The 144,179-nt window shown below is 42.7% G+C and overlaps 1 protein-coding gene and 1 non-coding gene across 2 annotated transcripts; both read left to right on the forward strand.

Moving 5' to 3' along the window:
* The first annotated feature begins 22,496 nt into the window (after window positions 1-22,496).
* On the forward strand, window positions 22,497-88,771 carry NOX3 (NADPH oxidase 3). Its single transcript, XM_038741526.1, has 13 exons — window positions 22,497-22,541; window positions 23,247-23,342; window positions 23,449-23,559; window positions 27,089-27,173; window positions 43,799-43,944; window positions 44,993-45,174; window positions 50,401-50,530; window positions 55,299-55,391; window positions 59,215-59,468; window positions 64,588-64,750; window positions 74,599-74,745; window positions 75,880-76,004; window positions 88,645-88,771. The coding sequence occupies exons 1-13, from the start codon at window positions 22,497-22,499 to the stop codon at window positions 88,769-88,771; spliced, it is 1,704 nt and encodes a 567-aa protein (XP_038597454.1).
* A 10,891-nt stretch (window positions 88,772-99,662) lies between these two features.
* On the forward strand, window positions 99,663-99,800 carry LOC119925132. The gene has a single exon (XR_005449799.1). It is a non-coding gene; the product is annotated as a small nucleolar RNA SNORA7 (small nucleolar RNA).
* Window positions 99,801-144,179: the final 44,379 nt, after the last annotated feature.

Here is a 144,179-nt window from a genome sequence, read left to right on the forward strand (position 1 = left end):
TTAGTACAGTACTCTGCACACTGTCAGCACTCAGTAAATACCATTGATTGATTGATTACAAAGCCCTGGGAAAGAATATACAAGTGAGAATTAGACATGGTCTTGGGGTCCCGCAGTGTCTTTCAAAAACCTTTATATAAAATTTTCAACTTTCATTACTCTGATCTCCAAGTGTGGCAGCCTGATGTGTAAGGCATAGAGTAGATTAAAAGTAAACTTCCACGCTTGTCTAAAAGGATTATGAAAACACAACATTTCAATAGATATTCATTGGCTTTCCTATTTGCTGTAGTGTACATGGGCGCTATAAGAAATATTGATTTACAGAAAGACTTTTTATTGTATTTCATCCTCCTCCTAACTATTAAATCAAAAGGGGGTAATATATTGTTTGAATCACCAGAACCCCTCTCACCATAGTACACAGTAATGTAAAACAAGAGGATCTGTGAGGGCGTAGCATAAAATAGCAGAAAGAAAAGATGGTTTGCAAACCTTCTCATGATCACAAATATGTATCTTCAATATTTAGTTGTGGCAGGAAAACAGCAACAAATACATGAACTGTAAACCATCTGGCTTGAAATATGTTCATTTTGAACAATGAAATCTATGGAATTTAAGCAGTTGCTTTTGACTTTTGAATGATAAACAGCTTAGATATAGTGAAGTAGGGGTCTAGAGATAAATAATATTAAATTTTAAGTATTCTTAAACTGAGAAGCCTAGTATCCACGGTCTCGAGAACAGAAGTTTTTCTGAGCTTTAGCTGCAACAGGAGTCAGTGTAAAACCTCCCATGTGATGTGGCTTTTCTTCAACATCAATGGTATTCATTGAGTGATTATCATGTGCAGAGCACTGTGCCAAGCACTTGGGAAAGTTCAATGCATTAGAGTTGCAGATATATTCTCTGCCCACAATCAGTTTTCCAGGCTTTTGAAATGTAGACCCAAATCTTGTGAAAGTAGGAAGTTACATTATAGAGGGCACCTCTTCCCGTGCATGGGAGTGGTAAATCCAGTGGGGAATGCTGCTGCAGAGGGTCCAAGCACTTATTCTATCATGCCTTGAAGACTATATCAGCCTCCTTGCTGACCTGCCTGTCTCCCCACTCCAATCCATACTTCATTCTGTTTCCTGGATCATTTATTTAGAAAAACGTTCAGTTTATGTTTCCCCATTCCTCAAGAACCTCCGGTGGTTGTCCGTCCACCTCTGCATCAAACAGAAACTCCTCACCATCCGCTTTAAAGCACTCAGGTGCCTTGCCTCCTCCTACCTCACCTTGCTGTTTTCCTACCACAACCTAGCCTGCACACTTTGCTCCTCTAATGCCAACCTACTCATTCTACCTTGATCTCGCCTATCTCGTGGCTGAAAGCTCACCCACATCCTGCCTCTGACCTGGAATGTCTTCCCTCTTCATAACCAACAATCACTCTCCCCACCTTCAAAGCCTTATTGAAGTCACATCTCCAAGAGGCATTCCCTGACTAAGCCCTCATTTCCTCTTCTCTCAGCCCCTTCTGCATCACCTTTGCACTTGGATTTGCTCCTTTTATTCACCCCTTCCTCAGCCCCACAGCACTTACCTACATGTCAGCAATTTCTTTATAGTAATGTCTGTCGTCCCTTCTAGACTGTGAGCTCATTGTGGTTAAGGAATGTGTCTACCAACTCTGTTGCACTGTACTCTCCCAAGTGTTTAGTACAGTAAGTACTCTCCCAGGTGTTTAATACAGTGTACCCAGTAAATACTTAAAACTTATGATTGATTGACTGATTGATTGGAAGATGAAGTAGCCATTTGGAGTTACCTGGGCTCCTCCTGGAGGCAAGTCTCATATCAGCCTGCTTTCACTGTCTCTGCTGCATCAGTCTTTTAGGACATTTTCACAATGCAGCACATTCCCACAAGCCTAGTGGGGTGGGAACAGAACTGGCAACAGAATTGACCTGAGCATCCACACTTCTTCCCTTGACACAGGTAAATGCCTGCCAAAAATGAAGAATGAGGGATGGAGAAGGGGGGTTCACTCTCCCTTAGCTCTCCCCATGAAGGCTCCCCAGGACAGGCCTATGTTCTCTCCAGAAGAGAGTGTACCTGATCTTAATGGATTTTCATGCTGAGACATAACACAGATTTTTATAGAGCTTGATTTGTGGGGAGGGGCTATTTGGACTACATGGACTAGTTAAGGGTAAATGAAAGATTAGATAACCAGATGTTGTGATTTCCCTTGGATAGTGACACAAAAGCCCTATTTTGGAACTGTCCTGGACCAACTGCATCAGGAGCAAGGTGAAGGAAGCTGACAATCACTTCCCTCACTGTCTGATATTGGTCAGGAAGATAGCCTGGGGATAGTGATTGGTTTTAATGATATAATAATTATTATAATGGTATTTGTTAAAATGCTGATTATGTGCTGAGCACTGTACTAAGTGCCGGGATGGATACAAGATCATCAGGTCCCACATGGGGCTTATAATAATGGTAATAATAATGGTGGTATTTGTTAAGCGCTTACTATGTGCCAAGCACTGTTCTAAGCACTGTGGGGATACAAGGTAATCAGGTTGTCCCATGTGGGGCTCACAGTCTTAATTCCCATTTTACAGATGAGGTAACTGAGGCACAGAGAAGTTAAGTGACTTGTCCAAAGTCACAAAGCTGACAAGTGGCAGAGACAGAATTAGAACCCATGACCTCTGACTCTCAAGCCCATGCTCTTTTCACTGAGCCATGCTGCTTCTCATAGTGTACTGAGTCCACATTTGGCAGATGAGGGAACAGGGACCAAAGAAGTTAAGTGACTTGCACAAGGTCACACGACTTTGGTGGTGCTGGGATCAGAATCCAGGTCCTCTGATTCCAAGGCCGGTGCAAAGGTTGTATTCAGAGGTAGAGAAAATGGCTCTCTTATAGCTAGAAAGAATCTGCATTTGCAGATAATTTGACTGGGAGTCTTATCATTACAGGGTACTTTGTGAAACTGTATATAGTATACTGAATTGCTGGGTGTCCCAAAAAGGAATTCTGGAGACTGATGGATAAGTGTCCCTTATGGGTGTCCCTTATTGACACCCATGCCCATCACCCCCGCCAGCTCTTCCGTACATTCAACTCCCTTCTCAGGCCCCCGGTTCCTCCCCCTCCTCCTTCCCTCACCCCCAACGATCTGGCCTCCTATTTCATTAACAAAATTAAATCCATCAGGTCCGACCTCCCCAAAGTCTCTTCCCCCCTTTCTCCATCCCCCCGGCTCTCAACACTCTCTGCTACTCTCCCATCCTTCCCAGCGGTATCCTCAGAGGAACTCTCCTCCCTCCTCTCAAGTGCTACTCCGGCCACCTGTGCTTCTGACCCCATTCCCTCTCATCTTATGAAATCTCTCGCTCCATCCCTTCTCCCCTCCTTAACTTCCATCTTCAACCGCTCACTCTCCACTGGTTCCTTCCCCTCTGCCTTCAAACATGCCCATGTCTCTCCCATCCTAAAAAAACCCTCTCTTGACCCCACCTCACCGTCTAGTTATCGTCCCATATCCCTCCTACCATTCCTTTCCAAACTCCTTGAACGAGTTGTCTACACGCGCTGCCTAGAATTCCTCAACGACAACTCTCTCCTCGACCCCCTCCAGTCTGGCTTCCATCCCCTTCATTCCACGGAAACTGCCCTCTCAAAGGTCACCAATGACCTCCTGCTTGCCAAATCCAACGGCTCATATTCTGTCCTAATCCTCCTCGACCTCTCAGCTGCCTTTGACACTGTGGACCACCCCCTTCTCCTCAACACGCTATCTGACCTTGGCTTCACTGACTCCGTCCTCTCCTGGTTCTCCTCTTATCTCTCCGGTCGTTCTTTCTCAGTCTCTTTTGCAGGCTCCTCCTCCCCCTCCCATCCCCTTACTGTGGGGGTTCCCCAAGGTTCAGTGCTTGGTCCCCTTCTGTTCTCAATCTACACTCACTCCCTTGGTGACCTCATTCGCTCCCACGGCTTCAACTATCATCTCTACGCTGATGACACCCAGATCTACATCTCTGCCCCTGCTCTCTCCCCCTCCCTCCAGGCTCGCATCTCCTCCTGCCTTCAGGACATCTCCATCTGGATGTCCGCCCACCACCTAAAGCTCAACATGTCGAAGACTGAGCTCCTTGTCTTCCCTCCCAAACCTTGTCCTCTCCCTGACTTTCCCATCTCTGTTGACGGCACTACCATCCTTCCTGTCTCACAAGCCCGCAACCTTGGTGTCATCCTCGACTCCGCTCTCTCATTCACCCCTCACATCCAAGCCGTCACCAAAACCTGCCGGTCTCAGCTCCGCAACATTGCCAAGATCCGCCCTTTCCTCTCCATCCAAACTGCTACCCTGCTCATTCAAGCTCTCATCCTATCCCGTGTGGACTACTGCACCAGCCTTCTCTCTGATCTCCCATCCTCGTGTCTCTCTCCACTTCAATCCATACTTCATGCTGCTGCCCGGATTATCTTTGTCCAGAAACGCTCTGGGCATATTACTCCCCTCCTCAAAAATCTCCAGTGGCTACCAATCAATCTGCGCATCAGGCAGAAACTCCTCACCCTCAGCTTCAAGGCTCTCCATCACCTCGCCCCCTCCTATCTCACCTCCCTTCTCTCCTTCTACTGCCCAGCCCGCAACCTCCGCTCCTCCACCGCTAATCTCCTCACTGTACCTCGTTCTCGCCTGTCCCGCCGTCGACCCCCGGCCCACGTCATCCCCCGGGCCTGGAATGCCCTCCCTCTGCCCCTCCGCCAAGCTAGCTCTCTTCCTCCCTTCAAGGTCCTGCTGAGAGCTCACCTCCTCCAGGAGGCCTTCCCAGACTGAGCCCCTTCCTTCCTCTCCCCCTCGTCCCCCTCTCCATCCCCCCATCTTACCTCCTTCCCTTCCCCATAGCACCTGTATATATGTATATATGGTTGTACATATTTATTCCTCTATTTATTTATTTATTTATTTATTTTACTTGTACATTTCTATCCTATTTTATTTTGTTGGTATGTTTGGTTCTGTTCTCTGTCTCCCCCTTTTAGACTGTGAGCCCACTGTTGGGTAGGGACTGTCTCTATGTGTTGCCAATCTGTACTTCCCAAGCGCTTAGTACAGTGCGCTGCACATAGTAAGCACTTAATAAATACGATTGATTGATTGATTGATTGATAAGTGGAAGTAGGAGAGGGAGGGAGGAAGGGATGGGGTGGTGAGGGGAGAGAGAGAGAGAGACTGAATGAGTGTGTGTGTGCAGAATGCCCTAGAGCACAGAGAGTTTTGAAAAACAGCTTCCACATCCAGGGCAAACAGAAATCTGCATGATCTTTGCTAAGCTGGTATGAGTGGGAGAGAAATCTTAGCAAGAAGATAGCAACTACTTCCCCATTATAGATTTTGTGTGGGTATGTCAAATTCACATTTTTAGAAGAAAAGAGGTGGAGCACGGAAATTAATTCTGCCGTTGGTACCAAAATGACATGTATATGTATATGTATATGTGTATATATATGTATATACATGTATATATATGTGTGTGTTTGTGTGTATTTTCTATGCATATATAGATATATATGTACATATATATATATATAACATATGTGCATATATATCTCATCCTACATTTTTCTCCTCTGCCCCCACCCAGGGGCTCAACCATTGTCCCCAAGCACTAAATACCCACACAGTGTGGGGAAAGGAAATCACACTTTTAGCTTGAGAAAACTTATTCATTTTATCTCAAAGCTCACTGATGGATGGTGTGGAATAGGCATCCAGAAAGCAATGAGAGACCCCTTGCCTTCACTCCTGCTCTGAATTGCCTGGGGAGGGTGGGGGGCTCAGGGCAGGGGACTAGCTTCTGAGGAGCACTGCTACTGACTATGCCTTGTCACTGTTCCTTGAGGTTGGTTTGGGGTTTGTGTCAGGGGGCAGCCCTTCTCTGGTTTCAAGGAAAGCAGCTAGCTCCAAGGGGAAACTCCAACCTAGGTCAAATCTGTAAACAGCTGGTAGAGCAGATTAATACTGTAACCAGAATCCTGCCCTACTGTGCTGGGGGAGAGTTTTGTTCCACCAAACCCACAGGCCTATGGCCTGTGGTGTCTCCTATTCTTTCAGCTCACATAAACCTCTTCCACTATATTCCCCCCTCTCTCTGGTCCTTCTTTAACTAGATAATAATGATGACATTTGTTAAGTGCTTACTATGTGCCTAGCACTGTTCTAAGTGCTGGGGTAGATACAAGGTAATCAGACTGTCCCACTTGGGGCTCACAGTCTTAATCCTCATTATACAGATAACTGAGACACAGAGAAATTAAGTGACTTGCCCAAAGTCACACAGTTAATAAGTGGTGGAGCTGGGATTAGAACCCATGACCTCTGACTACCAAGCCCAACCTCTTTCCACTAAGCCACATTGTTTCTCTGTGCCTCAACTCAATGCCTCAATCATTCTCTGTCTCCCCCTTTTAGACTGTGAGCCCACTGTTGGGTAGGGACTGTCTCTATATGTTGCCAATTTGTACTTCCCAAGCGCTTAGTACAGTGCTCTGCACATAGTAAGCGCTCAATAAATATGATTGATGATGATGATGATGATTCACCTCTCTCCTTTTGATTTCACCTCTTAGGTTCAAATGGACTGTGGTTAATTCATTTGATAGTGGGCATGAAGGTGGATCAGGAGAAGAGACTGGAGATGGCAGGGTGTTTGTAAAATTGGAAATGTTTGCAAATACATTCAGTTCTCCTCTAATGAAGCCTTGTTAAAGAAAACCAGCACTAAAGTAAGTGCGCTCTGATCATCACCATGCAGGCCCTACATGTCTACCAACTCTATTGTATTGTTTACTCTCCCTAACACTTACTACAGTAAGCACTCAATAAATACCATTGATTGACTGATTGATTGATCTTATCACATCTGATCCTGACAAATTTTTGTTGTTGCGAGAACATTCTCTAATTTCCTCATAATAATGATAATAATAATAATAATAATAATGATAATAATAATAATGGCATTTATTAAGCACTTACTATGTGCAAAGCTAAGCGCTGGGGAGGTTACAAGGTGATCAGGTTGTCCCACGGGGGGCTCACAGTCTTAGTCCCCATTTTACAGCTGAGGTAACTGAGGCCCAGAGAAGTTAAGGGACTTGCCCAAAGTCACACAGCTGACAATTGGAGGAGCCGGGGTTTGAACCCATGACGTCTGACTCCAAAACCCGTGCTTTTTTCCACCTCATAGTGTTCTATTCAGATTATCTAATGCAAATACACATATTCTGGAAGAATAGAAGGTATATGGGATGGCGAGGAAGAAATAAAGAAGCCGGGAGTAGGAAAAGAAGGGAAATGGAGAGGGAAAGAGGGCCGTTTGTTGTTAAAAGCACTCTAGATCATATATATTACTAGTAATAATGATAATACTAATAATTCTGGTATTTGTTAAGCACTTAATCTGTGTCAAGTACTGTACTAAACATTGAAGTAGATACAAGATAATCAGGTAAGACACAGTCATTGTCCCACATGGGTCTCACAGCATATGTAGGAGGGAGAGCAGGTATCAAATCCCCATTTTGCACCTGAGAGAACCATGGCACAGAGAAGGTAAGTGACTTGCCCAAGGCCACACAGTTTGTATGTGGTGGAGCTGGATTAAAACCCAGGTCCTCTTTCTCCCAGGCCCTTGCTCTTTCCACTAGACAACACTTTCCAGAAACAGAGATCACATTGTAAGATGATATTGAAGTCCTTATTGAATCAGATATAATTTAATCTAAGGCCTTCTCTAGTTTTGTTATTTTACTTTATTGTCCATAAGCAAAGCTTCTATTTGGATTTTGGAAAACTGTGCTAATATGGTGTTGTGATTTGGTTTTTAAAAGAAAGAAATAATTGTTAGAAGATAATATATTGTGATAGTTTTTCTAGCATCTGAATTCACCTTTTCTATCTATAGGGAGTTTAGATTTTAGTATGCAGTGTCACAAGCTTCCTGATGATCAATGTTGCCCTTGAGAATCAAAGAGCTGTTTGCTGGGTCATCCAACTCTTCATCGAAGAAATGCTAGGGCAGCTAAAAAACAGCAGTGGAGCAGGAATCTACATAGTTTTCCTTTTAACCCAAAGAAAGCTTTAGGATTAAAATAGTCCTTGTGTTTACTCCAAATTACTTTGCCTTTGGTACCTTCATTTTACCTGTTTCCCTGCCTTTTCCCTTTGGAGTCTGGCATGTTGCCTCAGGTTTACCACTGCCACTAAATAACTAAATAATTCAACTTTGTCTCTAATTGTGGACTGACCCCACTGAACACTGTCAATTATAGCTCGAGGCAATTTTTGCTATCAACCCAACTTGGTTCTCTCTGAGGTGATTATGATCAACAAGGTGGCCATTACTCAAATATATTTTTAGACCATATTCTCTTTTTGGATGTGCCATCTTCTCTTTTATTATTGGGTACTTTAGGTAACTGATTAGGAGGAGGAACATTACTTGGATAAAGTTTGAAAGTATACTGAGACCATTCAAATAACATTTTTGAAATGAACTACTGTATTGATACAGGATAATGAGACAAATGCCCATATCAAAACAAAGTGCAAGCCACTATCCAGAGTTATCTAGAAATTGCATTTCTAGATTATGAAGATGCGGTCTGTCAGAAGCAGTGTGGCCTACGGGAGAGAGAATGGGTCAGGGAGTCAGAAAGACCTGGATTCTAATCCTGGCTCTGCCAGTTGTCTGCTGTGTGACCTTGGGCAAGTCACTTAACTTTTCTGGGCCTCAGTTTCCTCATCTGTAAAATGGGGATCTATGTGGGACAAGGACTGTGTTCACACTGATTAGCTTATATCTACTCCAGCACTTAGAACAGTGCCTGGCACATAGTAAGCACTTTCACACCTACCATAAACAAACAAAACAAAACAAAAAACCAGAGTAAAACAAACAAAAAAATACTAGAGCCTTTCAGTTTGTTGTTCCCCACTCATTGCATGTGAAACACATTTAGAAAGATTTGTTTTCTCTTTTAGAGCACCAGGACCTCACTGTTAGTTAGCCCAGGCTTATGCTTCTCATACTGAAAGGGAAGGGAGGGAGCTAAGACTGGGATTCTTGAACACATTAAGAGCATTAGGTGGATCAGTACATGTCATCAGAGAACCTTTGAGGAGTGAAGACTGTCTCCCACCTTATGACAGATAAGGAGGGCATCCTGAAGAGGTGGCAATAGCATTTCTTTAGTCTCTCTTCATTATGGTATTTATTAAGCATTTACTATGTGTCAGGCACTGTACTGCTCTGAGGTAGATGCAAGGTAATCAGGATGGGCCCAGTCCCTGCCCCACGTAGGGCTCACAGTCTAAGTAGGTAGGATGAGGGTTGAATCTTCATTTTACAGATGTGGTAACTGAGGCCCAGAGAAGTCAAGCGACTTGACAGAAATCACACAGCAGACAAGTGGTGGAGTTGGAATTAGAACTCAGGTCCTCTGATTCCCAAGACTGGGTTTTATTCACTAGGCTACACTGCTTCTCCAACACACCTTCTCCTAACACACCTTCTACTGTTGGAGATGAGATCCTTCAAAATATAGGAAGACTCCCACCAAGCAAAGACATTAAACGCATCCCAACTATTGAGGAAGTCACTGCAGTTGTCAGAGCCATGAAAAGTGGCAGAGGACCTAGATCTCATGGCATGCCCACTTAGAGCTATAAATATGGAGGGGACGCTCCATTTAAATTCTTTCACAAGCTCTTCCTCAGCACCCTGGTCCACTGCGGGAATGCTACAGGATTAAGAGAAGAAAGGCAAAGGATCAGATTTTGGCAATTATCATGACCAGCAGGTTGGTAGCCAGAGTACTCCTGGCTCATCCATCAGCTGCTTCTGCAGTAGTAACGTAGCTTGAGATTACAGCATAGTAATGATAATAATCACTATGGTATTTGTTAAGTGCTTACTATGTGCTAAGCACTGATCTAAGCGCTGGAGTAGATATGAAGTAATCAGGTTGTCCCACATGGGGCTCACAGTCTCAATACCCATTGTACAGATGAGGTAACTGAGGGACAGAGAAGTTAAGTGACTTGCCCAAGGTCACACAGCAGACAAGTGGCAGAACCGACATTAGAACCCATAACCCCTGACTCCCAAACCTGTGCTCTTGCCACTGTGATTTTTGCCACCAAATTGGTAAAGCAGGGTTGGCTCCTGGAACTGGTCTGACAGGTGCCAAAAGAGACCTGCTGCAGTTTTACAATATGTTGTTGCTCCTTTGGGAAACACTTACAGCTAATCAGAAGTTTTTTTTGAATGTCATAGCGCTACTATGTGCAAGACACTGTATTAAGCCCTGTGGGAGGTATAAGCTAATCAGGTTGGTCACAATCCATGTCCCACATGGAGCACACAGTCTAGGGAAGCAGGATGGCTTAGAGGCTAGAACATGGGCCTGGGAGTCAGAGGACCTGGGTTCTACTCTTGGTTCTGCCACTTGTCTACTATGTGACCTTGGGCAAGTCACTTTATTTCTCTGTGACTCAGTTCCCTCATCTGTAAAATAGGGATGAAACCTGTGAGCCCCCATGTGGGACAGGGACTGTGTCCATCCTGATTAGCCTGCATTTATCCCTGCTCTTAAAGCAGTGCTTGACTCATAGTAAGTGCTTAGCAAATACTTTTATTTGTAGTAATAATATTATTATTATTAATAATAATAATCCCCATTTACAGGTGAGGTGACTGAGGCCCAGAGAAGTTAAGTGATTTGTCCAAGGTCATACAGCAGACAAGTGGCAAAGCTGGGATTAGAACCCAGGCCCATCTGACTCCCAGGCCCATGCTCTACCCACTAGGCCATGCTGCCTCTCAGTCTTTGAGCAACATCCAAAATCCTAAGGGATAGCCTGTCAAGAATTGCCAAATGCAGGTTACTGTTCCAGAGAGACACACACCTAAAAGGCATAAAAATGGTGTATAAGCCATTTTATTGAATCCTCTTTCATTTTCCTCCTATCTTGACCTCCACCTGGGATCCAGTTAATTTTGTCTGCAGCTGACCTGGCTGTCTTCCTGGGCTAGTTTCTCCCTTTTCCGTGGTCCTGGGGTCTTCCAAAATTCCCCTACCCTGACTCCTGGGTTTGCTATTCTAGAAAAAGACAAAAGGGGCAGCTGATCCCACAGGCCTCTGGGAATAAGTCCAAATTCCTTTTGGGTAACCCAACCCTACAAACAGCTTAAAACCCCAAAAGGGAGAATAAAGGGGTGTATCCAACACTGGTTAATTGCACCTCACATTAAATAATAGTAATTTTATTAGCATAGTTTTGGGGATTTTAGGTATTTACTCTGTGTGAAGCACTGTAATTAAGTGCTAGGGGTAGGCACAAGATAATGAGGTTGGACATAGTACCTGTCCCTCATGAGGTTCTTCGTCAAAGTAGGAAGAGAATAGATACTGAATTACCACTTTACAGGTGAGAAAACTGAGGCAAAGATCGGTTAAGTGACATCACCCAGCAAGCGATAGAGATGGGATTTAAATCCTGGTTAAAGAAATACTGTAGTTCATATAAAAACTGTGAGATGTCAATTTAGTATCATCATTCTCCCTAATAAATTGAACAGACCAGTGGTTACTGAAAAGGCTTAGACTGAAGGACAACACAAAACCAGCAAAGTATTAGAGAAGCAGCGTGCTCTAGTGGAAATAATAATAATAATAATAATAATGTTGGCATTTGTTAAGCACTTACAATATGCCAAGCATTGTACTAAGTGCTGGGGTAGATACAAGGTAATCAGGTTGTCCCACGTGGGGCTCACAGTCTTCACCCCCATTTTACAGATGAGGTAACTGAGGCATAGAGAAGTGAAATGACTTTCCCAGGGTCACACAGCTGACTTGTGGCAGAGCTGGGATTAGAACCCATGACCTCTGACTCCCAAGCCCGGGCTCTTGCCACTAGGCCATGCTGCTCCTCCACAGGAAATAGCATAAAGACTGGAAGTCAGAGGACCCAGGTTCTGATCCGAACCCACCCACTTGTCAGCTGTGCGACCTTGAGCAAGTTAGCTTCTCTGTGCCTCAATTTCCTCATCTGCACAGTGGGAAATCAATACCTGTTCTCCCTTCTATGTTGACTGTAGGTCCCGTGTAGGACCTCTTTAGCTTGAATTTAACCCTAGCACATAGAACAGTGCTTGACACAGAGTAAGCACTGAAAAACCACAATTATTACCAGTGGGACTGTTTCAAAGGCACAATTCTAGAGGCTTGATAAAGGTGAAGGTTTAACGATGTGCCATTCTTCTAGAAGGAATTTTATTATAGACTAAGAGATCAGAAATTGAAATATGGCATGGAGAGCTAGCAACATATGAAGACAAAGACAATATTTAAAGAAATTGATGCCATTATGGAAAACCCTAGGGTTACCAAACTCTCAGATAGGGAGAGGACTTAAAAGATGACATTAAAAAGAAAAGGGGAAAAAAGTAGCTTTTATAGCAAACAATAAATACTTTCCTACCAGGTGCCACCAAAATATTATTTCATTTTAGTATCTCCTGAAAAATAAGTAACTGTAACATAGAAGCATAAAGGAAAGATGAATCAGAATACACAATTGCAGTATCAGGAAAAACAATTTGAATAAAAGATTTTCCAGACTGTCTCGGAGGTTACGAAGAAGGATGAGGGGGCTGTGCCAATCTGAATGAAGGGAAAGTGATTTAAGCTTTAAAATGAAAAACAAAGCCTCCACAATAACCCACCATCTTACTAAAACTGTCATTAACATGCAATAAATTCTTGCCTCCTGGGAAGGACATTTACATTCAGCTCTGTGAGCCTGTGAGAGGCAAAATCACCTTACACTTCAGGTAGCAGTGCCTTTGCCCTGTCCAAGCCTATGTCCCTGACCTTTTGCACTCTTCCAGATAGGGATGAAATGAACTTTATATGAAGCTGGAGTGAAGGGTAGGCAAAAAGCTTGAGACAGCTCGGACCACTGAGGATTCAGAGATTGTGGGGGAGGCTGATAAAGGTCCCATCTCACCCACTCCTATCAAGCCCCATTCTGACCCAGGTCAGATATTGAGCCCTTCCACTCCAGAACTCCCTTCCCCAATCCCTCCCCAGGTCGCCTCTCTCCACCCCCACTCCCACATGAGAACACAAGCTCTAGGAACTCAGAGTAGGGAGGCCATTTGTCACATTTATTCTGGACAATCTGGAATTCAGCTGGTCTACCTCCTATCATTTTTTTTATAGAATTTGTCAGACACTTACTATGTTCCAGGCACCATACTAAGCACTGGGGTAGATAGAAGCTAATTAGGGTGGATACAGTCCCTGTCCCACAAGGGGCTCACCTCCTTATTCTCTATTTTATAGATGAGATAACTGAGGCACAGAGAAGTTAAGAACCTTTCCCAAGGTCACATAGCAGACAAATGGTGAAGCTAAGATTAGAACCCAGGTCCTTTTGATTCTCAGGTCCTTGCTCTATCCACTAGGCCACACTGCTTCTCTATCTGATAGAGATATGACACCAAATGCCTTCATGCCTGTTACTTTTATTTTCAATGCACAGGTTCCCTCTGTCTCTGCTCCTGCCACTGAGTTGTGTGGCTTGGAAGAGATACCTGAGTTCACTGGGACTTGGGAAGGAATGTGAAGACTCTGGAGCAAGTGAAGGGGATGGATCAGGGAACTGCAATTTCCTTCCTAGAAAAATGCTGTAGGTTCAGGTGGCCTCAGACAGACTCCTCAAAATGGTAAATATGACTTCATTACTTTTCCCTGTATATGGGATGTAAGGCTTGTGCTTTTGCCTTCATCTCTTTGTCTCAGTATCCACGAGGGACATCAGCACCCACCCAGTAAGAGAGAGGTTGTTTGCTTTATGGTATTGTTTCTAAAGAAAATGTTATTTGTTAAGTATTAACAAATGTTAGTAGTTATAAGTGGGGTAGATATAAGTTAATCAGGTTAGACACAGTCCATGTCCCACATCAATCAATCAATCAATCAATCATATTTATTGAGTACTTACTGTGTGCAGAGCACTGTACTAAGTGCTTGGGAAGTACAAGTTGGCAACACGTAGAGACGGTCTCTACCCAACAGTGGGCTCACAGTCTAGAAGGGGGAGACAGAGAACAAAACAAAATATATTAAAATAAAATAAATAGAATAGATATGTACAAGTAAAATAAATAAATAAATAGAGTAATAAATACATAAAAACATATATACATATATACAGGTGCTGTGGTGAAGGGAAGGAGGTAAGGCGGGGGGGTGGAGAGGGGGAGGAGGGGAAATGAATGAGAGGAAGAAGGGGGCTCAGTCTGGGAAGGCCTCCTGGAGGAGGTGAGCTCTCAGTAGGGCCTTGAAGGGAGGAAGAGAGCTAGCTTGGCGGATGTGGGGAGGGAGGGCATTCCAGGCCAGGGGGATAACGTGGGCCGGGGGTCGACGGCGGAACAGGCGAGAACGAGGCACGGTGAGGAGATTAGCGGCAGAGGAGCGGAGGGTGCAGGCTGGGCTGTAGAAGGAGAGAAGGGAGGTGAGGTAGGAGGGGGCGAGGTGATGGAGAGCCTTGAAGCCGAGGGTGAGGAGTTTCTGCCTGATGCGTAGGTTGATTGGTAGCCACTGGAGATTTTTGAGAAGGGGGGTAACATGCCCAGAGTGTTTCTGGACAAAGACAATCCGGGCAGCGCCGTGAAGTATGGATTGAAGTGGGGAGAGACAAGAGGATGGGAGATCGGAGAGGAGGCTGATACAGTAGTCCATATGGGATAGGATGAGAGCTTGAACGAGCAGGGTAGCGGTTTGAATGGAGAGGAAAGGGCGGATCTTGGCAATGTTGCGGAGCTGAGACCGGCAGGTTTTGGTGACGGCTTGGATGTGAGGGGTGAACGAGAGAGTGGAGTCGAGGATGACACCAAGGTTGCGGGCTCCTGCGAGCACATGAGGCTCCCAGTCTTAATTCCCATTTTACAGATGAGATAACTGAGGCACAGAGAAGTTAAGTGACTCACCCAAGGTCACACAGCAGACAAGTGGCAGAAATGGGTTTAGAACCCAGGTCCTTCTGTCTCCCAGTCCTGTGCTCTTTCCACTAGACCATACTGCTCCTCGAGTAGGAACGAGTAGAATTTAATCCCCATTCTAGAGTTGAGGAAAGAGAATGGGAAGGGAATCCTTGAAGGCTCTCAAACACTCTCCTTCCTGCTGTCCCAACCCCAGCCAGAATGGAGCACTTCCAGACCCACTGGAATGGTAAAAAAACAACAACTTCAAAACCTCCAAAGAGAATAACGGGATGGATTCCCAGTTCTGACACATGAACTTTTAAATGTTGTTTAAGCAACAGTAGTATATACTGAGCACCTATTTCATGCAGAGCATTCTACGTGGCACTTAGAAGAGTACAGTAGAATTAGTAGACCTGATCCTGCCCTCAAGGAGCTTAAAATATAGAGGGAAAGACAGATTCTAAAATCACTTATAGGTAGGAGGAAGCAATAGAGTATAAAGATTTGTACATGGGGTGGAGGAGTGTGAGTACCAAAGTGGTGAGGTGACATGGAAGCGATGAAGTGGGCAGTGGAGGGGCAAATTTGATGAAGAGAGGAGAGATGAATTGGAGAAGTTTTCTTGGAGCTGATCTAATATCACAGTGGCTTTGAAAATGGGCAGCACCGTGGTCTGACGGATGTGAAGGGAAAGGAGTTCCAGGCAGAATGGAGGAGATGAGCAAGAGGCCAACAACAGGAGAGATAAGGTTGAGGCCCAGTTGATAATTTGGAATTGTTGTGCTTTAAATGGTTATTTTGAATCGTGAGAGGCAAAAAGTGAGAACTTCGGCTTACTATTAACACAATAGCACAACAGAAGATACATGGCACATTATAGAGCCGGGCCTGGGAGTCAGAAGATCATGGGTTCTAATCCTGGCTCCACCACTTGTCTGCTCTGTGACCTTGGGCAATTCACTTCACTTCTCTGTGCCTCAGTTATCTGTAAAATGGGGATTAAGTCTGTGAGCCTGATGTGGGACAGGCACTGTGCCAACCAAATTTGCTTGTCTCTTCCCCACAGCACTTAGTACAGTGCCTAGCACATATAAGTGATAAACATATATGATTATTATTATTGTTATTATTACTTGTTAAATGCTTACTTTCTGCCCGGCACTGTTCTAAGTACCAGGATAGATTCAAGATAGTCAAGTTGAATGTAGTTCTTGAACCACATGGGGCTCACAGTCTCATTTGGAGCATTTAACCCCCAGTTTACAGATGAGGTAACTGAGGCACAGAACAGTGAAGTGGCTTACTCAAGGTCATACAGCAGATGAGTAGCAGAGCTGGGATTAGAACCCAGGTCCTCTGGCTCCCAGACCCGTGTGCTTTCCATTAGGCTCACTATGGGCAGGGAATGTCACTGTTTCTTTTTGTATTTTACTTTCCCAAACGCTTCTAAGCTTTGCACAGAGTAAGCACTCAATAAACACAATTGAATGAGTGAATTGGGCCACACTGCTTCTTCTCTTTAGGAGCAGTTGGTCTCACATTGGCCTGCCTATCCCCACCACACCCTTAGTTAATATCCAGCCCTGGCAATGTCATCTAATATAAATATTATGCAGTGTACTATATAAATACATGTATACACATATTTCATATATATGTGAGATATTTATATTAGATGCATTACACGTAGGTATTGAATTTTTGAATGTTTAAACTGATGTTTTTTCTCTGGATCAGTCTTCTCAATCCTTACTCTTATATAGAGCTTTAAGGACTGTGCATTCTTCACATTCCTTGGGAAACAGGAGCTTCCCTACTGGGGGGCTTTGCTGCCACCCAGTGGCTGAACTCAATCTTCAAGGAGTAGCTCTGGAGACCCCTGGATCTACATTCCAACAGGTCACTACAACCCCTGGGGAACAAAGTGCCAACGAATAACTTTGGGGTTCTCAAATGATGTTGAGGAAAGCCATTTTCCTAGAGGATTATTTAAGGAAAAGAAAGATTGAAAAGGAACTGTTCAGTTGGAAAAGTCTACCCTGAGGAAACTAAGTGCCAGATACGGAACTAAGCGTTTGGATAGATACAAGATATGTGGCCTAGTGGAAAGAGCATGGGGGTGGGGGTCAGAGGACCAGGGTTCTAATTCCAGCTCAGCCACTCGCCTTTTGTATGACTTTGGGAAACTTGTTTAACTTCTCTGTTCCTTAGTTTCCTCAACTGTAAAATGGGGGTTCAATATTTAGACTGTGAGCCCCACGGGCAACAGAGATGGTGTCTGACCTGATTAATTGTATCTACCCCAGATCTTAGAACAGTGCTTGACACATAGCACAAATACCATGAAAAAAAAAATAGATAGTTGGGTTGGAAAAGTCCCAATCCCGCATAGGGCTCTCAGGCTTAATTCCCATTTTACAGGTGAGGCACAGAGAAGTGAAGTAACTTGCCCAAGATCGCATAGCATATAAGTGAAAGATCCAGGAATAGATTCCAGGTCCTGTCATTCCCAGCCAGGCCTGTGCTCTTTCAACTAGGCCACACTGCATCTCAGATCAACCTGAACAAGAGATTGGAGTGAATCTAAAGAACACACACCCAAATCAAGACATACATTTACGTACACGCCTACACACATACTCTCTCTCTCTCTCTCTCTCTCTCTCTCCCTCTCTCTCTCACACACACACACATTCTCTCTCTCTCTCTCTCTCTCTCTCTCTCTCTCTCTCTCTCTCTCTTCAGCCCCCCCCCCACGAGTCTGGGCTAGGAATGAGGGAAAAGATAATTCTACCTGTCTGTCATGCACTCTTAAACAGATGTAGGAGAATCAGAATCCCCTTGTTTGTCCAAATGAAGTTCAAACCTGAAGCCATTGAGGCTACCTTTTGGATCACAGGAAAACAATTTGAAACCATTGTACAACACGGTATCCTGAGCACTCAGAAAAAGAAAAGAAAAGAAATAAATTTCACAATAACAGCTTTAGAGAAGCAGCGTGGCTCAGGGGAAAGAGCATGGGCTTTGGAGTCAGAGGTCATGGGTTCAAACCTCAGCTCCGCCAGTTGTCAGCTGTGTGACTTTGGGCAAGTCACTTAACTTCTCTGTGCCTCAGTACCTCATCTGTAAAATGGGGATTAAGACTGTGAGCCCCCCGTGGGAAAACCTGATCACCTTGTAACCTCCCCAGTGCTTAGAACAGTGCTTTGCACATAGTAAGCGCTTAATAAATTCCATCACCATCATTAATAATAATAATAATAATAATAATGGTGATATTTGTTAAGCACTTACTATGTGCCAAGCACTGTTCTAAACACTGGTGCTTACATTTTACAGATGAGGGAACTGAGGCACAGAGAAGTGAAGTGACTTGCCCAAGGTCACATGGCAGATACGTGGCGGAGCCAGGATTAGAACCCACGACCTCTGACTCCCAAGCCTGGACTCTTTCCACTAAGCCACACTACTTTTAAACAGGTTAAATGTTTAACCTGATGGCAGGGAATTGATGACCTATCATGTGACCCATGTACAATTTCAAGTCTGACCTATGATGGCAGCCAGAAGAACATTTGGCATGATAGGAAACAATACAGATAGAAAGCATCAAAGCCATCTGAGCACAAGTGGATTTGACTAGGTGAAAACGCGTCCAGAGAGACCAATTCATTCCAGTAGTAACTGAGCACTAAATCAGATATTGGCCCCCGTTTCTGGATTGACTACCATCCGTAAGGGCAGGGATCATGTCTACAAATTCTGTTTTACTGTCCCAAGCACCTAGAACAGTTATCTGTGTACAGTAGATGCTCAATAAATACTCTCGATCAATTGATTTCCTTATTTGATCATTTGTTTTTTCAAAAAAAGATATGATAGCTCAAATCATCCTCATTTTATTTCTTTTTTTAAAATTCAAAACTATGAAAATACAATGTTTTCTTTGAACAATAATTACCTCTATAACTATAAAATCTCTTCTGCTAAAATGTTTTAACAGAGCTGCATATTTGAAAATACAAAACTTCATTCAATCATATTTATTGAGTGCTTACTGTGTGCAGAGTACTGTACCAAGCGCTTGATGAATTTTGCATCCATCTGGAAGTTGAATAATATAAATAATAAATAATAATGACATTTATTAAGAGCTTACTATGTGCAAAGCACTGTTCTAAACACTGGGGAGGTTACAGGGTGAGCAGGTTGTCCCACGTGGGGCTCAGAGTCTTAATCCCCATTTCACAGATGAGGTAAGTGAGGAACAGAGAAGTTAAGTGACTTGCCCAAAGTCACACAGCTGACAAGTGGTGGAGCCAGGATTTGAACACATGACCTCTGACTCCAAAGTCTGTGCTCTTTCCACTGAGCCATGCTGCTTCTCTAATGAAAGTAATATAGTGGAAGCTGTCTTTATTCCACATTGGCTCTGTCTTCCACAGATAGGGAATTTTTTATAAGGAATTATGAGGATCTGAATGACCTAATGAAAAACCATGGGCCTGGGAATTAGAGGACTTGGCTTCTTATCCTGGATCTGCCAATTACCTGCTGTGTGACCTCGGGCAAGTTACTTAACTCATCTGTACCTCAATTTCTTCATCTGTAAACTGGAGTTTCAATGCCTGTTCTGCTTCCTACTCTGAGCCCTATGTGGGACAGAGATTGTGTTCTACCTAATTATCTTGTATCTACCCCAGCTCTTAGAACAGTGCTTGGCACTAAGTGTTTATAAATACAATAATAATGATAGTAATAATTAGTGAAAAATGCCTTTTTTTGCCTAGCAGGAAGCTAACATTAGCAGGAAACATGTTAGGCTGACAGGACAGACACATTTCAAGAGACATTTCAGTGGACTTCCTTGTGTCCAGCTACAGCCTCTGGTGGGCCAATGGCTTAGGAAGCCAAGTGAATCACCAGCTGGATCCAGTCTGGTGAGACTTGGGACAACCATTACTGTAAGTCAGACATTCATTCAGTTGCATTTATTATGCGCTTACTGTGTGTGGACCACTGTACTAAGCATTTGGGAGAGTACAATACAACAATAACAAACACATACCCTGCCCACAATGCACTTATCAATCAATCCATATTTATTTACTTTTTATGGTATTTGTTAAGCGCTTACTATGTGTCAGGCACTGTACTAAGCACTGGGGTAAATTCAAGCTAATCAGGTTTTAGATACTCCCTGTCCCACATAGGGCTGAGAACCTTAATCCCCATTGTATAGTTAAGGTAACTGAGGCCCAGAGAATCGAAGTGACTTGCCCAAACATCACACAGCAGACTAATGGTGGAGCCAGGATTAGAACCTAGGTCCTTCTGACTCCTAGGTCTGTGCTCTGTCCAGTAGGTCATTTGGCTTCTCTGAACACTTACTGTGTACTGACCACTGTAGTAAGCACTTAGGAGAGTACAATATAACCATATAACAGACATATTCCCTTCCCACAGTGAGGCTAGAGGTCCCTTGTGCACCTGCCTCCTTGTTGCCCCACTCCTGCTGCATCCATGCTCACCAGCCTGCAACAAGAAGGTACAGTACTACTAGATGCCAGGGGCATTCGTGAGGCTGTACTGCTTCAGCACTCTGGGACAGGAAACAGAAGCAGCATGCCTAGTGGCTAGAGCATGGGCCTGGGAATCAGAAGGACCTGGGGTCTAATCCCTGCTCTGCCACCTGTCTTCTGTGTGACCTTAGGCAAGTCACTTAACTTCTTTCTGCCTCATTTCCCTCATCCGTAGAATGGGAATTAAGGCTGTGAGCCCCATGTGCGATAGGGATGCGCCCAACCCAATTTCCTTGTATTTACCCCAGTGCTTAGTACAGTGTCTGGCACATAGTAAGCACTTAACAAATACCACAGTTATTAGGAAGATTTTTCAGGCCAGCAAGACATGGCTGAAGAAAGTGTGATGGGAAAGTACTTGGACAAGGGAAACACAACATCTGCTGACTCAGAAGCTGAAGTGAATACTGCTCCACGTGCCACAGTTTCAATCGATGGTTCTCTGCAGAAAGGGATAGTTTGGAAGGTATTGTTGGGTTAGACAACTCAGAGCTGCTAGAAAGGCAAAGGCAGGAATAGTAAGAGCTGCCCGGGACATGAAAGAAGACAATAATAATTGTGGTAGTTGTAAAGTGTTTGCTATGTGCCAGTCACTGTACTAAGCACTGGGTGGATACAAGCGAATTGGATTGGACACTATCCCTGTCCCACATGGGGCTCACAGTCTCAGTCCCCATTTTACAGATGAGGTAACTGAAGCACAGAGGAGTGAAGTGACTTGCCCAAGGCCACACAGCAGACAAGTGGCAGGGTCAGGATTGCAACCCATGACCTTCTGACTGTCAGGCCTGTGATATATCCACTACACCATGCTGCTTCTGTTGAGAAATAAATCCTCTAATGAAGAGCTGGGAAAACCATTGTTTAGATTTGTACACAATATGACTGTAGATTTTAAGCTCCCCCCACCAGATTGTAAGGTCCTGAAGAACTGTGAAGGGAGAAACCTAGTCAGAGTCAAAGCCGTGTTCGATGACCTATACTATAGTGTGGCATTTATGACACATCTCCCCAAGAACACTTTACCTTCCATTAATATCATTGCATCATCATCACTGTAAAACCAAGGACTCCCTGCATGCTGGGCACCCAGCAGAGACCTTCAATGAGTGAGAGACTGTGTGTGTGAGACAGACAGAGAAAGCTGAGGGCCTGTGTTTCACTGCTTATAGCCTTTGCTTTTAGGTTCTTCATTTCTTAACTCTACATTAAGAGGTATCATCCTTTTGATTGCCACATGTAATAATAATAATAATTATGGTATTTGTTAAGCACTTACTATGTGCTAAAGCACTGTTCTAAGCACTGGGGGGGTGGGATACAAGGTGATCACGTTGTCCCACAAGGGGCTCACAGTCTTAATCCCCATTTTACAGATGAGGAAACTGAGGCACAGGGAGGTTAAGTGACTTGCCCAATGTCAAACATCTGACAAGTGGCAGAGTAGGGATTAGAACCCATGACCTCTGACCACCAAGCCCGTGCTCTTTCCACTGAACCACACTGCTTCTCTTGTAGGAAGCAAATGGAATATAAAATACTTGAGGATTATGTAATAAAGCCAGCTTTTCTTTCTCAAAAAGTCTTTCAGAGATAGAAATCAGTAGCTAGAACCTGGATTTTTATTTACTCCCGTCAGAAGGCGCGTCAGCTTGGGGTCCACTCTTGGCATGATGACCTTAATTAGAAATTCCTAGAAAGCATAACTCCCACTGGATGAGTATTTAGATCTAAGGACAAAAGGAGTTAGAAGGGAAACCCCAGCAAAGGGCAGAAAGCCCAGGGAAAGGTGAAGGGAAAGTTAAGTCACTGTTAGCACAGAAAGCAAACAGCTAAAATGAGATGCTGGATGATGAATGAGTGTCTTTCTCTCCTTTTGGTAGTAAGTATCTTTTTTTTCCATTTTAAAAACATGATTTTCTAAATATCTAGAGTGAACTTTTAGTCTGGGAAAATGTGTAAGAATGTTAAATGGTCTTGAGTAGAACCCTGAAATAAAACAGAACTGGGTTGTGCTTAAACTCTCCTTACAGAATTTTGCAATGTCTTCATCACTAGTGAGTTTGTTTTTAATTATTTGTTAACTCAAGCATTTGTTCTTACATGATGGTTGAATTAAATGGCTTCTCTGAATTCAGGGATGGTGTTTATTTCTTGTTGGGAAAAGAGTTGTACAGTACTTCTCATTTTTTCCCTACTACAGGTTGTCATCAACCTCTGCTATAGTACAGTGCTAAGCGCTTAGTACAGTGCACTGCACAGAGCAATCATGCAATAAATACGATTGAATTAATTTTATGAAGTTGTGCTGAAGTGTATCATTGAGAAAAGTTGATACTAGCTTTCTACAGGATTTTTCTAAAGCCAATAACATGTTTAGGAAAGTACTCAGAATACATGGGACACAGAATCACGACTTGTATGATTTTGCTCAATGATCATCATTATAGCGGCATGCTAACAGAGAAGTATATATCAAGGATTCCAATCAGTATCGAATAACCTGAAGTGATTTTGCACACTGTAAAATTTTGAAGATGACATTGATCAGTCCTCTCAGCGCTCTCTGCTATACTCTGTATTCTAGCTGCTGTGGCTGGGATTGAATTTATATCTGTTTATCGACACATTCCTGTGGTATGAAGAGGACAATGCGTTCTTCTATACCCGAGTTATGTTGGGTGTAAGTAGCAATTCATGAGCAGTGAGTAAAATGTTTTAAGTGTTACTTAGCTCCAAACTTCTTCAATTTTTGATGTGTCTTTTTTTGCACCTTTACATATGTGCAGTCGGCCTTGGCATGGGCAAGAGCATCTGCAATTTGCCTTAATTTTAACTGCATGTTAATCCTGGTACCGGTCAGCCGAAACCTGATGTCATTCTTGAGGGGAACGGATGCTGTAAGTACCATTCCAAACCTACTCAAATTGGCCTTTGTTTTCCTTGTGACAGATCATTCATTCATTCATTCACTGAATCATATTTATTGAGTGCTTACTGTGTGCAGAACACTAAACTAAGCTCTGGGGAAAATACACTATAACAATAAACAGTGACATTCCCCGCCCACAATGAGCTCACAGTCTAGAGTGAGGGAAACAGACATCAATACAAATAAATAAAATTACAGATATATACATAAGGGCTTTGGGGCTAGGAGAGAGACGCAGAAGGGAGTGGAAGATGAGGTAAAATGAGGATTAGCCACGTGGCTCTAATTAAAAACAATTTGGAATTTAACTGCACTGTCTCAGTATTCCCAATAGTCGAAGGTACATTTATTCATGGTGCGGGGTGTGTGTGTGTGTGTGTGTGTGTGGGGGTGCAGTTAAGAAAGTCACTGGAGATCAGAACGTCTGATTCTTTCACTGTGGAGTGGTCTTTCTGTGGGATATTTGACTCAGGCAGAATTCCTCCCTGATGCCTTTGGTCCATCGCCAGAGTGGGCCTCATCAAAATGTTCCTACCCATCATCATCATCATCAATCGTATTTATTGAGCGCTTACTATGTGCAGAGCACTGTACTACCCTTAGGAGTAGAAGTATCTTGACAGCATGAATGTTTCAATTTCCAATTCAACAACGTAACTGAAAAGTATACTTTTTCTTGGGTATTTTTACAGGTACATGTTAAGTGCTTACTATGTGCCTGGCACTGTACTAAAATTTGGGGTAGATACTAGATGATAGAGAAGTAGCATCGCCTAGTGGAAGGAGCGTGGGCCTGGGAGTCAGAGGCCCTGAGTTCTAATCCTTACTCCACTACTTTGCTGTGTGACCATGGGAAAGTCACTTAACTTCTCTGTACCTGAGTCCCCTCATCTACAAAATGGGGATTCAATACCTGCTCTTCCTCCTACTAACCCTGTGAGCCTTGTGTGGGACCTGATTATCCTTTATCTATTCCAAGGCTTAGTACAGTGCTTGGCATATCATCATCATCATCATCAATCGTATTTATTGAGTGCTTACTATGTGCAGAGCACTGTACTAAGCGCTTGGGAAGTACAAATTGGCAACATATAGAGACAGTCCCCACCCAACAGTGGGCTCACAGTCTAAAAGGGGGAGACAGAGAACAAAACCAAACATACTAACAAAATAAAATAAATAGAATAGATATGTACAAATAAAATAAATAAATAAATAAATAGAGTAAAAAAAATATGTACAAACATATATACATATATACAGGTGCTGTGGGGAAGGGAAGGAGGTAAGATGGGGGGGATGGAGAGGGGGACGAGGGGGAGAGGAAGGAAGGGGCTCAGTCTGGGAAGGCCTCCTGGAGGAGGTGAGCTCTCAGCAGGGCCTTGAAGGGAGGAAGAGAGCTAGCTTGGCGGATGGGCAGAGGGAGGGCATTCCAGGCCCGGGGGATGACGTGGGCCGGGGGTCGATGGCGGGACAGGCGAGAGCGAGGTACAGTGAGGAGGTCAGCGGTGGAGGAACGGAGGGTGCGGACTGGGCTATATCATCATCATCATCAATGGCATTTACTGAGCTCTTATTGTTTTCAGGACAGTGATGCTCATTCTCAATCTCTTTCAAGGTTCAGTTCTGAGTCCCCGTCTATTCTCCATCTACACCCACTCCCTTGGAGAACTCATTCACTTCCATGACTTCAACTCCCACTTCTATGTTGTTGATCCCCAAATCTACATTTCCATTTCTGATTTCTCTCCCTCTCTTCAGTCTTGCATTTCCTCCTGCCATACCTAGGTGGATGTCTTGCCAACATCTCAAATTTGACATGCCCAAAACAGAACCCCTTATCTTCCCACCCAAGTCTCGTACTCCCCTTGATTTCCCCATCACTGTAGACAGCACCATCATCCTTCCTGACTCACAAACCCATAACTTTGGTTTTATCCTCATCTCTCTCATTCAACCCACATATTCAATCTGCCACTATATCCTGTTGGTTCAACCCTTACAACTTCACAAAAATCCTCCCTTTCATCTCCAGCCAAACTGCTACCAAGCACTCACATTATCCTGCCATGATGACTCTATCAGTTGCTTTGTTGACTTCCCAAACCTCCTGTATTTACCCACTCCAGTACATGCTTCACTCTGCTGCCCAGATCATTTTTCTGCAAAAATGGTCAGTCCATGTTTCCCCATTCCTCAAGAACCTTCAGTGGTTTCATCAAACAGCAACTCCTTACCATCAGCCCTCTCTTACCTTACCTCACTGCTCTCCTACTATAACCCAGCCCACACTCTTTGCACCTCTAATGCAAACCTACCCACTGTACCTCAGTCTTGTCTGTCTCACCACTGATCTCTCATCCATGTTCTGCTTCTGGCCTGTGCCCTCCGTCTTTTTATAAAACAGTAACTACTCTTCCCACCTTCAAAGCCTTATTGAAGAAGCATCTTCTCCAAGATGCCATCCCTGACTAAGCCCTCATTTCTGTTTCTCCCACTCCCTTCAGTGTTTCCCTTGCACTTAGTTTTGCACCCTTTATTCACCTGTCTCTCAGCCCCACAGCACTTATGTACATATCTATAATTTATTTATTTATATTAAGGTCTGTCTCCTCCTCTAGATTGTAAGCTCACTGGGGGCAGGGAATGTGTCTACAGACTCTGTTATATTGTAGTCTCCCAAGCATTTAGTACAGCACTCTGCCCACAATAAGTGCTCAATAAATATGATTGAATGATTGATAAGCACTTGGGAGAGTGCAATACAGCAGAGTTGGTAGACTTGTCCCCTGTATATAACGAGCTTACAGTCTAGAGGGGAAACAGACAATAGACCTATATAAATAATTTGTAGCATATAATTTATAGATATAATAATAATAATGATAATAATGGCATTTATTAAGTGCTTACTATGTGCAAAGCACTGTTCTAAGCGCTGGAGAGGTTATGAGGTGATCCGATTGTCCCACAGAGGGCTCACAGTCTTCATCCCCATTTTACAGATGAGGTAACTGAGGCACAGAGAAGTAAAGTGACTTGCCCAAAGTCACACAGCTGACAACTGGCAGAGCCAGGATTTGAACCCATGACCTCTGACTCCAAAGCCCATGCTCTTTTCCACAGAGCCACGCTGAATATCATATAGATATGTCCATAAGTTCTGTGTGACTGAGGGTAGGGCAAATTTCAAATCCCCAAAGGTCACAGATCCAACTGCATAGATGGTGGAGAAGGGAGAGGAAGCTGAGGAAAAGGGCTTAATTGGGGAAGGCCTTTTGGAGAAGATGTGACCCTAATATTGCTTTGAAGGTTGGGAAAGTGGCGGTCTGGTGTATATGGTGGGGTGGAGGGGGTAGTATAGGACAAGAGGAGAACTTGCTCAAGGGAGATGAGAAGAGATCAGGGAACAGTGAGTATGCTGGTGCTAAAGGAGTGAATTATTTATTATCCAACATACTTGGCTACTTTCAAAAATCAGTCTTTTCCTTTTCCAGTGCTGCAGAGGACCATGGAGAAGGCAATTTGACAAAAACCTCAAATTCCACAAACTGGTTGCCTATGCAATATCTGCTTTTGCAAGTAAGTGTACTAGCATTTGAGAACTGTCCTGATTAGGCAGAAAATAGTGTACCTGGAGTATCAACTGTATAGGATTTTTCAGAAGTTTAGATCCATTCCCAAGTTGCTTTCACCTGGTACAAGGAGTGTCTTTTTTCTTACCAATAAAGTACTAGGTAATAAACAGTTAAAACTGGTAAATTCAAGAAATCAATTACCCATATGCCACCAGTCACTGAGAGGTGTTGTGAGCATCTCCAAGTCACCCTATTTTTAATTACAAACAAATAAGCCAGAATAATATAAAAGATCAATTTTTGTTTGAAATGGAGCATGTTATTTTCCAATATGATTTTCCAAGGTGATTCCAACCTTATTTATCTTCACATGAAAATGACTGTTAGAGAATTGAAAGAGTCAAGTGTTACGTTAGTGTTCCTGAAATGTATAATATGCTATATTTTTAATATCCCATGCAAATCTCGAATACAAGATGCCAAAATTAACCAGGGTTTAATTCTGGCAAGAACCAGAAGAGCTGGCAAGGGCTAGTCTCTATCCATTGAAGATTTTGCTGGAAATCAAAAGCACTAATGAAGGCCCAGATGAAATAAGGAATTAAAATTCCCTGGGACCCTAAGAATAATGGAATTGGGTCCAGAGAGAGACACAGAGAGATATGGAGAGAATGGCCACTATATAACATGGCCTAGTGGAAAGAACCCAGGTCCAGGTAGACCTGGCTTCTAATCCTATCTCTGTCACTTGTAATCTTGGGTAAACCATTCAAGTTCTCTGTGTCCCAGTTTCCTCATCTGCAAAATGTGGATAAAATGTCTTATCTCCCTTTTCCTTTAGACTGTGAGGCACAGGCAAGACAGAGTCTGTGTGCAATCTGAGTATATCTATTCCCAGTACTTAGTAGAGTATTTTGCATATGGTAAGTGCTTGAAAAGCAGCATGCATAATGAATAGAGCACGGGCCTGGGAGTCAGAAGAACCTGAGTTCTAATCCCTGTTCCACTACTTGTCTGCTATGTGACCTTGGTCAAGTCACTTTACTTCTCTGGGCCTCAGTTACCTCATTGTAAAATGGGGATTAAGACTGAGTCCCACCTGGAACAGGGACTGTGCCCAACCTGATTAACTTGTATCTACCCCAGTGCTTAGTACAGTGCTTGGTACCTAGTAAGCGCTTAACAAATACCATAAAAAAGTGCCATGAGAGAAAGAGAAAGAGAGAGAGACTGTAAACTATAAAGTCTTGTAGATTATAAGATCCCTCTAGACTGTAAACTCATTGTGGTCAGGGAACATGTCTACCAACTCTGTTATACTGTACTCTCCCAAGTACTTACTACAGTACTCTGTAAACAGTAAGTGTTCAATAAATACAATTGCTTGAAATGGTTGAGAGAGATACATGGAGAAGGATACGGAGAGAGAAAAAGAGAACAGAGAAGAAAAGAGAGAGTGGATAAAGAGAACACAGACACAGGCTGGAGAATGGGTGAACTCTCCTTTGACACCACTCTTCTCCGCCTCTGCCAGTCCGTGGCTTTAGTAGAGCTGGTTCTGAGACCAAAACTAAGTGTTGACCCAGGGGGGCTAATTCTTCAGGGCCAGGGGCTCAGGCAGTCTTCGCTGCCATCACCACTCGTGACAACTGTGATGATGAACACAGCTGACCTGACCCTGAAGGCTATGGCTTGTCAAGCCACTGCTTGAGGTTTCCAGTACAATCAGATTAACATATATTAGGCTATGGGAGATTCTCCAAGTAAAGGCCTAGGGGAGGCCCCTCAGGGGCAATAGGGGCTGCCTGAAGTTTTGTTTTTTGTTTTTTTTATTCAAAAAATTGGATGTTCACAGCCTCACCTCTCTTCACCCACCTCTGATGCCATGCTGCTTCCACTGCCCCCAGGGCTTTTTGACAGGGCTGATAAGGGATGAGAAGCTGTGTGACTTAGTGGAACCAGCAAGGGTCTGGAATTCAGGGTACCTGGGTCCTAATACCTGCTCCACCACTTGCCTGCTCTGTGAATATGGGCAAATCACCTCTTCTTTGTGTCTGTTTCCTCATCTGTAAAATGGGAATTCAATTGTTGTTCTTCCCCCTACTTAGACTGTGAGACCTATGTGGGACAGGGGCTTTGTCCCACCTGGTTACCTCAGGGCTTGGCACATAGTAAGAACTTATGAAATTCCATTTTTATTATTACTATTATTATTGTTATCATTAATGGCAGTAAGCAAGTGAGACAGCCACCTTATAGCATTGTTAAAGAGGCTGCTGCAGAGAGGCAACAGTTGAAAGTTAGAAAGTATGTCTCTGCCTAAGCCTGAAGTGACATCTGCTATTAACAGGGACCTGAGAGGAGGGAGAGAGGTAATGGTTCTTTTGCAAAGGTTGGGACTGGGGAATCCCCTGGAGAAACCCCTAGATTTAGAGGGCTTAGCCAGGCTTGGAGGCTTTATTTGATGTCATTATGCAGCGTGCTCAGGGTACTGCAAAATGTAATCAAATCATTGGAATGTATTGAATGCTTACACTATGCAGAGCACAGTACTGTGTACTTGGAGAGCACAATCGAATTAGTAGGCATGATCCCTGCCCTCAAGTAACATATAATCTAGCAGGGGAGGTAGACTGTAAAATAAATTACAGGTAAGGGGAAGCAACAGGATATAAGAATATGTACATAAGCAGTGTGAGTCAGGGAGAGGGGTGAGTACCTAAGGGCCTAGGAGATGAGAACTCAAGAGGATAAGTGATGCAGTAGTGGGGAAAATAAGGTGGGGAGTTGAAAGGTTAGTCAGGGAAGACTTCCTGGAGAAGTTATAATAATAATAATGGCATTTACTAAGTGCTTACTATGTGCAAAGAACTGTTCTAAGCACTGGGGAGATTACTAGGTGATCAGGTTGTCCCACAGGGGGCACACAGTCTTTATCCCTATTTTACAGATAGGGAACTGAGGCACAGAGAAGTTAAGTGACTTGCCCAAACTACACAGCTGACAATTGGCAGAGCTGAGATTTGAACCCATGACCTCTGACTCCAAAGCCTGTGCTCTTTCCACTGAGCTACGCTGCTTATCTTTTGATTTTATGATTTATGATTTTAGTAAAATCTTCAAAGTCCCATGGCTCCAACTACTACCTCTATGTAGTTGATTTCCAAAACTACATTTTCAGCCCCTGCTCTTTCTCCCTGTTTGCAGTCTCACATTTCCTCCTGCCTTCAAGACAACTCTACTTGGATGTCTGACCAACACCTCAAAATTAACATATCCAAAAAAACCCTTCTTATCTTCCCATCCAAGCCATGTCCTCCCCTTGACTTTCCCATCACTGTAGACAGCACCACCATCCTTCCTGTCTCACAAGCCCATAAACTTGACGTTGTCCTTCACTCACCTCTCTCATTCAACCCACATATTCAGTCTTCACAACACTGCTAAAATCTGCCCTTTCCTCTCCATTCAGACTGCTACCACTTTAATCCAAGCACTTATCCTACCCCACCTTGATTACTGTTTCAGCCTTCTTACTTGACCTCCCTACCTCCTATCTCCCCCGACTCCAGTCCATACTTCACCCTGCTGTCCAGGTCATTTTTCTACAAAATCATTCAGTCCATGTTTCTCCACTCCTCAAGAACCTCTAGTGGTTGCCTATCCACCTCCACATCAAACATAAACTCCTTACCATTGACTCTAAAGCATTCAATCACCTTGCCCTCTCCTACCTTACTTCACTACTCTTCTACTACAGCCCAGCCTGCACACTTTGCTCCTCTAATGCCAACCTATTCACTGTACCTCATCTATCTCGCTTCTGACCTCTCACCCACATCCAGCACCTGCCTTGGAAGACCCTTCCTCTTCATATGTGACAAACAGTCACTCTCCCCAACTTCAAAGCTTTACTGAAGGCAAATCTCCTCTGACTAAGCTGTCATTTCCTCTTCTCCCACTCCCTTCCGAGTCACCCTGATTTGCTCCCTATATTCACTCCTCTAGACTGAAAACTCACTGTGGGCAGGGAATGCATCTACCAACTCTGCTTATACTGTTATATTGTACTCTTCCAAGTGCTTAGCACAATGCTCTTCACCCAGTAAGCACTCAATAAAGATGATTGATTGATTGATTGAACACTGGGACATAAGTGTTCTCCCAGGTGTGAATGGGGAGGGAGTTCCAGGCAGAAAATCACATGATATCAGACTGAATAGGAGACAATAGCTAGGCAGATAGCCAAACTTTTTTTTAATAATAATAATAGTAATGATGACATTTATTAAATGCTTACTATGTGCAAAACACCATTCTAAGCACTGGGGAGGATACAAGATTAACAGGTTGTCCCACGTGGGGCTCACAGTCTTCATCCCTATTTTACAGATGAGGGAACTGAGGCATAGAGAAGTCAAGTGACTTGCCCAAGGTCACACAGCTGACAAGCACCAGAGCCGGGATTAGAACCCATGACCTCTGATTCCAAAGCCCGGTCTCTTTCCACTGAGCCATGCTGCTTTTTCAATCAATCAATCAATCAATCAATCGTATTTATTGAGCGCTTACTATGTGCAGAGCACTGTACTAAGCGCTTGGGAAGTACAAATTGGCATCACATAGAGACAGTCCCTACCCGATAGTGGGCTCACAGTCTAAAAGGGGGAGACAGAGAACAGAACCAAACATACCAACAAAATAAAATAAGTAGGATAGAAATGTACAAGTAAAATAAATAAATAAATAAATAAACAGAGTAATAAATATGTACAACCATATATACATATATACAGGTGCTGTGGGGAGGGGAAGGCGGTAAGGCGGGGGGATGGAGAGAGGGACGAGGGGGAGAGGAAAGAAGGGGCTCAGTCTGGGAAGGCCTCCTGGAGGAGGTGAGCTCTCAGCAGGGCCTTGAAGGAAGGAAGAGAGCTAGCTTGGCGGATGGGCAGAGGGAGGGCATTCCAGGCCCGGGGGATGACGTGGGCCGGGGGTCGATGGCGGGACAGGCGAGAGCGAGGTACAGTGAGGAGATTAGTGGTGGAGGAGCGGAGGGTGCGGGCTGGGCAGTAGAAGGAGAGAAGGGAGGTGAGGTAGGAGGGGGCGAGGTGATGGAGAGCCTTGAAGCCCAGGGTGAGGAGTTTCTGCCTGATGCGCAGATTGATTGGTAGCCATTGGAGGTTTTTGAGGAGGGGAGTGATATGTCCAGAGCGTTTCTGGACAAAGATAATCCGGGCAGCAGCATGAAGTATGGATTGAAGTGGAGAGAGACACGAGGATGGGAGATCAGAGAGAAGGCTAGTGCAGTAGTCCAGACGGGATAGGATGAGAGCTTGAATTAGCAGGGTAGCGGTTTGGATGGAGAGGAAAGGGCGGATCTTGGCAATGTTGCGGAGCTGAGACCGGCAGGTTTTGGTGACGGCTTGGATGTGAGGGGTGAATGAGAGAGCGGAGTCGAGGATGACACCAAGGTTGCGGGCTTGTGAGACGGGAAGGATGGTAGTGCCGTCAACAGAGATGGGAAAGTCAGGGAGAGGACAAGGTTTGGGAGGGAAGACAAGGAGCTCAGTCTTCGACATGTTGAGCTTTAGGTGGCGGGCGGACATCCAGATGGAGATGTCCTGAAGGCAGGAGGAGATGCGAGCCTGGAGGGAGGGGGAGAGAGCAGGGGCAGAGATGTAGATCTGGGTGTCATCATTTTTGGTACCTTCTCCTCACCTCAGCCAAAAGTGAGATCCTAATGAATCCCACCATGGGCCTTCTGGGATGTGGGCCAGGCACCCAATTCCCTCTCCTCCACTAAATCAGGATGCCTGGCCCCATTAATCTGAATGCTAAAGTGTTATGACACAGGCCTGTTTTCCTTTCATTTTTTTTAATCTTCCTGCATGAAGACAATATCGGAGCAGGAGGAATAGTCCAAAACAAAAGCAAATTTAATTAAGCAACCAGACATGACAGACTGTACAGGAGTGCCAATTAACACACGCTTTGGGTGTGCAGTGAGACCTGAAGTGAAGATTCTCGCAATTGATTTTTTTCATCCCAAGGAAATACTCTGTGACAGCATTGTTGTGTGTTAAAGGAGAAGGGTTAGGAAAGAGAGGAAGAAAATAAAGTAGATATCAGGGGGAGGCAGAAGAAAAAAGAAAGGAAGGGGAAGGGATCCAAAACAGAAAGAAAAGGGAAATAAAAGAAATGGAAGAAGTGAAACACTATTTGAGGGAAGAGTTGGCTTCCAGGAAGAGAAGGTACTAAAGAGGACATGAAAATTTTCCTGGGAAATGCTTTTGGTAAATCCCACACTCTCTGATTCCCAGGAGGAAATAATTTGTGGGAATTGAGGAGAATGGTGACATTTTTTGTTTTTGTTTACTAATTTAAAGCAATTTTCAGACAATTTCCCCTAGGCACTCCCTGCCAGGCTTCCCTCTTTTCTTCCAGTTCCCTGCTCGACTCATCATACCTGTCTGAAAAATGGGCTAATATCCTGGCTTCAGATTGAGAAAGATTTAGATGTATATCTTCTGGGTGTCTGGCATGGATGTCCCGCCAACACCTCAATTTTAGCATGTCCCAAATGGCACTCTTCATCTTTCCTCCCCAAACCTCTCTTCCCTCAACTTTCTCATCACTGTAGACAATACCACCACCATCCCTATCTCACAAGCCCAGCTTGTGATTTCCCTGCCCCTTGTCGCTCCCCACTTCAATCCATAATGCCCTCTGCTTCCCAGATCATTTTTCCAAAGAAAATCTTTCGGCATACTTTCACTGGAAGGTTAACCCACAACCTTGGTATTAACCTTGACTTTCTTTTATTCAGTCCATATATTCAATCTATCACTAAATCCCATTGGTTCAACCTTCATAACATCACTAAAATCCACCCTTTCTTCTCCATCCAAATTGCTACCACATAAATCCAAGCACCTAAGACTATTCCACATTGATTGTTATACCAGCTTCCTTGCTGAGCTCCCTGCCTTCTGTCTCTCTCCATGCCAGTCCATACTTCACTCTATGTCCATTTTCTACAAAAACATTCAGCCCATGTTTCTGCACTCCTCAAGAACCTCCAGTGGTAGCCCATCCACCTCCACATGAAACAGAAACTCCTTACCATGAGATTTAAAGCCCTCAGTCACCTTACCCCCTCTGATCTTACCTCACTGCTCTCCTACTACAACCCAGCCCACACACCATGCTCCTCTAATGACACCTATTCACTGTACCTCGATCTCATCTATTCTACTCACCGCCAGCATCTCACCTATGTCCTGCCTCTGGACTGGAATGCCCCTCATCTTCATAACTGACAGATAATTACTCTTCACATCTTCAAAGCCTTTCTGAAGGCACATTTCTTCCAAGATGCCTTCTGTGACTAAGCCCTCATTTCTTCTTCTCTCACTCCCTTCCATGTCACCCTTGCACTTGGATTTGCTCCTTTCATTCACCCCTCCCACAGCCCACATTTGTACATATCCGAAATTCATTTACTCATATTAATGTCTGTGTCTCCTTCTAGATTGTAGGCTCACTGTGGGCAGGAAACGTGTCTGCGAAATCCGTTATATTGTACTCTCCCAAGTGCTTAGTACAGAGCTCCGCACACAGTATTCACTCAATTAATATGACTGACTGATCTCTTCACTCCTCAAAAGGCTCGTTTCATCCACCCCCACATGAAGAAGAAACTCCTCACCTTCAAGTTACAGCACTCAATCAGCTCTTTCCCTCTTATCTGTCCTTGCTCATCTCCCCCTACAACTCATTCCGTTCTTCTAACTAGTTCAGCATGGCCTAGTGGAAAGAGCCCGCGTTTGGGAGTCAGAGGACATGGGTTCTAATTCCAGCTCTGCCATTTGTCTGCTGTGTGACCTTGGGCAAGCCACTTAACTTCTCTGTGCCTCAGTTCCTTCATCTGTAAAATGGGGGTTAAGACTGTGAGCCCCCCGTGGGATAACCGGATCACCTTGTAACCTCCCCAGCACTTAGAACAGTGCTTTGCACATAGTAAGTGCTTAATAAATGCCATTATTATTATTATTATTATTATTATTATTATTATTATTATTATTATTATCTGTAAAATGGGGATTAAGACTGTGAGCCCCATACGGGACAACCTGATTACCTTGTATCTACCCCAGTGCTTAGAACAGTGCTTGGCACATAGTAAGCGCTTAACAAATACCATAATAGTTATCATTATTATTTATTTACTGTGTTTCAATCTGATCTGGACCCCCTTGCTCATGCCCTCTCATTCCTAAAACTCCCTCCCTCTTCATATCCGAGAGGCCACCACATTCCCTATCTTCAGAGCCCTACTTAAATCTTATCTTTTCCAAGAAACCTTCCTGACTAATCCCTCATTTCTTATTCATTAATGATATTGAGTCCTTCCTCTGTCCAGAGCACTATACTAAGATTATGCAACAGATTTGATAACCCCATCCCTGTCCACAAGGAGTTTATTATAGAAAGGGAGTGACAAACATTGAAATAAATTGCAGATAGAGGAACTGGCAGGGTATAAAGATATGTACATGCGATTCACAGGGGAAAATAGGCTATAAAAATGAAGAAAAATGTATATTTGGGAACTTAACTAGGTCTGTTGGGGTGGCTAAAATGGGCCTGGTATGCCAGCTATCCTAATGTGCCTGTTCATATGAGGACATAATTCATAATCAGAATATATGTGAGTTTCATGATCCAAATGGGTTCTAATCCTGGCTCCACCACTTGTCTGCTGTGTGACACTGGGCAAGTCACTTCACTTCTTTGGGCCTCAGTTTCCTCATCTCTAAAATCAAGATTGAGACTGTGAGCCCCATGTGGGACAGGGACTGTGTCCAACCCGATTTGCTTGTGTACACCCCAGCACTTAGTACAGTGCCTGGCACACAGGAAGTGCTTAACAAATACCATTATTATTTATTATTATTATTATTATCCATTGGCCTTCCTTCTGAGATCCTAAACCTTTGGGGCTGAACCTCTTGCGTACTTTGAGATTGACCCTACCCCAACCCGGAGAGCACTTATGTGTATATCTTTATATTCTGTTGCTTCCCCTAGCTCCAATTTATTTTATTGTCCTTCACCCCCACTAGATTGTAAGCTCACTATGGGAAGGGAACGAATCTTCCTAATATACTGTGCTCTCCCAAGCACTTAGTATAGTGCTCTGTGCATAGCAAGTTATCAGTAAATAGCACTGATTGATTATTTGATTGATAGATGAGTAAAATGATCAGAGAGTTGGGTAGGTATCCAAGAGCAGTTGAGCAGAAGTTCCATATATTTATATTTCAAATATATTTATATTTGAAAAGAAAAAATTCAAAAGAACATTGGGTCTACTTCCTCCCCCTGCCCCACCCCCGACCCCAGTTTGCCAACTGTTTGGAACAATTAAGTGCTGGACCTCTGTCAGTCAATCAATAAACCAGTGGTATTTATTGAGCACTTATTGTACGTACAAAGTGCTTGGGAGAGTACAATACAGTAGAGCTAGTAGACAGAATCCCTGCCCTCAAGGGGATGGTTTGTCATTGATCCAGGAGAAAGAGAGAGACCAGAAAAGAAGTAATAAACCAATGATAGTAACTGAGTGCTTACTGGGTGGTCTGCACATGTACCAAGTGCTTGGGAGAGTAAAATGCAACCGAGTTAGGAGACATAATTACTTCCCTCAGGGAGTTTACAATTCCTTCTTAGGAGATGATTTATCATTGATCTAGGAGAAAAGGAGAGGCCAGAAAGGAAATAACAGAAGAGTCTTTAATATGAACTTTTTTAAAGTCCTCTTTTCCCTATTACTCAACTCCATTCAGTGCCTTGCTTCATCATTTCATTTATTAGCTTATAATTTACCTGTTTGGAGAAAAAGTAGCAACCTCACAAAATTAGACTTGCTGACTGCTTTAATATGAAATATTTTGAAAGACATTAAGTTATTTGCTCCATATTTCCTCAATTCAGAGAATTTTACTCTGGTGGATAAAATGCTGCCAACTTTAGTGGTCTTGTCAGCCAGTTATTTTATTTTTTTATGGTCTTTGTTAAACGCTTACTTAGTGTCAGGCACTGTAATAAGCACCGGGGTAGACACAAGCTAATCAGGTTGGACACAGTCCATGTCCCATGTGGGGCTCACGGTCTTAATTCCCATTTACTCCCACAGAGAAGTTAAGTGACTTGCCCAAGATCACATAGCAGACAATCGGCAAAACCAGAATTAGAACTAAGGTCTTTGGACTCCCAAGTCTGTGCTCTTTCCATTAGGCACACTACTTCACTGTGATTGGCTTGGTTCGGTCATGCATTGATTACTTTGCCTCTGCAAAATGGAGAAAATAATACCATAATCCTGGCAACCCAATGAGATGCTGTGACATGAGGCTTCCAGCAGAGTATTTATAATTCTTCAGAAGTTAGCATTTGATCCAGCCAACGGCACTTTATTCTACTCTTGTTTCAGCTATTTCACAGGATGGTCTCTGGTTATAATGGGGGGGTCAACTAAAAATTGAGGAAATTTAGAATATTAAAAACTGCCAAATGCTTCCAGACAGCTCAATTAAAACCATACTTACATATCTAAATATATTTTGGGATCAGGACCCCCACCTCAGGAAATTCCCAGGTTCTGCTGAAAATAAGAAAAATGCCACACTATTAGTTTTTACTTGTTGATTGATAGTCAGTCCTCAAGAGAAGCAGTGTGGCCTAGTGGAAAGAGCATAGGCCTGGGAATCAGAGGACCTGGACTCTAATTTCAGCTCCATCACTTATCTACTTTGTGACCTTGGACAAGTCACTTCATTTCTCTGTTCCTCAGTTACCTCATCTGTAAAATGAAGATTAAATCCTCCTCCCTCCAAATTACTCTGTGAGTCCCATGTGGGACAGGAACTGTGCCTCACCTGATGATCCTATATCTAGCCCAGTGTTTAGGAGAGTTCTTGATGCCTAGTAAGCACTTAACAAATACCATTAAAAAAAATAGAACCTGGAGGTTCTAAGAATCAGTGTTGCCTAGTGGGTAGATCATGGGCCTGGGAGTCAGAAATATCTGGGTTCCAGTCACAGCTCTGCCACTTGCCTGCTGTGTGACCGGGCAATTCACATAACGTCTCTTTGCCTTAGTTACCTCATCAGCAAAATGAGGATTAAGACTGTGAGCCCCATGTGGGACATGGACTGTGTCCAACCTGACTGCCTTATCTATTCCAGCACTTAGTACAGTGCCTGGAACATATTAAGCACTTAAACAAATAGCATAAAAAAACAATAAGGCTTTCACCGAGACCTCCCATATGTAGTTACCAGAAACACCCTCTGGAGGGTATTTTCTTCCCTTCTTCCCAGCCTACCATTTCCTTCCAGCTGGATCTAAGTGCTTAGATTAGATTAGTAGAACTTTGGATGGAGAGTAAAGAGTGGATTTTAGTGATATTGTGAAGGCAGAACTGACAGGATTTGGTGACTGATTGACTATGCAGGTTGAATCAGGGAGATGAGTTGAGGATAATGCCAAGATTACAGGCTTGCAGAATGGGGAGGGTAGTGATGTTATCTACAGTGATGGGAAAGTGTTGGAGGGGATGAGGTTTGGGTGGAAAGATGAGGAATTCTGTTTTGGACATCTCACACTGATGGCTAGTAAGACATTTGCCTGGTAATTAAGATTCTAGTGCACTTCAGACCGTTTTTTGAGCCCTGCTCACAAACATGTATCTTTGCTTTTCACATGACTTTTTTTAGCATATTCAGAAAAGAGCAACAAACAATGTCCAAACCAGCTATCTTCTCAACCCCTCATTGTCCTGCTTTTCAAATAGAAGGCTGGTTTATTAGATGTGGCCAACCTTTCAAGAAGTCATCTTCACATTGACGTTTGTATGCCAACTTCAAATTTATGTCATTTTTCCTATAAACTGAACCACAAGCTCTAATTGGTGAAATCATTAAGGAATATAATTAAAGCCTGGTGGAAGTAGGCAAGGGGGGTGGGTGTGGAGGGAAAAGAGTGGAGACAAAACAATGTTATCTGCAATCAAGGGCATGACTGAAAATTCAGTGAGGGAAATTCTTCCTTTGGCTTCCTGCCTTCTTACATGCCTGCCTATAATAAGAGCTGCTTAAGCATTATTAACCCACAATTATTATCATTATCATTACTGCCTACGTTTTATTAAATGCTTACAATATGTGAACCACTGTACTAAGGACCGGGGAGAATTAGTGAAAAGCAATTCAGATATAGTCCCTATCCCCCAAGGGGCTAGCAATATAGTTTGGAGGAACATACACATAGAACAATAAGAATATACTACCAGCAACAATAAAAGCTCAGTAATTGATAAATGCCGACAGGAAAATATGTCCACTGAAAACTACTTGGAGGGATTTTGTTATCTCACTCATCCTAGCAAACAGCCCTTGTGCAAAGAGCACAGGCCTGGGAGTCAGAGGTTCATGGGTTCTAACTTCAACTCTGTCATTTGTCTGCTGTGTGATGTTGGACAAGTCACTTCTCTGGGCCTCAATTATTTCATCTGTAAAATGGGGATTGAGACTGTGAGCCCCATGTGGGACAGGGAATGTGTCCAATCCAATTTGCTCGTATCCACCTCAGCGCTTAGTACAGTGCTGGACACATAGTAAGCACTTAAAGTCCACTGCTCTATAGATGTAGAACTGTGCATACCAAGTGCCCTGATTGATTGCGGGGAAGGGGGGAAACACAGAACTGGATCTCTGTCAAAGTGATGGTTGTCAGGATGGGGACAATTCCAATCATCCAGCTCCGGGTGACCCTTCTCCCCAGCACTTCCCCACCACTCCCTGCTGATCCTGGTGATCCTCTGAGGGATGAATGGGGATCTGCATGGCCTGGAGCTTAACAGATCATTCTTCTAGCCATCTTAACCCTCTTATCTTCCAAAATACAAAATTAGTTTCCCACTGTTTCACTGTATGATCGATGTAGATCTTCCTAGACTTTTTGGCTCATGGTGGGCCTGTGGAACCTACCATTTGGAAAAGTCATTTAAATGCAGACTCTCATCGAAGCTATGGTAAATGCCATTGTGGACTGTGCAAAGCCCTCTGCAGATTCAGTTATTTTCTAACATCTTCTTCCTGTAAACTGGGAGTTCCTAGTGCGCAGGAATCACATCTACCAACTCTGCTTTTTAATGGTATTTGTTAAAGGGCTTATTGTATGCCAGGCACTGTACTGAGCGCTGGGGTAGATACAATATCATTAGGTTGGATGCATTCCATGTCCCACATGGGACAAACAGTCTTAATCCCCATTTTACAGATGAGGTAACTGAGGCATAGAGAAGCTGAATGACTCTCCCAAGGTCATGCAGCAGACAAGTGGCATAGTCAACATTAGAGCCCAGGTCCTCGGGTTCCTAGGCTCAAGATCTTGCCACTAGGCCAAGCTGCTTCCCAACTATATTATATAGTACTTTCCCAAGCATATAGTACAGTGCTCTGTGCACAGTAGACACCAGTAAATATCATTGATTGATTGATCAAGTGCCACTACTGTGCTGTTACCTCACAAACCTCTGATTCCACCCAACCTGGTGTTACCACAACAGCTCAGTTGTCAGCCTATATACATTCAGGAACATGTGAATCAAAGACTATAGGTTAGTTTTAGGATGTTGAAATAAAAAGCTGCTGGAGGGATCTCAATGGAAAGGATTCTGAAGTAGTGTGGCCTAGTGTATAGAGCACAGGCCTGGGAGTTAGAGGACCTGGATTATAATTCCGGCTCTGCCACTTGTCTGCTGTGTGACCCTGGGAAAATCATTTAAATTCTCTATGCCTCCAGTCCCTCATCTATAAAATGGGGGCTTAAGACTGTGAGCCCATGTGAGACATGAACTGTGTCCAACCCGATTAGTTTGTATGTACCTCAGTGCTTAGTACAGTGTGTAGCACATAGCAAGCACTTAACAAATACCATAAAGAAAATGTGCAAATTCTTCAGTGTCTGTTATTCCAAAAATGCTTTCTAATGCAGTTGTGCTAGTAGCTCTGTGCACATTCAAGAAACTCCCTCATTGGTCTTGCTTATTATGATTTAATGGGATTTACAAATGAATGGAATTCATGGAGCACAACCACCGACATCCACTTTCGGGGAAATAAGACAAAGGTTGAAAAAGTCCAAATTCTAGCTGCTGAGACACTTGCAGGGCTCACATCAATGCTAGTTGAAGAAGAGTCAGAATTTATCCCCAGGTCTTCATTTCTAAAGGATGGTTAATTAGGAAGTGACCAACTTCAAGTTAGCTGTTATCACTGACTGGCAGGAGGAAAGATAACAAGAGCTGACCAGACTTCCAGGATTCTTCCTCAATTACGATTCCTTTGATCTCTCTCAAAAAAGGACTTACTTAGGGCAGCCAAGTTCTAACTGTAACTCTTCTGCTTTTTCTTTTCCATACTAGCTCCTTATTTGAGCTTGCATGTTAGCTCACCAATTAAGCATGGATGCAGTGTTTCACAGATTCCTGCTCCCTTTCTACTCCAAAAAATACTTTGGTCGGCCGATAAATTGTGTCAGTTTAGGCCATGACCCGACCCAATACAATATACTGGTGAACCTGAGTGCACTGTTAGAAGGGTGGCCTTGACTCTTCAAACTGCAACATATACTAGTGGAGAGAGAGAGACGAAGTTCACAAAAACCAACCTGCTGGTTCAACATAGATAATGGCTCTGTATTTACTGCTAAAATCCATCCTTTTCTCTCCAACCCAACTGCTACTGAGTTGATTCAAGCATTTATTATATACCACTTTGATTCTGCATCAGCCTCCTTGCTGACATCTTGCCTCCTGGCTCTCCACACTCCTGTCCATACTTCACTCTGCTGCCCAGATTATTTTTCTACAAAAACATTCAGTCCATGTTTCCCCACTCCTCAAGAACCTCTAATGGTTACCCATCCACTTCTGCATCAAACAGAAACTCCTCACCATTGGCTTTAAAGCACTCCATCAGCTTGCCCCCTCCTGTCTTACCTCACTGATTTTCTACTACAACCCAATCAGCATGCAACCTTCCTCCAATGCCAATCTACTCATGTACTTCATTCTCATCTATCTTGCCACCAACCCCTTGCCCATGTTCTCCCTCTGGTCTGGAACTCCCTCCCCCTTCATATATGCCAGACCACCAACATCAAAGCCTTATCAGAATCCTACATCTTCAAAGAGGCCTTTCCTGACTAAGCTTTCATTTCCCCTATTTCATCTCCCTTCTGCATTTCCTATTCACTTAGATCAGAAATCTTTAATCACTTGATAGTTACTCCATCCTCAGCTCTACAGCACTTATGTACATACCCAAAATTTATTTTAATGTCTGTCTCCCCTCTAAACTGTAAGCTCCTTGTGGTTAGGGAATGTTTCTACCAACTCCGTTGTACTCTCCCAAGCATTTTGTACAGCGCTCTGCACACAGTAAGCACTCAAATGTCACCAATCGATTGTTTTCTGAAATAAAGTCCCCATTGTTGACACTGCCACCTCCCTTCCTAACCCCTGTTGCTATTACCAGCTCCTCCACAAGACAGACCATGGGCTAGAGAAAGTGTGCAGTGAACAGGTACTTCTGGGAAATATAGTTGTACTGGCTTTCACACAAGTGTGCACATGACAACTGCCTAATTAGAGATGGTATAGTAGACCAGAAGTATATTGTAGGCATTTCTGGCTGCTGGGAAACTCTGAGAATAGTGAATTGAAGCTGTTCCACTAGTCCAGAGATCAGAAAGATACATCTGGCCTAATCTGAAGTTGCGGCCCCAGCGAGTTCACAGAAGTGGAACAGAGGAGGGGACCTCGACTTCATAAAATGGAAGCTCAAGGAAACCCATTGCCAATACCTAGGGAACAACTTAAGTCGGCTATTCTTCCACCCCACCGTGAGCCACAACAAAGCAACCAACAAACCATATACTCCATGGCAGTGAAGTTTACCACTGACCACACAGAGAGGCCAAGCAGCTGCACATGGCTCATGAGTGGCCAATTGGCTGCAATAGTTAAATTTAGCCAGCAATGATTGTTGTGGTTTTGTTACTAAGCACATGTGGAAGGCTCCATTCACCTGGGCAGTATGACACCCCTGTTTGTCAGTAATAAACATGATAGACACATACATGAATGTGCCTGTTTTTCCATGTAGTAGAGGCTATGCGAATATAATCGGTGCATGATTGCATATGAGCAAGAGCTTTTTTTTTTTATCAGAGTCAGATGAACTGGATCATGACTATGACTTCTTCCTAATTTTTCTTTTCCATGTATGGATGGATGTCTCTCTACACACTAATTTCTCATCTCCCCAAAAATATTTTGCTCCTCTTTCCTGCTAATACCCTCCTTCCTTTCTGCCTGCTTTCTATTAACACCTACGCCTTTCCAAACAATATCATAAGGGCCTGGGTGCCCTCTCAGAGGAGATAGTGTTGGCTTATGAAGTTTAAGAAAGCATATGAACATTTTCTCTTCCTGAAAGAAAAAAGCATCTTAAAGGCCAGTAAATTCTGTAGAATTTGAATTTTTCTCTTTGATGTAGCCATCCATGTTGTTGCACACATGGTCAACATGGAGCGTTATTATGTGAGCCACTCGATTGGAGCCGGCAAGCTGAGGAATAAGCTCTCTTGGATTGGCAAGTACCCAAATGAAACCTACTTGAACCCAATCAGAAAATATGACACAGTGAGTATTCATTTCGTGCTTGGTCTTTTTTTTTTTAATCATCTGATAAATCTTCCTCTTTTGATCCTGCAGTCACAAAAACTATATTTCAAAACCTTTTAATAAAGAGAGAGAAGAGGAAGTTCTACCAAAAGTGAGCATCGATTTCAGCTACAATTGTCAATTTTTTGCCATTAATGCTGCAACTCTATGCCCACGATGTAAGTGGGTACTATTGTAATTAGTTTACAGCCAAAAAATTATGCTAGCAAAAAAATGCAATAAACCTGTTAAGAAACCAATATTTTAAATGAAAAATCAGTGCCTGATGAGACTTCTCCCCTCCCACTCCCGCACCTCAGGGTCAGCCTCTGGCTTTGACTGTGAAGTGCTGACTGAATTCAGGATTCACGTAGTGAACAGAATGGAACTGGCTGTTTTTAGTTTCAATTTACCAGATGTTTCTTTGATCTGCTCTCTTATAGCATATATTTTTGCACAAAAATGAATAATTATTGTGTATTTCAGACATTGAAAAAATTGGCAACTTTCCTAGTGTTTTGAGAAAATGGATAATATTTATTGTTTTCTTACCCATCTCATGATAATTGTAGGGAAGATAAATGAGCTAGACCCAGAGGGTGGTTTGAATATCTTACAAAAAATCCTCCATGTAAATGCCAAGTAGAATTGTGCTATGTTTTATTATCTAATGAGGGCTGGATTATTTTTTCAAAATGAGTTGAGGCAGGGCAGAAAAAATCACAGCTCATCCCTTTGTTGATTGAGGCAGGTATCAGTTGAATAAATGAACCTGAATCTGATTGTCTTTGCCAGTCAGTTCCTACAACAAGGTGCTTTTGCTATCTTGGAAGAACTCTTACATCAATCAATAAATCAGTGGTACTTATTGAGCACTTACTATGTGCAGAGCACTGTTCTTATCACTTGGGAGAGTACAGTACAAGAGAATTAGCAGTCACATTCTCTGCCCATAATGAGCTTGCATCTCAGTTGTAACTGAAAAGGTTGCTATAAATATCTTATTTCCTAATGTTCATTTTACTAGAACACCATTACTGAATCGCTAACAACAATAGCTGGTATAACTGGACTGGTGATCTCCCTGGCTCTAATTCTGATCTTGACCTCATCAACTGAGATTATCAGACAGGCGTCCTATGAACTCTTCTGGTATACACATCATGTTTTTACTATCTTCTTCATTAGCCTTGTCGTCCATGGAGCAGGGTAAGTCGATACTCTATACTCACAATATACTATTCTCCTCTCTAGGCCAAAGTCCCTAAATTTAACATTGATAGTATTTTTGACACCAATCAATCAATCAATCATATATATTAAGCACTTACTCTGCACAGAGCACTATACTAAACGCTTGGGAGAGTACAATACAATAGAGTTGTGGACACGTTCTCGGTCCACAATGAGCTCACAATCTAGAGGGGGAGGCAGACATGAATATAAATAAAGAAATTACAGATATGTACATAAATGCTGTGGGGCTGAGGGAGGGGTGACTAAAAGGGACAAATCAGGGAAGGAAGTGGGAAAAGAGGAAATGAGGGCTTAATCCAGGAAGGCCTTTTGGAGGAGTAGTGCCCTTGATAAGGCTCTGAAGTTGGGGAGAGTAGATTCCTGGCACACAGTGGCTGACTAGAATGAATGCAAGTTTGAAGAAAACTTTTTCTAAAATAGGATCATAACCAAACAAGCAAATGATTCTTACATTTTATTCTTTCATATGGTCCAAAATCTTATTTTAGATAAGTAAATTACAGAGTCTCTTACTGGTAAAAGAGGAGAAGAGAATGCTACGTTCAGAGGGTGGATCTACAGTTCTGGAACTGGAGTGGGATGATCCAGATTTCGGCCCTCACTTGAGCTGTGTTGCTGGGACTCTTAAATTTTGCTGTTAATACTGAAAAACATAAGGGGAACCTTCCTGGCAGGCTGTGTTTTGAGCATGAGATGTTCTGAATGATCCTTTCATTGGAATACTTCACCAAGAGATTTTAGTCAGGTATCCCAAAGGGTTTCCCTGTAGAGAATTGGGAAACTGTGAAGGGATGTTTAACTGGTGTCAAGATGTGTCACCTCTAGAGCATCTTGTAACCCTAGAACTGTTTCAGGTTGGAGGTGATAGCTATAGCTTCCTTGAGGGCATCAGTTCCAGCAGAACAGCTTTCTTTCCAGGAGTCCAGAGCAGTTCCTGACTGCTCCAACTTCATTCTCCACCTGGGGCGCCAATGGGTTTAGGAGAGTCCTGGAGCTGGTACCACTGTAGGGTAGCTATCTATTCCTTCATCAGAAGTGAAATAAATAAAGAGAAGCAGCATGGCCCCATGGCTAGAGCCCGAGCTTGGGAGTCAGAGGTCATGGATTCTAATTCTAGCTCTGCCACTCATCTGCTGTGTGACCTTGGGCAAGTCACCTAACTTCTCTGGGACTCAGTTACCTCATCTGTGAATTGGGGATTGAGACTGTAAACCTCATGTGGAACAGGAACTGTGTCCACCTTAGTTACCTTGTATCTACCCAAGTGCTTAGGACAGCTCTTGACACAAAGTAAGTGCTTAACAAATACTATTATTATTATTATTAATAATAATAATAAATGTGTCAACCCTCCTCAGTCACTTTGCTTAGCAGGTAAGAAGCAGGGTGGCCTAGTGGAAAGACCATGGCCCTAGGAGCCAGAGGATTTAGACAATAATCCTGACTCTGCTGCCAGTCTTCAGTGTGACCTTGAACAAGTCACTTAACTTTTCTGCACCTTTCCTCAACTGTAAAATGGAGATTAACTACCTGTTCTCCCTCCTGGTTTGAGTGTAAAACACACATGGGAAAGGGACCTGACCTGATTAATGTGTATCTACTCCTGTTCTTAGTATAGTGCTTGTCACATAGTATGCGCTTAACAAATAGCACAATTATTGTAATTATTATTAGTTTCTTAGTAGCTAGTGTGCTATTGAAAGAATTGAAAATAGAAATTGGAAATGCATTATGTCTGTACAACCAAAGCATTCACCAAACAAATCCTTGAAACCTTCTCCTTGAGTTAGATAAGCATGATAATGTCCAATTACACTTAAAAAAAATAAACTTAGGAAAGAGAAATAGAAATTCTGAGGCACAAAAATGTGGCATACAGGAATAGAATCTAATGGATTTTCACCCCTTTGGTTACAGACCAAAGTTCAAAACATCCACACTGCCCCCAAACTCAATCCCAGCCCAGGTGAAGCAACCCTGACATTTAATATGCCTTTTATTTTACAAATAAAAGAAAGTTTCTTCAACTACACATTAACTCAGAATATTTCAGACAGTGAATATTCAGACTGTGTTTCCCAATCCCACAAAGCCTCTCCCATAGAATTCAAATTTGTATACAATTTTCCCCATGAGCCCCAACAAGTTAAAATCCTCTAGTGTCTCCCATTGCAGATGTATAGTGATGGATTTGTAACCAGTGTGACAGGGACTGCCAGACACATATTGATCTTTGAAATCATCTTTAACAAAATAACAACCTTAATAGCAGCTCCTGCATGGAAGGCAGTTCTCAGAAGTCAAGAAACATCTCAGTCACACTGAAAAAAGAGGTTAGCCTCATTTGGATTAGATGAAACAAAAAACAAATTTATCCTGCTTAGAGAAGATTCTATTAAATGAAAAAGCAGCATTGTCTAGTGTGAGGAGCATTGTTCCTGGGATTCAGAGGTCCTGGATTCTGACCCTGACTCTGCCATTTGTCTGTTGTGCGACCTTAGGCAAGTTACTCTGTGCCTCAGTTACCTCATCTGTAAATTGGGGCTTGAGACTGTGAGCCCCATGTGAGATATGTACTGTGTCCAACCTTGTTAGCTTGTATCTACCCCCAGCTCTTAGCACAATGCCCAGAATATATTAAACACTTAGAAAATACCATTAAAAAAATTATAGGTGACAATATATTGTGTTGCTGAATTGAACCCACTGAACAGAAAGCTTTTAAATAGGAAAAGTGAAATTTAGAGTTTACTGATTTGACAAGTGCTTAGGGATTCATTCATTCAATTGTATTTATTGAGCACTTACTGTGTGCACAGCACTGTACTAAGCACTTGGGGAGTACAAGTCGGCAACATATATAGTTCCTACCCAACAACAGGCTCCTAGAAGATGTTGGGGCAAGTGAAGGAAGATGCTCAAGTTTTCTATGAGAGAAGGTTTCAGCATCAAGGGCCCATTGTTAAGGTAGAGAAGAAGAAACTGCAAAAAAAATAAAAAAAGACCAAGGTGATATGTGTGACCATCATCAGAAACACCTCCCTCCTCTCCCACCCGACAACCACCCCCACCCCAAAGTGGGCTGGCCATTGATAACGGGACTTAATGCATGGTTCTGGGCTCTGATGAGTGTGTCTACTGTTGCTGACTTGTGTAAAGCACTTGAACCTTGAACCTGTAGTTCATATAGATGTTTGGTCCACCTTTTATCATGTAATTGCAGCATCAAATTTTTTTATTTTATTTGTAAAGCACATACTATGTGCCAGACACTGTACTAAGTGCTGGGGTAGATACAAGATAATTAAATTGGACTTAGCCTCTACCCCACAGAGGATTCACAGTCTTAATTCCCATTTCACAGATCAGGTAACTGAGGCATAGAGAAGTTAAGTGATTTGCCCAAGGCCTCACAGCAGACAAAAGGCAGAGCAGGGATTAGAACCCAGGTCCTTTCAGTCCCTGTCCTCTCAGTCCATGACCTGTGCTCTTTCCACTAGGCAAAACTACTTCTCTGGCTTTAAATTACAGTATAGAACAACTGGATGTTAAGTAGCCTTGCTTAGGCCCTCACATTAAAATTCACACAATTGGGTAAGTTAAAGTCTTTGGCTATGTGAGGTGCGTTAGCATCAGTGGGGAGAATCCACCTCAACTCAGTGGTGTTTTAAGAACTTAGTCTGTTGTACTTTCCCAAGTGCTCAGTACAGTACACTACACACATTAACCACTCAATAAATACCATTGATCGATTGCTTGATTGAATGATAGTCCAGACATTTCAGAGAAACACTGGGACAGCAGTAAATTGAATGGGAATAAGTCCAAGTTTTGAAAGTGGTTCTTTGTAATGACTAGGAGGTCCTTGGGTGCATGCCAGAAGCAGTCACTTACAGGATTACCAGGTTCCAAAATAACACCCTTTGTGTGACCTGACTCCTGGGACAGTTTTGGGAGATCCTGGGGCAGTTTTTGGTCCAACCTGTCTAGAGGAAAGACCTGGAAACTCCCCTAGGCTAGTCTGTCAGTCAATCATATTTATTGAGCACTTACTGTGTGCAGAACACTGTACTAAATGCTTGGGATAGTACAATATAACATAATTGACTGATGCATTCCCAGACCATAACATTCATTCCTTCATTCAATCGTATTTATTGAGCGCTTACTGTGTGTAGAACAGTGTACTAAGTGCTTGCGATAGTACAATATAACATAATTGGTAGATGCGTTCCCAGACCATAACATTCATTCCTTCATTCAATCGTATTTATTGAGCGCTTTCTGTGTGCAGAGCACTGTACTAAGAGCTTAGGAAAGTACAATAGAACAAGCTGCTTCCCTCACCACACTACTCTGAAACATGCTTGAGGCAGTTAGAGAAACTGAGCTGACAGATTCTGCCTTGCCTGTCTCCATGCCTGACAGTGCTCAGTGAAGAGGCCCAACAACCAGCCTTGTGCCACTAACTAACATCTTTCTTCTAGGACTTTAATCACTAAGCATCAGGACTGAGGAAGGTGGAAGTGCTATGTGCATGTGCACTGAGAACTAAATAGTACAAAGTAGCCAATTAACTGGAATCAGCAATCGGCACAAGCTGCCTCCTAATTAAATGTAACAGATCACAGAAGGGTGTGTTCCAATCATTCCTCATTCCCTTGTGTTGTCTCCAGACTAGAATTTGTTCATTCTCTATCTCCTTCTCCATCCCTCCATCCATCCCTTCCCCTGCCTCTCCCTCCTGCCTTTTCCCCTCACTCTTTCTATAACCCTCCCCAACTCTCTCTCCACCACCACCCTTTCCTGTCCTTCTCCTTTTTCTTCTTTTCTTTTGTTTTTTAGAAGGCAGTTCCATGAAAGGGTGTTTCTCTTCATGAGCCATAGGAATTATTCATTCAATTGCATTTATTGAGTACTTTCTGTGTGCAGAGCACTGTACTAAGTGCTTGGGAAGTATAATTCAGCAACAAATAGAGACAAATTACCCTCTGCCCTCTGGATACCAACTTTCTTTTTTAAGACTAAAGAATGTGAATGACCAAGCAGGCGCTGAGTCAGCCAGTCAGTCTCTCTGGTCTTGAGCCCTGCAATGTACTGTATTTACGATGTCAGATTAATGCACCAGAGAAGTGGGAAGAAATGCATCATTGTTTGCTTTTGTTTTCCAATGTGAAGTCAAATTGTCCGAGGCCAGACACCCCAGAGTCTGTTGCGTCACAACATCTCCTATTGTAAGGATCACTCCGGTGAATGGGAGGAAACTGCTCAGTGTCCTTTACCACAGTTTTCCGGCAGTGAACCTTCGGTAAGGATCAACTCGTGTCATCTTCAATAACTGCCCCCTAGTTAAAGCTGTCATCAACGTTGCGCTTATCCCATTAAAAGGGGCAGCCCATGGCACCAATGGAGGTAAATCTAAACTTAAAAAAAAAATACGCATTTGTTACTCTGTGTTTTGGTATTCTTCAGCACATATTAAGGTTCTGTGACAACATTTTAGAGAGGAAAAGAAGAGATAAGATGAGCTATACGGAAAATATGAAGCAGAAAGAACAAAATATTCCACTGAAAGACAGGGCTATGATGAGTAGATTATAAATGAAAAGGGATTGTAAATGAAAGAACAATGAATAGTAGATGTGTACTGAATATCAATGATTAGATGTTTCAACAAAACCCAAGTATGTTAAATTTAAGATTTTTGATTGTTCAAGTGCAGTGTGTTGGAGGAAAAGTGCATAAGGAGAAATGTTTAAAATCGTGGAAAACTACACAGAAATGTCCATTAGACTGTAGCTATTTTAATGAGTCATAGATTCTCTCTGTCTTAAACTAAACTATCGTTAGCCACTATCCAACCTGAATATTAATGAGAAACAAAAATGTCTCTCTAAAATTTTCAACTACGGTGTCTCCATAAAAAAAAATCAATATACTCTTACACACCGTGAATACTGACCTGCTTCCTACAGCAAAAACGGACATTAATTATCATCATGGAGGCTGGGGGTGGGTGTGCTTATTCATTTCAAGGCTATCTTTCCCCTGCCACACCTCCTTCTCCACTTAAACTCATGTTGGCAGTCTTTCTCATTGCGCTTTAGTGGCTCCTGAGTCAATGCTTGCGTGAGCTGTACAGTTACCGCCTGTTTGGGTTATGTAGTATTCCCTCTGATGTCTCATAGACAGAATCTGAAAGGCATTGGAAGGACATGAAAAGGGTCTTGCATTCTCCTGTGCCATACCTCTTCTGTCTCTTTATCTCCTATCGCCTTCTACTTATCTCTTACCCCTGACTGACTCCTATCTCTCTGTACAGCCCCATGGTGCTTAGTTTTCACCTTCTGCGTAGCCCCATTCCTACTTGTTTGACAGCCAGAGGCAGTTCCTCATCTGGACCCATATTAATTAAACTAATCACAAGGACAAATTACATACCAAGCAGGAGCACACAAGTCTCCAGGGTGCAAAAGATTTATGTCCCCTGAATTAATATAACAGGGTCAGCAGTTCGCGACCCCATGGAAACAGTTAAAGATAGGTCCTTTTAAAAGGCAGAACAAAACAAACCCTAAAAAACGAGAAAAGACAAAGAAATCCTTAATGTCTTTCCTAAGCTTTTTGTAACTGTTCACTCACTGATGCCTGAGAAAGCTTTAGTTAAGTTCTCATAGAGGGCATCATTTGATCTTTTGGTTCCTATTTTACATTATAATTTTCAGGTATGGGAAACAAAGGGATGGGAAAAAGATATATGCTTTACTGGCTACTGTTGCTTGATCAGCACTAATTTATTCCTGACATGTAAAATCACCCACTGTTCAGAGATTCGTCAAGTACTTAGGGACAACAAATGAGTTTAAGGATGTAATTTCTGATTTAACTCTGCACCACCTGGTTCTTGTCAGTGTATCTGCCATTTACCACTACTGGAATGGACAGAGATCTGTGATCACTGTTTCAATCAGGGCACTGCTAGCGGCTTTACCAAGATGGTATGCAGAAGGGAGGAAAGGGGCTCCTTCCCTACTAAGTTAAAATTTAAAATTAAAGCAGAGTCCATTCACTTATGGATCTGGTTTTTCTCTGGGGTGGCTGCAAAAGGAAGACTGTAGGGCAAGGAATGTGTCTACCAACTCTGTCACTTCATACTCTCCCAAACGCTTAGTACACTGCTCTGCACACAGTAAGCACTCAGTAAATATGATTGATTGTGCTTCAGAATCTGATTTTAGGTGTGGAGATTCTGATTGTTTTTAATGGTGACATGATAGAAATTTATGCCACTACTTGGGCAAATAATCCTCCTTTCTCAGTTATATTTTGGGTGCTAGTGGGGAGAGGATAGAACAGGTGTCTGGAGAAGATGCTGGAATAGCCACAACTGCGTAGTCCATCCAGCAAGAAAGCAAACTCCATTCATTCATTCAGCCAGTCAGTCATATTTATTGAGCGCTTACTGTGTGCACGGCACTGAACTAAGCACCCACCAGATGGGCAGACCAGGCCAGAACCTGAGATGTCCGGCTTGTCAGAAAGAGCAGGGCCTGGGGTTTGAGAATGTGGTCATCTTTGTCCATTGGCCAGGATGGCAGTCAATCATGATGCCTAAAAAAAGGTCCTCCTTTCCTCTTCTCCCACTCCCTTCTACATCACCCTGATTTGCTCCCTTTATTTATTCCCCCTCCCAGCTGCACAGGACTTAGGTACATATCTGTAATTGATTTATTTATATTAATGTCTGTCTCCTCCACTAGACTATAAGCTTGTTGTGGGCAGGGAATTTGTTGATGGTCCTATTATACTCTCCCAAGCACTTAATAAAGATGATTGATTGAATGAATGAATGAAACATCCCAGTTGCTGAATTATTTTGCCTATAGTCACAAGGCCGATAATTCTGCTAAGTGAAATACCTGTCGCTGTTATTCATTAATTAATTCAATCATATTTATTGAGCACTTACTGTGTGCAGAGGATTATACTAAGTGCTTGGGAGAATACAAAACAACAATAAACAGACACATCCCCTGCCCATAATGAGTTTACACTCTAGAATGGAAGAGACAGACATTAACATAAATAAATAATGTACTTAAGTGCTGTGGGGCTGGGAGGGGAGAAGAAGAAAGGGAATAAATCAGGGTGATGCAGAAGAGAGTGGGAGAAGAAGAAAGAGGGGCTTAGTCTGGGAAGGCCTCTTGGAGGATACATGCCTTCAATAAGACTCTGAAGTGGGGGAGAGTCATTATCTTTCATATTTGAGGAAGAAGGGCATTCCAGGCCAGAGGCAGGACATAGGAGAGGGGTCAGCAGCGAGATAGATGAGATCGAGGCATAGTGAGAAGGTTGGCACTAGAGGAATGAAGTGTACGGCTGGGCTGTACTAGGGGAGTAATAATAATAGTAATAGTACTTGTTAAGCTCTTACTATGTGCTACGCAGTGTTCTAAGCACTGGAGTAGATACTAGGTAATCAGGTTGTCTCACCTAAAATAGAAACAGCCACTTGAGTTTTCCAAATTACAGATATTTAGAGCCCAAAATCACTCGACTGATTCTTGAGTATTAACTTTTACTTTAGGAAACTGGAAATTTTAATTAGCGCTTTTAATAATTGTTATTAGAATAAATGGAGTATTGGTTAAGAACATTTACTTTGTACCAGGCACTGAATTAAGCACTGGGATAGACACAAGATACTCAGTCAAACAGTCTCTGTTCCACATAGGGCTCACAGAAAGGGAGACCAGGAATTTAATCTCCATTTTACAGATGAGGAAACTGAGGCACAGAAAACTTAAGTGACTTGCCCAAGGTCACACAGCAGGCAAGTGGCAGAGCCAGGATTAGAACCAGGCCAGTGCTCTTTCCACTAGGCCATGTCGCATCTCAGGCTGCACTACCTCTGCTGTTTTGCTTTTGATGTTCAAACATCAGCCATATGATTATCTTTGTCCAGAAACGCTCTGGGCATATCACTCCCCTCCTCAAAAATCTCCAGTGGCTACCAATCAATCTGCGCATCAGGCAGAAACTCCTCACCCTCGGCTTCAAGGCTCTCCATCACCTCGCCCCCTCCTACCTCACCTCCCTTCTCTCCTTCTACAGCCCAGTCCGCACCCTCCGCTCCTCCACCGCTGATCTCCTCACCGTACCTCGCTCTCGCCTGTCCCGCCATCGACCCCCGGCCCACGTCATCCCCCGGGCCTCGAATGCCCTCCCTCTGCCCATCTGCCAAGCTAGCTCTCTTCCTCCCTTCAAGGCCCTGCTGAGAGCTCACCTCCTCCAGGAGGCCTTCCCAGACTGAGCCCCTTCCTTCCTCTCCCCCTCGTCCCCCTCTCCATCCCCCCATCTTACCTCCCTCCCTTCCCCACAGCACCTGTATATATGTATATATGTTTGTACATATTTTTTTTACTCTATTTATTTAATTTATTTGTACATATCTATTCTATATATTTTATTTTGTTAGTATGTTTGGTTTTGTTCTCTGTCTCCCCCTTTTAGACTGTGAGCCCACTGTTGGGTAGGGACTGTCTCTATATGTTGCCAATTTGTACTTCCCAAGCGCTTAGTACAGTGCTCTGCACATAGTAAGTGCTCAATAAATACGATTGATGATGATGATGATGATGATATGAAAAATGTTCACTCCTATTTTTGATATAACATTTTCTTCAAGTGCTTGGTTAGCTCCATTAAGGCACCTTTGTAAGCCTTTTATTTGTGCTGGATTGGAAGTATTTATGATCCTATCACATCTAAAGGCGAAAGTCTGGTTTTTTATCTCTACAAATTCAATTATGGCTAATTGTCTAAAGCCATTATTGATCAAGTAAACATAAATATCAATAGAGAAGAGCTTAATCTCTTAAGTGAACATGGTGACTTCAGAGAATAGCTGAGTGTTTTAGTATTTAAGGTAAGGGAGATTTAACTTTTTTTGGTAACTGGCTAAACCATCATAGGAAAGGTTCCAATTTTGTCATATTATGTACTGATTTTATTCAAATTATAAACATTTGGATTGCACCTTCATTTTCTTTTATTCTCTGTGCTGCTTTCTACAGGCTTGGAAATGGGTTTTAGGTCCCATTACCTTGTATATGTGTGAAAGAATAATTAGATTCTGGCGATTTCAACAAAAAGTTGTTGTTACTAAGGTATGTATGTAGCTTTATGTCTGGAGTAAAACCCTGAGTATAGAGGAGGATTTTTTTTTCTGAGGGCAGTGTGGCACTAAGCATTTTATCTCATTTCTCTTTGCTTCTGTTTCTTTCCTTGAAAGACGATGATAGGAGCTATGGCTTCAGAGGTGTCTGTTGTCAGGAATTTAGGTGCTGCTTTTCAAGACCACTCCCCACCTCCCCAATCATATTTTCCTTCCCCTTGCCACTAAGCAGACACAAACTTTGCAAAGATGCTTCACTCTGGCATCCACACAGGGATCATCAGACACCTACATCCAATATCCTCCGCTTCCAATCACAAGCATCAGAACTTCAAACTAGCAGGGCCAGTGATGGCAATCCAACACACTGGACCTCGAAATGAACATGACATCACACACACACACACACCACACCAGAACACAACATGCATGATGTGGTGATTCTACATGGTGGCCATTTTGCAGAAATCTGCTTGGTTCAGGCTGAATGAAGTACAACCCAGAATCCTGGCCAATCCAGGTGTCCCAGAAACTTTGCTTTTCCTTCCCAGATCTGAGTGAAGTCTGGCACAAGGCCTGAACCGCGCAAGTGGAGGGAGGCTCGGCACTGGAAATAAAATATTGGACATAAAGGAGTCTGATACCCCATCAGCATGAGAGTCCCCCGTTAAAACCAGGACTGTCTGATATAATACCAGACATATGGCCACTCTACACCTCACACCAACTCAGGACTAGAGCCAATGACCCAGGAACCTGGAAAGAACTGGGTTTAAGACCATATGAAGGAAAGAGAAAACCAGAACATGACAGAGTTCTCTCCCTCTGTCCCAGAGGGAAGAGTGACATGTGCATATCATTTTACAACACTGTCCTTCAGGTGGGTGGAGGAGCAGAGTAAGGACACAGGAAGAATTCAGAACATGGGTAGAGCACCCTCCACTCAGTAGAGAATGGGGACTCCATTGAATAGTATGGATTCTATATCCTTTTAGCCAGTTATAAGATATCCATTTCACACACATTAACATGCACACATTTTCTACACAGTTTTAAAGGGACCACAGAAAATCTTGAAAACCTTTCTTCCTCTCCCTCTCTCCACTGCTGAATTCTGAAGCACCACCGTGAGGGGAAGATTGTCTGAAGTCAGGAGTGTCAATTATTCATGAGGATCAAATTTCACATCTGGTGAGAGCCTGTGATTCTCTACGAATGCATAAATAAATGAATGCATAGACCAGGGAGAGCCTGAAAACCAGTACGCATTGCTTTGTGAAGGCACTTGTTTGAAAAGTAAGGGAGCCCTCACAAACTGGAACCTGTTTCAGATGACAGTGGGAAGTGGAGGGAGAGATGGAGAAATGGAGATATGGAGAAAAGGGAATATTGTTGGTAAAGGTAGTACTAAGATTGGAAGAGAAACTTGGAATGATAATTGAATCTGGAGTTTTCCTCACCTTAAATGGATTTTAAGATGTTAACTAAAATAGGGTTAGGTTGAAAAACTTTGTCAACCATTGATTTTAAGGAGTCTAATAAGGGTACAGCTGCACACAAAGTAGATTTAATTGATGAATATTACCAACTGAATGTATCAAAAATGGGGTTTATTTGTTCATTCTTGCTTGTTAAATTGGTTCGAATGGTCTTTAGTATAAAATTTCCATTATGTTAAGGGTTAACAATGCAAGTTCTGCATGTTGTCTCTGCTATAGCCTAGCTAAGAGGGCTAAAAGTGGATGTATGTTATTCGGTATCATACATACCCTGGCTCTGCCATTTGTCTGCTGTGTGACCTTGGGCAAGCCACCTCACTTCCCTGTGCCTCAATTACCTTATCTGTAAAATGGGAATTAAGACTGTGAGCCCCATGTGGGACAACCTGATCACCTTGTAATAATAACTATCATCTCTATGCTGATGACACCCAAATCTACATCTCTGCCCCCGCTCTCTCTCCCTCCCTTCAGGCTTGGGTCTCCTCCTGCCTTCAGGATCTCCATCTGGATGTCTGCCCGCCATCTAAAACTCCATATGTCCAAAACTGAACTCCTTATCGTCCCTCCCAAACCCTGCCCTCTCCCTGACTTTCTCATCACTGTAGACGGCACTACCATCCTTCCCATCTTACAAACCCGAAACCTTGGTGTTATCCTCGACTCCGCTCTCTCGTTCACCCCTCATATCCAATCCATCACCAAAAACTGCAGGTCTCACCTCCGCAACATCGCCAAGATCTGCCCTTTCTTCTCCATTCAAACCGCTACCCTGCTGGTTCAATCCCTCATCCTATCCCGACTGGATTACTGCATCAGCCTCCTCTCTGATCTCCCATCCTCCTGTCTCTCCCCACTTCAATCCATACTTCACGCTGCTGCCTGGATCATCTTTGTGCAGAAATGCTCTGGGCATGTTACTCCCCTCCTCAAAAATCTCCAGTGGCTACCAGTCAACCTACGCATTAAGCAAAAACTCCTCACTCTCGACTTCAAGGCTTTCTATCACCTCTCCTCCTCCTACCTCACCTCCCTTCTTTCCTTCTACAGCCCAGCCCACACCTTCCGCTCCTCTGCTGCAAACCTCCTCACTGTGCCTCATTCTTGCCTGTCCCGCCATCGACCCCTGCCCCATGTCCTCCCCCTGGTCCGGAATGCCCTCCCTCTGCACATCTGCCAAGCTACCTCTCTTCCTCCCTTCAAAACCCTACTGAGAGCTCACCTTCTCCAGGAGGCCTTCCCAGACTGAGCCCCCTCCTTCCTCTCCCCCTCCCCTTCCCCCCCACCCTACCTCCTTCCCCTCCCCACAGCACCTATAAATATGTTTGTACAGATTTATTACTCTATTCATTTTACTTGTACATATTTACTATTCTATTTATTTTATTTTGTTAATATTTTTTGTTTTGTTGTCTGTCTCCCCCTTCTAGACTGTGAGCCCATTGTTGGGTAGGGACTGTCTCTATATGTTGCCAACTTGTACTTCCCAAGTGCTTAGTACAGTGCTCTGCACACAGTAAGTGCTCAATAAATATGATTGAATGAATAATAATAATAATAATAATAATGGCATTTATTAAGTGCTTACCATATGCAAAGCTCTGTTCTAAGTGCTGGGGAGGTTACAAGGTGATCAGGTTGTCCCACATGGGGCTCACAGTCTTAATCCCCATTTTCCAGATGAGGTAACTGAGGCACAGAGAAGTGAAGTAACTTGCCCAAAATCACACAGCTGACAAGTGGCGGGGCTGTGATTAGAACCCACTACCTCTGAGTCCCAAGCCCGGGCTCTTTCCACTGAGCCATGCTGCAGTGGAGATGAAAAATTAGTGAGGGAAGGCTTCCCAGAGAAGATGGGATGAGGTTCCCTTGCACACTCCTTGAGGGAAGGAATAGTATAGATAGTAATAATAACTGGTATTTGTTAAGTGCTTGTTATGTGCCAAGCACTGTACTAAGAGCTGGATGGATACAGGCAAATTGGGTTGGACATAGTCCCTGTTTCTCTTGAGGCTCACAGTCTTAATCCCTACTTTACAGATGGGGTAACTGAGGCCCAAAGACATGAAGTGACTTTGCCAAGGCTACACAGCAGCCAAGTGGTGGAGACAGATTAGAACTCATGACCTTCTGACTCTCAGGCCCGTGCTGTATCCACTATGCCATGCATGTTGGCTTCTTATATGGGTCAGGTGTTTCTGAGAACCAACCACTCTTCCGGCAGTGTTAATAGAGTAGATCACTGGAGTCTAGCAAAGACTTTCTTTGTACCTAATCATGTCCAAAACAGAAACTAACTCCTTTGATCTGGTTCAGGTGGTGATTCATCCTTCCGGAGTCTTGGAACTTCAAATGAAGAAACGTCACTTTAAGATGGAGGCTGGCCAATATGTCTATTTGCAGTGTCCTTCAGTTTCCCGGTGGGAGTGGCATCCTTTCACCCTCACTTCAGCCCCCGATGAGGACTTTTTCAGTGTTCACATAAGGGTGGTAGGAGATTGGACTAGAGCCTTGTTTAAGGCCTTTGGAGGAGAAGAAATGTCCTTCAAGGAACCCTGGAAGCTACCAAGGTTTGAAAAGAGAGAGAGAGGGAGAGAGAGAGAGAGAGAGAGAGAGAGAGAGAGTGTGTGTAAAAAGGAGTATTCTTTTAATACAGCAAGATCATTCTCTTGGATAGTAAGGCTGAGGCCAAGGTAATTTTCATTTGAAAAATGATTTTATGAAGAATTGAATGAAAGATTTGCATCAGCATGGATATGTATCCAGAAGACATTCAAACCACAAGCAAGCCAGGCATGATTTGAGAAAAGGCTCAGTCAGGACATTTTTTAAAAACAATTCAGTTCAACTCAATCATATTTACTGAGCATTTACTATGTGCAAAGCACTGTAGTAAGCACGTGGGAGAGTACAATATAACAATAAACAGACACATTCCCTGCCCACAGTGTGCTTCCAGTCTAGAGGAGCTTACAGTCTATTCTAGAGATATCATTTATAAAGTTTAGTCAGGACTGTGACTAGTAAAATACATTGGTGAATCATTGGCCCCCTTGGTGAGCATGAGATCTTGGAAATGAAACTTAGTCTCCAAACGATTGACAATCTCCCTCTGCTTAAATACGCTATGCCCTAATGCAGTCAGTCATGAGATATTGCAAAGGGCCCAGCTCTAGGACTGGAAGAGCTGGATTCTAGTCTCAGATCTGGAAGTAGGTCATCAGTTGTGAAGGTTTTTGACTGATGAACCACCTAACACATTCCTGTGAGGTGGACATTCCCAGCAGGAGTCCTGAAAAACAGCTGGCTAATGTGGGTAACAAAGACCACTGGTGTCCAACCTGATTTGCTTGTAGCCACCCCAGTGATCAGTACAGTGCCTAGCACATAGTAAGCACTTAATAAATAGCATAATTATTAATATTATTATTAATAATGGTAATAATTATTACCAGAGCAACACTGAGGCAACCACCTGCTGGGTTACGGAGCTACACCCCACTATCAGCACAATGCTGCCAATATTTCAGCCATAGCTAGGTCCTACACTTTAAAAAAAAAAACAAAAAAAGCTTCTGTTGCACTTCTCAATATGCTGTACCTTCACCTACCTATTTGCTCACTGTGCTCTCTACCCCAGTAGAAACACAATTGGCAAGGATGAGATTATGCATGTGTCGCTACGCAAACCACTGACACAATAATTGTTTCAGGCTCTCAGTCCTGAAGTCTCAGGACTAAGGCATCTTCTCTAGACTGTAAGCTTGTTATGGGAAGGGAACATGTCTGCTAATTTTGTTAGATAGTACTCTCCCAAGTGCTTAGTATAGTGCTCTGCAAATAGTAGGTGCTCAATAAACATGATTGATTTGGGAAACTCCCATCATATCTATCAGTGGATAAAATGGTTTCTGAATTACCAAATTTATGGGTCTCCTGTAGCATCTGTCTTTAACAGAACAAAAGTAACTCCTAAGGGTTTTGACATTTGCTAAATATTCAGATTCATTACAAGTAAACACTGCTAGGCCCACCTAGTCAGACTATATCTTGCCTTCATCTGAAAAAATACTGAATCAAATGTCCCTCTAAAAGACATGCTATGCCACTGTCTCTGTCTTCCAACCTGGTCTCTATGATACATTAAAGGATTCAAGGTTTCTTAAATGCAGATTTAGAATAAAATGTACTTTCTTCATGACCAATTTGGATACGGACAGTGGTGCAAGACTGAATTTAAGGATTGGATTTTCTCTAGGCTTCGCTGTGTTTGAAGAGTCTAAGATGAAATAAAGAAGTGACCTGCCCCCTCAACTCCCCTTATCTGTTTCTGAGGATAGGATTTGAGTGGATGAGGATGAGATTTATGAATGACCCAAAGGCAGCAACTTGGAATGGAATGTGGTATTCTCTGTCCAGTACAGGTAGAGTGGATGGGATAATGCCCTTCTCTGGGGCCAGTTTCCCTAGTTACAAGCATTTGGCAAGAAGGCTTTCTAAGTGATACTATCAATTGGGAAATTTGGGGATAAAAAACCTTGTCCATTCAAAACAGATGCAGTGTAATGTAGCAAAAGAAGGCTGGAACAAGAATTATCAACTCTCTGCTAACCCATTGAAAGCATCCTTCAAAAACTCCCAAACATTTGAGGAGTTCATTTTTATCAAAGGGTATATCATTTTGTCAAATCGTATGCAAAGCTTTCTGAATCGACCAATTCATTCGGTGCCTTGATAAAAGAGCAAGTGATTGTTACTATCTCAGTGTCACAGTTTTAGCATTCTACATTGCTTTATGCACTACCACATAAATAAGGACATATGTCCTGCTTTATTACTTTGATTAAAATGATAGCATCTGCACCCAAGAAAAGACTCAGTACCAGAGGAATGCCAAATGTTAGTGATGCCAAAAAAGAAATATTAATTACAATAAGCATTCAGCATGTGTCTTCCCTTAGCAGTCATATTCTTCTTTTGCTAATTTCTCCTTATGTCACCTCTACCAAAATGCACTTTCAAAATGGCCACCAGACTCTTCCTCCCAACAGAACTCCATATAGAGAGAGTACTCTGTTATACTCTCCCAAGCTCTTAGTACAGTGCTCAGCACACAGTAGGTGCTCAGTAAATATGAGCCTTTGATTGATTGATTGACTACTGCAGGAACAGAGGGATGCTGCAAACTCTGATGTGATTTTAGGGAGGGGGTGTTTTTTTTGGCCCACTGCAGAGACAAGTGGTGGTTGTATGGTAGATTTTCATACTAACCTCTTTTCTTCCTCTGCCCCTCCCCGATCCCTTTTCCATCAGAGGTCAGGCAGAAAGAAATGGATAAATGAATTCTTTAGCAATATTCTTTTCTTCTCTAAATTATCCTTACTTCCAAGTCTCCCATAGATTGTTGGTTCAAAAACATTTCCTAAAAGTGTATTCCTATAAGGGTAATTAGACACTACCACTTGGTGTCCCCAGCCTCTGAATCTCTTTATTCTCTATAATAATAACTGTGGTATTTATTAAGCATTTACTATGTGCCAAGCACTGTACCGAGATAATTGGGTCAGACACAGTCTCTGTCCCACATAGAGATTCCCATTTTACAGATGAGGAAACTGAGGTACATAGAAGTTTAGTGACATGCCCAATCTCACACAGCAGATAAGTGTCAGAGCCAGGATTAGAACCCCAGTCCTCTGGCTCCCAGGTCCATGCTCTTTCCACTAGACCATGTTGCTTCTCAATCTTCCCAGGTGTAATTTTGCAAAGGACTCTAAAACTTTTCAAAATCTATTCCAATTGAGTGCTTTTAATTAAACTCTAGGTACATGCCAAAAGGTATCCACTAAATCGGGATGTGCCACTGGGTGATTACAAAACTTTATGAAGGAGGAACATTATCTTCTTAAAGAGATGGACAAGCCTTATATAGCCTGTCTTGAGGCTTCAGTTTCTCATTGACCTCCAGAGGACTGCTTCTTGATATTGCATGACTAACGTTTTCACCCAGTTTCTTATTACCACTTAAAGAGCTCCCACTCATTGCAGACAGGGCTTGTGCCACAAATACTTGAGCACGTGAAGAAGGAAGAGTAGGAGGGTTAGGAGGAACAGAAGACATGTGGTGTTCTAAGCACTGTCAGTACTAAAGGACAATTATTATGGTATTTATTAAGCACTTACTATTTGCCAAGCACTGCACCAAGTGCTGGGGTAGACACAAGATCATCAGGTTGGACATAGATACAGCCCCACATAGGGCACATGGTCCAAGTAGGAGGGAGTAGGATTTAACCCCCATTTTACAGATGACAAGACTGAAGCACAGAGAAGTTAAGTGACCTGCCCAAGTTCACAAAGAAGGCAAGTGACAAAGCCAACCTTAGAACCTAGATCTTCTGACTTCCAGGCGCTTGTTCTTTTTCCCCTAGACCACCCTCTTGAGAAAGTATCATCATTATTGTTATTATTATTATTATTATTATTATTGGTATTATTATTACTGCCAGCACTTAGAACAGTGCTTTGCACATAGTAAGAGCTTAACAAATGCCATTATTATTATAATTATTGTATTTGTTAGGTGCATACTCTGGGTCAAGCAGTGGAATAGATACAAGCTAGTCAGGTCAGACAAGGTCCCTGTCCCACATGGGGCTCACAGTCTAAGTAGGAGAGAGGACAGATGTTAAATCCCCATTTTAGTTGAGGAAACTGAGGCACAGAGAAGTGAAATGACTTGCCCAGGGTCACACAGTAGGCAAATGGCAGAGCAGTAATTAGAATGCAGGTCCTCTGACCATCCCCTAGGCCAAACTGTTCATATTGCATAGTGGATAGAGTATGGGCCTGAGAGTCAGAAGGTCAAGGGGCTTGGCTCTGCCACTTGTCTGCTGTTTGACCTTGGGCAAGTCACTTCACTTCTCTGTGCCTCGGTTCTCTCATCTGTAAAATGGGGATTGAGACTGTGAGCCCCATGTGGGACAGGGACTATGTCTAACCTGATTAATTTATGTCTACCCCAGCACTTAGAACAGTGCTTGCACATAGTAAGCACTTAATGAGTACCATAATTGTTACAATATAATAGGGTTGGTAAATGCAATCCCTGCCCACAAGGAGTTTACAGTCTAGGGATTCAAAAATTGTATAATGTTTAGACTAAAGTCATATTTAAGGTCTTCAAACAAGATAGGGTTGAGCCCAGAGCTGTCGGTCTTGCATTCCTTTGTGCAGCACCAGCTCATTGAGAAAAAAACATTTCAGTCCACTTCATTATGTTCCCTTATGTTGTCGAGTCATCTCGGACCCTTAGCGACTTCATGGACACATCTCTCCCAGAACGTCCCACCTCCACCTGCAATCGTTTTAGTAGTGCATCCATAGAATTTTTTTGGTAAAAATACAAAAGTGGTTTACTGTTGCCTTCTTCCATACAGTAAACCTAATTCTCTGCCCTCGACTCTCTCATGCTACTGCTGCCCAGCACAGGTGAGTTTTGACATGAGGCAGATTGCCTTCTGCTCGCTAGCCAATGCCCAAGCTAGAAATGGAATGGGTATGCCTCTGCTTGACTCTCCTTCACATAGCCGAGAGTGGTAGACTACTGGAAACTCCCCAGGTGCGATCCTGAAAGGGGAGTTCTCTTCATACCAAAGAGAATAATGTTGCTTCACTTTATGACTGCAGACTGGCTGTGGATGGGCCCTTTGGAGCTGTGACCACTGATGTGTTTCACTATCCTGTGAGTGTGTGCATTGCTGCTGGAATTGGGGTCACCCCTTTTGCCTCCGTTCTCAAATCCATATGGTACAAGTGCTGTAACCCCAGTGTGCAGCTCAAATTGGACAAGGTAAGGAGAAATCGCCAGTCGATACTTCCTTGGGCAAGCAGTTCAATCTCCTCCAATCATTGCCTAATGAATAGTGGGGTGGGGATATAATTAACAATGAGGGGTAAACTCAAGACTCCTTGATAATACTTTTATTCTTAAAAATCTCTGTTTAGTATTATATTTATAAGAAAGGTTATATCTAATCTTGTTAAAGATGACAAGACATAAATTTTATTGCTTCATTGCCATTACAGAACATGTAATTTTTCATCGTGGTAATAGATGGACAAGCTACAATTAGCTATGTGACTAGACAGCAGTTAGCTTTATTAATAGGCAGCATTTCCTTACTAAATTCAGTTTGCTGCTATTGTTACGGTTTGTAATATGATGTCCCCTTCTTATGAACAACAGAAAAAACTAGATTAGCTGAGAAGTAAAGTATTAGCTTTTGGAAGAAGCCAAAATACTTCAATTTTGAGACCCCTTTGTCAGTCCTGCCAATGGTACTTTCTCTTCTTCCCCTCTCTGGACTCATGCTGAACCCCCTCGAGAGGCTCCTCTTAGACCCTCTTGACATCCTCAAAGACTTCTTTCCTCTGGCAAGCAGCGTAGCTCAGTGGCAAAAGCTCGGGCTTGGGAGTCACAGTATGGGTTCTAATCTCGCCTCCATCACTTGTCTGTTGTGTGACCTTGGGCAAATCACTTAACTTCTCTGTGCCTCAGTTCCCTCAGCTGTAAAATGGGAATTAAGACTGTGAGCCCCATGTGGTGCAACCTGATTACCTTGTATCTCCTGCAGCACTTAGAACAGTGCTTGGCACATAGTAAGTGCTTAACAAATGCCACCATTATTATTATTATTATTCTAGACTGTGAGCCCATTCTTCTAGACTGTGAGCCTGTTGTTGGGTAGGGACAGTCTCTATATGTTGCCGATTTGTACTTTCCAAGTGCTTAGTACCGTGCTCTGCACACAGTAAGCACTCAATAAATACGATTTAATGAATGAATATGACCCCCTTTACTTTTTCCACTTTCCTTCCCCCTGCCATTGCCCCAACATCAATGGCAGAGATTGCAGACCCATAAATCATTTTTAAAGATGAAATACCAACATTTTTCATCATATTTCCTCAGCACTTACTATGTGCCAGGCACTGTGGTCGATACAAGCTAATCAAGTTGGATACAGTCCATATCCCACATGGGACTCACAGTCTTAATCTCCATTTTACAGATGAGGTAACTGAGGCTCAGAGAAGTGACATAAATTGCCCAAGGTCAAACAGCAAACAAGTGGTAGAGTGGGGATTAAAACCAGATCTTTTTGACTCTCAAGTCTGTGCTTTATCCATTAGGACACACAGCTTCTCTAATTTCACTCTTCACTTCTGCTACAGGAATGCAAATGGAGCTTTCCTATCTGCTACCTTAATATAGCCTGATGGGAACAGTGATAGAGAGTAGTGATAGAGAGTAATTTCATCTTCCCCTGGCTCTCAGGCTGAGATAAACAGGACCCAGAACTTTCCCCAGCCTCCGCTTCCCCTCGAGCCTAAGAATAAGAATTTTGGGATCACAATGGGACAGGCCCAGGCTTAGAGTCATTGTACCTTAGAGGTCCAGGGCCCAGGCAGAATTCCCATACTTTGGCTTTCTTTCCACTCCTCTCCTCTCCCCTTCCCTTTCCTCTTCCTTTCAACTTTCCATTTCCTTTACCTTTTCTTTTTTCTTTTTCTTCATGGTGTTTGTTAAGTGCTTACTTTGTGTCAAACACTATTCTTTGCTCTGGGGGTAGGTACAAGTTAATTAGGTCGAGTAGAAGACATGCTGATAGATGCTTCTGCAAGTTGAAGGCATCATTGGGTTGGGTGCTTCCGTGTTGCATGTGTTTATGTGTTTGTCATTCTTGAGCTCACTTTGCTTGTCTCGGTTTTGTTTCTCTGACTCTGGCCCTTCGCCTCTTTGTGTTCTGCCTCACTGTCTCTGTGACTGACATCGATCAATCAGTGGTATTTTTTGAACACTAATACTGTTCAGAGCACTGTACTAAGCACTTGGGAGAGTATTGTATTGTGTTCCACATACAGTAAGTGCTCAATAAATACCGTTGATCAATTGATAGCACTACCCACATGGATTTCCCCTCCACTAAACTGTCTGCATTTATATAATTTTTAAAATGCAGCAGAACTTAAGCAGTACATATTTTTTCTGCCGACTTTTTCACAATTGCAGACTTTGGCTATCCTGCTCAGATGGGTTCTCTTCCTCTGCAGCTAGGAAAAAAATAAGTATGTTGGGGTTTCGAGCTGAACAACTGATTGCTGCATTGCAATTAGGCTTGGATTTTATCCCTAACCTTCAGTGTCCATGTTGTGGCACAAAAGTAGTCATTTCTCATAACCACATGCCTCACGCTTCCAATCTCAGTCTGAACCTGTTTCCCAATTATAATCCCAGTGTGCTTCTCAAGTCTTTAAAGCCTAAACTGTTTCTTTGGCCCATTCCCTGCCGGACCCCCTGTAAACCTGCTAAATTAAACCCAGGATAAATTTCAAACAAGCTGCCCGTCACCTTCGTGCTATCACGAAGCTGTAACATATGTCTGAGAGTGGGTGCCTTTGGTGTCTGGATGCTAAAATAATAAATACTGACTGGGGGAGCAATTGAAAGGTAGGTGGGGGTGGGGGGGAATTAAGGTTCCTCGTATTTTGAGATGGTTTTTAATAACACCGTGAAGGGCCAAAATTGCCAAAAAACAAGCAGACCTGAACATCTGCACCTTTGGGAAGGTGGAGGTGGGGAGAGAAGACAGAAGGGCAGGTGGCTAAGTAACCTGAGCGATGCAGAACAGAGAATTGAAAAAAAAAGCAGCGGAGGAAACAAAAATAGTCCCAAACTCCACACCCAACACCTGTGATTAATTCTGCATCAAACTCTGTAAAAGTAGCATTTAACCTCAAAATGAAGGGCCATTTACCTGTACAAAGCATCAAGATGATGAATGTAATAGGGGGTAAGGATTACTAACGCAGAAATATATAGGCTTATATTTTTTGAGGATTCCCAAAGTATTATCTGCCATAAAAGCACAGAATGAAGACCTTCCTTATTTGGTTGTTTGTTAATCTAGAACAGGGAATTTACTTTCTCTGTGAACAAAGATGCTGAAATCAGTGACAAAAATTTGTTATTTCTGGGCAAGTATTGAGGTTTCTTTTGGAGTTTGAAGGACAGTATGGGGTTAGTTCACTAACATCAATGGTATTTATTGAGTTCTTGCTATGTGCAGAGACTGTACTGAATGCTTAAGAAAGTACCATACAGCAGAGTTGGCAAACATGTTCCCTGTCCACAATGAATTTAGATCCAAATAGATTACAGGTAATCTCCTTTGTTGGATTTCCCTGAGTAAGGAATGGGACCAATTGCTTCGGTCTGCCCTCCTACAGGGTATCATTTCAGTTACTAGTTTTCTGCATGAAACCCCATCTGAAAGGTTCAATTGTCTTGAAAATATATAATTTAAAATATTTGATTTGCATATAAAATTTGAATAAAAACTGGGAAAGAAACTGAAATGTATTTGTGGTCAACTCTGGGACTTTCAGACTAAAATCCATTGTGAACTGATAAAGATTCTAAATTAAATCTAATTTAAATCTCCTCATATAATAATTGCAATTATTCAAACTATGGGGGCAAGGGGTGAAAAGGACATAGCTTTTTTGAGCTGGATTTAGTTTAGTTCTCTTTGACTTCCACAATAGATTACAGAGAAAGTAAAATAATCTAGTTTCTGCCTGGATTACCTTCATCATTTAAATAATAAATCATATGTACTTATACCATGTCCAGTGCCAAAAGTCCCTTGGGTTCTAAACCTAATCTTATGCACTGATCCCTCAAATGAATAAGGCAGCATTGGTCAGTGGGGATTGAGGAAAGTGTAGAGGAAAGACAAGAATCCTCACTCGGTTTAACTTAATAAAATAGAGCAGGGCTCTCTCTCTCTTTTATCATGGATTAAAATTTTATTTTGTGTGTTTTGTTTGAGAAATTATTTACTTTCCCTCTCCCTCAGTCTAGAGCCTTTCCTCCTGCTGAAAATTAACATCTGTATTAATCATGCTTGTCATAATGAATTGGTTGCAGTAGAGGTTATAGCTGTTCTTCTGAAGATATCTAATAATATCTTATGCAAGCATCAGTCATTAGAGGATCTCAAAACACCTCAATGGGTCATTAGTCCTCACAATACCCTTGTTAAGTAAGTGACAAGTGTTATTATTTTTAATGAGGATAAACTGAGGTATTGTCAGACTTGCCCTGGGTCACACAGCCAGAATGTGATGATTGACTCTTAGCTGTCATACTGAATAGTGTGTAAGAGAAATCCAAACTAGAGAAGATTGGAACTGAACCTGGTCATATGTGTTTAGACCTCTTACAATTTGTTCAGAAGAACAGGGATCAATTTTATTCTTTATACAGGCAAAAAGAGAAGCAATTGTAGTTTCCATTGTGAACTGCTTGAGGACTTTGTGTCAGTTGTCTTTGAACTATTCTGGCCATGTCATGTCCAGTGATTAACCTTAAAAGTCTTTGATAATTTGTCAACAACTGACTTTCACACATATTACTTATCACTCTATCTTCTAAGGTTAAACCATTTCTGATCTTTCAAACTGAAATATTTCTTTTTGGATATTTATCTCATGGAAATACATGATATTGCTTAGTCTCTTCAAAGAAGTAACTTCAAAGGCCTTTCCTGACTAAGCCCTCGTTTTCCCTGATTCTCTCTCCTTTCTGCTTCACCTGTTAATTGAATCTGATATTCACCCCAACCTTCAGCCCCACAGCACATATGTACATACCCGTAATTTATTTTAATGTCTGTCTCCCCCTCTAAACTGTAAGCTCCTGGGGGCAGGGAACATGTCTACCAACTCTGTTGTATTGTACTCTCCCAAGTGTTTAGTACAATGCTCTGCATACAGTAAATGCTCACTAAATACCATTGACTGTTAGAAGGAAAAGGCAAATGTTTGATTTCTAATGTTCAGAACCCATGCCCTTTTTATCTTGAAAGCCTGTAGCTCATTTCCAATTTGTAGTGTTTGGGGGTTTGTTCAAAACACTAACCTACCACTTTTCCATTCACAAGTGATTTAAATTTTTATGTATCTGTTGGGTAACTGTAGATTCAATCAATCAGTCAATCAGTGAGTCATACTTATTGAGTGCTTACTGTGTGCAGAGCACTGTATTAAGCACTTGGGAGCACACAGTATAACAGAGTTGGTAGACACTTTCCCTGCCCTAGATTCTTGTTTCACTGGGTGATGGTGTGGTCCTTTGAATTTGCAATACAATTGCAATCTCTTCAATTAAATTGTAGAGAAGCAGTGTGGGCTAGTGGATAGAGAACAGGCCTGGGAGTCAGAAGGACCTGGGTTCTAATCCCAGCTCCAGCACTTGTCTGCTGTGTGCCCTTGGGCAAGTCACTACATTGTGAGCCTCATCTGGGACAGGGACTGTGCCCAAGCTGATATGCTTGTATCCACCCCAAATCTTAGAACAGTGCCTAGCACATATTAAGTGCTTAACAAATACCACAGTCACTATTATTTCTCTGTGCTTCAGTTATCTGTAAAATGGGGTATAAGACTGATCCCCATGTGAGACATGGAATGTGTCCAACCTGATTATCTTGTATCTACCCAAGCAGTTAGTACAGTGCCTGGCACATAGTAAGTACTTAACAAATACCATATAATTTTTTTTTAATCTGAAAGCGTTACATCAGTTGGTTGAGAAATAAAGTTTTGAAGTACTAAATCTCTGGTAATAGATTTAAAAGCATATAATTGTAAAACTAAAGGGATCTTTAGAGGTCACCTTTTACCCTGTGCCATTTCTCTTCTCATTCCTTCTACTTAATAATTATCATGGTACTTGTTAAATGTTTACTATGGGCCACTCACTGTTCTAAGCACTGGGGTTAGATACAAGTTAAGTGAGTCCCACATGGGGCTCCCACTCTTAATCCCCATTTTAGAGATGAGGTAACTGAGACCCAGAGAAGTGAAGTGACTTGCCCAAGGTCACACAGCAGACAAGCGGGGGAGCTGGGTTTAGACCCAGGTCCTTCTGACTCCCAGGCCCATGCTCAATCCACTAAACCACACTGCTTCCCCTCTGACAGATGACTAGAAACCATCCTGTGCAGATGTTTGGTTCTTCACTTTAAAAAAAAGTCATCATTAAACATGTTCTAACACCTCTCTGAACCCAGATTCTACATTTAATGCCATTACCTTTCTTCCTCACCATTAACTGAATTCTCTTGACACAATCTACATGCATATACCTTTTCATCTGTTCAGTAGTATTGATTGAACATCTACTATGTTTGTAGAACACTATAACCTTGGAAGAGTACAATAAAAGTAAAAGAACAGTCTCTGATCTCGAAGAAATTACAGTTGACTCTCGAAGCTTTGAAACTAATAAAACTTCCTGCCCTTTTGCCTCTGGATCTGATCAACCCCAGTCTCCCAACCTTCAACCTTTGCATGGCTCTTTTATCCCAGAACCAGGGAAAACTTTTTAAAGGATGGGCTGGATCTCTCCAAGGTAGAGATTAATGAGTTGACAAATGGACTGTTTAGGACAACAATATGTAAGGTGATGACTTTTTACAGTTCTATATTTAAAATGTCCTAGTTCTTGTTAAATGGCCTTGAGTGCCAACATCCTGTGCTTAACTCTGGGGTAAGTGAAACTACTTCCCCACTTCAGTCTATACTCCCCACTTCAGTCTATACTCCCCACTTCAGTCTATACTTCAGTCTGCTGCCTGGATCATCGTTGTGCAGAAACGCTCTGGGCATTTTGCTTCCCTCCTCAAAAATCTCCAGTGGCTGCCTGTCAACCTACACATCAAGCAAAAACTCATCACTCTCAGCTTCAAGGCTCTCCATCACCTCACCCCTTCCTACCTCAACTCCCTTCTCTCCTACAGCCCAGCCTGCACCCCCGGCTCCTCTGCCGCTAACCTCCTCACTGTACCTCATTCTCACCTGTCCCGCTGTCAGCCCCTGGCCCATGTCCTTCCCCTGGCCTGGAATGCCCTCCCTCCACACATCCATCAAGCTAGCTCTCTTCCTCCCTTCAAAGCCCTACTGAGAGCTCACCTCCTCCAAGAGGCCTTCCCAGACTGAGCCCCTTTTTCCCTCTCCTCCTCCCCATCCCCCCCGCCCTACCTCCTTCCTCTCCCCACAGCACTTGTATTTATATTTGTACAGATTCATTACTCTATTTTACTTGTACATATTTACTATTCTATTTGTGTTGTTAATGATGTGCATATAGCTTTAATTCTATTTGTTCTGAGACTTTGACACCTGTCTACATGTTTTGTTTTGTTGTCTGTCTCCCCCTTCTTGACTGTGAACCTGTTGTTGGGTAGGGTCCGTCTCTATATGTTGTCAACTTGTACTTCCCAAGTGCTTAATACAGTGCTCTGCACACAGTAAGCGCTCAATAAATTTGATTGAATGAATGAATGAATGAATGATAATCTGATTGGACTCACTCTCTGACCCACACAGGATTCAGAATCTAAGAAGGAGGGAGAACTGAGATTTTATCCACATTTTACCAGTGAGAAAAATATAGTAGAGAGTAGTTAAATTTATTTTCCTGAGGTCGCTCAGCAGGTGAGTGGTGGAGCTGGAAATAGAACCCCAGTCTCCTGATTTCCTATCTCATGACTTCCTAGTTTCCACTAGGACACACTGCCTCCCATTATGCTAAGGAAAGCCAGGATTTCTGCTCTCACTCCTAGAACCTTTTGAAGTCCTTGTCTAGGAAATATAATGATAAGAAAACCACAAGTGGTGATTGTTTTATTCAGAACTAATGCTGCTCTTAACAGGACAATCACTGGGGTTCAGACCAAAAATGACTGTAGGTGAGGTTGTAGATTTATAAAGTATCTCTAACTACATAAAAATATTTCCATTTCCACCGAGTACAGACACAAATAAAAGGGCTTAAATCTCAACAAAAGGAATGGAGCTTTAGGGATTGGAAAGATTGAGTCACAAATTCATGTTCTTAAGAAAAGTTGCAAAATCCCCTTTTTTTAGAAATTACTAAGATCTGGGGAGACAACTAGTTGTCTGTGAATGCACACATTGGGTGGCTTCCTTCCAGCCCTTTGATTTTCTGATCCTATGATAGTAACAGGAAAAATCGAAAGCTTTTCTTTTTCAGTGAACTTTTTTATATTTTGCTTTATACCTTCTTCTAAATAAGTAGTTTTGTCAATGTTGAAAAAGGTAAACACGCACACACACACACACATCATCGACTCTGTCTGGACAAGGCAAAGATTGGGCCTGCTGAGACTAGCGTTCAATTAATGTAATCTCGGCTCTCTGGGGACTCTGGCTAGTGAAGTGGATTAAAACCTGATCCTTTGAGTCTCAGGAGAACAGAGTTCAAATCCTGAGCTTAGGCTCTAAGTAAAGATGAAGGCAGTTAATCTCACATCTCATCCCTATTTGGGAGCCACTACACTGTTGGGCATGATTACTAATCTGCTTTCATGAAAAGAAAAGTATTGAGTCAGTTGAGCCTTAGATAGAGTGCTTGGCAACAGCATTTATGGTGCACACTCACTGAATTAGCTCTAGACCTTTTCAAAAAAGTAAGGGGAAATATTCTTTAAAAGAACCACACAGAGTCTAACTCTACCCTGACAGAAATGCCAAACCCAGCCAGTGTCCAGCCCCTGTCCAGACATGCCTTAGGCTGAGACTCGGAACCAGGAAACCCAAGTGTATTCCATATTTGTTAGGACTACAGAGAAAAGCAGGCCTCATTCTTTGTAGTTGCATGTTTAGCATTCATCGCAGTGGGCTTCTGGGACCTGAAGTCCCACCATCCCTGCAGAATAGCCACTCACCCTTAAACACTTCATGCATATAGATGGTGTCAAAAGCACAAGATGGCTGCCTCATCCCAAAAGCTTCAGAAGAATAAAAGGGCCTGCCCAAAACAGCCTGAACCCATTCGGGTTTTGTAGAGGCCTCTCCCAATCCAGCCCGTTGCCTTGAGGTCCTTAAGATCGGCACACTGAAGCAAATCCAACCTGGGTTCTAATCCCGGTTCTGCCACTTGTCTGCTGTGTGACCTTGGACGAGTCACTTCACTTCTCTGTGCCTCAGTTTCCTCATCTGTAAAATGGGGATTCCCCTCTCAGGATCACACCTGGAGTGTTTCCAGTCTCGGCTATGGGAGGGAAAGTCAAACAGCTTGGGCAGTGGCTAGTGAGTGGAAGGCAATCTGCTACAGGTCAAAACTTACCTGTGTTGGGCAGCAGCAGCATGGGAGTCAGTCGAGGGTGGAGAATCAAGAAGGCAGTGGTAAACCACTTCCATATTTTTACCAAGAAGACTTTGTGGATACACTACCAGAACTACCAGATGGAGGTGGGGCATTCTGGGAGAGATTTGTCCATAGAGCCTCTATGGGTCAGAGACAACTCAACAGTATAAGACAAGGCAGAATGGGGATTAAGATTGTGTATCCTGCCTGATTATCTTGTACCTACCCCAGTGTTTGGTACAGAGCCTGGCACATAGTAAGTGCTTAACAAATAGCATTAAAAATATATATATAAAAAAAAAGCCAGTACAGGTAGTGTCAGTTTTGGCACCAAGAATTTTGAAGTATACGGTGGACTGAATGGGCTCCGATATGGGCTGCAAAGTGAATGCCATTATGGATGGTGGGAGACCATTATAAAAAGAGCCGTGTTAAATTTCTGTCCTCTTTTCTTGTAGGTTTATTTCTATTGGATTTGCCGAGAGCCGTGTGCTTTTGAATGGTTTGCTGACCTTCTACTCTCTCTGGAAACTCAAATGGCTGAGAAAGGAAAAGCCCATTTTCTGAGTTACCATATATTTCTTACTTCCTGGGATGAAAACCAGGTATTGATGAAACTATGTGACTTAGCTTTTCAATTATTCAGCATTTAAACCAGAGAGTGTCAGGCTAGGTCTACACAAGATATTCCTTGACTGTTTTCCTACGGTACTATCTACAGTGCTCTACACTTTACAGCAGCTGTGTGCAGAGATGAGAACAGGGCTGAAAATTCTACCCCAGTAAAAACTATGGTCTTGGGTAGAGGGAAATCCTGAATGAAGTGAATGCTAACTTCATTTCTTCCTTCAGGAGGCTTTCTCTAATCCATCCCTGCCATATCTGTGGATTTTTTTTTATATAATTCTGACACACTTGTGAAGGGAACTGAGAAGGAGAAAGGATGGAGTCACAAAGTTGCTCTTCAGTCATTTCCTTTTTTTTTCTTACGGTATTTGTTAAATGTTTACTATGTGCCAGGCACCATACTAGGTGCTGGGGTATGTACATACAAGCTAATCTGGTTGGACACAGTCCTTGTCCTACATGGGGTAGTTGGGGCACAGAGAAATAAATTGACTTGCTCAAGTTAACATAGCAGACAAGTGGCAGAGGCAGGATTAGAACCCAGGTCCTCCTGACTCCCAGGCCTTTGTTCTATCCACTAAGACACATTGCTTCTCAGCCTTCAGCCTCCTCTTCCCCCTTACCCTCACCACCGTTATGCAGAACCCTCTTTGTTCTCTCATGAGGTTTCCAATTCCACACTTAAGTGCTATGCACATCAAAGAAAAAAATCACTTTATAAAGTCTTGCAAATACAAAATAAAAATCCCCTCCCACACAGTCTTTTCCTTGGGTTGAGGCTTAGTCAACATTCTTTTCAGTGGCCTGGTACAAAACAGTCCTCATCCAAGGAATTGAGTCAGTGGCTTTTTACCAAGGGTGCCAATGAACTAAAAATCCTTCCAAAGCTTGCCTTTGTTGCCATGGCACTGAAAGTCCCATGGCCTTTCTTTTCCCCCTTCAAATGTTTTACATACTTTTCTATCAGTTGTACACCCTTTTGGTAACTGTTAGGTTTTCACAAAAAATAATTTATCATCTTGCCCTCACACTAATGGATACACCGTATTAATAATGGGCATTGCTCCTTGTTTATATCCAATCAGAATGTATCGTTGCCATTTTTATTATAGGCCATCCACATAGCCTTGCACTGGGATACAAATGCCGATATAATTACTGGCCTGAAACAGAAGACCCACTTTGGAAGACCAAACTGGATCAATGAGTTCAAACAAATAGCCTATAGTCACCCCAGGTAAGGTGAGTTTGTGTGTAATTTTATTACCTCAAAGAATTTTGAACCCCTCCAGATGGGTGTAAGTGGATGTAAAGTGCCGCCAGTCTGATCCTGATTGGCTAAGTTTCAGTATTGAACTCTTTGTACATCTGTGTTTCCTAAACAGGTTTTCTCCTTTGAGATGGAATATAGCATTTACACTAAAACTGCAAGAAAGCTTTCAATCATGATCCTCTATTTTGCTCACAGCTTCCTGTAAATTATTCATTCAGGCTTCAACTCTTCATGAATGAGCTCTCTTCAAAGAGCATCTTTTTCCCACTGAAGTTCTTCACAGATTTTAAATGTGGGGCTCATTCTAGACTGTAAACTCATTGTGGGCAAGGAACATATCTGCTAACTCTGTTGTATTGTAATGTTTCAAGTTCTCAGTACAGTGCTCTGCACATAGTAAATGCTCAATAAATACCATTGATTGATTGATCATTGCACCTGATCCTGAATACTAAATCAATCTGCACAACTTCAAGCCATCCATTTTTGCATCTCTAAAAATTTTCAAATTTCTGAGCCATTTTATCATTATTATTAACATTAATAATAATAATAATAATTAATTAATTTGTTAGGCACTGTGTCAAGCACTGTGCCTGGTACTGGGGTAGAGACAGGATAAGCAGATTGGGCATAGCCCCGATCCTATAAGGGGCTCAGAATTTAAGCAGGGGAAGGAATACAGTATTTAATCCCCAATTTACAGATGAGGAGATGGAAGCACACAGAAGACCCATGGCATAGTGGAAAGAGTATGGGCCTGGGAGTTAGAGGACCTAGATTTCAATCCCAACTCTCCTATGTGTCCTTGGGGAAGTATTGTACTTTTTCAAGCACTTAGTACATTGCTCTGTTCACAGAAAGCTCTTAGTAAATACCATGGATGAAATAATTGATGAATGAAAATGGAGAGGAATCTAATAGCCATGGTTTGTATGTTCCCATTGCATGTGTGGGAAGTGGTGTGGCCTAGTGGATAGAGCATGGTCCTTGGAGTCAGAAGGACCTGAGTTCTAATCCCAGGTCTGCCACTTGTCTGCTCGGTGACTTTGGGAAAGCCACTTCACTTCTTTGGGTCTCAGTTACCTCATTTGAAAATGGGGATTAAGACCATGATCCCCATGTGGGACAAACTGTTTGCCATGTACCTACCCCAGAGCTTAGACCAATGCTTGGTTCATAGTAAGCGCTTAACAAATACTATCATCATTATTATTATGATGATGATTTTAAAGTCACCTCACTTCTCTGGGCCTCATTTACCTCTTCTGTAAATGGGGATTAAGACTGTGAGCCCATGTGGAACATGGTCTGTGTCCAACCTAATTAACTTGTATCTACCCCAGTGCTTAGTACAGTGCCTGGCATGTAGTAAACTGTTAGCAAATACCATTTAAGAAAGGAGCTTTTACCAATTTTCTTGGTTCTCTGAGTTTTCTATTTTTTTCATCCAACCTTTGTTGATGATCTAACCAGCTTTGGAATTACCAACCTTCTCCAAGTGGCCTTTTTTCTTTTCTCTATCACCAATTTTGTCAAAGAAATCTGTCTGCTCTTTGACATTAAACTCAAAGTAAATAATCTCATCAACCTTAGTGCCTATCAGCATGGTGACTTTCTGAACTTATTAAGCTTCCTTAAAGAGGCTTTGAGAGGAATACTTGGTATCTTCCAGAAGCAATGGAGGGCCTGTAGTTTCTAATTCCCTTGGGTTAAACTACTCAGGTGTGTTTATCAGCCTCCAAAAATTGATTGGATTTTTTTAACCTTTGAATTTACCCCTGTTTGGAGGTCTGGTCAGTTTCAAACTGTGATACTTTTTGGGCAATGACTAAGGAATGCTTGTAGGGAAAGATCAACTGAAGTTTGGTCCCTGGCATACCAAAGCTCTAGAAAAGACATTTCACCAGTGAGAAAGTTAAGTAGCATCCATGGAAAAGACTTTTAAAATGACCCCTTTAAAATAATTTTGTATTCTGCTTTGTAAAAAGAAGATTTATGTTTAATGAAGCTTTTAATGAAGAAATCTCGGAAAGAGAATGCCCATAAAATCTAATTTTTAAACAAGAAAATCTAATATTTAGAAGTATTTCAATATCCTGGCCTTTGTCCAGATAAAAATGAAACACATAATCCAATTACTGTTCTGCACAAAGGACAAAGTAACATTAATTTTCCTTGAGATGGTTATTAAAGAGATAAACAGTATTTTTTTTCTTATTATGTCAAGGATATGTTTGTTCCCCAGCATACTTGGCTACTCTTGCAAGGCATGGCTGTTCTGTCATTAGCTTAACTCTGGCAAAGATAGGCCAATTGAACTTGGTACATTTGCTCCTGGTATAAGAAAAGCTCCTTTGTTCTTAGGGGCCTTTGAAGCAAGAATCTCAACCATTTCTATTCATCTCTATAAGGCTAAGATTCTTTATGGTTTACTCTTTTTTTAAACTTTTACCTGTTTATTCAAACCCATGGTTGGTTCTTGGTCTCAGAATAAAGAGTTAAAAAAGAAAGAAGAAGAAAAGAGAAGGGAGTTGAAAACATTTTTTTATAAAAGATGAAAAATAGCACCAGAAATAAAGCTGCAAGGGAGGGAGATCAAAGAGAAAAGAGCAAGCTACAGAAGAACCTGAAAATTGCAAAATAACAGTAATACAGAAGCAAACTGATGGACAGCAAAATGAAGTCCAATAAGGAGAGAAGAAAAAATTAAAAATAGATGAAAGATTGAAAGCAAAAAAAAAGAAATGACACTTTTTGTGTTTTAGTTTGTAATTTTTTTAGTTATAAGGGCTTTATATATGAAAATACAAGTATAATTTTTAAAAGCACCACATACACACAAACACCTATAAAATTAAAATATTTTGCTAGCATACCCATATGCCTAGCTAGAAGACCCCAGCTGAGTAAATTAAATGAAGGAATAGTGGAAGCTGTTCAGCTAATTAAGTCTACTAGATTTTCTCTCTACTAAATGATCTACATCTATAGATTTTTCCAGGAAATATGTATCCTTAATACTCTTACTTTGCCATTTGGGAGAAGTTTTCAATATACATTTTACTATTTGGGGGAAATTTTAAGAAAGTTGAGGCAGTTCGTTCCAAGTATACACAAAATTATACCTGGTGGGAATCAGTACCTCTCCACCAAACATTGTCCACTGACATCAGTGGATTTTTTTTTCTCTTGAATTAATATATAGGTGTGAACTGAACTGCCCATACAACGTTGAAGGCAAAAGTAAATCCTAGTGATCACAATTCTCCTTACTACCAAATGCAGAGAGCTCCTCTTCCTTTTTCCAAGTGTATTCCAGAATGATGAAAATGCCAACAGGCTTGGGGACAGAACAGAGGATCCAAGCTGTTAGAAATTCTGTCTGGTCTGTATTAATCCTCGCTCTGCTCTTGCTAAGTGGAGCTGTGGGAGCCAGAAGACTGGTTAGCTATTGATTCCCTGATGGACAGGGAGTCTGGTGCCTCGTGACCTAGTAAATGCTATCATTATTATTATTTTTGTGGGACAAGCAACATGCAGACAGGCCAAATGTTAGAGTGTGTGCCCCATGTGAGACAGGGACCGTGTCCAACCTAATTAACTTGTATCTACCCCAGTGCTTAGAACAGTGCTTGGCACATAATAAGTGCTTAATAAGTACCATTATTATTATTATTATCATCATCATGATCATTATTAGAAGGAGCATGGGCTAGTGGAAGGAGCTAAGACCTAGAGTCAGAGGCCCTGGGTTCTAATCCCAACTTTGCGTTTGCCTGTTTTGTGACCTGGGCCAAGTCATTTCTCTAGGCACTCGTTTCCTCATTTGCAAAATAGGAATTCACTACCTATTCCTCCCCCTACTGGGTGTTCCATGTGGGACGGGGGCTGTGTCCAACTGGTCAGCTTGTACTTACCCCAGTGCTTAGTTCAGTGTTTGGCACATTGTTAAGAGCTTAATAAATAGCAGAAGCAGCAGCAGCAGCATTGGCGGGCCTGACATTAGTTCTCTCTCCTGGAGCCCCAAACCTCCTTAAACCTTAAACCTCTCATGGTCGACCTCCACCACAGCTACAGTTTTCACTGATCAACAAAACAAAACAGAAAAAAATCCCACATTTCCAAGAAAAACACACCACTTCTCCTTCAAATTCTGGACTTGTAGCTCAGAAATGCTTCAGATGCATCATTAAAATAGATTGATTGCTATCATTTTGCATTATTTAGTTTAATTCTTTCCACTTCTGACATATCTAACCCATCTCTCCACTGGCTTTCTTAATGGCTAAAATGCTAATTAGTAATTCTTTATTATAAATCTCTTTCAAGTATAGAGTACTATATAATTCATCATAATTACAGTGAAAGTACAACTTTCTAGAAAATGCTTGTACCTAATCTCAAATATTCGGGATAAAATATGGGGATTAGAGGATGCAGAATATAGATTTAGGTAATAGTCAGATAAATAATTTGGAAAAAAGTCATTTTGAGTCTTTGTGGTAACAAGTATCAACATCAAGTTCCTGTAAAAAAAAATACATTGTTTGCAATTTCCTTTTTATTCCTCAAAATAGTTTTAGAAAAAAAATGAAATATATTCATTCAATTCTCTCTTGCAATTCTATAACAATTCAATTATTAATATAGTTCAAATACTAGATAATCCATTTTTAAAAATGAATGGTGTTCCTCACAAAATTTATCATTTTGGTATAATAGAATACTCTCTTTTTTTTCCAACTCAAGGATTTTAATCATTTTCCATTAATGAATTATTTTTCATCAATAGAACTAAGACCATCGCTAATGCCTTCCTAGGGTAGACCAATGGTCCTTTCAGTCTAGTGTCCTGTCTCCCAGCGTGTCATCAAAGAATACTTAAAGAAACAGTGTGATGATTGTCTTCCTTGATATCCATCATTGAGAAGACATATATAAATATTAATGGTATTTATTAAGCACCACCTATGTATAAAAGCACAGTACAAAGTGCTGGTGTGGATACAAATAAACAGATCAGACACCCTGGGCTAATAATCTAAGTGATGAGAAGAGCAGGTACCTTCTCTCTACTTTAAAAGTAAGGACACTGAGGCTCATAGAAGTTTTAAATAACTTGCCCAAAGTCAAACAGCGAATCAGGGCAGTGCTGGAATCCTAACACAGATCTTCTGATTTGCAGTCCCATGCTCTTTCCACATTTCTAGCTTTTCCTCACCTCCATTAATTTATCAAAACACTTCTTGAATTTACAGATGTCCAGGCTGCAAACTTCAATTAATAATAATAATAATAATAATTGTATAACAATTATAACAATCATAATTGTATAACATTTACAACAACAATAATAATAATTGTCATTATTATTATTGTCGTTGTATTGTTAAGTGCTTACTATGTGCCAAGCACTTTTCTAAGTGCTGGGGGAGATACAAGTTTATCAGGTTGTCCCAAGTGGGACTCATAGTTTTAATCCCCATTTTACAGATGAGGTAACTGAGGCACAGAGAAGTTAAGTGACTTGCCCAAAGTCACACAGCTGACAAGTGGTGGAGCCAGATTTAGAACCCACTACCTCTGACCCCCCAAGCCTGTGCTCTTTCCACGAATTAATGGTATTTGCTTAGTGCTTACTATGGTCAGATTAGGGTTGAGTGTTTGGTAGACAGAGTTGGTAGACACATTCCCTGCCCACAAGGAATTCACCACTGTTCACTCTCTCATATAGTATGTCAGGTTCAACTTTCTAGGCAGCAATTTCAATAGTTAATTGTAATCATTAGGCTACTTGGTCCTGGTTTAAATAATTTAGAAGTTATACATATTTTAATGCTCATCTTAAATCTCTATGAAAATTCTGAAATTCAAAATGCATTTTTATATTCAATTTCACTTTTTTATGAAATGTAAAAATATCTCTGTAACAATTTGGACATGTGATCCATATGCTTTCACATTTGTTTAGGTAGACTCCATTTCTCATTTTTACAGACATGGGTTCATCATTTTCTTTATTTTAGCATTTAGAGGGGATTTATAAACACTCAACTAGAATATTTTATAAGCCCGTCAGATTATTGTTTTTAAAAACTAGAGTAAAGGAGTAAATTGATGTTAGGACTTTTTTTACTATTTTATTTTTAAAGCCCAAACTGGATTTTATTTGTGGCACTTGCTTTTGTAATTATCACATTTGCTATCAATCAATCAATGGTATTTATTGAGCACTTACTATGTGAAGAGCACTTTACTAAGTGCTTGGGAGAGTCCAATACAACAGAATTAGCAGACACGTTCCCTGCCCATAACAATCTTGCAGTCTAGGGGAGAGACAGATATTAATGTGTATAAACTCCTTACCATTGGCTATAAAGCACTCAATCAAACTTGCCCAAACCTACCTCACCTCACTAATTTGCTACTACAGCCCAGCCCAGTCTACTACACACTCTTCTCCTCTATTGCCAGCTTACACATTGAGCCCTGATCTCCTCTATCTTGCTGCCAACTCCTTTCCCACATGCTCCCCCTAACCTGGAAGTTTCTCCCCCTACATAAACATCAGACCATTACTCTCTCCACCCTCAAAGCATTGTTAAGGGCACATCTCCTCCAAGAGGCCTTCCCCAATTAAGCCTTCTTTTCCCCAGCTTGGTCTCCTGCATTTTCTTTGCCTTGGATCTGTGGCCTTTGTACATTTGCTGTTTGCCCCATTCTTAACCCCACAGTGCTGTTTGATGGAGAGGTGGATGGGCAGTCATTAAAAGTTCTTGAGGACTGGGGAGACAAGGCCTGAATGTCTTTGTTGAAAAATAATCCATACAGCAGATTGAAGTATGGACTAAATTGGTGAGAGCTAGGAGGCCAGGAGGTCAACGAGGAGGAGGCAGATGCAGTAGTCAAGGTGGTATGGGATAAGAGCTTGGAACACTATGGCAGCAGTTTGGATGGAGAAGCAAGGGAGGATTGTAGCAATGTTGTGAAGGTAGAACCGACAGGATTTGGTGACAGATTGAATATGTGGGTGGAATGAGAGAGATGACTCAAGGACAATGCTAAGATTGTGGGCTTGTGAGAGAGGGAGGATGGTGGTGTTGTCTACAGTAATGGGAAAGACAGTGGGTGGACAGGGTTTGGGTGGGACGATAAAGAGTTCTGTTTGGGACATGTTTAATTTGAGATGTCGGCAGCACATCCAGCTAGAGGTGTCCTGAAGGCAGGAGGAAGTGTGAGATTGCAGGGAAGGAAGGCAGTCCGGATTGGAGTTGTAGATTTGGGAATTATCTGCACAGAGAAGGAGTGGGTTGTAGATGGAGAATAGAAGGAGGCCTAGAACTGAGTCTTAAAGGTGGGAAGCAGCAGAGAAGCCAGGAAAAGAGACTGAGAAAGAGAAGTCAGAGAGATAGGAGGAGAACCAAGAGAGGACTGTATCAGTGAATCCAAGGATGGATAAAGTTTCAAGGAGAATGGAGTGGTCTACAGTGTTGAAGACAGCCGAGAGGTCTTGGAGGATTAGACTAGAGTAGAGGACATCAGATTTGGCCAGAAGAAGTTCACTGGGTACCTTAGAGAGGGCTGTTTCTTTGGAGTAAAGGTGATGGAAGCCAAATTGGAGGAGAAGTAGAGATAATGGGTGTAAATAACTTTCTCAAGAAGTTTGGAAAGAAATGGTAGGAGAGAGATTAGGTGTTAACTGGAGGCAGCCGGGGTTCAAGGGAAGGGTTTTTTTTAAAGCTAGGGGATACATAGGCATGTTTGAAAGCAGTGGGGGAAAGCCGTTGGGCTTCTATATACAATAAGCACGCAATAAATACAATTGAACAAATGAATGAATTTATGAAGGTGCAGAGCACCATACTAAGTGCTATGTGAAGCCCCCTCTAAGGGCATCCCTAAGTGGTCCAGACTGTCCCATCGTGGACTCCAGTTTAGGACAACCTCAGTAACAGGTTTCCTATACAGCATATTTTAACTTGGTTGAAAAAATTGGCTTACCCAGAGAAAATGGTATAAAACCCTAACCCCAGAGATACATTGCTTAATGGAGAGGTCCAAGTCCAAATGTCTCTGTTACTAACTCTATCACTAGCTCCACCCTCTATCAATTATACCTGACATTCCACACCTACAAGGGGTTGGCTAACTCAACAAGAGTGATCTATTTTTGCTGAAGGATATACCAAACACCATCTTGTGGTCAAAACACCATCTTCAGCCTGCCAAAACACAAGAAAACATCTGGCATCCATGATCCAACAATGACATCTAATTAGCTAAAATCAATGCAGCAGGGGGACCTCAAGGATGTACAGATCACAGCATCTGAGTGTGGAACAGAATGCAGGATGGGCTATTATTTGATACGCTCCAAATTCACACTGACTTTATAACCATTGTGTCTAAAATGAAACCTCAAACCAGCAAGATAATTAAATGTCAAGCTCCTGGAACAATATCACAACAGACCCACTGGAACAAGAGACAAATCAAAATCTCCAGTATAAACAGTGAATGGGAATTTCCCTGTTGATACTGATTTCCAGGCAGCTGTCCAACATTGAGAATGGCCAAAGTCACCAAGATTTCGTTCATGCAAATTAATGCAAAGATTTAAATGAAGCTTTCACAACCATAGAGAAGGTTGGGCAAACCCTACAGTTCAGTAGACTTCGAGTTTTGTCTAGACCCTGAAAAGAAATGATAGGAAAACTTATAAAATAAAACTTCATGCCACTCAGCATCCCAGTAGACAACTAAAAACCAGTTTCCATAGTTCAGTGTGGTGCATTCCAATCCAGAAAGAAATAACTCTTTTCAAGCACAAACTTCAGAAACATAATAAAACAAGGAAGAGAGAGAGAGATAGACAGACAGACACAACGGACCTGAACATATCATGAGGGGCAGTCCCATGCTTCTAGACTGTAGTCGCTAAACCAGGCCAGTGGTATGACTCTTCTCCAGGTTTGGAGGAACTACATTCCACTGGTACCCTGTTCCGGGGTTCAGCCATCCTGGCAGAAAATATTCTTCCAAATGCCCAACCCAAATCTCTAATTTTAACCCACTTCCTTGATTAGCGTGGCTTAGTGGAAAGAGCAAGAGCTTGGGAGGCCGAAGATGTGGTTCTAATTCCGGCTCTGCCACTTATCAGCTGTGTTACCTTGGGCAAGCCACTTAACTTCTCTGTGCCTCAGTTACCTCATTTGTAAAATGGGGGTAAAGACTGTGAGCCCCATGTGGGACAGGGACTGTGTCCAACCTGATTAGCTTGTATCTACCCCAGCACTTAGACCAGTTCTTTGCACATAGTAAGAGCTAAACAAATACCATTATTATTATTATTTTTTATTCATATAGACTAGCTGGTTTTCACTCCTCCCATGAAAAGTTTCATATATTGACACAGCTTGGTCAAGCGAACAGCCTACAGAACTCATCTCTGTGACCACACTTTGGCTAAAGAACAACTGAAAATGAAGATGAAGGATGAAATATAATTTTCTGATGATTTTTTAGGGAAACTTCTACCTACAAAAAATGTTCATCCAAAAAGATCAAGGCTGAGAACGTGTATTATGCAGTAATGAAATCTATGTATGTGCCTCTTGTGTAATTCCCCATAAATTCAAGGGAAAGCTTCTGTTTATTGATTTTATTTATAGAATGTACCCTGTGTATAAAGTAATTTAATTTTTTAAATATGGTGTTTAGGACCTGCCTCTCTAGGCTTATAGCTTACTTATTGAAAAACATCAACAAATAATAGTAAGCACAGAGCTAAAAAGAGAGTGCTCAAGCCTGCAAGAAGTCAGAATCCAATGAGGGTATGGAGCTTACCCATATATGGAGCTCCTGACTTAGTCTACTGCTAAATGTTTTGAATGTCATCCATCTCAGGGTGGCTGTTTAAAAAACAAAAGAAAGAAAAGAAAACAAAGCCAATGGAGAAGGAGATAGACTTGTAATAGTAACAATAATGATAATAATGTTTTTGTTACGTGCTTACTTTATTGCAAGCACTGTACTAAGCGCTGTGGTAGATACAAGATAATGAGGTCCTACATGGGGCTCACAGTCAAAGTAGGAGGGAAGACAGAAATTGAATCCCCATTTTGTAGATTAGGAAACTGAGGCAGAGAGAAGTTAAGTGGCCTGCCAAGGTCTCACAGCAGGCAAGTGGTAGAGGAGGAATTAGAACCCAGGTCCTCTGACTCTGAGGCCCGTGCTCTTTCGCTAGGCCATGCTGCTTCCCTAGTATGTAGCTAAACGTAAGATTATAAGTTTCCTGATATTACTAGCAATTTACATTATTAAAGCTTAAAATATTCAAATACATTTAAACAGCCTTTCTATTTGTTTAAAGCTTGTTCTTGCCTCAATACAGTCAGTGAAACCAGATGGATCAATGTCTCCCTGGAAATTGATTCAGCTCCTGGTGTTCTTGTAGTCACACAAATTGCCAGTTTTTAGATTGTAAATACTAAAGGAAAATGCTTAATGCTTTAGAACACATTGTCATTTTAAGCCATGCTGTCTAAGTTTTCGAAAAAGATGTTTTTTTCATTTTTTAACCCATCCTCATTAGGGGCTTTGTAAAGCTTGGTCCTGTCCGTCCTAAAATGATAATTATAACAATGATATTTGTTAAGTGATTACTATGTGCCATGCATTGTACTAAACACTGTGGTAGATACAAGATAATCAGGTCCCACATGGGGCTCACAATATAATTAGAAGGGAAAACAGGTATTGAATCCCCATGTGTCAGATGAGGGAATTGAGTCCCAGAGAAGTTAAGTGATTTTCCCAAGGTCACACAGCAAATAAATGGCAGAGCAGGGGTTAAGAACCCATGTCGTCTGACTCCCAGGCCCATGCCCTTTCCACTAAGCCATGCTGCTTGAAATGAGAGCATCTGTGCAGGACCTGTTTTATGGGGACTTGGGGGCTATAGGCTTAATGGCTTTATCATAAATATGAAATTATATATCAATCAATCAATCAATCGTATTTATTGAGCGCTTACCGTGTGCAGAGCACTGTACTAAGCGCTTGGGAAGTACAAGTTGGCAACATATAGAGACAGTCCCTACCCAACAGTGGGCTCATGTGAAACAAGAAGTTGTTTACTCCAGTGCTAAAGGAGGGTAAGTTAAGGTAAGAAAGCTAATATCTTCTGATGTGAAAGAAAGGCAGAGAGAGGAGGGATTTGAGAACATAGCTGTACAGTGAACCTGTACAGCAAACCCTGTTTCTGAATGACATGATTTCCAGATATGGCTGATATTCAGCACCCAGAGGACTCTGGTTGACCCAGCCCATTCTTGTCCATTTTAAAGCATGAAGCATAGTTCTTTTTGACAGGAAGCAAAAAGCCTAGGACTGACCCTGAATTACATTGCCCCAAAGCCCATGATCCAATGTTTAATCCTTCCCCCGTTCCCGACAGCATCCAAGCAGCAGCTCACCAGCTGAGTGCTGTGCACACGACTACTCCTTTTGCCAGGCAAAGTTTTTCCTGGTAAAGTTCTTGATTTCCATACAGCTTGTAAACTTGAAATAGGAAAATAATTTAAATATAATTGCAAAATTAAAGCGTTTAAAGGGACCTGCGTTATTTGCAAGTTAGCCTCCCAAGATCCAGTAAACTGTAGACCCTCTTGAATGTAAGCTCCTTGTGAGCAGGGAACTTGTTCATGGGGAATTCTGGAGTCAGTCAGTCGGTGATCAGTATTTTCTGAGGGTCTACTATGTGGAGAGGACTGTACTCAGTGCTTGGTAACCTGCAATGAATATAATAATAGACTGTAAGTGCATTATGGACAGGGAATTTGTCTCCCAACTCTGTTATATTGTACTCTCCCAAACGCTTAGTACAGTGCTTTGCACACAGTAAGCATTCAATAAATATGATTAATTGATTAATAATTATAATTGGGCCATTTGTTGTTTGCTGTGTGCCAAGAATTATACTAAGCACTGGGGTAAATACAAGATAATCTGGTTCCACATGAGGCTGACAGTCCTGGTAGGAGAGAACAGGTATTGAAGTACCAATTTGCAGATGGGGGAACTGAGGCACAGAGAAGTTAAGTGACTTACCCAAGGTCACACAACAGGTAACTGGTGGAACAGCGATTAGAATCCAGGTCCTCTGACTCCCAGACCCATGCCATCTCCACCAAGCCTCATCCTGGCCCTACCCTCAAGGAGTTTCACATTAGGGGGGAGATAATGGGGAGGACACAGTATGGTCTAGTGGATAGAGCACAGGCTTGGGAGTCAGAGGACGTGGGTTCTAATCCCAGCTCCGCCACTTGTCTGCTGTGTGACCTTTGGCAAGCCATTTAACTTATCTGTGCCTCAGTTACCTCATCTGTAAAATGGGGATTAAGACTGTGGTCCCCACATGGGACAATCTGGTTACCTTGTGTCTTCCCCAGCACTTAGAAGAGTGCTTGGCACATAGTGCTTAACAAAAACCATCATCATTATTCATCATCATTATCATCATTTCACTGCCCAACTTCATGATACTCATTGGCTATCATGACTTTTGAATGAGAGTTATTTTTTTTTACTGTTCCTGCAGCAACGATGTTGGTGTCTTCTTTTGTGGACCCAGAGCTCTCTCCAGAATTCTTCAGAGGATGTGCAGATTATTTTCCTCAGCTGATCCAGGCGGTGTTCATTTTCACTACAATAAGGAAAATTTCTAGGCTACATTTTGCATATTCCCCAAATCACATTATTAGACAACAGAGTTGTTGCTTCTTCTTCTAACCTCTGATCCTTCATACCTGCTTTCTGTCTCTGTCTTTTTGTTGTCCCATCCCTTTCTCCAAACTCTTTTCTGCCTTCAGATCTCTGTCAAATTCTGAACTCTTACTGCTTTAGAGTTTTCCTGAGGAAATATTTTGGGCTGCCATTTTCCCAAGCTCCTCCTCTTGGAGCTAAGTAGGGGAAAGTTCTTATTCAGAAGTCCCATCAAGCCCCTCAACATTAATAATAATTGTGGTATTTGTTAAGCTCTTACTGTGTGCCAGACACTGTACTAAGCTTCGGGAGGGAAAATACAAGCCATTCAGATTGGACACAGTCCTTGTACCACATTGGGCTCACAATCTTAATCTCCATTTTACAGTTGAGGTAACTGAGGCACAAAGAAGTGAAGTGACTTGACCTGGGTCACAAAGCAAACAAGTGGCAGAGCCGGGATTAGATCTGATGACCTTCTGACTCCTAGTCTCATGCTCTAGCCACTAGGCCTTTCTGCTAGTCTAGATCACTGGGATCTCTTGTTAGTGTTGATCCAGGCCCTGTTCATATAATCACACTATTTAAAGTGAGTAAAGTGGAGGTAGAGGGAAGTAGGCAATCCATCTTAGCCACACTCCCCGATCCTACATCCACCTCTCCTCAGGTCAATGTTTTTTTTAAGTCTCTGATCAATGTAACCCCAGTTTTTCAGTGGGGCCTGAATCATGATGCCCTGGTTGTACCTCTTTACGGGCAGGGAACAGCTCTACCAACTCTGCTATATTGTACTCTCCCAAGCTCATAGTACAGTGCTCTGCACACAGCAAATACTCAATAGCTATGATTGATTGATTGGAGAAGAATCATGGCATTGGCCTTCCAGTGCCAAAGAAAGAATGGGACTTGACATTCACAACTTGAGCTTCAACCACACCAGGGTGGCATTCCTATAGTCTTTCCAAAGTATGAGGGCATAATCAATCAATCATATTTATTGAGTTGTTATTGTATGCAGTTCACTGTACTAAGCACTTGGAAGAGTACAATACCACAGAGTTGGTAGTAGACACATTCCCCGCCCATAAGGAGCTTACGGTCTAGAGGGGGAAATTCTGACATGATCCTGCCAGAATCCCCCTGTAGCCTTCCCTGAGAAAATGGTAGGGCAGGAATATAAGGAATATACCAGAATTTTCTCATACTCTAGGGAGTGGGGAACCCACTAGGGGAACTCACAGCCATAACCACTCTCTCGTCAAGAAAACTCACTAAATGCTTTTTCTAGTTCTTCTCTACTGCATCAGTTCTCTTTCCTTTTCAAAGTCTTTACTTGTCCACATCTCTGATCTCTACTCCCACCACCCATTTACTACTTACTTTTCATGCTACGTATGCTACTCTGGATAACTATGCATGTGTGGTGTGTGTGTGTGTGTGTGTGTGTGTGTGTGTGTGTGTGTGTGTGTGTGTGTGTGTGTGTGTGGTGAAAAAGGAGCCAGAAAATGAAGTTGTGTACTGTATTTTAAGATTGTGCATCTTTGTTTTAAAATTGCTAAAGTTTTTGACATGTCTATCTATCTGGAATGATTAATGGGATGTATGCAGTGTAGCAGCAGAGAGAGTGGCAAATTAGAGTCGGTGTCAGTTCATGTAGAGTCATTTGTCTTTTATTTTTTCCCTGGTGTCTGCAGTGAGCCTGGGGGTGAGCTGACACTTTTTTATACATATATATAAATTAAGCTTCATTTTCTTTTGTGCAAGTTGTAAACCTTGAAGAGAATGAGGAATGGATGTAGCCTCCAATATAAGCTGCCATTGCATGAAAGAAAGAGGTGACAATTTCATGTAGGTTCAGAATGATTGTTTTAATGGTTCTGTATCAGAGGTAATGGGCACAAAGATATTGCGCTGCCAAGGAAACAGGATCTTTTCTCCCCTATTCTTGTGCAACATGATGTAACATTTAGCTTGCTTTGATTTATTCCCACCTTTGCAAATTGCTGTGGTATGTTACTTAAGAAGCAGCGTGGCCACATGGAAAGGTTATGGTTCTGGGAGTTAGAGGACCTAATCCCAGGTTCTAATCCCAGTTCTACCAGTTGTTTGCTGTGTGACCTTGTGCAAGTCACTTATCTTCCCTCGTCCTCAGGTTCCTCAACTGTAAAATGGGGATTCAATACCTGTTCTCCCTCCTACCTGGACTGTGAGGCCCAAGTGGAACAGGGACTGTGTCCACCCTGATTAACTTGTATCTACCCCAGAGATCAGAACTGTGCTTATTCATAATTATTCATAGGTGCTTCACAAATACCATAAAAAGATGTATTTGGAGCCCTTCATCAAGTATTTCACCTGCTACTACCAGAGGAGAAATTCACTCGTATCAGGGGTGACTGACCTAGAAGAAGAAATGAGGAATAAAAAAGAGAGCCGGAATATAGATTCTGTAGTGGGATCATCATCCTCAATCGTATTTATTGAGCGCTTACTGTGTGCAGAGCACTGTACTAAGCTCTTGGGAAGTACAAATTGGCAACATATAGAGACAGTCCCTACCCAACAGTGGGCTCACAGTCTAAAAGGGGAAGACAAAACCAAACATACTAACAAAATAAAATAAAAAGAATAGATATGTACAAGTAAAATAAATAAGTAAATAAATAGAGTAATAAATATGTACAAACATATATACATATATACAGGTGCTGTGGGGAAGGGAAGGAGGTAAGATGGGGGGATGGAGAGGGGGACGAGGGGGAGAGGAAGGAAGGGGCTCAGTCTGGTAAGGCCTGCTGGAGGAGGTGAGCTCTCAGTAGGGCCTTGAAGGGAGGAAGAGATGCAGTTGTGCTCTACCTTGATTGAAAACCCCATTTATTATGAACATAATTTAGATAAAAATGGGGAAATAGATATCTCGGGTTTGCTGCTTTCTTTTCAGTGGTGCTGGCCACACACCAGATATGATAATGTAAGTGCATATGTAGTGACTGCATTATTGTGTTTATATATGAAAACATCATACTCTGCCAAAGGAAATGAAAAATACCTTCCTGGTTTTACCCAGTCAGCTTCTTTGGCAAAAAGTACTCAGAGATGTAGAGCAGCAAGGGTAAACAAAGTATTAAAATAGAAACCACACAACCTTATCTTGTGTAGAAGCATTGGGACCCAGAAAACAGAACTGCAAACTGGACCTTAGGAGCCTTCAAGACACTAACACTGCAGTAATGATTTTAATTCTCACAGTAAAAATATGTTTAACAAGCAGAGCATGTTGAGAATCCTATGTCCCCTCAAGAATACCTCCTTTCACTCACAAGTACAACCTTCACAGTGTCAACCTGAACCTCCCAAGTGTCTAGTACAGTGAGCAGATGATCCATAAATACTAATGAATGAATGGGATGGATGGATGAATGAATGGACTTTCTCACTTGGCTTTTTCATTCATTCATTCATTCAATTGTATTTATTGAGTGCTTACTGTGCGCAGAGCACTGTACTAAGTGCTTGGGAAGTACAAGTTGTCAACATATAGAGACAGTCCCTACCCAACAGTGGGCTCACAGTCTAAAAGGGGGAGACAGAGAACAAAACAAAACATATTAACAAAATAAAATAAGTAGAATAAATATGTACAAGTAAAATAAATAGAGTAATAAATACATACGAACATATATACATATATACAGGTGCTGTGGGGAAGGGAAGGAGGTAAGGCAGGGGGGATGGAAGGGCAGGAGGGGGAGAAGAAGGAGGGGGCTCAGTCTGGGAAGGCCTCCTGGAGGAGGTGAGCTCTCAGTAGGGCCTTGAAGGGAGGAAGAGAGCTAGCTTGGCAGATGTGGGGAGGGAGGACATTCCAGGCCAAGGGGATGATGTGGGCTGGGGGTTGACGGCGGGACAGGCAAGAACGAGGCACGGTGAGGAAATTAGCGGCAGAAGAGTGAAGGGTGTGGGCTGGGCTATAGAAAGAGAGAAGGGAGGTGAGGTGGGGGGGAGGGCGGGGTGATGGGGAGCCTTGAAGCTGAGGGTGAGGGGTTTCTGCCTGATGTGTAGCTTGATTGGTAGCCACTGGAGATTTTTGAGGAGGGGAGTAACATGCCCAGGGCGTTTCTGGACAAAGACAATCCGGGCAGCGGCGTGATGTATGTATTGAAGTGGGGAGAGACAGGAGGATGGGAGATCGGAGAGGAGGCTGATACAGTACTCCAGACAGGATAGGATAAGAGCTTGAACGACCAGGGTAGCGGTTTGGATGGAGAGGAAAGGGCAGATCTTGGCAATGTTGCGGAGCTGAGACTGGCAGGTTTTGGTGATGGCTTGGATGTGGGGGGTGAATGAGAGAGCAGAGTCGAGGATGACACCAAGGTTGCGGGCTTGTGAGACGGGAAGGATGGTAGTGCCATCAACAGTGATGGGAAAGTCAGGGAGAGGGCAGGGTTTGGGAGGGAAGACAAGGAGTTCAGTCTTGGACATGTTGAGTTTTAGGTGGCGGGCAGACATCCAGATGGAGATGTCCTGAAGGCAGGAGGAGATGCGAGCCTGGAGGGAGGGAGAGAGAGAAGGGGTAGAGATGTCGATTTGGATGTCATCAGCATAGAGATGATAGTTGAAGCCGTAGGAGCGAATGAGGTCGCCAAGGGAGTGAGTGTAAATTGAGAACAGAAGGGGACCAAGAACTGAACCTTGAGGAACCCCTACATTAAGGGGATGGGGGGAGGAGGAGCCTGCAAATGAGACTTGAGACTGAGAATGAACGACCGAAGAGATGAGGGGAACCAGGAGAGGACGGAGTCTGTGAAGCCAAGGTTGGATAGGAAACCCTGGTGAAATCAATCAATCAATGAATCAGTTGTATTTATTGAGCACTTACTGAATGCAGGGCACTGTACTAAACTCTTTGGAGAATACAGGGGGAAAATATCTTCTCAACTAGCATATGGGTAAAAGATTGTTTAGTTTCTTTGATCCATGATCTTTAACTGATGAAGTCACAGAATGATCAGCTACTATGGTATTTTATATCTTAAAATGGTAGGCCTACAAATTCATTTCACCCTTCTTACACTGATAAGACTCAGAGGCCAAATAGAACACGTACACCAGAAAATGAAAAGGAAAAGGGAATAGGAAATTGAAGCAGTGTGGTCTAATGGATAGAGGACGAGCCTAGGAGTCAGAGGACCGTGTTCTAATCCAGTCTCTGTCACTCATCTGCTGTGTGACCTTGAGCACGTCTCTTAACTTCACTGGGCCTCATTTACCTCCTCTTTAAAATGGGGAATAAGAGTGAGCTCCACGTGGGACAGGGACTGTGTCCAATCTGATTACCTTGCATCTGCCCCAATGCTTAGTACAGTGCTGGGAACAGAGTAAACACTTAACAAATACCATTAAACAACAAGAGAGAAAATTAGTGGACCAATGGAATGGACTTGCCCATTGGTTTGATGCAATAAGAGTAAATGATAGGTCTAAGAAAACTGGAATTAACTCTCTCTATTTTCTGTTATCATTTCAAGAGGGTTTGTCTATGAAGGTGTATCTTGAGTGATTCGTCCCACACAGGAGAAGTAAAATGAGGGAACAGACATAAGGAGAAAGGAGGGGAGTGGGATTGGTCGGGGTGTGCTAGCCAAAGAAGTGATTCCCAGGGCTTCCATCATAATCAATGTGGCCTAGTGGATAAAGCATGGGCCTGGGAGTCAGAAGGACAGGGGTTCACATCCCGGCTCCGCCACTTGTCTGCTGTGTGACCGTGGGCAAGTCGCTTCACTTCTCTGTGCCTCAGTTACCTCATCTGTAAAATGGGGATTAAGACTGTGAGTCCCATGTGGAACATGGACAGTGTCCAACCTGATTAACTTGTATCTATCCCACATAGTTAATACTTAACAAATACTATAAAAAAATAAAAGGAATCACTCTGATTCAGCTGTGCTGAGGCTATTGTGCCCACGGGAGATGTAAAGGGAAGAATGCCCTCTATCCCTCCTTGGGTGTTCTCTGTCAATCAATCTTATTGAGCGCTTACTGTGTGCAGAGCACTGCACTAAGCGCTTGGGAAGTACAAGTTGGCAACATATAGAGACAGTCCCTACCCAACAGTGGGCTCACAGTCTAAAAGGGGGAGACAGAGAACAAAACCAAACATACTAACAAAATAAAATAAATAGAATAGATATGTACAAGTAAAGTAAATAAATAAATAAATACAGTAATAAATATGTGCAAACGTATATACATATATACAGGTGCTGGGAGAAGGGAAGGAGGTAAGATGGGGGGGATGGAGAGGGGGACGAGGGGGAGAGGAAGGAAGGGGCTCAGTCTGGGAAGGCCTCCTGGAGGAGGTGAGCTCTCAGTAGGGTCTTGAAAGAAGGAAGAGAGCTAGCTTGGTGGATGGGCAGAGGGAGGGCATTCCAGGCCCAGGGGATGACGTGGGCCGGGGGTCGATGGCGGGACAGGCGAGAACGAGGTACGGTGAGGAGATAAGCGGCAGAGGAGCGGAGGGTGCGGGGTGGGCTGTAGAAGGAGAGAAGGGAGGTGAGGTAGGAGGGGGCGAGGTGATGGAGAGCCTTGAAGCCCAGGGTGAGGAGTTTCTGCCTGATGCGCAGATTGATTGGTAGCCACTGGAGATTTTTGAGGAGGGGAGTAACATGCCCAGAGTGTTTCTGGACAAAGACAATCCAGGCAGCAGCATGAACTCTGGATTGAAGTGGGGAGAGACACGAGGATGGGAGATCAGAGAGAAGGCTGATGCAGTAGTCCAGACGGGATAGGATGAGAGCTTGAATGAGCAGGGTAGCGGTATGGATGGAGAGGAAAGGGCGGATCTTGGCAATATTGCGGAGCTCAGACCTGCAGGTTTTGGTGACAGCTTGGATGTGAGGGGTGAATGAGAGAGCGGAGTCAAGGATGACACCAAGGTTGTGGGCTTGTGAGACGGGAAGGATGGTGGTGACGTCAACAGAGATGGGAAAGTCAGGGAGAGGGCAGGGTTTGGTAGGGAAGACAAGGAGTTCAGTCTTGGACATATTGAGTTTTAGGTGGCAGGCAGACATCCAGATGGAGATGTCCTGAAGGCAGGAGGAGATGCGAGCCTGGAAAGGGGGAGAGAGCAGGGGCAGAGATGTAGATCTGGGTGTCATCAGCATAGAGATGATAGGCTCTCAACTGCTTCATCTGGAAAATAATTAGCTTGGCATCAGCACCTCTTAACCTCTGTCCACATACCTCCCTATTTGTCTAAGCAAGTTGGTCACCTGGCAGAAGGAGCTTAAACTGGTTGCCACTGTGCTATTAAAAAGTTCTAATCCTGGCTCTGCCACTTGTCTGCTGTGTGACCTCAGGCAAGTCATTTCACTTCTCTGTGCCTCCATTGCCTCATCTGTTAAATGAGGAATAAGGTTTTGACCCCTATATTTTGACCCCGTGTCTAATCTGATTAGTTTGTATCTGCACCAGTGCATAGTACAGTGCCTGGCACCTAGTAAGCACTTAAATACCATTGAAAAAAGAAGAATTATGAGATGTCAACAACTATAGCTGGATAAATCTTTAGACAGATGGGTGGAGAATGTGTGTATTTAACCAATCCAAGCTGTCTAGAGGAACAAGAAAGAACTCAGAATCTTTGTACGGGACCTTCTCCCTTTTCATGGGGAGGGGCTAAATATCTTTTTTTGGTTGAGTGTGGGAAATATGTCCTCAGCTACTATTAGAAGTAATGGAAATGTTTTATTGTTATAGCTTGTTATGGAGAGGGAATCTGCCTGCCAACTCTGTTGTACTGTACTCTTCCAATATGTTTCCAACTTGTACTTCCCAAGCGCTTAGTACAGTGCTCTGCACACAGTAAGGGCTCAATAAATACGATTGAATGAGTGAATGAATGCTTGGAGAGTACCACATTCCCTGCCCAAAATGAGTTTGCAGTCAGTGCCTGCCTGTTTATCTTGAATTGATGGCAGTGCTAAGTACAGTGATTGACACATATTAAGCATCTCTAATCATGGCACTGCCATTTGTCTGCCGTGTGACCTTGTTTCAGTTACCTAGTCTGTAGAATGGGGATTGAGACTGTGAGTCCCTTGTGGGACAGGGACTATGTCCAACCCAATTTGCTTGTATTCACCCCAGTGCTTAGTACAGTGCCTGACACATTGTAAGTGCTTAAAAAATGCCATCATCATTATTATCATTATTATTATTACCACCAAATACCACAATTATTACTAATTGGAATCCAATTTAGTGGCTGCACAGCAATTACAAGGGAGAGGTAAATGAATCAGCAGGCAAGGTCAGAAGTCAAGGTAGGATCCCAGGCAAGGATATTTTGGAAGGGCAGTGCCATCTCCAACATTTCCTTGCCGCTCTTCTTTCTTCCCCATCCTCCCACTCAGCTTCTCTTCAAGCATGAACACTAACATCTAAAAGGATGAGGACAGCAATATTGTGGGGTAGAGGACATGACACTCTTTTAGCTCTGGAAAAGATAAAGAAGGAAATTAGAAATTAAATATCAAAGCAGTAAAAAGTTTGTAATAGTTTGTGAACATCTAACTTCATTCAACTATAAAATGGGACACTGTCAAGTAGATTAATTAGTTAACATTTGGAAAGTGCATCGAAGATGAAAATTGCCACATAAGGACTACACAATGGGCCAGGGGTTTTTGTTGTTGTGTTTTGTTCTGTTATCTTTTTTAACTTGGTGGGATAAGAAACTGATCATAATTACAGAGGGAAGGCAGGGAGTTCTCCTGCTTACCACTGTGTTCTCCTGCTTACCACCATGTTCATTCATTCATTCATTTATTCAGTCATATTTATTGACCGCTTACTGTGTTCAGAGCACTGTACTAAGCACTTGGGAAGTACAAATCGGCAGCATATAGAGACAGTCCCTACCCAACAACAGGCTCACAGTCTAGAAGGGGGAGACAGACACCAAAACAAAACAAGTAAACAGGTGTCAATGCCATCAGAATAGATAAAAAAATTATAGTTATATACTTGTCATTAATAAAATAGAGTAATAAATATGTACAAATATACACAAGTGCTGTGGGGAGGGGAAGGGGGTAAGGCGGAGGGAGTAGGAGTGATAGGGAGGGGAGGAGGAGCAGAGGAAAAGGGCAGGCTCTGTTTGGGAAGGCCTCCTGGAGGAGGTGAGCTCTCAGTAGGGCTTTGAAGAGGGGAAGAGAGCTAGTTTCCCGGATGTGAGGAGGGATAGCCCAGCACTTAGAACAGTGCTTGGCACATAGTAAGTGGTTAACAAATACTATCATTATTATAATAACATTCCAGGCCAGGGGTAGGACGTGGGCCAGGGGCCAACGGCAGGACAGGCCAGAACACAACACAGTGAGGAGGTTAGTGGCAGAGGAGTGGAGTGTGTGTGCTGGGCTGTAGAAGGAGAGAAGGAAGGTGAAGTAGGAGGGGCCGAGGTGATGGAGAGCTTTGAAGCCGATAGTGAGGAGTTTTTGCTTCATACGAAGGTTGATAGGCAACCATTGGAGATTTTTTTAGGAGGAGAGTGACATGCCCAGAGCGCTTCTGTACAAAGATCATCTGGGCAACAGAGTGAAGAATAGACTGAAGCGGGGAGAGACAGGAGGATGGGAGATCAGAAAGGTGGCCGATGCAGTAATCCAGTCGGGATAGGATGAGAGATTGAAGGAGATCAGTCACCAGTAATTGGGCCCTTGCATGGAATACATTTTTCATTTTTTATGGTATTTATTTAGCATTTACTATGTGTCAAACATTGTTCTGAGTTCTGGGATAAGTAAAAGTCAATTAGGCCGGATGCAGTTCCTGTCCCACACGGGTTTCACAGGAGGAGGGAGAACAGGTTTTTCCAGTTGAGGAAAGTGAAACACAGAGAAGTTAAACAATTTTCCCAAGGTCACACAGCAAGCAATTGGTAGGGCTGGGACTAGAACCCAGATCCTTCTGACCTCCAGACCTGTGCTCTCTCCACTGGGCAACACTGCTTAGCTTTCTCTCTTCTCTCACACTGCTTAAGTTGCTGGGTAAGTTCTAAAGAATCTGCCATTCTGGGTCTGCTCTTTGTAGTTCCCTGCCTCCCTTGATCTGTCCATGCCCATGATCATAGCCTATGCAGTTGATATACTTTACATCAAGGGATAGCATTGTTAGAAAGGGTCTAAATGGCTCATTTTTTTAAAAAAAAAGGTGGTTAGAAAAGGTGGTTAGACCTCACTCTCCCCCATCAATAATGAAGTCCAATGAATGGGTAAACTTGTCAGCCTGTGAATCCCAGTCAGTGGGTCAGCAATGTGTTTCCATCCATGTTAGAGCCATGAAGAATGGTAATGCTCTGAAGGGCTAGCAGCGAAAATATGGAAGTAGAGTAAGGGTCACCAGACTGTGAGCAGACCAGTGGGACCCCAAATCAGACCATAAGGCACTGCCTATGGTAGAGGTCACAACCCCCTACCTTCCTCATCACCATCCACCCCTACAGAAAAGAGCTACCCTTGGCCAGAGTAGAAAATCAATCTATCAGTCACAGTTATTGAGCACTTTCTGTGTGCAGAGCACTGTATTAAGTGCTTGAGAGAGTACAATATAACAGAGTTGGTAGACACATTCCTTGCCAACAATGAGCTCATAGTCTAAAGGAGGAGGCAGACATTGAAATAATAAACAAATAAATTGCGGCTATGCACATAAGAGCTGTGGGGCACAATGTAAGTGCTTAAGAATTGTTGCTGATCAGTTGAGAAGTGTGCTATGCAGGTGTTGTCATAGTCTCTCTCTCCTCATGTGAATTCCCATGGAATGGACACTGAATTTCAAGGGTGCCACCTTTATCAACTCCTCTCAGGCTCGCACCTGGAGAGTGTCCAGTACTCTACCAGTCTCAGCTATGGGAGGGAGAGTCAAGCAGGGGCATATCCATTCCATTCCCACCTTGGGCAGTGGCTAGAGAGTGGAAGGCAATCTGTTACAAGTCAAAACTCACTTATGCTGGGCAGCAGTGACTTGGGAGAGAGTCAGTCGTGGAGACTCAAGTTTACTGTGCAAAAGAAGGCAGTGGTAAACCACTTTTCTATTTTTACCAAGAAAATCCTGTGGATACCCTACCAAAACGATTGCAGATGGAGGTGAGGGGTTCTGGGAGAGGCGTATACAGAGTCGCTATGGGTCAGAGATAACTCAATAGCATATGACAAGAAAAGACCTTTATCAACCTTCTCCATGAAGAAAAAATGAGAAATATGATGGCAGAAACAATCATGAAATCTCATTGCTGTGCATTACAGTAAAACCTAGCCCATATTCTGGAAGTACTATGCACTCCTGAAAATTCAATAGAATCTTTATTTTCTATTTTATTTTTGAGGGGATTTGTTAAGTGCTCACTAAATGCCAGCACTGTACTAAGCGCTGGGTAGATAGAAGCTAATCAGGTTGGACACAGCCTTGGCTCATACAGGGTCAGATTGACCATCATCTTTACAACATATCGAAATATAGGAAACAACTACAGTATGGCCCCAGCAGACTCTTCCAAAAGCATTTCAGGTAGGAACATTTTGCTTTCCTATCCTGTCTTTTTTCCCCTAATCTCAGTGTCATTAGAAAATACCTTTTCCATTGAAATAGAAGTCAATTTGAGTTATGTTAGAATAAGCAAGGCTTTATGAAATACAAATTAAATATCTTCTGCTACATATGTATTTACAGTAAGACTGAGCACTATAGTAAGACTTGACACTTCAATGTATGATAATGTCTGTACTCATTCCAACAACTGTCCATTATGATGTCATTCAGACCTGAAGAATTTTGCCAGATAGCAAAGTTACAAAGACAACACCAATGCAGTTAATGCAGCTTCTGCTAGCCCTTGCCAAGTTACTTTTCTAGTGGTATTCATTCATGAGGCAAATTCCATAATACTGGCTGTATATCATAAATGGAAGAATTCACACAGAAAAAAAGAAGGAACTCAGAGTACAAAGCCCAAATTATTTTGGGGTGACTGAGACCTGAAATTTCAATCAATCAATTAATCAATCAATGGTATTTATTGAGCGCTTACTGTGTTTGTGCTGAGCATTTTATTAGGAAATTGAAAGGGAACAATGCAGTACAGTTGTTAGATACATTCATGGCCTAGTGGATAGAACACAGGCCTGGGAGTCAGAAGGCCCCAGGTTCTAATCCCAGCTCTGTCACTTGTTTGCTGTGTAACCTTGGGCAAATCACTTCACTTCTCAGTGCCTCAGTTCCTTCATCTGTAAAATGGGGATTAAGAAGGTGAGCCCTATGTGGGACAAGAACTGTGTTCAATCCAATTATCTTGTGTCTACCTTAGAACAGTGCATGGTACACAGTAAGTGCTTCACAAATACCACAATAATCATTATTATTACATTCCTTACCCACAAGGAGCTTTAATAAAGTTGTCTTGATATATGCTTTATTAAGATATTCTCCCAAGTACTTAGTACAGTTCTCTACACACAGAAAGTGCTCAATAAATACCAGTGAGTAAGGCACTTTTGTTACCGGCATAAACATCCTCAGCCCTTCTGTCCACAGCTATTAATTACTGGATTCTTGGCAGATGTGATGTTCAGTTTTAGCTCAATACAGCAGGAGAAACTCTCTTTCTTTCACAGGGAAACTTTAGTGTGTGGACCAATTGAGAAATGATAGTGGGGACTAGAATAAGGAAACAGGGAGAGGGAGAAGAAAGAAGCTAAAGAAGATTATCACATATGATAAAAAAAATCAATTTACAAGCACCTTGAAGATTACAGAATACCAGGTAGAAATCAACATGATTTTGGGAAGACTAAATCCTGTCAGGCTAATCTAATTTTCTCCTTAAAAGAGTGATAAGGTTGATTGATTAGAATGAAGCAGTAAACATCAGAAACATATAATCAAAGGTGGGTTTTGCAGGGGCTGAAATGGCATGTCAACCAAAATTTACCGGCACGCACTCAGTGTCTGGCACTGTCTTAGATGTTTTTGAGGGATTAGACATATAAAGAAGATAGGGTCAGTGCCCTCAAGGATCTTACAACTGAGAGGGGAAGTTGACAGAAAAGCCCATAGAGAATTGACAAAGAAAGGAGTAGATTCAAGGGAAAAACATCTTAGCTGCCATACCACTAAAGCCACACTGAAAGCCTTGACCCACATTTCACCACTGTGTGTATGAGAGAGAGGGATAGAGAAGAGAGAGGGAGGGAGGGAGGGAGGGAGAGAGAAAGAAGGATAAAGAAAAACAGTCAAAGATAGGAAAATGCTTCCTGGGACTGTACCATCATTCATTCATTCATTCAAACGTATTTACTGAGTGCTTCCTGTGTGCAGAGCACTGTACTAAGTGCCTGGAAAGTACAGTTCAGCAAGAAAAAGAGACAGTCCCTGCCCAGAATGGGCTCACAGTTTAGAAGGGGGGAGACAGAAATCAAAACAAGTAAACAGGCATCAATAGCATCAATATAAATAAATAGAATTATAGATATATACACATCACTAATAAAATAAATAGAATTATAAATGTGCATATATACACACAAGTGCTGTGGGGCAGGGACGGGGTAGAACAGAGGGAGTGAGTTTGGGGGTGGTGAAAGTTTCTGCCTGAAGAACTCTCTAGGGCAATCTGTGAGGTGGGAAGATCCAGCAGAAATCCTGACATAACTGGCTTATGTGAGTGATGGATCATTCAGTCAGTCAGTGGTATTTATTGAGTGTTTACTGTGTACAGAGCACTGTACTAAACATTTGGGAAAATACAATAGAGTAGATAGATTGGATCCATGGCCATAAGGAGTATACAAGCTAGAAGGGGAGGCAGACATTAAAATGAATTACATGGACGTGGAGTGAAAATCAAAGAGCTTAAGGGGTACAGACTCAAGTACATAAACAATGCAGATGGGAGGGCAAATGGGGGAAGAGAGGACATAATCAGGAAAGACCTCATTCACACCTACTCAGCCTTCCTGTCCCGCCATCGACCCCCGGCCCACATCCTCCCCCGGACCTGGAATGCCCTCCCTCTGCCCATTTGCCAAGCTAGCTCTCTTCCTCCCTTCAAGGCCCTACTGAGAGCTCACTTCCTCCAGGAGGCATTCCCAGACTGAGCCCCTTCCTTCCTCTCCCCCTCGTCCCCCTCTCCATCCCCCCACCTTACCTCCTTCCCTTCCCCACAGCACCTGTATATATGTATATATGTTTGTACATATTTATTACTCTATTTATTTTACTTGTACCTATCTATTCTATTTATTTTATTTTGATAGTATGTTTGGTTTTGTTCTCTTTCTCCCCATTCTAGACTGTGAGCCCACTGTTGAGTAGGGACTGTCTCTATATGTTGCCAGCTTGTACTTCCCAAGCGCTTAGTACAGTGCTCTGCACACAGTAAGTGCTCAATAAATACGATTGATTGATTGACCTCTTGGAGGAGGTATCAATCTACTAGTCAATCAGTGGAATGTATTGAGTGCTTACAGTGTGCAGAGCAATGTACTAAGCTCTTGGAACAGTACAATACAGAAAAATTAGCAAACATGTTCCCTGCCCGTAACGAGTTTAGGCTAGAGGATGACAAATACTATTATTATTATTTCCAGCTACATTAGAAACACTGCTATCCCTAGCCATGAGGAGACATTACCTCCAAGACAGTCATAGAAGCAGCTGCACATATAAGCAGCTGCACCATTAGGAACAGTGGCTGCAGTTTCTCTTCAGCCCCTATTACTTCTCTCTCTTTTTTTATTATGATGGCATTGGTTAAGTGCTTACTATATGCCAAGCACTGTCCTAAGTACTAGGGTAGATACAAGCTAATCAGGTTGGACACAGTCCCTGTCCTATATGGGGCTCACAGTCTTGATCCTCATTTTACAGATGAGGTAACTGAGGCACAGAGAAGCGAAATGACTTGTAAAAGGTCACACAGAGGGCAAATGGCAGAGCCACTCTCCTTCAGTGATAACAACAGTCACCACCCTTGCAGCTGCCACCACCACCATCCCCACTTTGGCTGGGGGGCTTCTATCCCACCATTTCAGCTCATGGCGGGGTTCCTAAGGTTTTCAAATGGTGGGACAGAACCCCAAAACATGTGCTTGAAAGTCTGTTGTGGACAGGGAAAGTGTCTACCAACACTTTCACATCACACTCTCCCAAGCACTCAGTACAGTGCTCTATACACACTAAGGGCTCAATAAATACCATTGATTGATTGACAAATTGTCCCACTTAAAAATTGACTTTTGATGACTTTATCTGTCCCACCACCCTCACTTGCATAAACCTCTTCCCTGGGTCATGGCTGATTACATTTAGTATGGTGTTCTGCACACAGTAAGCACTCAGTAAATACCATTGATTGATTAATTGATTATCCCACCTAAAGCACGAATTTTGATGGCTTTATTTGCCCCACCCCCATCATTTGCATCAACCTCTTCAAGGGGAGAATCAGTACATGGGTAGTCACTGACTGTGCTCTGTCCCACTTTTCTCTTGCTCAATATGCCCTTTCTATGCCCACCCCCTTGACAGGGGCAGAGTGAATGAGGACATAATCAATCAATCAATGATACTTATTGAACACTTATTGTGTGCAGACCACTGTTCTAAGCATTTGGGAGACTGAGTACAGTACAATAGAATTAACAGACCCATTCCCTGCAGTAGCTATTTTGCATTATGCAAAAGAGAGCTACATTCTCCCCTTACTTGCTGAAGTGCCAAAGTAGGCATTCCTATGTGGGCTTAAAACAGCCTGTTCTCCTGTGTGTGTGTGAGGGAAAGATGGAGAAGGGACAGAAGGCGATGGAGGGAGGGGAAGAGTCAGGCTCAGAATAGCTCCTTGCTACTTAATATAGAATGGGATCCAAGTATCTAAGCACTGTATTTATATCAGCACTCTGAAAAGCCAGGAAAGCAAAACGGAATTTAAGTTGAATTCTCAAGTAGCGGGTCAGGTCTTTCCAAGGTTGCTGCCAGGGCAGCTCAGAACATCTAGTGAAGTGTGACATATTTCTAAAATGCTGATAGCACGGAAATCTTTGTTTAAGGGTTTCACACAGAATCATTTGCATAGTTTCAATAACCTGAGGTTTTCCCGTTTGCACCATCGATCCGTAAGGAATTAACTCTTCTGAGAGTTCACGTGCACTTAGGGAAATGACCAGGGATACTGAATGAGGTACTGAAAAATACAATGTGAGCTTTCATATTTCATCTCCTTAGAATTTTGCTTCTTTATCATGCCTTTGTTTCCTGGACGGGAAGTGATCTGGGGCAGGGAGTGACTGCATTAAAATTAATAGGATTTGGTTTCTGTTCTTGCTTGAAAACATAGGCATATGAATGTCTATGATTTAAATGAGTAAACTCATTTCATTTAATGAGAGCTACTCATGGTTTGTTTAGCCTGTGATACTGAGGAAGGGACTTTTATAAATCCCTGGGTCATGCTAGGGCCAAGATTAGGAAGGGCTACAAGTTCACAACAAGATGAAACTGAAGAGTTACACTACAGATAATAATAATAATAATAGTATTTGTTAAGTGTTTACTATGCGCCAAGCACTGTTCTAAGCACTGGGGTAGATACAGGGCAATCAGGTTGTCCCACATGGGGCTCACACTTTCAACCCCATTTTACATATGAGGTAACTGAGGCACAGAGAAGTTAAGTGACTTGCCCATGGTCACACAGCAGACAAGTGGCAGAGATGGGATTAGAACCCACAACCTCTGACTCCCAAGCCCATGTTCTTTCCACTATGCCATGCTGCAGCAAGATATGAGAAGCAGCATGACCTTGTGGGAAGAGCAAAGGCCTGGGAGTCAGAAGACCTGACTCCACTTGTCTGATGTGTGATCCCGGGCAAGTCACTTCACTTCTTTCATAGCATAGTAGCTACAGCATGGGCCTGGGAGTCAGAAGGTCATGGGTTCTTTTCCTGGCTCTGCCACTTGTCTGTTGCATGACCTTGGGCAAGTCACTTAACTTCTTTGTGCCTCAGTTCACTTAACTTCTGTTTGCCTCAGTTACCTCATCTGTAAAATGGGGATTGAGTCTGTGAGCCCCATGTGGGACAGGGAATGTGTCCAACCTGATTTGCTTGCATCCACCCCAGTGCTTAGTACAGTGCTTGGCACATAGTAATTGCTTAACAAATGTCACAGTTATTATTATTATTATTATTCTCTGTGCCTCAGTTACCTCATCTGTAAAATAGGGTTTAAGACTGAACCATATGTGAGATAGGGATTGGGTCCAGCCCAAATATCTTGTATCCACCCCAGTGCCTGGCACATAATAAGTGCTTAAAGAATATCATTTAAAAAAAAGATTGGGATCAAAAATGTATTTTCTAGAAATGAGAAACTGGAAATAGTGAAATAGCAGTTCTAGGAAAGGAACATCTCTTTGGCCCCTAAGTATTTTCAATATTTATTGCACACATGCAAGACACTGTGTTTGCAGAGAGGAGCAGAAGGTGAAGTCAGTGAAAATGCCATCCAGGAATTGGAACAATTCCTCATTGTCATGGGCAGATGCCAGAAATCACTTTCCCGTGGTTACCCTCTTTAGGACGCTTCTCCCAATTAGAATATCTGAAAGAAAAGGAAAAAAACAGTGAATACTGGCTCTTAAGGACAGCAAATGGAATGAGGTATGGTTAAAAAGAATAAAATAACTTTGATCTTTTCCAAATTCATTCAGTCATATTTATTGAGTGCTTACTGTACAGAGCACTGTACTAAGCACTTGGAAAGTACAATTCAGCAACAGATAGAGACAGTCCCTACCCAACAATGGGCTCACAGTCTAGAGTTGGGAGACAGACAACAAAACAAGTAGATAGGCATCAATACCATCAAAATAGATAAATAGAATTATAGATATACACACATCATTAATAAAATAGAGTAATAAATTTGTACAAATATACACATGCGCTATGGGGAGAGGAAGGGCGTAGAGTAGAGGGAGGGAGTAGGGGCGATGGGGAGGGGAGGAGGAGCAGAGGAAAAGGGGGGCTCAGACTGGGAAGGCCTCCTGGAGGAGGTGAGCTCTCAGTAGGGCTTTGAAGAGGGGAAGAGAACTAGTTTGGCAGATGTGTTTCCATATCTATTCTATTTCTTTTATTTTGTTAGTATGTTTGGTTTTGTCTCCCCCTTTTAGACTGTGAGCCCACAGTTGGGTAGGGACTGTCTCTATATGTTGCCAATTTGTACTTCCCAAGCACTTAGTACAGTGCTCTGCACACAGTAAGTGCTCAATAAATACAATTGATGATGATGATGATGTGAGGAGGAATGGCATTCCAGGCCAGGGGTAGGACGTGGGCCAGGGGTCGACGGTGGGACAGGCGAGAATGAGGCACAGTGAGATTAGTGACAGAGGAGTAGAGTGTGTGGGCTGGGTTGTACAAGAAGAAAAGGGAGGTGAGGTAGGAGGGGCCGAGGTGATGGAGAGCTTTGAACCCAATAGTGAGTAGTTTTTGCTTCATGCGAATGTTGATAGGCAACCACTGGAGATTTTTGAGGAAGGGAGTGACATGCTCAGAGTGTTTCTGTAGAAAGATAATCCAAGCAGCAGAGTGAAGCATAGACTGAAACGGGGAGAGACAGGAGGATGGGAGAACAGAAAGGAGGCTGATTCAGTAATCCAGTCAGGATATGATGAGAGATTGTACCAGCGAGGTAGCAGTTTGGATCGAGAGGAAAGGGCAGATATAGGTGATGTTGTGAAGGTGAGATCAGCAGGTTTTGGTGACGGATTGGATGTGTGGGGTGAATGAGAGAACAGAGTCAAGGATGACACCAAGATTGTGGGCTTGTGAGGTGGGACGGATGGTGGGGCCGTCCACAGTGACGGGAAAGTCAGGGAGAGGACAGAGTTTGGGAGGGAAGATAAGGAGCTCAGTCTTAGACACGTTGAGTTTTAGGAGGAGGGCGGACATCCATGTGGAGATGTCTTGAAGGCGTTCAGGGTGAGCAGAATATTATTTGGAAATTAACTCTTTTAAAGCATCAGGAGACTACTCTGTGCTCTGAAAACAACCTTGTTCTAAGGGTGTGCTTTCCCTTCCATAAGAATGTGTATTTTTCGGGTGCGCTTTGTCTAGAGTTAGGGAGTCGGGGAATGGGACACTTGTGTGACATTATGGGCCTGCTTGATGTCAGAAGAAATAGTGTCTGCACAAGAGTGGTGTCAGACCTGTGACTAGAATACAGCAAAGATCCCTTAATGCGGGACTGTGAGAAAACCCCCACTTTTTAGGAGAACTGGGTGTTGCCCTGGGAAGACAGAGAAAATCAGGCTATTTTGCACATTCTGACTCACCATCTGATTGTTTTGTTGTCTGTCTCCCCCTTCTAGACTGTGAGCCCGTTGTTGGGTAGGGACCATCTCTATGTGTTGCTGATTTTTACTTTCCAAGCACTTAGTACAGTGCTCTGCACACAGTAAGTGCTTAATAAATACGATTGAATGAGTCAAGGCCCAGACTCACAAGGCACAAATGCCTTGGGTGATATACAGTTCATTGTTTTGCTTCCAAACTGGGCCTCGCCTAGGGCACCCCAGCAGAGGTGAAAGCAAAAAACAAAAAACAAAACTCTAACTGGAAGAGCAGCTGGGAGCAGGTGGGGAGTGGAATAGGAGGGGAGGATTCAATCATGACTAGTGCTTGTGTCAGGTGAAGGAGAGTTGGGGTGAGGAGTTGCAGCAAGCAGGCCTTGCTCAGGTTGGGGTGTGGTGGGGGGGGGGGGCAGATATTGGGGTCAGCCTGCTCCCAGAGTGAGGGTCAGGGTTGCCCCAAAACTTATACCTTCATCCCCAGCACCTTCTCCATCCAAGGCCATACCAGGCACGTAACCCAGGGACTCAGAGAGAGAAAAATGAAATGGAGGCGGCTGGGGCTGACGACCATCAAACAAACTTCTTCCCATTGGCTTTAATGCACTCAATCACCTTGCCCCCTCCTACTTCACCTTGCTACTCTCCTACTATAACCCAGCCCGCACACTTCATTCCTCTAATGCTAACCTTCTCACTGTGCCTCAATCTCACCCATCTTGCAGACGACCCCTTGCCAATCTTGCAAATGAACCCTTGCCCATGTCCTGCCTCTGGCCTAGAATGCCCTTCCTCTTCATATCTGACAGAAAATTGTTACTCTGCCCTCCAGGAGGCCTTCCCAGACTGAGCCCCCTCCTTCCTCTGCCCCTCCTCCCCCTCCCCATCCCCATGTACATGTATATAGGTGCTGTGGGGAGGGGAAGGAGGTAAGGCAGGGGGGATGGGGAGGGGGAGGAGGGGCAGAGGAAGGAGGGGGCTCAGTCTGGGAAGGCCTCCTGAAGGAGGTGAGCTCTCAGTAGGGCCTTGAAGGGAGGAAGAGAGCTAGCTTGGTGGATGTGTGGAGGGAGGGCATTCCAGGCCAGGGGGATGACGTGGGCCGGGGGTCGATGGCAGGACAGGCAAGAACGAGGCACGGTGAGGAGATTAGCGTCAGAGGAGCGGAGGGTGCGGGCTGGGCTGTAGAAGGAGAGAAGGAAGGTGAGGTAGGAGGGGGCGAGGTGATGGAGAGCCTTGATTACTTTTAAAAATCCCCAGAGAAAGACAACCCAAGGCCTTAGAGCATAAGATCCACAAAGCCTGAAACCTGGCTGCCTTTCAGAATAGCAAAGTTGCCAACTGCTAACGGTGCTGTTGGCAGGCTCTCCAATCCAGTGCATGCTTTCATCTCACCTTTTGGACAACCTGAGTGTTGGCAGGAAATTTCCACTCATCAGCAAACTCCAACAGTGCTCACCTCAGCAAAAAGCCAGGGTGAAAGCTCCCACCAATTCTGCATTTTACCCAAGGACAGAACCTTTCTTGTGAGGCCTTTCTGGGCAGTATAGAGCATTGCTGGCTATTGCAGGGACATTTTTATTTCATGGATTTCGGGGACAGCCTGGCCATTTTTCGGGGGTTTTTTGTATATTTTTTGCACATTCATTGGGTTGACTAGCCTTCACCTTTCAATTGCATTTATTCCCATGCTTGCTAAATGGCAAAATTTGATTCTGCACAGTCTGTCTTCAGTGCAAAATCAGCATCATGTCATGAATATGGTAGATAAATCCATAGTCCCAAGTCCTTAGGCCTGCTCCCTTAATGCTTTGAGTAGACATGCTTTAGTAAAGACTAGTTTCTCTAAAATGGGCTAAACAAAGAATAATTTTCATGAATAAATTTGTAAAAGTTGTAAATTCGTTGTGGTCAGGGATTACTTCTAATAATACTTATTAAGCACTTAGTATGTGCCAAGCACTGTTCTAAGGATTAGGGTAGATACAAGTCTATCAGGTTGGACACAGTCCCTATCCTACATGGGGCATAAACTCTTAATTCCTATTTTACAGATGAGGTAACTAAGGCTCAGAAAAATTAAGTGACTTGCCCACAGTCACACAGCAGACATGTGGTGGAGCCAGGATTAGAATCCAGGTCCTCTGACTCCCAGGTCCTTACTCTAGCCATTAAGTCATGCTGCTTCTACCAACTCTTGTATTCTCCCAAGCACTTAGTACAGTAGAGTGCTCCGCACACAGTAAGTGCTCAGTAAATGTCACCAATTGATGAATGACTGATGTCTGGTTTAGTTTCCAAGGTAAGTCAAGTGCCAGTTGAAGAGCAAGGATTTGTTAAAGAGCTACAGGGTTAAGGTTCTTTCTGGTTACTTGAAGCACAAGTTGAAGAACATCATCATCAAGGTCATTTGTTGAGGGCGTACTCTGTGTAAAGCACTGTACTAAATTCTTGGGAGAGTACAATACAACAGAGTTGACAGACATATTCCCTGCTCACAGTGAGCTCACAGTCTAGAGTGGGAGGCAGACATTAGTATAAATAAATATTTTATAATATAAAACATAAGGCATCTCTGCCCTTGATAAACTTCCAAGCTGTTTGGGAAAACTTAGAAGTAGCAATCAGTATAATCATACCCATTGAGATATAGCAGGTATAAGAATGAGGTGGGAAGAATAGAACATGGGTAGGCTTGGCAAGTAATCTTCCTAGTAGAGAAACTTCATAGTAGAGTGAAATTTTTTGAGAGAATGGACATTTTTGGCCCACAAAATCAATCGGTTGGTGGTATTCATTGAATACTTACTATGTGCAGAGCACTGTACTAAGTGCTTGGGGGAGCAGAAATAGACATGTTTTCTGTCCATAATGAACAAAAGAAGGAAGTTGCTCATGAATATTATGAACAACCTTCTGGGCTAGGAGAAATATGAGCACAACCAATCAATGAATAGGCTTCATTAAGTGCCTACTGTGTGCAGAGCTCTGTACTAAGCACTTGGGAGAGTACAATACAATGGAGTAGGTGGACAGGATTTCTGCCCATGAGGCACTTGTGGATGAATAACTATATAAGTGCTGTGAGGTTGGTGTGAAAGTCAACATGCTTAAGGATTACAGACTCAAGTGCATTAGTGACATAGAAGGGAAGGATTTGGTAGACATTATCCCTGTCCTCAAAGAGCTTGCAATCTAGTGGGAGAGATCAATATTAAAACAAATTTCACATAAGGGAAATAGCAGACAGGGGAAGTAGCACCGAGTAAGGGGTGGGGCGGGTAATGAGTATCGAAATGCTTAAGCAGCATAGAACTAAGTGCATAAGCAACTAAGAAGGGAGGCATGAATAGAGTTGGGGGAGGGGGAGATTAATCTGGAAAGGTCTCTTGAAGGCAATGTGATTTCAGTGGAACTTTAGATTTTAGTGCGGTTTACAGTCCTTGCAACTGTAAGCCCATTGTGGGCAGGGGACATGTCTACCACCACTGTTATATTGTACTCTCCCAACTGCTTTGTGAACATAGTAAGCGTTCAATAAATATGATTGATTTATTGATTTGAAGGTGAGGTGCACCATGGTCTGTCAGATATGGCGGGGGAGGAAGTTCCAGGCCAAAGGGAGGATGTATGCAAGTGGTTGGCGGTGCAAGAGACAAGATCAAAGTACAGTCCAAAGGTTGGTATTAGAGGAGCGAAGTGAGCATGCTGGATTGAAGTGGGAAATGAACTAAGCTTAATAAGATGGAAAGAGCTAATTGAATGCTTTAAAGCCGATGGTCAGAAATTTCTGTCTGAGGTGGAGATGGATGGGCAACCATTAGAGGTTTTTGAAGAGTGGAGAGATGAGCCCAGAACATTTTTTTTTGAAGAAAATGGTCTATCAAGGCAGCAGATTGAAGTATGTGGTATTTGATTAATTACAGTACTTGTTAAACGCTTACTATGTGTAAGGCACTGTACTAAGCACAGTAGTATTTGGGACAGGAGCTGTGTCTAAACCAATTTGCCTCTGGTAACTGAGGCACAGAGAAATGAAATGACTTTCCCAAGATCACACAGCAGACATGTGGCAGAACTGGGATGGATTGGAGTAGGAAAAGACTGGGGGCAGAGGTCAATGAAGAAGCTGATGCAGTGGATGCCAGGATATGATTGGTGCTTGAGTTAGTGTGGTGACAATTTTGATGGAGAGGGGGTGAATTCTAGAGATATGAGGGCAGAAATGACAGGCTTAGTACATTGAATGAAAAAGATGAGTTGAGGTTGATTCCAGGCTTACAGCTTGTGAGACAGGAAGGTAGTGGTGTTGTAACAGCAATGGGAGAGTCAGGGGGAGGAGAGGGTTTGGATGAAAAGATGAGGAGATCTGTTTTGCACCTGCAAAATTTGAAGTGTTGGTGGGACATCCAAGGAGAGATTCCTTGAAGGGAGGAGAGAATGGAAGACTGCAAAGAAAGAGGGAGGGCAAGGCTGAACAGGGAGATTTGGGAATCATCCACATAGAGAAGGTAGTTGAAGCCATGGGAGTAAATTAGGTGTAGATGGAAAATAGAAAGGGACCCCAGAACTTAAGGAACTCCCATAGTTTGGGGGTGGGAGGTGATGGAGGAGCCCACAAAAGAGACCAAGAAGGAGCGACTAGAGAAATAGGAGGAGGACAGTGCCTATGAAGTCAAGGTTGTCCATTGCTCATCTATCTTTTCCATCACAACAGCTCTTAGAGATTACACTCACTCTGAATACCAATATAAAGTGACAACTTTACCTGTCGTTTTTGAGTAAGAATTATATAAGGGGCTTTGCAAATATTTCCTTGGCTTTTTCACCATTATTTAGCTTATTAGGTGAGACACTGTCCCTGTTCCTAAAAGGGCTCACAGTTTATGGGGGAGGCAGAACAGGTGTTTTATCCCCATTTTGCAGATGAGGAAATTGAGTCACAGATAAGTTAAATGACTGGCACAACATCACATAGCAGGCAAATGATGGAACCGAGATTAAAACCCAGGTCCCCTGACTCTCAGGCCCATACTGTTTCTGCCGGGTCACACGGCTTCTCTCCATAATGAAGCACTTCAAGCTGTTATTTGTTTCACTACCTTAGAATTTAGGCACATAATAAGAACCTAATAAGGACTATAAAAAAAGAAAAAAAAAACTTAAGAATTTGGAAACACATTAATCCAAGTACACATGGAGCTTATATTATAAAAAAGGCCCACTGCCAACAGTGTTAAAACATATTCCCGTATACAGAGGGAAAAACACAATGCAAATGAATAAGCAATGACCCTACCCTCAAGGATCCTACTATCTGAGAGGAGAAGACTGAAATTAATAGAGAAAGCCTGCAGGAGCACAGCAACAACTAGCGAGAGAACATCAAAACAAACAGCCTTTTCAAGATAAATTGAATATCTCTTTCAGCCATGGCCTCAAAACATTCACATTTTAGCTGATCATTTGAATTGAGTTAAAAGCAGGCTTCTGTCTCTCAGGCAGTGCCTAGGAGGGACAGTGGCCAATCACCGCTCATCCCCATCAAACACAGACCAACAGGACCAGAAGATAAATGATAATAATATCATGTTTTCTATCGAGTATTTTCATGTTTTCAAAGCATGGTCACACCAGTGATCTCATCTTATCCTCAGAACATCCCTGTGAGGTAGGGAAAGGCAGCTGTTATTTCAGATGAAGAAATTGAGGCCAAGGGACGTTAAGGTACTTGCCCAAGGTGACACAGCAGGCTGAGAGAAGAGCTGGAAGTAGAACCCAGGTCTTCTGACTTCCCACTCCATGCTTTTCACTTCTCCTGCATTTCCAGAAGAGAGAGACCCTGATTGTCAGACTCTTTTGCCCTTGGAGCCCCTGATTCTTCCTAGATAATAATAATTATTATTATAATTATAATTATGGTATTTGTTAATCACTTACTATGTGCCAAATACTGTTCTAAAGCTCTGGGGTAGATATACGTTAAGCAGGTTGGACACAGTCCTGTCCCACATTGGGCTCCTACTCTAAATCCCCATTTTTTACAGATGAGGAAACTGAGGAACAGAGAAGTTAAGTGATTTGCCCAAGGTCACACAGCAGATGTGGAGGAGCCAGTATTAGGACCCAGGTCCTTCTGAATTCCAGTCCCATGCTCTATCCACTAAGCCACGCTGCTTCTCGTGCATCTCCATGGCTGGAAAGATTCAGTGGTGTCCACACGGGAGCAGGGGAGGAGTTGAGGCTGGACAATCACTGCCTTACTAAAATCACACCTCCTCCAAGAGGCATTTCCCCTACTCCCTCTCCCTTCTGCATCACCTATGCACTTGGATCTGTAAGGGGAAGCAGTGTGGCTTAATGGATACAGCACGGGCCTGAGAGTCAGAAGGACCTGGGTTCTAATCCCAGCTCCGCACATGTCTGCTGTGTAACCTTGGGCAAGTCACTTCACTTCTCAGGGCCTCAGTTCCCTCATCTGTAAAATGGGGATTGAGACTGTGAGCCCCATCTGGGACAGGGACCGCGTCCAACCCAATTTGCTTGTAAGCACTCAACAAATGCCATCATTATTATTATTACTATTAGACATTAAAATAGATTAAGGATAGGGGAATAGTAGAGTATAAGAATATTTACGCAGGTATTATGGGGCTGGAACGAGTATCGTAAGGTTTGTGAGTGTATGAGGTGTGTGTGAGTGTATATATATGTGTGTATGGGGTGAGTATCATAAGGGGATAGTTAAGGTCCAGTGGAGTTTTCCTAACTCAGACTGTAGACACCTTCATCCCAGTGCTTAAAATAGTGCCCGGCACTTAGAACAGTGCTTTGCACATAGTAAGTGCTTAATAAATGCCACTATTATTTTTATTCATTCCTTCAATTGTATTTATTGAGTGCTTACTGTGCCCAGAGACCTGTACTAAGCACTTGGAAAATACAATTCAGCCACAGAGAGACAATCCCTGCCCACAACGGGCTCACAGTCTAGAAGGGATCAATTTTATGGGTGGCAATCAGGTTTATCGACCCTCTTGTAAGGTACTCTCCTGAGTGCTCGTTCAGTGCTCGGTACCCACTAAACACTCAATATATACCATTGATTGAGTAATGGTTTGACCACCGCCATCCTCTGTCCTCTGGACACAGCCAGCACTTGGGGTCAGGCTTGGGGTCAAAGGTTATTTTGGAGGAGCAGCTTAGCCCAGTAAAGACAGCATAGGACTGAGAGTTAGGAGACTTGAGTCTGCCACTTATCTGCTGTGGGGTGCTGGCCAAGTCATTTAATGCTACCTGTTCTTTCTTCGTCTCGGACTGTGAGCCCCATGTGGGACAGAGACTGTGTCAGATTGTATTGTATCTACCCCATACTTAATAACAATAAATAACTATGGTATTTGTTAAGTGCTTTCTGTGTGCCAGGCACTGTACTAAGCACCGGGGTGGATACAAGCAAATCAGGTTGGACACTGTCCAACTCACTTAGCACAGTGTTTTTTTCTTTTGTTATTATTATTATTGTCATTTATGCTAAGTACAGTACTAAGTGCTGGGATAGATCCAAGCTAGTCAGGTTGGACACAGTCTACATCCCACATGGAGTTCACAGCTTTAATCCCCATTTTCCAGATGAAGTAACTGAGGCATAGAGACATTCAGTGACTTGTCCAAGGTCACACAGCATTCATTCATTAGTTCATTCAGTCAGTCAGTCAGTCATATTTATTGAGGGCTTACCTTGTGCAGAGCACTGTACTAAGTGCTTGGGAAGCACAAGTTGGCAACGTATGGAGACGGTCCCTACCCAACAACGGGCTCACAGTCTAGAAGGGGGAGACAGACAACAAAACAAAACATGTAGACAGGTGTCAAAATCGTCAGAACAAATAGAATTAAAGCTATATGCACATCATTAACAAAATAAACAGAATAGTAAATATGTACAAGTAAAATAAATAGAATAATAAATCTGTACTTATATATATACAGGTGCTGTGGGGAGGGGAAGGAGGTAGGGTGGGGGAATGGGGAGGAAGAGAGGAAAAAGGGGGCTCAGTCTGGGAAGGCCTCCTGGAGGTGGTGAGCTGTCATTAGGGCTTTGAAGAGAGGAAGAGAGCTAGCTTGGCAGATGTGTAGAGGGAGGGCATTCCAGGCCAGGGGAAGGATGTGGGCCGGGGTTCGACAGTGGGATGGGCAATAACGAGGTACAATCAATCAATCAATCGTATTTATTGAGCTCTTACTATGTGCAGAGCACTGTACTAAGCGCTTGGGAAGTACAAATTGGAATAATGATGATGGCATTTATTAAGCGCTTACTATGTGCAAAGCACTGTTCTAAGAGCTGATACAAGGTGATCAGGTTGTCCCTCGGGGGGCTCACAGTCTTCATCCCCATTTTCCAGATGAAGGAACCGAGGCACAGAGAAGTGAAGTGACTTGCCCAAAGTCACACAGCTGACAGCTGGCAGAGCTGGGATTTGAACCCATGACCTCTGACTCCAAAGGCCATGCTCTTTCCACTGAGCCACGCTGCTTCTCTAAGCAGTGAGGGTACAGTGAGGAGGTTAGCAGCAGAAGAGCGGAGGGTGCAGACTGGGCTTTAGAAGGAGAGAAGGGAGGTGAGGTAGGAGGGGGTGAGGTGATAGAGAGCCTTGAAGCCGAGAATGAGGAGTTTTTGCTTGAGCAGACAAGTGGTGGAGCTGGGTTCAGAACCCAGGTCTTCTGGCTCCCAGGCCTATGCTCTTTCCACTAGGCCATGTTGCTTCTGTGCTTGGCACATAGTAAGTAGTTAACAAATACCATTCTTAGCATGTTTTGCTACTCAGCTGAAAGCTCCTTGTGGGCTATGCTCATATCTTCCGACTCTATTATATTGTATTTTCCCATGTGCTTAGTACAGTGCTCTGCACACAGTAAATCCTCTATTAATACCACGGACTGATTGATAACCTGGAATAAACAGCTGGAGGAAAGCTAAAATCATTTTTTGGTCTTCTCTATTTATCAAAGTCATCTCTTAATGCCAGAGTTTTGAATATGTTTCCCATTTATTTTCTTCTTGTTGGCAAATGAAAAGCATCATATAAATGCCAAATATTATACAGGATTATTTGTAGGGGATTACTCTGTTATATTGTACTCTACTGTATTGTACTGTACATTTCCAAAAGCTTAGTACTCTGTAAGTGCCAATAAATAACATTGATTGAGTACTATTCTATTTATTTTGTTAATGATGTGCATCTAGCTTTCTTTGTTCCGATGACTTGACCTGTCCACATGTTTTGTTTTGTTGTCTTTCTCCCCTTTCTAGACTGTGAGCCTATTGTTGCATAGGGGCCATCTCTATATGTTGCCAACTTGTACTTCCCAAGCGCTTAGTACAGTGCTCTGCACACAATAAGTGCTCAGTAAATATGATTTAATGAATGAATGAATGAATGAGTAAATTGCTAATGTACTAATAATATTACTTGGAATTGATATTCTGCTTTTCAACAAGAGACCAGAGGCCTCAACAAGTCCTATGATTTCTAAAACCCTTGAAGAGAGACTGGTCCCCACTGCCTTGTTATCACTTCTCTCAACTTCTTCAAAACATCTTTTATTGGTCGCCCCACATCCACACTCCACCCATTTCCCTTCAGTTTGTTCAGATGTCAAGCTTAGCTTTCACAAGTCAGATGTTTCCCTCTTTTTATTTCATTTTGCTGACTTTGAAGCCTCACGGTTCCATCAGAAATGTTCACCATTCCCTTCAGTACTGTTACCTAGACCAATTCCTCTGACCTCTTCCACCTCACTCCCTGCTGATTCTCTTTGTTCAATTCCTTATGTGATTCTTATCATTCGCCCACCACTTTTGCTAAATATGCTGGGTTTTCCTCTTGTACTTGGGTGCCCGAGAAAAATCGGCTCTTGATTTTCTCCTTTATTGATTAGTTTAAATCTCACTTTAAAACTTCACTTTTCTCCAGGTTTTTAAATACTGTTTAACTCTAGAGCGTTGCAGTTTCTCTTTCCCTTCTCTAACCCAGTGAAGTACTGCATTTTCACAAGGGACTATCACTGTCTGTCTTCTTTCATTAGTCACACTTTTTCCACTATGTTTCCTTTGCCTTTCCTAGTTTACTGCTATTAGAGGGACAAATGCAAAGACATAAATTAATCATAACAATCTATTCAGAAGTGAACCTGATGAAAACCATGGAGAAGGGGAAGTGAATTCCCTTAATAATGTAGCAAACCAAGTGGCATATCTGATTATTATGTGTCTCTTCAATTTATGAACACTTATTTTGGGCTGTGGAAAAGCAAAACAACAGAATCCCGGTAAGTGTGCAAGGTTTGGTTAAGTGATCACTGATGGCCAGTAAACCATCTTCCATTAACACTTGGTGGCTAATTACAATCAGCAAGAAAGGGCAAGATCCACTCCTGAAAAGACCACAGATTATGGGCTGGGGAAGTGGACTAATGATTGAAGATTCAATCAGTCAATAAATGGTATTTATTGAGCAGTTATTGTGTACAGAGCACTGTACTAGGTGCTTGGTAGAGTAAAACATAATAATAATTTTAATATTCACTGAACACTTACTATGTGCTAAGCACTGTACTAAGCGCTGGGGTAGATACAAGGTAATTGAGTTGGACACAGTCCCTGTCCAATACAGGGCTCACAGTCTTAATCCCCATTTGACAGATGATAAGGTAACTGAGGCACAGAGAAGTGAAATGACTTGCCCCAATTCACACAGCAGACAGGGGGTGGAGCAGGGATTAGAACCCAGTTTCTTCTAACTCCCAGACCCATACTCTATCAACTAGGCCACACTGCTTATCAATATAACAGACTTGGCAGACATGTTTCAAAAAGGTGGTGGTTTACTGACTGGTTCTTGGACAGAACACTTAGCCTCTGCCTTATTTCTTCATCTGTTGTGGAATAATTAATGACTCCTGGGAACTCTTTAAAAAGGCTGTGTCACTGCTATGCATTATTGCCTTTCTCTCTACTAGTTCTCCTAAGTTACATCCTGGCCTAGGATGCCTTTGATCTGCACTACCACCTGAATCACGGTGAACAGTGCTGTTTTATCATTGGACAAATGCATAATGAATGCTATTCATTATTAGAGGGTTACTTAGCAATAGAATTCCTTTCATGCCTTGTGACTAAAGGCTTCCTTCTGTGAGAGGATTAGGTAAGCTAATCACTAATATAGTTAAGGGAAGGAAAGACTTTAGTAACATAGTAAGTAGTAAGATCAGAGCAACAAGGGCAGAGGAACCCAAGCATTGGCCTTCAGAAGAAACCTGTTTCCATTCATGAGAAGGGAAGGAACTAGTGTGGAAATCAGAGAGGGAAGAGAACTCACGGCCATCAAAGGAAAATTGCAGTATATTGCCCTGTGATCCCTTCTCCACCAACTCTGAGATCATAATTAAAGACTCCAATGTTTGTACATGAAAACTACCTGCATAAGATCAGAATTAGAGCTCCTTTTTCTGTCTGCTATGGCCTGGTAACTTGTTGGGCACTGCATTCAGATCACAGTGCTTTCGAATGTCTACTAGTCAGTCATCAGTCAGTCATATGTCATATGCATTAATAACCATAGTGATAATAATAATAATAATAATGGTATTTGTTAAGCACTTGCTATGTGCTAGGCACTGTACCTAGCACTAGGGTGGGTACAAGCAAATCGAGTTGGACACAGTCCCTATCCCGCATGGGGCTCACAGTATCAATCTCCATTTTAAAGATGAGGTAACTGAGGCCTGGAGAATTGAAGTGACTTGCCCAAGGTCACACAGCAGACAAGTGGCAGAGCTGGGATTAAAACCCATGACCTTCTGACTCCCAGGCCTGTGCTGTATCCACTATGCCATGCTAGTGTGTAGAGCACTGTACTAATCACTTGGGAGAGTACAATATAACAGACAAATTCCCTGCCCACAACGAGTTAACAGTTCTGATGTGAGTTTGTTACTGCAAAAAAAAAAAGCATCTTTGACTCAGAATGCCTGGAGTCTGCCTGGAGGAGTGCTCTATTAACTCTAGAAATAAATGTTTCTTGAATTACCAACCTAAAGGAATACCATCATCCCACAAAGAGAAAAGTACAGATACAAGCAAAACTGATTCATAAATTTACAGTACAAAAATTTGAAAAAAATAATCTTTTAAATTAGATTTTCACCATTTGCACTTCATCCTTTTACTTTTTTTCTATTTTTTCTTATCAATCAATCAATGGCATTTATTGACCACTTACTCTGTGCAGAGCACTGTACTAAGCATTTGGGAAAGTACAATACAGCAGAGTTGGTGGACACAGTCCCTGCCCACACTCTCCATAGTCTTATAGCAAAGAAAACCGGGGCCCTTGGGATCCTTTTAAACAGGAATACTTTGGTCCTCAGGGCCTACACCATACCTGGGCATTCATTTCCTGCCACCACTGAGCTGGGGCTAGTCCTGTCACTCTCCCGAATGCTCCTAGGCCTGGGTCAGACCGAGGGGAGGCTAGGGACGACAGGAAAGATAAATGGTCCCACGGGATTTAGCTGCAATGGGATCTAGGCTGGTCGGACCTTCTATTGCAGCTGGGGTGGGGCTAGAGGGGCAACCATCCCCAAACCCTAGTCCTCAGAGGGCACTTGTGTGGCAGGAGGATACACCCACAACCATCAGTGCCAACGACAGAGAGGATGCACATAGAAACACCACATTGCTGATCGTCAAAAGTTCGCTGCACTGATTACTTGGCACTTTAATGTACAATAATCATTCGATCATAGTTTAGATAATGGAAATTTAATAGTTAATTTCAATTAGATTTCCTAGTTACTGATTCTCATACTCTAAAACATTGCTATAGTATTTTTATTTCCAATTCTCTGAAGACTGCACTGCTTTCTCGGAATTGATTTTTTTTTAAATTTATCACTATATTGGAGTCTGTTCCTTTTTAAAACAAAATAGATATGTGAGGCTTAGTCTACTTGCCTGTGACATTTTAAATAATCGCCAAACTCACTTTTTTATGTTTCAGTCCATATTTTAGTAATCAATCATCAATTGTATTTTTGAGTACTTCCTTTGTACAGAGCATCATCATCAATCATATTTATTGAGCGCTTACTATGTGCAGAGCACTGTACTAAGCGCTTGGGAAGTACAAATTGGCAACATATAGAGACAGTCCCTACCCAACAGTGGGCTCACAGTCTAAAAGGGGGAGACAGAGAACAAAACCAAACATACTAACAAAATAAAATAAATAGAATAGATATGTACAAGTAAAATAAATAAATAAATAGAGTAATAAATATGTACAAACATATATACATATATACAGGTGCTCTGGGGAAGGGAAGGAGGTAAGAAGGGGGGATGGAGAGGGGGACGAGGGGGAGAGGAAAGAAGGGGCTCAGTCTGGGAAGGCCTCCTGGAGGAGGTGAGCTCTCAATAGGGCCTTGAGGGGAGGAAGAGAGCTAGCTTGGCGGATGGGCAGAGGGAGGGCATTCCAGGCCCGGGGGATGACGTGGGCCGGGGGTCGATGGCGGGACAGGCGAGAACGAGGTACGGTGAGGAGATTAGCGGCAGAGGAGCGGAGGGTGCGGGGCGGGCTGTAGAAGGAGAGAAGGGAGGTGAGGTAGGAGGGGGCGAGGTGATGGAGAGCCTTGAAGCCCAGGGTGAGGAGTTTCTGCCTGATGCGCAGATTGATTGGTAGCCATTGGAGATTTTTGAGGAGGGGAGTGATATGCCCAGAGCGTTTCTGGACAAAGACAATCCGGGCAGCATCATGAAGTATGGATTGAAGTGGAGAGAGACATGAGGATGGGAGATCAGAGAGAAGGCTGATGCAGTAGTCCAGACAGGATAGGATGAGAGCTTGAATGAGCAGGGTAGTGGTATGGATGTAGAGGAAAGGGCGGATCTTGGCAATGTTGCGGAGCTGAGACTGGCAGGTTTTGGTGACGACTTGGATGTGAGGGGTGAATGAGAGAGCGGAGTCGAGGATGACACCAAGGTTGCGGGCTTGTGAGACGGGAAGGATGGTAGTGCCGTCAACAGAGAGCATTGTACTAAGCACCTGACAGAATCAATAGGGTTGGTAGACAGGATCCTTGCCCACAAAGAGTTTATAATCTAGTGGCGGAAGAAGACATTAAACTAAATTTCAAATATGCAAAATGGCAGAGTATAGGGATGTATACATAAGCAAAGAAGCAGTATGGCATACGGGAGAGAGCACAGGCCTGGGAGTCAGAAGGTTATGGGTTCTAATCCCAGCTCTGCTGCTTGTCTGCTGTGTGACCTTGGGAAGTCACTTCACTTCTCTGTGTCTCAGTTATCTCACCTGTAAAATGGGGATTGAGACTGTGAGCCCCAGGTGGGACAGGGACTGTGTCCAACCTAATCATCTTGTACTTATCCCAGTTCTTAGTACAGTGCCTGGCGCATAGTAAGTGCTTAAATACAAGAATTATTATTATTATTCTATTATAAGCACTGTGGAAAATTTTATGTCCATTTATTGCTACATCTGTGTTTATCTTTGTCCGCCCATGGTGTCTTTTTGTTGTCCTGCTTTTATTTCCTCATATTTGGGACATTTACTCTTTCCCTAGACTTAATTAATTTAAATTTTTCCTCTTTTGGTGGCGTCCTATCGTTTAAAATGGAACAAGACTATCACCTACTGGCCATCTTGGGAATATCACGTGGATTTAAAGTTTACAGTATGGAACTCTTACAGTGCGATTTTGAAATCTTTTTCTGGAATGTCACATGTACCAATCTTATCCAAAAGAGAGACATTTTTCTTTGTATGATCTCCAAAGGCAAAAGTACAATCATTGAGCTAAAAGTGGTACAAGAAATAAGAACTTTTTAAAGTGAACGAAACCATTGTTAAAACTTTTTTTGATATTCTGAACTCTAGCACATAACATTCATATTTTTTGAGTGCTTACTATGTGCAGAGCACTGTACTAAGCATGAGAGAGATTGCACTATAACTGAGGTGGTAGACACTTTCCCTGCCCACAAGAAGAAGCAGCATGGCCTAGTAGAAAGAGCTTGGACCTGTGGAGTCAAAGGACCTGGGTTCTAATCCCAACTCCACCACTTTTCTGCTGTGTGACCTTAGGCAAGTCACTTAACTTCTCTGTGCCTCAGTTACCTCATCTGTAAAATGAGGATTGAGATTGTGCGGTCCATGTGGGACATGGCCTGTGTCCAACCTTATTATATCTTATCTTCCCCAGCATTCCTTTCAGTGCCTGGCACATAGAAAGAACTTAACAAATGCCATGTGAGTTATAATATAATATTCATTTATTCATTCAATCATAATTATTGAGCACTTACTGTGTGCAGAGCATTGTACTAAGTGCTTGGGGGAGTACAATACGACAATAATCAGACACATAATAATAGTAATAATGGTATTTGTTAAGTGCTTACTATGTGCCAAACACTGTTCTAAGTGCTGGGAAGATACAAGGTAATCAGGTTGTCACTTGTGGGGCTCACAGTCTTAATCCCCATTTTACAGATGAGGTAACTGAGGCACAGAGAAGTTAGGTGACTTGCCCAAGGTAACATGGCAGACAAGTGGGAGAACCGGGATTAGAACCCATGACCTTCTGACTCCCAGGCCTGTGCTCTATCCACTACACCATGCTGCTTCCCTGTCCACAACGAGCTTACAGTCTAGAGGTAAGGAGACAGACATTGATGTATATATATATATACACACATATGTTGTATATGTTATTATTATTACTATGAGAGTCATGGTTAATCCAAGTTCACAGCTTATACCCATAGGAAAGTAGTTTTCTAAGTCAGGAAGAAACAGGGGTTTCGGTTTACAGTCCTCTCTGCATTCTGGATGATTGAGTCTAACTATTCCCCATGAGCTAAGTCTTTCAGAAGACAGAATGTAATAAAGCCCAGCATTTTCCAAGACTACAATTTTCATGTTCTTTGGGGTTTTACTATCTACCCATCCATGCAGGAAATAATGCAATTCCCCAGTTGGCTACTCTCCAGCCAACACCTCTCGAAACAGAAATCGTACTTTGCAAACTCCAGGAAGAGTCCCAGGGAAGTCCTGCCACTTAATTTTACAAGTGTTGGGATGGAAATCTGGTCCAGCTGTTGATTAAAATTAGCCCTCGGAGGTGCTTATTCTAAACAAGCCGGTGAGCCGTGTACACCCGGTATATAAATGTAGAGCTGTCATCCAGCCAATATATTAATGTAGAGCTGTTCTTCATATTCCTAGGTGCATTACTGATTATGAAATTTCAGCCATATATGTGTGGTTTGGGGAGAGATGAGTCTCTTCCACGCCAACTAAACACAGCAACAATAGTGTACATTTTCTAGCAGTGCCTTCCTAAATATGGCTGCTCAAATACCAATACCAGTCAGTGGTATTTACTGAGAGCTTATTGTGTGCAGAACACTATACTAAATGCTTGGGAGAGTACAGTATAACAATGAACCGACTTATTCCCTGGCTCCCACGAGCTTTCAGTATAGAGGGAAGATGCTTCTGCCTCTTTGGCAACCAAGAGATCAATACCAAGCTTCCTCCTCCACAGGGTTTCAGTTTGGGGAAAAGGAGGCCTGAAAGGAATGTCCTAACATCTTTAGGACTTTTTTAAATTGCATTCATTTAGTGCTTACTAAGTGTAAAACACTGTTCTAAGCTCTGGGGTAGATACAGGTGAATTAGGTTGGACACAGTTCCTGTTCCACATGGAGTTCCCAGTAGAAGGGAGAACAGGAGGACCCAGGTTTAATTTGTTTTTCTAGTAATGGTGATGAGTTGATAGGTTATCTGATCTCTCAGCCCTCCCTCGCCTGTTCCTGTTGGGGACTACAACATGGGGTATTTGGTTTCTTGAGTGCTTACTATATGTCAAACACTGTACTAAGTGCTGGGGTAGCTACAGGATAGTTACATCAGACCCAGTTCCTACTTCACAGGTGCTCAAAGTCTAAGACAGAAGAGAACATATATTTAAGCCCCATTTTACAGAAGTGGTAGCCGTGGCATTAAGAAGTTAAATGAGTTGCCCAAGGTCTCACAGCAGGCAATTGTCGGAGCTGGAGTTAAAGCCCGGGTCATCTGAATCCCAGGTTCAGGCCATTTCCACTAGGATATGCAACTGGCATTGCAAGATGCTTTGAAAGGGATATGGGTGAGGTCCATGGCTGTGAAAGAAAACACTGACATCTCAGATTGGGAGCCCTTTGCAGGATAGGGTCCATGTCTTATTCCCATATGTATTTTCTTTCTCAACTCATTTATTCAATCATATTTATTGAACACTTACTGTGTGCAGAGCTCCTAGTACATTGCTCTATCCAGAGTCTGTCTGTCTAATGCTTTAGAGTCATTTCCAACCCATAGCGACTTCGTGTACACATCTCTCCCAGAGCACCCCCACCTCCACCTGCAATTGTTCTGATAGCGTGTCCCTAGAGTTTTCTTGGTAAAAATGGACGTGGTCTACCATTGCCTTCTTCCACCTGGTCAACTTGCGTCTCCACCCTCGACTCTCTCCCATGCTGCTGTTGCCCAGCATAGGGGATTTTTGACTTGTAGCAAATTGCCTTCCACTTGCTAGCCATGGCCCTAGCTAGGAATGAAATGGGTAGGTCTCTGCTTGACTCACCCTCCAGAAGTCAAGACTGGGTAGACTCTCTCAGGATGGCACCTGGAGAGTTTCCAGTACTTAACCAGAGTGGGTGCTTAATATAACTACTACCTCATCAACAACAGATACTCCTGCAATCTCCCCTGTTTCACAAGCAATTGAGAGTGATCTGTTCAGCGTCATATTCCATTTAGCACTGTTTTTCAGATAATCTGTGGCCTGGGACCATCAATGGTCTGTCCATTGATAAAGAATCCTGATTTAAAAAATTAATTACATAAAAGAATATTTTCCCTGTAACTTACACTATGTAAACTTCATAATGTAATTTTTGTAGCATAGACCAGCACTCTCCCCACCCTCAAAGCCTTATTAAAGTCACATTGCCTCCAAAAGGCCTTCCCTGATTGAGCCCTCTTTTTCCCCAACTCCCTCTCCTTCCTGTGTCATCTTTACAGTTGAATCTGTACCCTTTGGTCATTGTTATTCACCCCACCCTCAACCCCACAGCACTTAGGTGCAGATCTGTAATTTATTTATATTAACGTCTGTCTGTAAGATGTTTAGACTGTAAACTCATTGTGGGCAGGGAACACATCTACCAATTCTTATACTATACTCTCCCAGCGGCTTAATATAGTTCTCTGCACACAGTAAGCACCCAATAAATACCACTGATGTATAGTGAGGATAAAAAGTATTTTTGGTAAACACTTAGGATTTAGCAGCAAGGGTGTTCTGAAACACAGTCTCTTCATCTGTGATGAATATGATCTTAGGGGTAATTTATACATCTAATATAGATTTCTTACAGCTGAGGAGTTCAGGATGATTTTGCATTCTTTAAAAGAACAATGTAAAACAGTAACTAGAAAAATAGCAAGCCAAATGGAGCCCCTGTCTTAAGGATTTATTTAAAGGACAAAGAATAGTGGAATTTCAAGTCATATAGCTCCATTTGGGTGTATCACTTGAATCTCACTTTACTACACAGTCCAACACTTTATAATAGTAATTTGCCTTTTTTATATATTGCACTGCACTTTCATTTGATATAATACAATTATGCATAGATCTTTCCCAATAAAGATATGTATTTCAAAAACCTCAATGTGTGGGGAGGGCAGGTTTTCTAGAGAACAAAATGAATGTAATTTAAAAACTGGGCTGCCATGATAATGCCGAGCAGACATTTGTTTTAAGGTCAATTGATTACACTTTTATTCTTCAGATAATTTTCAAGTGTCAAAATTGTTAATGCCCAAGAATTAGGAACCATAAGTAGTGCCAACTGCCAGGTCAATTTGACATCCACAAAAGAAAAACGTTAATATTAATCATAAAAGCAGTAGAAAAAAATAATGAATGTTTATTCCCCTGAGTTCCTTTATCATGTGTAAAGCCCTGCCCTACTGGTAATTGCTACTGCTTTGATTTCTACTTAAACCATGGCAGTTTTTCTGGGTTCACTCAATAATAATCATAGTGGTATTTGTTAAATCCACACTATGTGCCAAGAACTAAACCTGGGGTAGATACAAGGTAACCAGTCCAGAAACAATCCTGTCCCACAAAGGGCTTATCGTCTAGAGGAGATGGAGAACAGATATTGAATCCCTATTTTACAGATGAGGAAGTTGAGGCCTGAAGAAGTTAAGTGACTTGCCCAAGGTGACACTAATTATGTGCCACGAAACCAAATCATCATCATCATCAATCGTATTTATTGAGTGCTTACTGTGTGCACAGCACTGTACTAAGCGCTTGGGAAGTACAAGTTGGCAACATATAGAGACAGTCCCTACCCAAGTGGGCTCACAGTCTAAAAGGGGGAGACAGAGAACAAAACCAAACATACTAACAAAATAAAATAAATAGAATAGATATGTACAAGTAAAATAAATAAATAAATAAATAGAGTAATAAATATGTACAAAATATACATATATAAAAAATGTACAAAAACCAAATATAAAATTTCTCCTAAGTACAGTGTTCTGCAGACAGTAAGTGCTCAATAAATAGCATTGAATGATTGATTATTCTGTACTTTCCAAGCACCTGATAAAGGGCACTTCACCAAGAAGGTGCTCAATAAATAATGATGGTATTTGTTAAGTGCTTACTTTCTCAAGCACCGTTCTAACTCCTAGTAATGATTTTATAGTTTGTTTAAGTTCATTTTTTCAAGAAGACATGGTGGAAGTGCTGTAAACATACACCAGTGTCTTCCTCCTTAATCCATGTGTCTGAGTTCATGTACACTTGAAAATGAGGGAGTACGTGCCTTTAAGCAGCTAGTAGCACAAATTCAATCAATAAATCAGTAGCATATATTAAGTGCATACTCTTTTCAGAATAAAGTACTAAGGACGTGGGAGTGTACAGTGGAGTTAGTAGACAGTATCTGTCCTCAAGGAATTTACAATCTAGTGAATTAATAATAATAGCTGTGGTATTTGTTAAGCATTTGCTATGTGCCAAGCACTGTACTAAGCCCTGAGAAGCAGTGTGCCCTAGTGGAAAGAGCCTGGGCCTAGGAAACAGAGGACCTGAGTTCTAATCCTTGCTCTGCCAATTGCTCTACCAATTGTTTGCTGTGTGCCCTTGGGCAAGTCACTTGACTTCTCTGTGCCTCCGTTTCCTCAACTTTAAAATGGGGATTCAATATCTGTTCTCCCTACTTAGACTGTGAGCCCCGTAAGGGTCAGGGGAGGTGTCCAACCTAATTAACTTGTACTTATCCCAGTGCTTAGAACAGTGTTTGACACAGGTAGCACACTGTTAGCACTGTTGAAGCAGCCTGGCTCAGTGGAAAGAGCATGGGCTTAGGAGTCAGAGGTCATGGGTTCTAATCCTGTCTCCACCACAGGTCTGCTGAGTGACCTTGGGTAAATCACTTAACTTCTCTGAACCTCAGTTATCTCATCTGTAAAATGGGGATTAAGACTCTGCGCCCCACATGGGACAACCTGATCACCTTGTAACTGTCCCGCAGCACTTAGAACAGTGCTTCTCACATAGTAAGTGCTTAACAAATGCCATCCTCATCATCCTCATCATCATAGTAAATCTTTAACAAATACCATGAAGAAAAGGAAGAAGAAAGATAAGGGGTAGATACAACATAACTATATTCCATATGGATCTAGGCTCACAGTCTAAGCCAGAGGGAGAACAGGTGTTGTATCCCCATTTTGTAGATGAGGAAACTGAGGCACAGGGAATTTAAGTGACTTGCCCAAGATGTCACAGGAGGTATGCAGCAGAGCCAGTGTTAGAACTCAGGTCTTCTGGATCCCAGGCTGGTGCTCTTTCCACTAGGCCACACTGCTTCCCATTTTAAAGATATATGCATAAATGCAGTGGAGGGAGAAACTAGTGCTTAATTGATGCCTTTAGCATGGGGTGATAAGAGATTAGTCAGAGAAGACTTCTCACTTTGGGCAGGGAATGTGTCTGCTTATTGTTATGTTGTACTCTCCCAAGGACTTAGTACAGTGCTCTGCACACAGTAAGCACTCACTTAATAACGATTGAATGAATTGAATGGTGATTTGAGTAGGGCTTTGAAGATGAGAGCAGTGATCTGTTGGATGCAAAGGAGAGAGAATTCAAGACAGAAGGGTGGGTGTGAGCAAGAGAGGCAAGGCACAGTGAGTAGGTTGAAATTAGAAGAGTGAAGCATTTGGTCTGGGTTGGAGTGGGAGAGGAATGAGGATAAGTGGATGGAAGAGAACTGATTGAGGGCCTTGAAGCTGATGATCAAGAGTTTCTCCTTCAAGTGGAGAGGAGTGGGCAGCCACTGGAAGATTTTGCAGAGTGGAGAGAGGTGTGAAAAATGATGATTTAGAAAAATAATACAGGCAGCAGAGTGAAATATGAACCAGATAGGAGAGAGGTTGGAGGCAGGGAAGTAGGAGAGGAGACTGATATAGTAATCGAGTTGGGGTACGATAAGTGCTTGGATCAGCATGGTGGCAATTTAGTTGGAAAGAGGCCAATTCAAGTGTTTATGAAGATAGAGCTGGCAGAATTTGGTGTCTGAGTATGTGGGTTGAAAGAGAGAGGAGTCAAGATAATGCCAAGGTTGTGTGCTTGAGAGACAAGGGTGGTGTCATCCATAGTAATGGGAGAGTTAAGGGGAAGAGACAATTTGACAGGGGAGTTTAGGACTTCAGTTTTGGGAGTGTTGAGCCAAGGTGCTGGAGGGACACCTATGTAGAGGTACCGGGATATGAATCCTCATTGACTGAGTAAACAAAGGGAGGCTTGTTAAAGCAAAATATATCAATCCTTATATTCCTACACTGTCCCAACTTTTCAAACTTTTTCATCCTGTCATCTCCCCAAAATGCTGTCACCAAATCCTTCTCTTGTCCTTCTCCAACCTCAGATGCCCCCACAAAATACCAGAAAAGATTTGTCTCCTCCTTGGTATGATAGGAGATCTTCTGGGCCAACAGGAAAGGGAGAGAAAGACCAGAAGGGGAAGTGACTGACACATCTCAGTCTTACATCTGGAAATTCACCACTGGCTCCTCGCAAAAGCCATTCTGTAATTCTGCAGTTCAAGTGGGTGAGGGTGAGCTCTCCTTGGAACTTTCCCCCGAAATCCCAGCTGGTCCTTGTTTCCTTCTTAAGGAATGCTGTTTAATCAATTGATCAATGGTAACTATTAAGTGCTTACTGTGTGCAGAGCACTGTTCTAAGCATTTGGGAGGGTACATTATAACAGAGTTGGTAGACACGTTTCCTGCCCACAACGAGCTTACAGACCAAGGTCAAGCTCACAGAGGGGTGGAGTATGGGACAGATCTGGCCCTCAGGTGGGATCTTACGGGCCTCTGAGCCAGCTCCTCTGTAGCCAGCTAGAGAAAGTGGTTGTTGGAGTCTCACTATTCACAAAGGGGTCTAGGTATCAAGAGAAATGGAGAAAATCTGTTCTTCCTCAAGGTCCATGCCTCTCAGGGTCACACCTGGAGACTTTTCAATCCTCTACCAGTCTTGGCTACAGGAGGGCATATAGCAGAGGCATACCTATTCCATTTCTGGCTTAGGCAGTGGCTAGTGAGTGGAAGGCAATCTGCTACAAGTGAAAACTTACATGTGCTAGGCAGCAACTCTCTCTCAGGAGAGAGTTGAGGGCAGAGACTCAAGTTGACCACACAGAAGAAGGCATTGGTAAACCACTTATGTGTTTTTACCAAGAAAACTGTATAGATACACTACCAGAACGATTGCAGATGGAGGTGGGGCATTTTGGGAGAGATGTGTCCATGGAGTCTCTATGTGTTGGAAATGACACAAAAGCATAAGACAAGATGAACCTCATATAACAGCATGCTAGGACTTTAGAAACAGTGCTTGGTGGTTTCTGAGTGCACCCATAACTGACTTATGTGCAGGGCACTGCACTTGGGAGAGTACAACACAACAATATAACAGGCACATTTTTACAGTCTAGATAGCAGTGTGGCTTAGTGGATAGAGTCCGGGCCTGTGAGTCAGAAGGACCTAGGCCCTAATCCTGGCTCTGCCACATGTCTACTTGGTTAATCAAGTCACTTAACTCCTTTTTACCTCAGTTCACTCATCTGTAAACTGGGGATTAAGACTGTGAGCCCACTGTTGGGTAGGGACTGTCTCTATGTGTTGCCAATTTGTACTTCCCAAGCGCTTAGTACAGTGCTCTGCACATAGTAAGCGCTCAATAAATACGATTGATTGATTGATTGATGTGGGACAGGGACTGTGTCTAACCTGATTAACTTGCAACTCCCCCCGTGCTTAGAACAGTGCTCGGCACATAGTAAGTGCTTAACAAGTACAGTTATTATTAGAGAGCCAAGTAGGAATCCCTGAGAGACCAATACCATTTAAAAAAAAGTATGTTTGCCACTGCTATTCAATCCTCCTCCTCTCCCCCTGTCTCCTTCCCCAACCCATCTCCCTCCAAATAGTTGCCCACTATGGCCAATAAACCTAACAACCTCCCTGGCACTACTGGACCAGGTTCCATTTACCTGTTCTTAGGCCTTCCCAGACTGAGCCCCCTCCTCCATCACCCCCTCCTCCCCCTTCCCATCCCCCCGCCTTACCTCCTCCCCCTCCCCACAGCGCCTGTATATATGTATGTTTGTACGTATTTATTACTCTATTTTATTTGTACATATTTATTCTATTTATTTTATTTTGTTAATATGTTTTGTTTTGTTGTGTTGTCTCCCCCTTCTAGACTGTGAGCCTGTTGTTGGGTAGGGACCGTCTCTATATGTTACCAACTTGTACTTCTCAAGTGCTTAGTACAGTGCTCTGCACACAGTAAGCGCTCAATAAATACTTCATGCTGCTGCCCGGATTATCTTTGTCCAGAAACACTCTGGACATATTACTCCCCTCCTCAAAAATCTCCAGTGGCTACCAATCAATCTGCGCATCAGGCAGAAACTCCTCACCCTGGGCTTCAAGGCTCTCCATCACCTCGCCCCCTCCTACCTCACCTCCCTTCTCTCCTTCTACAGCCCACCCCGCACCCTCCACTCCTCTGCCACTAATCTCCTCACCTTACCTCGTTCTCGCCTGTCCCGCCGTCGACCCCCGGCCCACGTCATCCCCCGGGCCTGGAATGCCCTCCCTCTGCCCCTCCGCCAAGCTAGCTCTCTTCCTCCCTTCAAAGCCCTGCTGAGAGCTCACCTCCTCCAGGAGGCCTTCCCAGACTGAGCCCCTTCCTTCCTCTCCCCCTCGTCCCCCTCTCCATCCCCCGACCTTACCTCCTTCCCTTCCCCACAGCACCTGTATATATGTATATATGGTTGTTATATATGGTTGTACATATTTATTACTCTATTTATTTATTTATTTATTTTGCTTGTACATTTCTATCCTATTTATTTTATTTTGTTGGTATGTTTGGTTCTGTTCTCTCTCTCCCCCTTTTAGACTGTGAGCCCACTGTTGGGTAGGGACTGTCTCTATGTGTTGCCAATTTGTACTTCCCAAGCGCTTAGTACAGTGCTCTGCACATAGTAAGCGCTCAATAAATACGATTGATTGATTGATTGATTGAATAAGTATGATTGAATGAATGAATGAATGTTCTTGGAGCAATGCCCAGACACATGTTTGGAATAGAGAAATGGGAATAGAGGAGCTGGTCTAGGGCTTGGGGTCCCAGATCAATCATTAGAAACAAAATTCATGCAGTTTACCTCTGTCCCTAATAAATAAACATTTGACACATGAACTCAAAGGCAGAATAGATTTTCTCCGTTTCTCTTGATCCCTAGACCCCTCCCCCCCCTCCCGTGAATAGGGAGATTCCAACAACCACTTTCTGAAACTAAATATGGGCAGAATTACAATCTTAATCTCCCTCTGGAGCATTGATTCATATTCTTACAGAATTATAAAATACTATTAGAAAAGGGCACTTAGCATATGATTCTGTTCATTTTTTAAAAGTTCAGTTTGGCAATTCCAAGCTGCATTTGACTTTCTGTGAAAATCCCCACAGGGTAAGAAGAGTTTGCCCTCTGTGGCTTTCAAATCTTTTGCTATGACTTACATGAACACTTTCAAAATTAGCTTATGTGCAAGAATAGATTCAACTCTACAAAAATGAAATCGCATGAAAAACTTAAATAAATGAAAATAGCTAATAGAATGATAACAGTTTTTTCTTGTAATACCCTTCTGGATATTATGCAAATTAAAATGATTTGTTGTGCATTTAACTTTATTAAGAACCATTTATAGCTCTTCCTTTTTGCTGATAGGTGGGTCTAGTAATTTCTGCATTCATTGTAATATTTTAACATTTTAAAATCCAAACCTAAATGAAATAAATACTATCAGGCTTTAATACTAATGAAATGACTTAATTCTGTTTTAATGGAGAAAATTGTTTCCATTAAAATGGGCAGCGTTCTGCTCCAAAACACTCCTGCTGATTGCATAAACCATCATGTGGTTTATTCAAAATTTATAAAAATGAAAATGAAGTCTGCAAAATGATTCTTGAGTCACTGGAAATAACTGAAGTAAAAATAGAGTCAATTCTCCTTATTCTTCCAACTGCGTGAGTCGGTATAGATATAATGCAAAATGTGTTAGATGTGGTGAGAAGCAGCGTGGCTCAGTGGAAAGAGCATGGGCTTTGGAGTCAGAGGTCATAGGTTCAAATACTGGCTCCGCCAATTGTCAGCTGTGTGACTTTGGGCAAGTCACTTAACTTCTGTGGACCTCAGTTACCTCATCTGTATAATAGAGATTAAGACTGTGAGCCCCCTGTTGGACAATCTGATCACCTTGTAACCTCCCCAGCGCTTAGAACAGTGCTTGGCACATAGTAAGCGCTTAACAAATGCCATCATTATTATTATTACTATTATATGGTGGGAAGTATCGTAATGCAAATGCTCCTTAACATGGGGTTCACTAAGAAGAGTACCCTACTTTTCTAGGAATATTAACTGACTATACTTTTTAATGAGAAATATTAGCACCTTTAAGCCGTTTTTTTTAGTGGTATTTAAGTGATGACTATATGCCAGACAATGTTCTAAGCACTGGAGCAGATACAAGATAATCACTACAGAAACAATCTCTGACCCATACAAGCCTCACTGTCTTAATCCCCATTTTACGGATGAAGCAGTTGAGGCCCAAAGAAGTTAAGTTACTTGCCCAAGATCATACAGCAGAAAAGTGACAGAACTGGAATTAGAACCCAGGTCCTCTGACTCCCCGGGTTGTTCTCTTTCCACTAGGCCATGCTGCTCCTCAAGTTATTTAGATGAAGGCCCACACATGACATATTTCTATCTAAAATTATCTAACTGATAATCCTTTTGGGCCTAAAATATCTAGGTAACTGAACTGAAGATATCTTTTTAAACTTTGATGATCCAGATCATTTGCATAAGTAGAGCCATGTTTGTGAGGGGATTCACACTCTTTTCTTATCTGCAATTCTCTGTTCCCCGTCACCTCTAGACTGTAAACTTCTTGTGCACAAGGAACATGTCTACCAAATATATTGTACACTCCCAAGCACATAATGCAGTGCTTTGCAAACAGTAAGTGCTCAATAAATACGATTGATTGATTGACTGACCTAGGTGAGGCTATTTCTGGAGCTCCTTTGATGGACTGCCAATTTCCAGCGCACATTCATTGTTTTCTTGTCTCCATTGATTGGCTTTTAATTAAATAGTCCATTTCCAGAAAGCACTTCTGACATAAAACTTGACAAAAGTAATTAATGAATTAGTAAAAACAGATCAGAAACTTTGCAAAATCCATAAACCGCCATTAGTTCTAAAGTGCCACAGAGGAAGAGGGATGTTTCTTGATCCGTTGATCAGAACTGACAAATAGCCAAATTATGATTTTTGATATCAGCAGAGACTTTCTATCAGATTTTGAGGTAATGTTTAAAGAAGCACTTTATATGTAGTTCTCTCATGGTTATTGGACACACATATCCAATATGTGTGGGTGTACTAATATATATTTGTAATCACAATTCCCTCCTAATCCTCTCCTCCCCTACTTTCCCATCACCATTGACACCACCATCTTTCCAACCTCTCAATCCTGCAATCTTGACATTATCCTTGGTTTCTTTCTCTCTATAAAATAAAATATTCAGTCAGTCCCCATATCCTGTGAGTTATTTTTCATTAAATCTCCAGAATCTACCTTTCCTCTCCCAACTGAGCTGTCACCTCACTGGCCCAAGCACCTGTAGTATTCCAACTCAACTACCATCTCAGACTCCCATCCCCTCTCCAGTTCAGACTTCATGCTGTCGTCTGGATCATTTTGCACAAACATTGTTCTCCACGTTCCTCAGAATCCTTCAATAGTTGCCCATTGATTTCTGCATCAATATATACTTTATAAAGATAATTTATGTCTTGAAATTATTTATTATAAATCCTTCATTTGTATTAATATCTGTCTTCCCCTCTAGACTGTAAACTCAGTATGGGCAGGGAATATGTCTGCTAACTCTATTGTATTGTACTTTCCCAAGCATTTAGAACGGTGCTCTGCACATAGAAGTTAAGTACTCAATAAATACCATGGATTGAATGATTGATTGATCAAGCAGAAATTCCTGACTTTAAAGCTGGCTCTAAGATTCTGAGTTAGCTTTCTCCTCTGCCCTTCTTGTTCTGGCTCCTCTTCTACTAAAACCCAGCTGGCACACTATTATCTCATTTGCTGTCATTCCCTTGCTCACATCCACACTTCTGCCTGGAACTCCCTCCCACTCTATGCCCAGCAGACCACTACTCTTCCCATCTTCAAAACACTTCAAAAATCACACCTTCTCCAGGAGGTCTTCCCTGACTAATCTCTCATCTCCCCCACCCTATTTCCAACTTCTCTACTGCCACTTCACTGGTTCCATGTCCCCTATAAACTTGACTCCTCATTCCTTAATCACTTGGGTACACCCCCTCTCCCCTTTCCCCCACCCCCTTAGGTCTTATGTACATCTCTTTAAACTGTTGCTTCCTCTACCTGTTCTTTATTTTAGTTTCAGTGTTCCCCATTAGATTAGCTCTGTGAGGGCAGCAATAGTGTCTGATAACTCAATTTTTACACTCCCAAGTGTTTAAATCAATGGTCTGTATAGTGTAAGTGCTCAATAAATGCTATGGTTTGTTCCCCTCAAGTTAATAGTCCCATCCCACTCTCATCTCTACCACTTTGACTCCTTATTCATGCCCTTCTTCCTTCCTGGAAACACTTTCCCCTTCATATCCACCAGACCACTGCTCTTCCCACCAACAAAACCATTTTGAAATTACATCTCCTCCAGGAGGCCTTCCCTGTTTAATTTTTCCTCTCTCCTGGTGTTATCCCTCCAAATTCTGCCCTCAACACTTCTGCACTAGATTCTTGTACTCTCAACCCCCTGTAGCATTTTGGTGCATACTCTATTACTTTCTGTAAATTCCTGTCTGTCTCAGGAAATGTGTCTACCAATTTGTTGTATTATACTCTCCCACTTGCTTAATACCGTATGCTGCACATGGTAAGAGCTCAGTAACTACCACTGATTGAATTGTTCTAATTTTAAGTTCTTTGAGGGAAGGGATTGTGTGTACTAATTCTATTATACATTTGTGGCATTTTATGACATGAAACATCTTGTGGTCAGAATAGAGGAGCAGTATGGACTAGTGGAAAGAGCATAAGTCTGGGAGTCTGAGGACTTGTGTTCTAATCCCAGATCTGTGAGTTGCCTACTGTGTGATGTTGGGCAAGTCACTTAACTTCTCTGTGCCTGTATTTCCTCATGTGTAAAATGAGTATTCAATATCTGTTCTCTCTCCTACTTAAACTGTAAACCCCATGTGGGACGGGGGCTCTGAGCAGTCTTATTAACTTGTATTTACACCGGTGCTTAGAACAGTATTTGACACATAGTAAGTGCTTAACAAATACAACAATAACAATAGAATTGCAGCCCATCGGTATTTAAAAAACGTTTTGACCAGTTACAATTATGCTGTTGAAAAAAAGTGATAAAAATTAAATCTGTCCTTTTTAAATCAATCAATCAATCATATTTATTGAGCGCTTACTGTGTGCAGAGCACTGTACTAAGTGCTTGGGAAGTACAAGTTGACAACATATAGAGACAGTCCCTACCCAACAGTGGGCTCACATTCTAAAAGGGGGAGACAGAGAATAAAACCAAACATACTAACAAAATAAAATAAATAGAATAGATATGTACAAGTTAAATAAATAGAGTAATAAATATGTACAAACATATATACATATATACAGGTGCTGTGGGGAAGGGAAGGAGGTAAGATGGGGGGATGGAGAGGGGGACGAGGGGGAGAGGAAGGAAGGGGCTCAATCTGGGAAGGCCTCCTGGAGGAGGTGAGCTCTCAGTAGGGCCTTGAAGGGAGGAAGAGAACTAGCTTGACGGATGGGCAGAGGGAGGGCATTCCAGGCCCGGGGGATGACGTGAGCCAGGGGTCAATGGCGGGACAGGCGAGAACGAGGCACGGTGAGGAGATTAGCGGCAGAGGAGCGGAGGGTGCGGGGTGGACTGTAGAAGGAGAGAAGGGAGGTGAGGTAGGAGGGGGCGAGGTGATGGAGAGCCTTGAAGCCCAGGGAGAGGAGTTTCTGCCTGATGCGCAGATTGATTGGTAGCCACTGGAGATTTTTGAGGAGGGGAGTAACATGCCCAGAGTGTTTCTGGACAAAGACAATCTGGGCAGCAGCATGAAGTATGGATTGAAGTGGGGAGAGACATGAGGATGGGAGATCAGAGAGAAGGCTGATGCAGTAGTCCAGACGGAATAGGATGAGAGCTTGAACGAGCAGGGTAGCAGTTTGGATGGAGAGGAAAGGGCGGATCTTGGCAATGTTGTGGAGCTGAGACCGGCAGGTTTTGGTTATGGCTTGGATGTGAGGGGTGAATGAGAGAGTGGAGTCAAGGATGACACCAAGGTTGCAGGCTTGTGAAACGGGAAGGATGGTAGTGCTGTCAACAGTGATGGGAAAGTCAGGGAGAGGGCAGGCTTTGGGAGGGAAGACAAGGAGTTCAGTCTTGGACATGTTGAGTTTTAGGTGGCGGGCAGACTTCCAGATGGAGATGTCCTGAAAGCAGGAGGAGATGCGAGCCTGGAGAGAGGGGGAGAGAGCAGGGACAGAGATGTAGATCTGGGTGTCATCATGAATTTGCGTGTCATCCTTTTTAAAGTCATCTTTAAAAAGTCATTTTTAAAGTCATCTTTCTGTTCATAATTAGCTCACGTTAGTGCTGGATTTCTCTTCCTCTGACCTGTTTCTGTTCTTTTTGTTTAATTTTTTGACCCAGACCTTTTCTTCTTTGAAATTTGATGTCTCTAATTCAGGCATAACTATCCAACCAAAATAAACTCCCTTGTGAAATGACTTTACTATTGGTGAAGACTCTATTAGATCAGCAGAGGACAGAAAATGAGATCTGGGCAGAAGCAAGGTTTGAATCTTCCTTTTCCTAGATCTCCTTTTCTACTGCTTATTCTAGGCTGTCTCTAATAGCAGCACTTTGGTCTATTATGGCTTGCTTTATCTTAACTTTTCTCCTTACTTTCTCCAAGGGAATCTTTGGGTCCTAAGATTTGAGGGGCCTGAACTCTGTCACCCACTCATTCTTACAAATCAGTGCCTTTTTCTTCTCAGAAACCTTTTAGAACTAGAGAGATTGAGAGCTATTTGGGTAGTCTTGCTAAGGACTTTCAATCTCACCACAACTGTGGAAGGCTATTTAGCTCCCTCAGTACCTAATCTATAAACCGTTCTAGACAGTGTCTTGTCTGTAGACACACACATCTGCTTAATAATCCTTTCCAGCCTCCTCCCGAGATCAGGATACCCAGATCTGGGTTTTGCCGGTATTTATCAAAATTCCTTAGAGATTGCTCCCAGTTATTGTTCTATGTCTGAAGGCCACTTGAGATGGGGAAAGACAATGAGTGAAATGAATAAGCAATTTACATTGCCCACAGCTATGTGAGCTCCAAGTGAGAAAGAGTCTTTGTCCAATCTGATTAATTTAAATCTACCCCAATGCTTAGAACAGTGCTTGACCCATAGTAAATGCTCAACAAATATCATCAGCACAATAAATAATAAAGGGTCTTCTCAGCTCAGTATGACCTTATCTATCAATCTACAGGGGATAGATTTCAAGGTCAACCCTGTAAGCACTCTAAAACCCTGGAAGTACTTACAATATAATAATAATAAAAAGAAGAATGATAGCAAATTTTCTTGGAAAATGCTATAACATTATAATATTGTTTGGGAAGCTTTCTAAAAAAAACTCCCATCTTGACATGAATTAAAGGGAGTAAGAGAGTAACAAAACACAGTTCTCAGGGAACTGTACTCTAGACTATAAGCTCATTGTGGGCATGGAACGTGTTAATATTGTTGTGTTGTGCTCACCCAAGTACTCAGTACAGTGCTCTACTCACAGCAAGCACTCAGTAAACATGATCGATTGGTTTTGGGTGCCTGCACATGTGATATAGATCTAAACAGCAAGTAGAATTATCCAACTGTCTCTGAGGTTGTGAGACCTGGGCTAGCTTTAGACAATTTCACTGGCTTTTTGAGCAGTTTCATCAGCATCATCTACGTGCACTCTTCTGCACCAGCTTGTAAGACAGGATCAGAAAGAACAAGGAAAAATCTACTGGCTTTAAAGCTGTACTCATCTCAACACAGCTTCCATGTGTGCAGAATGGGTCACTCTAGCAAAATTGAAACGTCGCCATATGGCAACCGAAAACATGGAGAGTCAGCGTACAGCTTTAAGGGCACAGAGAAGAGTAGCCCAGTTTATTGTTATATTATGCTCTGTTCAGAGTAAGTGCTCGATAAATACAACCAACTGACTGACTAAATGTAGCATGGCAGTAAACTCTTCTGAGGGAACTATATATCAGCCTCCTCCCTGCTCTCCCTAACTCCAGGCTCTGTGGTCTATACTTTGGTCTACTCTTTGGATCATCTTTCCAAAAAGAGAGCAACAACCATGCCATTTATATCCTGGTCCCGAGTCCAAGCCCTTCAGGACGAGCATGGTGGGAGGTGGGGGGGCCTACACCTCCTACCACCATAGTTGCCTAGTGGTTGGTGAGTGGCCCACGTCCAGTGACTCCAGCATGATGATTGTGTCAGCCTGCCATGGCCACAGCAGCAGTTGCTTACCTGCTCTTCTATGAACCAGCTAGACCTCCCTCCCTCCCACATGTAGCAACGGGCAGAGTCTGATTGACAGAGACTGATTAGTTGATAAGTGCCTAGGTGACACTGAACTGCCAAAATGGGAACTGAAGAGGGATATAGAGTAGGTAGATAAAAGATTAATCAAAGAAGGTCTCCTGGAGGAGAAATGAATTTTAAAGGAATTTGGAGATTGGGAGAGTTGCGGCCTGAAGGATATGAAAAGCTTCAGGTAGAAGGGAGGATGTGAGCAAGAAGTTGGTGGTGAGATATCTGAAGACAAGGCACAGTGAGTAGGTTAGCTTGAGAGGAATGAATAGTGTGAGCTGGGATGTTTTGGAAGAATGAAAATAAATAGGAGGGAGAGATCTGATTGAGTGGCTTAAAGGTGATGCTTAAGAGTTTCTTCTTGATGTGGAGAGGAATGGGCAACTATTAGCGATTTTTAAGGAGTTTGGAAATGTGCAAAATGATGTTTTGAAAAATAATTCAAGTCAGAAGTGAAGTATGGACTGAATAATAAGAATAATAATTATGGTTTTTGTTAAGCACTTACTATGTGCCAAGCACTGTACTAAGCACTGGGGTGGATACAAGCAAACTGGGTTGGACAAAGTCCCTGTTACACATGGGGCTCACAGTCTCAATCCCCACTTTACAGACCAAGTAAGCCCAGAGAAGTGAAGAGACTTGCCCAGGGTTACACAGCAGACAAGTGGCAGAGCTAGTATTAGAACCCGTGACCTTCTGATTCCCAGGCCCGTGCTCTAGCCACTATGCCATGCTGCGCCTCAGAAGTAGTAGTTACAATAGTCTGCAAAGGAGCTGATGTACTTGATAAGTCATGACATGTCCTTGGTGGCAGTTTGAATGTAGAGGAAGGAATAGATTTTGGAAATGTTGTGATGGATTTGGTGACAGATTTAATATGGAGGTTGGGGGGGGGGGGGGGGGGAGAGAGAGAGAGAGAGAGAGAGAGAGAGAGAGAGAGTGTGTGTGTGTGTGTGTGTGTGTGTGTGTGTGTGTGTGTCCAGCATCATGGTAAAGGTTGTAGGCTTGAGAGGTGGGAAAGTTAGATGGAAGAGAGGATTTGGGAGAAAGATAAAGCCAGATTTGGACATGTCGATTTTGAAGGGCTAGTGGGACATCCAAGTAGATTTGTTCTGGATGCAGGAAGAGATTGAGATTGCAGCAAGCGTTTACTAGGTGCCGGTCATTAAAATTCCAAAGGTCACGGTCACCTTGTCTTTTCCACTTGAGCATGGTCCCTATGATTCCCTGATGTTGGTAGTTTTCAGGATGCTGTCTGATCTGTACCCTTGACGGAAATTCTTTCCTTTTGAAGATCAAAGTGAATAATGATAATAATAATAACGTGTGGTAAAATGCTTATATAATAATAATAATAGCAATGATAATATTGGTTAAACACTTACATAATAATAACCCTAACAGCAGCATTTGTTAAACACTTACTGTGTGCCAAACACTGAAATGAGCAAGAGGGGCAGATATAAACGGGTGAAACACAGTGCCTGTCACACATAGTATAAGAGGGAGGGAGTAAGATTTAATCCTCATTCAGCTGAGGAGAAGGTGGCCCAGGAAAGTGAAGTGACTTGTCCCAGAAAGATTGCACATCAGACAAGTGGCAGAGCCTCACTTAGATAGAACTCAGGTCCTTTGACTCCAAAGCCTGGACTCTTTCCTCTAGGCCCCACTGCTTCCAAAGACCCTCAAGTCAAAGGGTTTGAGCGTCCGAGCCAAAGGGTTCCCTGGGCTCTCCTCTCCATTTTTATGCCAAAGCTGTGACCTGAATGGAGTTCCCTTCTCATGAGGTGAGCACATGCTCCAACTATGGCAGCAGGCACCCGAGTGGACGCCAGGAGTCCTGCCCCCAGCCTGGGCTTACCTTCTTCCGACAAGCCAGTTTGTCAAATGTCGGAAACGAGTGAGGCCTGGCCTCACTCGACAGCTGGTCAGCTTGCTGCTCGGCCACGACGATGAACCATTCTCCTGAGGTGGATAACAGAGCAGATTCCCACCACACCTGTAAACAGAAGCACCTTGAAAAAACACAGAAACCTTTTAGGAGACGGAGAAAGGAATGCAAGGAGAAGGGATGGAGGCAACCCAGAGTCCTGTCACCTGCTTACCCAGGATTCCCTGCTCTGTTCCTGAGGTCAAGGCTTGTTTGGTGTACAGAGAGGAGGAGTCAGGAGAACATGGTTTGGAAATTTCTCTTCCTACAGTACTTATTTTCAAGGATCTGACTAAAGCCCAGAATTTAGTTTATTCAGTCCCATCTAAAATAAAAGAAGTTCACCAGGAGAATCCTTAGTTATGAATAGATATTTATACTCATACTTGCCCAGTGAAGTATGCACTTCTTAACACACTCTGCTGTTCGGTATGGGAAAGGGCCTGAAAACATATATTTTTTTCTTGCTGAATTATTCACTCTATCCAAAGCCTAATTTATATATGGAAAAGAAAAATCATGTATCACCCCTTCAAAGATCTTTATTTAGGAACACAGACCATAGAGAAGGGTCTACAGTGTGATGTATGAACGTATAACTTTCCCTTCCAATGACAGAGAACTCATAGAGTTGCATAAATCAAGGAGCGACATGGTTTAGAAGACTCCACCGAGGAGTCAGTCTCCGGACTCTATGACCTGGTAGCGATTCAATCGAGGCCGGGTGAGTGTGTTCAGTTGGAATGGTGACACCAGGGAAATAGCTTGGCCTAGTGAGAAGAGCATGGGGCCTGGGGGACAGGGAACCTGGGTTCTAACCCCAGCTCCACTGCTTGCCTGCTGCGGGACCATGGGCACCTCCATCAATTTCTCTGTGCCTCAGTTTCCTCATCTGTAAAACGGGGGTTCAGTACCTGCTTTCTTTCACCCTTAGATGGAGCCCCATGTGGGGCAGAGATCGGGTCCTACCTGATTAGCTGGTATCCATCCCAGTGCTTTAGTTCAATGCTTGGCATATAGTAAGCCCTTCGATAGCACAATAATGATCATCATCATCTTCGGGCATATGAAGCTCTCACCAACATAACATACCCAACAAGACACAGACCTTTTACCGACTGGTCGACAAAGGGTCGCCCAGGGTTTTTTGTGCTTACTACAGTGCTATTTACATAGTGGCCACTCAATAAATATGACTGAGGACAAAGAGGGAGGTGGTGGCAGAGGGTGGTATTATGGTCAGGGCCCATAGAGGAGGAGGACAGTTGCATCTCCCAAGGAATAATAATCAATATAATTGTTAAGGGTTTAGTGCCAAGCACTATACTAATTGCAGCAGCAGGTACAAGATAATCAGACCAGTCATGTCTCCCTCTCCCATTATATTATTATAATAATTCATAATGGTATTTGTGAAGCACTTAATATGTGCCTGGCACTGTACCAAGAGCTGGGGCGGACATAAGCCAATTGAGTTGGACACGGTTCTGGTCCCTCGTGGGACTGATACCATGAGTTCCGATGACATTTTTTT

Source organism: Tachyglossus aculeatus, chromosome 2, assembly GCF_015852505.1.
Source record: "Tachyglossus aculeatus isolate mTacAcu1 chromosome 2, mTacAcu1.pri, whole genome shotgun sequence".
Taxonomy (NCBI): Eukaryota; Metazoa; Chordata; class Mammalia; order Monotremata; family Tachyglossidae; genus Tachyglossus; species Tachyglossus aculeatus.

What these genes read in the sequence shown, in the direction of transcription:
- NOX3 (XM_038741526.1), top strand. Translation starts at nt 22,497, where the DNA reads ATGAGATGCTGGATGATGAATGAGTGTCTTTCTCTCCTTTTGGTA. An exon ending in GAACCCTGGAAGCTACCAAG is followed by an intron (nt 59,469 to 64,587) that starts GTTTGAAAAGAG and finishes TTATGACTGCAG; the next exon opens with ACTGGCTGTGGATGGGCCCT. An exon ending in TGCAGCTCAAATTGGACAAG is followed by an intron (nt 64,751 to 74,598) that starts GTAAGGAGAAAT and finishes CTTTTCTTGTAG; the next exon opens with GTTTATTTCTATTGGATTTG.